The sequence below is a fragment of the Protopterus annectens genome, chromosome 7.part0, assembly GCF_019279795.1.
Source record: "Protopterus annectens isolate FY-2018-M chromosome 7.part0, PAN1.0, whole genome shotgun sequence".
Classification (NCBI taxonomy): Eukaryota; Metazoa; Chordata; order Ceratodontiformes; family Protopteridae; genus Protopterus; species Protopterus annectens.
Window position 1 is genome coordinate 677,189,997 of NC_056739.1, and position 144,179 is coordinate 677,334,175.

Genomic DNA, 144,179 nt, shown 5'->3' on the forward strand with positions numbered 1-144,179 from the left:
ATATATATATATATATATATATAGAGAGAGAGAGAGAGATATTCATATACATACATACATATCTCTAGACATTCATATCTGTCTTTATATGTGTATGTATCTATATATATCTAGATATGTATGTGTCTATTACATATATATGTATATACATATTCTATCTATCTATCTATCTATCTATCTATCTATCTATCTATCTATCTATCTATATATCTATCTATTTATACATCCCTCTCTATCTATGTACACATATATGCATATTATATATATATATATATATATATATATATATATATATATATATATACAAATATATATATATATATATATATATATATATATATATATATATATATATATATATATATATATAAATATATATATATATATATATATATATTTTTTATTTACACATACAAATACACACACTAACATACAGCTAAACATCCATTACTCTACAACCTACATTGTACGTTGCACTACAACCTACATTGATATGTGCACATAGCAACCTTCAAATACATATGTATGTCCAGCCTTCACTAACAGTTGCAGTATGTCCCCTGCCCTATGCACATCTTCATATATATATATATATATATATATATATATATATATATATATATAGATACCGATTGCTAACACATATGGAGGGTTCACAGTATGTAGATTATTAGATTATGTAGTTTACATTACCTTTGTTTCTCACTGCTGTTTGTGATGGCTTGCTGCTTGGTGGCCTGCTGATGGTTAGCTTGATTTTTTTTTTGTTTTGTTTTTTTGGTGTCTCTCTCTGTGTCTCTGTGTCTCTGTGTCTGTGTCTGTCCCTCTCTCTCTCTCTGTCTTTCCCTCCAGTTGTTGCAATGAAAGTATTGCATGTGTGGACTGGGAGTACAGGCTGCGTTTGTAGGTATCTGCACATGTGCATGTGATGGCCTCTGCACCAATTGTTAGCCAGCATTTACTAATTGCATGCAGCCAGCTGTGTGGTAATTGCAGTTATCACTGTGATTTCAGAACAGTGCTATAAAATGTTAGGTTAGGTAGGCATAGCCCTTTCAGATTTTCAAGGTGGGGACCATGTTGATATGCTGTGGACACTGTTCTGTGAGTGTAAAGGTTGGTATGTCTCTCATATTTAAGGCTGTGTTGTAGGCACTGAAATGCATGTTGTACTGAAACCTGACTATTGCTTCCTCCAGTTCATTCTTCTCAGTGTGTTTGTTAACTGACACCTAACAATACTAATACTGTTTAAATGGGAGTATGTGCTTTCCTGTGGGACTTGTGGATTAACTGGTATACAGCAGTGGCTCTTGCAATTTGTTGCTATGGCTTCACTATTTAACCATTACATTCACTCCTTGAAGGACTGCTAGGTGTCTTTACTGGAATGTGTTGCTATGGCTTTCCTATTTTCCATTTACATTCACTCCTTGTAATGCTTGCTATATTTCTTTCAGCAGCAATTCCTTATATGTTTGGTGTGGTTTGGTGGTACTGCATGCAGTCTGGTCTGGCCAAGGTGTGGGGCTTGACACCTACAAGGGTATTTTATTTTGCTGCTGAGCAGTAGTAGGGCCTTGTTCTTTGTACTAACAGTTATGGATAGCAGCGCTTGTAAACTGCTATACTGTCCTTATTTTATTAGTTGGCTACATCCTTTGATATTTCTGGGTTGTACTCCTACATGATGGTGTGCTTGTGGAAGCTATTCTACAGCTATTCACAGAGTGTGTGACAGCAGACAGAATGATATGCCTGTGAGTTTGTGACACTTGAAGGCCTCAAATACTCTCAGGTGTATCTTTTATAAGCCTCAGGGAATGGTATATATCAGTAGGATACACCCGTGATATATTTCAAATATTCTGCAGTTGTGACTGTGGGGTATTTTGAGCATATGTATTACTACACTTTTTCTGACATGCAAGTAGTGCATACTTTAAGTAATTGACAGTTACCATTATGTGGGATTCCACATCTTTCTGCCTACTGTTAGTACATTTCACAGGGTGTCAGTGGGGCACAGTTAACATTTGTTTTCAAATCAGGGACATCCCTGTAAATCAGTCACAGTTGCGAGGTCTGACCTCTTACCTATTCAAATATGGCAGTATTTATCCTGCTCTGATAGTGTGTGTGGTTTGCAAGGTGCTACTGTCACATTATTACCTACTAGCTACCTACTAGCATGTCTGTTTCTCTTCTCACACTAATGTTATGCAAATCCACAAGAATTTCCAGTAAAGATACAAGAAAAGCTTTGTGTAATAGCCTTCCTATATTCCCTTTACATTCAGTCCTACTATTTCATGATATATTGCTTTCAGCACAACATTCTTGTATATCAGTCATGGCTTAGTGGTAAGTCATGCAGACTAGTGTTTCCAAGGTCTTGGGTTCAAGACTGATAGAGGAATTTTATTTTGCTGCTGAGCAGACTACAGGCCTTGTCATTCAGAGTGACTAAGGCACTTTTAAGCAGCTGTAAGTGGGTTAGCGCTCGTTTGCTCGGAGCTCACGCATGCACACTGTCGCTTAGCTTCGTGCACATTACGCTTAGCTAAGTACACACAAGCGCACACCCGCTGACTACGGCTTAAAAGTGCTTACTCTCACGCACACCCGCGCTAATTTCTTTGAAAGAAAAGAAAATGGGGAGATAGGACAGTAGTGAAAAAGGGGGCACAAAGAGGGTAGGACAGTAAGAAAACAAGCTTGGGATTTGCAGGAAGGATGTAGGAAAGGCCCATAGCTGCCCATTTCTTTATCAGCAACAGCTGTGCATATGTGTGTAATTTGGTGTGAAATTTGAAACCTTCCACCCCTGAGAGAGGGGTGAGGACAACAAAATATATTGTACAGCCAATTGTAATTACCAGTTCACATGTCCAGCAGACATGTCTGCAAAATGGGCAGCTATGTATGGGGCATAATTTTTTTGCGGGAACAGAGTGCCCTTTTTTATATTTTTTTCAGGTGAGAGTGGAATGTGAGGTACAGGAAGTAGGTATATTTGGGGAGGTAGGTAGGGGAGGTTAACAGACAAGACAAACAAGATGCATACAGGGGTGGAGTATGACACATGTGGGGGGGGAACAATTGACGCGGATGGATGTTTGGATATCATGAGCCCATGAGCCCACAGATGGCAACAGTAGAACTGAGTTCCCCACCCATGGACAGTTGCCACTGTGCCTTCACTGCCCAGGACGGGGCTGTGCTGGGGGCTGTGTAGGACAGGCAGCAGGCACACCTGTGAGTTGCGCCACCAGTGCCTCAAGCTGGCGTAGGGGTTCAAGCACAGAATGCCTGATCTCACTGCGCACCACAGACTGGACACTTTGGAGGGTGAGTGGACGGTCTCCTCTGGCCACGCTTGCAGTTTGGGGATGAGATACAGCTTGCTCAACGTTGCCAGCCGGTAAGCCGGTTGGCACGCTGCGCAGCTCCGCACAAACGGGTTATGCTGGTTAATGCGTTATTTGGCTATGAGCACGCATATTACGCTATGAGAAATGTTGCTCAACTACGGGTACACAGTTTCAGCATGTTAAAGTGCTGCTCAACTCCAGGCACTCATATTACACCTGTTAAACCACTGCTCACCTGCGGGCAGTCATACTCAGCTTGTTAGAGCACTGCTCAGCTATGGGCACTTCTAAAATTTTTTTTTTTTGTGTCAGATTTCTTCAAAAATACATGGCCCATTTCATTAGATTTTACTTAAATTTTATATATATATATATATATATATATATATATATATATATATATATATATATATATATATATATATATATATATATTTACATATATGTCAGGGGATAGTTTCGTGCCTATTTCACTAAAAATAGAAAATTATGTTGTTGGGGCTCGAACCATGAGTACCTCCTCTTTGGCCGATGTCTCTACCGCTACGCTATTGCTACTTGGTTTAATTTACATATTTAGATCTTATATGCTTTTCCAATGACTGCTAATTGTGGCTGAGCGAAGGGCACACCCACGCAAACGAGCACAATTACGGGCAAACATTTTTGAAATTATAAAAAAAAAAATTAAACTGTTGATTTTTACGTTTTACATTACAGTTGGGTTTATAGTCTGTGGGGGCATGTGTGCTGTTGTGCTTCTTGACATTTCCGCGGACTCGCTTGTGGGTGTTTCCTTTTGGGACTGTGATTCCTCTGGGGGCGTGTCCCTTTGCAGGACTTGCCATGCAGACATGCCCCCTATTTTCCTACACGGACCGTGTTAGCCTAGGGTGTGATTCAGCATGTCCTCATGAATATGCTTGGCATGCTGACATCACACCGTTTAACTGCAGCCTCCGTGTAAGACTTGCTAACTCTTACATGGAGGTTTCGTGAATCCTGCCCAATATGTTTCTCTAGGTTATGGTGACTTCTAATAGTATATGTTGATACGTGATCACTTATGCTATCTGAGAGGCAGCCTACTTTTGTCAGTTTGTCTGGTTTGTTTGTAAGAATCCAGTCTAATGTTGAGTGTCTCCCTGAAGTTTTATTGATTCTAGTACATATGGTTGTTTATTGTCTGAAGTTGATCAGGTTTATGGATTCAGTCAGGGTAGTGGAATGTATGAGCTGTCAGTCTATATTTATGTCTCCAAGTATTATAGTTTCATGGTTAATTTGTTGGGATATCCAGTACAGGATGCTTTCAGCAGTATCAGTGTTATTCCTTGTTGCTATATAAATTGCTGTTAAACATATACTCCTGGATTCATAAAGCTCGACGCAAGGCCAGCGTTAGGCTTGCACCGACCGTGCAGTGTACAGATGGTGCAGTAGCTCCATATGCATATTAATGAAAGCGCACTGCCGCCACAGCCATGTGCATAGGAAATGAGCGCGAGTGCATGGGGTGTGTCGAAGTGCCGCATGGAGGCGTGTAAATGTCAGCTGTTGACGTGCAACCTAAAATGCTGAATATTACAGTCAGCCTGCAATAGTAATCACACCTGTCAGTGTATGTGGATGCTGAAACATATGCAAAGCATGCAAGACAGTTCTTGCAAACACAAAATTAATAAGCAAACACAAATGCACGTTAGTGAATACTGAATCTCCATCCCTCGAACAAATGACATTTAAAACTGTGTGCCCGTATTCTAATGCAGTGTTGATAGTTATACCAAGTGGAAGTGAAACGCATCATGTTAGCACGCCACCAATAGCTAAGTCTATGCCAATGGTCAGGGTTACCACCTGTCTCACATTGTGAGGGATAGTACACAGCTGGGCAGTTGTGTCCATACCAAAACCATTATAAACGTAAAATATCCTGCGACCATATGACATAATTATGTCCCACATCGCATGTAATAGTCACATACAATAGTTATTTCTGTATGTAACATAACACATGTTACAAGAAATAGAATAAGCAAGTAAATTAAACAGAAGGAGCATATAAACTGCTACAACAATAAGCTAACATGTAGGCATAAAACAAAAGTATTATCCATTGCACTGACCATGGGTATGTGTTGTCCTGTAGAATCTGATCTGTGTCCGGAATATATCCCATTCTGGACATATGAAAAGGTGGCAACCCTACCAATGGTCAGAGCATTTGCTCAAAATCCGCCCATATGTGGTGCAAGCTCTTCTTGTCAGGATGGGGCAAAGTTGAACGGATATTACCCGGGTGTACCTACCATGTCATGAAAGATAAGTATTTGCGTGTACCTATGTGTGTGATGTACAGCATGTGGAAGGTGAAAATGCCAGGGTAGTCCTCACAACCATACAGGTACCTGACATATGCAGTGTATGCAATGTGTACCCTTGACCGTGCCATGGGCCATCAACCAAAGAAGGGATGGATGGAGTGTTTGGAATATGTGTGGGTGGGGTGGGTGGGTAATGTTATAATCCACAAAGGCGAGACTGTGTTGGATGCACAATAGGTGAACTGGAGGTGTATGAGGGAGCAGCGGGTGAATCAGAAAGAAACACAAAGAACAAACATACATATCCGCAATACAACCTGACAGGCCATACTGTAGAACACAATCACACAAACATATGAATATTAAAATGTGCGATACACATGTACAAAAATGTCACCGGCACATACCCACAGAATGGTCTGGACAGAAATGAGCCATCCAACTGCAACACATCTAGATGGATAATTGAATACCCATCATCCCCTCTACAGCACACAACCTGCCCCCATTCCTGAACGTCCACCAAATCCAGCCATACTCGGGCTACTAGCTTGGCGCAGCCATATCTACACATACTGACCAGTACTCATATGTAGCAGGCAGTGTCACCCTAGGCAGTGTCAGGATTGCAGACTATGCATCCCTTGCATGTAAAACCCCATCACATTTTCGTATGTCCAAAAAATCGAAAGTTGTTTTCTTGTTACATTTTTGGATATCCCTCATGGGATAAGTATCCTGAGTAAACATCAGACTTGGTATCACGACACAATGTCCAGTCCTGTAGACATCTGGACACAAGTTGTATGTGCAGTAGTGGTATAAAGCCATGTCCATCCCGGAATTAATGGACATGCTGCACCTCAGAAAATCCAAATCCCATCGAGCTACGCACTCGAGAGACTTGAACCTCAGCACTGAAATAAATAGGACATGCTGGAGGGACAGATTCATAACCCAGAGGCTCCCTTCACTCTGGAATAAAATCCCAGTCCAGGTTAGGCAGAGTCCCACATTGACTCTCTTCAAGAGGAATCTTGATGAGTGGATGGGAGATCGTAGGTTTACCCCGGCTATCACTTCTGTGTCACTGTCAGACAAAGGCACAGTATACTAACCTCAAAAAAAGGCATAGCAAAATTAATTTAAAATGGGTGTCGAAAGCCAAACACACTCTGGCTAGGCTTATAAATGCCCTAGGGCAGATAGCCTAGTATGAACCTGTGAACCTATGAACATATACAAATATATGTATATATATATATATATATATATATATATATATATATATATATATATATATATATATATATACAACATTTATTGATATATACACATATACACACAATATATATATATATATATATATATATATATATATATATATATATATATATATATATATATATATATATATATATATATATATATATATATATATATATATATATATATATATATATATATATATATATATATATATATATATATATATATATACACATGTACATAACTAGGTTACATTACAGCAATTACGGGTAACATATGTTCAGACCGGCCATATGTTACTTGTTACTGTGAGGTCCAATAAACAAACGTTTACCTCCCACACCACCCAGCTAGGCCAGTCAGACATACAGACAGGCAATAAAGGTGAATACACTGCTTCTTTCCAAACCACCGGCAGGAAAGTACCAGTGGGAGAGATCTGCAAGGTCTACACTTTAACATGGATAACGGGGTCCCTTGCGGGACACCAAAAATTCTCTCTACAGGCAATTCTATAGTGACTGACATGAGCAGGATGTAGCTGTACATGGAACAGTAGGTTGTGCAAGTGTAATAACACATGGGTTGACAAAACGTATGACGTGTCCCGAGACGGGGAGAGTGGGCAGTGTGTAGGGGTGTGTTCATATCCCAGCTGCACTCACAGTAAGTATGAGTCATGAGTGCTGTAGAGGGGTGTCAGGTAGGGGAATCATGGGTATGCAATAATGGGCCTAAGTGTGCAGATGTTGGTTGGCAGAGATGTATTAGGGCCGCCCCTTGGAAGTAATTAATATTCCTATGTGGGCATAGCAGATGCCTATATCTCCTAAACGTGAAGAGCACATCTACTGGATAGTCCGTAAACCATTGGGGGAACACATAGGGACTATATCAGTGCCTTGTACCCAATTATCATGGATGTCCATGATTACGAATCAGAATTTAGCACAGTCCTACCTAAACACTTCCAGAACTAGTAATATTAGGTGGACAGGTGGCGGAATACATGTAATGACTAATGACAACATGTATGAGTCATAAACAGCATGTACCTTGACAAATGTGAATGAATACATATGCCCTGTGACTGTCAATGTGTCAGGTTAATAGAACCACTCATCTAAATGTGTCCCTCAGGGTGTTATGCAGTGTCCCTGATACAGTGTTAGTTCTCCCCCATTCGTATGTGAGGTCTGCTAGTGACGGAAAGAGCATATTCCGCCGACCACCTTAGGTAGATGATAGCATAATAGTTTGGGGTTACCACCTATTCACCTTTGTGAGGGACACTCCACTCTGGGCAGTTGTGTCCTGCAAAATGAATGCTATGGCACATGGCCTGTGATTTCGTGAAAAGAGTTCATATATTGTTTGTAGTGGTTGCATAAAATGATTTAGTTGTATCTGAAACACCTAAATGTTATAGGAAACAGTATTAGCAACTATAATGCTACAAGAATAACCTTAACTTATGCAAACCGGTGAAGTAGTGAATTTTCTAATGGCTGTGGGTATGTGTTTCCTTACCAAATCTGACATCTCTACATATAGGTCCTATAGGGCTGCCACCTTTCCAAATGGCCAAAACGGGACCTGGTCTGTAGAAATGTCAGACGTACCAGGTCAGAACATACCTACAGCCATGCATAGTACAGAAATATACATATTAACACAAATCAAAGCTTAGTCTAACAGCAGTCAAGTTGCTTATGCTACTTCACATAACATATCGAAGTGTCATTTATACAATAACCATTACATGCAGTTATTAGAGAAACGTAGAATATAATATTGTCCTCTAATCAGGGCATTTGCTATGGCTAGATTATTCTCGCATGACGCATATGCCTAATGAAGGACTGTCCCATGCAAAGTGGGAAAGGTGTTACTCCTAAAGTCTCACTTCGGCCAATTTAAAAGGTGGAAAACCTACAATAGGTATGCGGTAGCATGAACCGGCAGAAAGATGCGTTTCCCAAAACACATTTACATGTCTGCATTGCAGAGTATCAGTTCCCATGTATCAGCCAGATGGGAACAGATTGTATGAGGAACACGCATATAATATGATTATGTCACTGGACAGGCCGCCAATTCCGCACAGTCGAACGCCTGCCATCGCATAATAGTCAGCCATACCCGATACTGTAATCTTGTAGTCCGATGTAATAGGCATCACAAGGGTCGCGCCCACCCAGCGTGAGTGACAAATGCAAGCACCAATGTCGGTGCACGTGCAAGTGAGGGAGCGAGTGGGTGTAAGCGTGTTTGTCTACCAGTATGAGAGTATTGCACTGTTAAAGTAATGTGGAGTCTAAACAAGTATAAGGAGCTGTAACCAGAGGTCATCAGTGCTTAACACTGCGCAAAGCCACGCACAACCACTCACACCTGCTGGAATGTGCCTTACCCACTCCGTATCCAAAGGCCTTGTTCTGTCCGCAAACAAAGAACCGTCCTTTGCAAGTGTTGGTAGCAACACCCTGCGCACACAGCTGATTTGAATTACCAATACACCATGGCATATATACAGACAATAGACACTACCACACACATACCATACAGCACAGTCATCCAACAGTATAGCAATGTACTGGCAAATATGTCCAGACCAATGATGCTTGCAGACCTGGCCATCTTGTGTTTAGGTGTGTGAGCATGCCCAGTATGACCGTTACGCATGTTGTCGACTGACATTACCATCATACCTTCATGTGTTTGAGCATGATCAGTATGGTCAACTGGATCGCATGTGTCACATGTCCAGGTAGTCAGTACTGTGGTGCCGACCCCTGTGGTGTACACTGACAGGTGGCATGCTGTGTCTGCAGGGTAGCCAACGGTCATGTGGCATTGACTTTTGCTACATTTCTGCACAGAGTAGGGTGACATCCAACTGTATCCACATTCCTACACAGCACTGGGGGTGGTGCACATGACTTTCACATGTGTATGTTGGAAGGGGGACACAACTGACAGTAGTACACTTTTGCTACTACTGTACTGGTATGCCAGGTACTCCATTTAGTGTGTGGACCTACCTAATTTGCTGGCTAGAGTCATACCAGTGTACTTCAGATTCTAGCTTTAATTACCAGAATAGTGGTTTCAGATGTCCTAGCCTTCACAACCTACATCCAACTGCCTGGCCTGCTGTAGTCTGTGTGTGTGTCTGTGGGGGTTGGGGTCAGCCATTGGGCATATCCAGAGGCCATTGTATAGCATTTGTCTGTATTGGTCTACACCTGTCCAGCTGTATGAGACTTGTGTGGGCTGTATGGACACACATGATGTTCAGCCCATAACCTGCAGTGGGTTAGGACACCCTGTGCACTACTGGCTACTATTGTGACCCCGGTATGTGCTACAGATGTCATGGTGCCACTATGGACGTGTACTGTCTGCTGCCCTAACAGTCGGCCACCAAATTCCCTTGTATGCTCACATCCATACCATAGCTACAGGTAAAAACACATTCTAATACAACTGCCAATTGGTAGGTTGATTGACTTACCTTGGGGGTGTACCATACCTGAGGATGGTGCTGGAGGGCTGCCTATGTTGGATGCACAAAGTGCACTTCCTATACATGGCTGAGCACAGGTAGTGTCATGTTTGGCATCCCTTTTACTGTCTGTGTGAGTCAGAGAGGGTGAAATTCCCTGGGTACCTACTGAGTCGGTGCATATGCCATGCGTTGCCTCTTTGCCAATGGCAGGTCATACTGTGCATGCCTCCTTTCGCCTTCTGGGCCCAGCTCAGGTAGTTCCTTTTCCGAGTCACAGTGTGCCTGTACAGGCCTTGGCATTGGTGGGGGCTGTGTGGTTCTGCCCCATGCTGTTCCTGCTGCAACTGTTTCTGCAGGATCATATTGTGTAGTATAACACATACCATAACAATTTGGGTGCATGTAGCTGGTGAATACTGCAAGGCTCCACCGGATGTGTCCAGACACCAGAACCGTGACCTGAGCATCCCAAACACATGCTCAATTATATGTCTTGCCTGTGCATGTGCCTCAATATGGTTTAGTTGCTCAGGTGTGTGTGCATTGCTGATGGGTGTCATCAGCCACGACTACAGTGGTTACCCAGCATCCCGCACTAGGTGACTGTAGGGGTTGTCCATATTGGTAAAGGTGTGGTACAGCTGCGTCAGATGCCATATATCAGAATCGTCAGAGCTTCCAGGGCAGCCAGCACACACATTCAGTATAATGCCCTGGCCATTTGATACGACCTAGCTGTTGGAGGGTATGCCCCTGCGGTTAATGTAGGCCCTACCCCACTCACCAGGTGGTGATTTGATGCATACATGCTTGCAGGCTATAGCACTCAGTACCCCAGGATAGTCTGCCATTCGGTGGAGGAGACGCATATTGCTGGTCAACACCTCAAATGTGATGAGGACATGTACGTGCTCACTGGCATGTGGTGACATGGCATCTAGGAACTGGTGCAATACTCTAGATTCAGATGCCTGTGGGATCCCCATGATATTCCCAGTTGTGCTTTGGGAGGACCTGTGGCTAGTATACCTAAGCCTACACATACCTTGGTATCCATTGGGATGGGTTTCCCTCGGCCTGTTCGATACATCAGGTGTGACCGGCACAGCTCAACAAGCTGCTGTAGGAGGTCTCTGTCTACCCCATAGTACTCCACTATCTCCAGCTCATGTAGCCCCTGGTAGGATACCCTGGGTCTGTAAAGTCTTCTGTCTCCTCACTAAGGGTTGTTCGGCAGCATTCACATCCTCACCACCCTCGGCCTCCTGCACATGTTGGTCTATGTTGCCTGCTGCAGCCCTTCTCATTTGGTTGGATTGTGTCGAGAAATGTCCTCGCATATATACACCGGTGGTGTAGAGTGTGGAAAAAAACTGTGTGTATGGTGCGTTCTGGTCCGTGCTGGGCATGTAATCTGCTGATTGTGCTAATTATCACCTGTTTGCGCAGCTTGTTCACCTTGACTAACCCACTACTGCTGTTGTCCCTCCCAATTTCACTAGGCAGGTATAGACACACCCCTAACTTAGGTGTGCTAAGTTAGGAGCAATCCTGAGGCACAGGGCTCCAATGTACGTACAGTATGCCTGACACCCCCCCCTATGCTTTCACCTATATTCGAGTCCTGCACCCGGCTATCTATACACATACACTCTTGGGATCTGCATCACACCCTGGGGATAAACGGGATTCACTATTTTCAACCTCATTTGCATAGTATTGTCTTCTAATGCATAGTTATATGACCCATACTGATCCTCCAAAATAATAACCACTGCTTACTGTCGCTCAGATCCACACTCAACTGGTTAAAGGTGCTTTACTATCATCGTATTCGATGTCCCTTTTTCTTCCCAGCAACAAAATAACTGGTCTCTACATGACTAGAACCAGGGACCCTACACACCACAGACAATGTGCTTTACCACTAAGCCATGGCAGATATGCATACATCTGAGATGATCATGTACAGATCATCCAGCACAGACATTCAATAGTATAGGACATGTATTCTATCATGTAGATTTATGTGTGCTAATGTCCACATATATCTATATATATATATATCTATATATATATATATATATGTGTATATATATATATATATGTATACACATACATACACATACATACACACACATGCACATATACATATACACACATATACGTAGATATAGAATTTATATCACAACAGCAGACCGCATGACACCAAAGCATTAGACAAGAATGAAAAGAAAACCACATGTGCCACCTGCATTATCTAGTTGTGTTACTATCAAGGCAAGTGTGTTTTGTTGTGTCACATGGGTCAGACTGTATTAAGGGTAAGAGTAGAGCTGCTGACATTTACTCACCAGACCTATTGGCAGATGTATGTGTATGTCTTGCCAACCCAGTTTCTTGGGCGATCATGACATTTGTGGACACTATATAGGAAAGCAACAAAACACACTCAATACATCCTGGAGCTAGCCACTCACAGATACCAACACATAGGATATGACTGCCAGCCACACACACCTGTCATGCCTTAGAATAGGCCACCTACTTGTCTATTCTATCGCACTACAGCATTACATAGTTATACAATGCGCTGCAAAGATTACTGGATCACAGTACTCCCAGAGGCATACTACTAGGTGGGTGACATCATCAGCAAAGGCATAGATGCCGATAGGGATTGTATGGAAAGTGAGCAGTCTAAAAGCATTATTCAATCTGCAGGAAGCTGGAAACACACACATTTGGCAGGGCTGGGATTAGAACATAGACTTACATACTTTATCACACTACAACATTACGCAGTTACAGAATGCACAACTGAGATTACTGGATCACAGTACTCCCAGATGCATACTTCTAGGTGGGTGGCATCATTAGCAATGGAAAAGACACCGATAGGGATTGTATGTAGAGTGAGCAGTCTAAAAGCAGTACTCTGTCCACAGGCAGCTGGAAATACACACACACTTGGCAGGGCTGGGATTAGAACATAGACCTAACTACCTTATCACACTACAGCATTACACAGTTACAGAACACACTACCTAGATTAGTTGATCGCAGTACTCCCAGAGGCATACTTCTAGGTGGGTGACATCATTAGCAATGGAAAAAAAAGCCCATAGGGATTGTATGGAGAGTGAGCAGTCTAAAAGCATGACTTTGTCCACAGGCAGCTGGAAACATACACACTTGGCAGGGTTAGGATTAGACCATAGACCTAACTACCTTATCACACTACAGCATTACGCAGTTATAGAATGCGCTACCAAGATTACTGGAGCACAGCACTCCCAGAGGCATACTTCAAGGTGGGTGACATCATTAGCAATGGAAAAGACACCAATATGGATTGTATGGAGAGTGAGCAGTCTAAAAGCAGTATTCTGTCCAGAGGCAGCTGGAAACACACACTTGGCAGGGATGGGAGTAGAACATAAAACAAACTACTTTCTCACACTGCAGCATTACACAGTTACTGAATGCGCTACTGAGATTACTGAATCACAGCATTCCCAGAGGCATACTTCTAGGTGGGTGACATCATTAGCAATGGAAAAGAATCTGATAGGGATTGTATGGAGAGTGAGCAGTCTAAAAGCATTACTCTGTGAGCAGGCTAAAAGCATTATTCTGTCCACAGGCAGCTGGAAACACACACTTGGTAGGGCTGGGATTAGAACATAGAACTACCTACTTTATCACTTTACAACATTACGCAGTTACAGAACACGCTACCAAGATTACTGGAGCACAGCACTCCCAGAGGCATACATCTAGGTGGGTGACATCATTAGCAATGGAAAAGAAGCCTATAGGGATTGAATGGAGATTGAGCAGTCTAAAAGAATTACTTTGTCCACAGGCAGCTGGAAACACACACTTGGCAGAGATGGGATTAGAACATAGACTTAACTACCTTATCACCTTACAGCATTATGCAGTTACAGAACATGCTACCACGGTTACTTGGAGCACTGGGCTCCCAGACGCATACTTCTAGGTGTGTGACATCATCAGCAATGGAAAAGACACCGATAGGGATTATATGGAGTGTGAGCAGTCTAAAAGCATAATACTGTCCCAAGGCAGATGGAGACAAACACACGCCAGTGGTGTGAGCAGGACAACTGTCTATCTACAGACCACTATTACAACATTACATAGATACGAGATGCGCCACAGACACTACACCTTTCAAGACAGTCAATATGACCTTCTAGGAATGCGGACATCAACATGGATGCTGGCAGTTATGGTGTACATACCTGTGAACCAGTGTGTTCAATGTAGGAATCCATCCTGAAGTGGGGTATGGCCATCTGTTGCCTGGATGACCACTATCGCTATTCAGGATTACAATGGTCATACCCATACACATAGAGGCACATAACCGACACAAGGTGTCACTGGGCATGCTCACACAGTAGCACATGTCCGTTTGGAATGCACTATGTGTCCATCTACACAATGGCGTACTGGGCATGCTCACACACTTAGTAGCGATGGGCTGTCTTGTATGCATTCTGATTCTAAACACGGAAGGGCACAGTGTGTTGATAGTCATCATTGTTAGCATGAACGCTGCACTACATATATCTGACACCGGTCTTCTACACAACGTCTGCTGCTGTCCATCACCTTAGCTGTACCATTCTAAACCCTGCACACTAATACCACCCGTGGTGATGTCCTGCCAGGAGTGGCTACTTTGCACATATAGTACCATTCATAGACGAATATCCTGAGACCAGGTAAACACCCTGACACCTAGAGGACAACTGCATTGTATGTGTATGCTAAACAGTGCTAGATGTGTAGCGTTCGTAATCACAGCTGCCAATCTAGATCCAACAATGGGGAATACTTGCATCTGTGCAGTGAGGAACCCCTGGCATAAGGCTCAGTTGTGCACAATAGCACTGCCACCGTATACCTCATATACAGACATGTGGGCCATAACACTATTACGGACCGCTCCAGGTGGCAGTGTCCCCATGTACATGAAGGCCACTCACATGTACTGACCAGTGCACTCTCAAAAGCCATTACAGATGTGTCAGGTGCAGATCACAGTGTCAAATGCTGCATTCTAGGATGTAGCCCTCAGACATCACCATGTCCTTGGAACAGCAACACACATCCATACATTAGTATACCACCATGTTACTCATGATCAGTGGACTGTACCTAGCTCTACAGCAACTGTGCAGACTACCCATGTACTGACAGGGTTCCATCATGTGTTATGCAATGCAATGATACCACTGTTCATAACCAGGTTGGCTGTACACATAACAGGGGCCCTGGGTCATATACAGCTGTAACAGATAACTGTTGCTGTACACCAGTAAACACACTCATGTTCGGATATGACATACATGTACCTGCCATGGATATGCACATGCCCCCCATACACACAACACATATATACATAGCATGCGCATGGAAGGTAGGTCCATGGCTGTTGAATGCTTACAGTACATAAGGTGTGATAGCAATGTTGGCTGAGTTAACATTCCCTCTGTACTGGTTACCCATGACAACTATCATATCATACAACAGTCCATGTGTCATGTATGTCATCACACATGTCTACCAATTGCAATGCATAAAAACATGGCTACATGCAGGAATGTAGGACCTACACACATGTACATGTATTGGTGTGCATTCAGCTACCATGCATGTGCAGTAGCTGATGTTTGCAGTTCATCTGTGTCTTACTACAACATGTAGTTGCAATTTAGCCCCATCATTGACACCTGTATATGGTGAAATACTGACAGTACGATAAGCTGTACATCAGGTATGGATGGATGTGTGTACATAAAGTGGTGGGCCAACTTTGCAGATGGATGTTTGCTGAAGACAGTTCCCAGGTGTGTCACAAGCTGTCCTACCATAACATGTGCAAACACTAAGCTATGTTTCTGTTAATTGAAGGTGAAGACATACAACCTACACAGCGGTCAGGGTGTCACTGACTGTAAATCACTTGACACCTGTAACACTTAAGTCCTCCCGTGTGCATGTAGCAGCACAATTGCCGAAGGTAGTGTCGGTACACATTGTAATGTGGCAATACTGCTGCATGTCTGTCAGACATATCATAAGATAGCTGGTATTTGATTCACAGTACTGCCATGTGTGTTTGCTTGTGTGTCCATATATGCCACGTATGGTGGGGAATACATCCCAATTGTTACACACCCCTATACGCTGTTGTAGAGATCTGTACATACTGCAGTGTAGAAAGCAAGACATAGGCAGGGGTGGTGTGTGTATCACACACATGTTAGCTATCTGTATGTGCATGACATAGGTGAATTCAATTGTGGACTCCACAGTGTGTGTGTGTATGTATGTATGGCTGTCTGGTGCATGGAGTGAGGATACATGCTACCATAGTGAACAGATAGGACCCCTAACCCCTCCAGGTGATGCAATCTACTACCATGTTGATGCCGTCCGTCTTAGGCATTACTGACTACCTGTACATGTTCATTATATGTGTCACGTCATTTGGGTGCACAGTACTGTCATGGTGATTACAACATAGGCAGGGGTCCTCAACTCAACACTATCAAGTGTGTGTGTTATAGTGTCATTGACCCCATGAGTGTGGGCATGTTACTGCATCTGAATAACTGTGTGTGTGTCTGTATGTAGTTGTGTGTAGTTGTGTGTTCTCATCCTGCAATGTGAATGTGTATTACTACTACACAGTGAGGCCTCATGCTATCAACTGGCCTCTACCATTGACATAAGCTAGACTGCTGTGTAAACCCCCCGCACCATGTAACTGTACCTGTGATGTCACCCGGTATGGATGTCACGTCTCTAGCCACTGTAGCTTAGTACACAGCTCACATGCTCCTGGATCAGTAGATGTGTAGACATCTTTGGAATGTCAGCCTTTCTAACAGTGAGGTTGAGGCTACATATAGCATGCTGGTATTGCCATACATGCCTGTGAGTACTCCACATTTATGCATGGGAAACTACAAACACTGGTACTTAATGGCACATGCAATTAGACCTTAAGGATGGAAGCAGGGCATCATTACCAACATGCTGTTGCTGTTGTTACTAAGACATATACTGTGAACATAAAACAATGCATTCTAAACCTGTACTACATGGTATGTCTGCTGTGTGTCAACAGTACACAACAATTGTAATATACATTTATCTCCCTATTCTGTTCACCCTGTGCATCAGACCATATGAGCATGTCCCTGCACCGATGGTGTGGATGACAGGAATGCAGCACAGGCATCATCAAATGCACAGGGTGATAATGTTTGCCAGGGGCCTAGGCTGCACCAGTGGATGACATCATGTGTGTGGGTTAGGGCCTGTGATCTAATTGGCCATGTGTGGTTGTTATGCATGTGAGTGCTGCGGTGCCCTACAGATGTTTCTGGTGTGTGCGTGTACGTATGCACACAGTTCTGCCATGTGTCTGGCCTACACAGGGGTATTATTGACAGCTCCAGATTGATTGTACAGACCAGGATTTACAGCTCACTGTGTCCGGCCACAGCCACATGACCTGTGCCTGGCAGGGGTTGCACGGGCACTACTAGACAGAGGTACAGATTGGGTACTGTCCGATGACACGTCCCTGGATCCATTCCCCACTGGGACCATCCAGGGCCACATCCATGTGGCCTGCTGTGTCCTGGTGTGGACAGCACAGCACCAGCTGTACTGCTGCTGCTACCGGCACTATGGGAGCAGGCATGTGAGGTAGCTCGTTCACGTAGACCTGCACCAGGTGGTGTAGCTGGCCTATGTCCACATGGCCTATGCCTCACTCCTACCAGATGTTCCAGCACAGACAGCTCACGCTCACGGATTGTCATGCCACGGTCAAGGATTCCAACCATGTCACCCAATCGTCTGTCCAAAACATCAGCTATATGCTGTTGAGCATTTGCAAATGCCTGGATGTTGTCTTTTAAAGAATGGATAGCAGCCCTCTGATGCCACTGCCCTTCTCTGTTCTGCCGTTCAGCACGTGCCTGTGTCGCTATTACAGTCTGAAACATGCATCTGGTGACACCAGCTGCTGCGCTCTGTCCTGAAGGTGCATGTCAGCCAGAGGTCCTCCTACAAGCAGCACTGGCCACATACCTGTGTGGCACATCTGCAGTCATTTGACTGACACCATGTTGTGAAGACACACCTTCTGTAGCCACCACATGTTCCTGTTCCAAGCTAACACACGCTAACTGTCCTTCCTCTATGGCCACTGGTGTTGGGGTATGTGTTGGCATGAGAACTGCATGCGGAGAAGAGGGGGATATAGGTGGAATGGCAACCAATGGCACAGATTCAGCCCCTGACAACCCTGCCTGTACCTCAAGCATATGTTCATCAACACTGCTAGAGTCTGTGGGGACACTAACATTAGATGGACCGCAGGAGGGTAACGCACCAATATCACCTGTGAAGGCAAACAAAGACTCTACATTACAATAGAGACACAGACGCACACACAGACGCACACACAGACACACACACAGACACACACACACACACACACACACACACACACACACACACACACACACACACACACCATGCATGTGATTTGACAGAAGGCATGCAACATGCATGTGATACAGCAGACAGCATGCAGCTCAGACATTAATAGTGGTAGTTATCATACATCCCTGGGTTGCACACAACAGAAATAATGTGTCATAGCAGAAGCCATGCATTTCACACAATCATGGTAGTAAGCATGCATCCCTGTGATACACCATGTGGACCAGCACAGGTTTACAGTACACATGGCTGATGTGAGGCATATGTCCTTGACATTAACATGTAGTATGACATGTAATCTGCTGACGTGTGCATTGACATGCATACATGTTTGACAGAATGGTGTCCTGACACATGTACAGCAGTGTAATGGTGTCACATTGCAGTGTTGTCTGTATGCCCTACAGATAGAATGCACTTTTAGCAGATGTGCATGACCATTGAAGGGTATTATGAGGTGTCTATATTGCTATACAGTGTGAAGCACAGACACAGTATCATTGCATGGAATCATGAGGCGTCTCTATTGCTATACAGTGTGGAATACACACACAGTGCATAACCATGACTGTGTGCATACACAATACATAAATACTGTGGATTGTGACCCACGTCGCTGAGGTGTATACACACTAAACCATGATGTGTCATGTGTGACAGGACACCAAAAGACATACGGATGACACTCCTGTACAACTGCTAACATTTCCTAGCTGCCTGGCAACCATGTCCACACATTGCAGACTTGTCAATACACCATGTCCCACATGACATTTATGTACCACACACATGAGGTGTACAGCTGACAGTGATGTCCAACAGCAGCAAGGGGAATGTACGGCATCTGTAGCCTGATGTGGTGTCTGTGTATGTATGTGTATGCTGTACAGGTGACTACTGTCATGCTGTGACACAGTCATGATGTTCAACACATCTTATGTGGTCGAATTAAGTGACACCTCCACAAGCTGTGCACAGGCTTTTAGGATGTCCAGTGTTCCACATCTACTGTATAACCATTCAACAAAGGCTATAGTTGGACCATGTGTAGACAATGTACAACAGGGTGTACACACATACACAACACATCTACTGTGTGTTGCTACATGTCTCTGGCCATCCTCCATGGCCATGTGTGAACATGTGTTGGCCAAATGTTTGTGATGGCCATCTATCTCACATGTCTGTGTTGTCCCATATGACATACACTCATAGATGTCAGATACTCCACTGTCCACAGGGTTATGCAGACAAAGGGTTGTATGTTTGGTATGTGGGGTATGTTTTATGGGATAGTGAGACACTGTTGCAGCTGGACCACTACATGTCATGGACACGTCAGATGGCACATCACAATGAATGCACTCATTGCAGGGGCATATTACAAAATGGTGAATCCTATGGGCTGCCCATACTCCAGCTCACTGTGTAGTACTGTTTGCGTACCCCACATGTGTTGTTCTGATGTATAGTGCATATTCCTACATTGAACAACACCTCCACCATTGTATGCACAGCTGTCCACACACCTAGCAATGACAGTTTCTGTGGTTTCATGTCGGTGTTTCATTTAGTTTGTATGTATTGCACATGGGTAGCCAGTGTGATTGATTAAAGATGCGACCTGTATATGGTGACTGGACCATACATTATGTGTACATGTGTTAACTGGCCACATGATGAATAGATCTGTGCATTAACATGCCTGATACTGATAACTGTCTCACCTGCAACGGCCTGCTGTCTCTGCAGCACACCAGAGGTACCTATATAGGGGTGACACAACAGTATGATCATTATCCATGACTGTATGACAGCTACAGGGTGCAATGTGCATGTTAACACATTTGCCAGTACAACAGGATATACTATGGAGTATGCACATGTGTGCATACACAGGGTAGCATACTATAGTATGTGGCATGTGTGTAAACATACCATGCATATGATGTTACATTACATATTCTACAGTGAGACATGCAACTAAATGGGATACAATAGTTATATGTGCTGAAGTAACTTACCAGGCAAATCCAGGCTCGGTGGTTGGGAGACACCCACCTCCAAGATGGCAGATAGAGTTTGTGGATTCTGTTCTGATGGCGTTCCCCAGGCTGGCCAGTAGCTCTTTTGTACATGTGAGTGGGGGCTGAGTTGGTGGCCCACCACCTGTACCACCTTGTTCTCTGGCAATTGCATTTGCATGCTGTTTTGCATGTCTGATCAGGTCCGTGCAGTGTCTGCGCACCTGCTGACAGGTGCAGTTGTGGCCACCCACATCATTAACCCTCCTGCGAAGTTCCTGCCACAGGTCATCACGCTGCTGGCATGCTGTGGCACATGGCTAAACAATTCCTCATAGTTATCCTGGAGGTAAAGTATGAGGCCCTCATCCTCCAAGCAGCTATATGCTGGCAGTCTTGATTGAGGCATATCTGGAAGACATAATGATGGAGACAGGTCACATATCTCAGAGATGCACAGAGATACAGCTGCACATACATGTGTATTACATTTAGTACATGTGAACAGTTGTCTTTGCAAATCTTCATGACACTGACACCACTGACATGTTTGTGTCACACACATGTAACACCCGATGGGGACTGGATATTATCACCATATATGTGTGTCACCTCATTACATTGCTCATACTCCATGTGAATGCTGTGTTGATGTGGGCATGTCTGTTTACCTGTACTGGTGTTCTTACCTATCAGCACATGCCTGGATGTGTCCACATTTATGCTGTTGACCTTGATGCTGTGCTTATGTCACATAGCAACACATACACTGCCTGAATGGACATGACCTGTGACAATGCAGACATGCACACGGAAACCTTTACATGTCTGTGTTTTCCCATATACATCTACACGGCACTGTACAGCAGTTCAACATCCTGCCACATATCGCCTGTATTGCACATGTGATACACATGGAACAATGGCTAGCCGGATGGTATTTGCAGGGATGGTTATCAACTATAGCATGTACGGACAAGGTCATGAAGTAGTGTGTATGCCCTGGGCCATGTAGGGGCATAGGATGTAAGGTTTTCTAGCTGTATCTGACAGCCATGTTCCCACCGCCAGGTGAATCAGTGCCACATAACTGATCCAGACAGTTAATGATACATCTACCATGCGGTCATCACACCATGTCGGACAGAGATGACATGTGCAGCTTTGCTGGATAGGGTTGCATAGTATGGCAGGAGTATGTAACATGTTTGGCACAGGGATCTGTCCAGCATGTGGCGATCCTTGTACTAGGAAGGTGGCTGTCCATGACATATGTTTTTCAGATCAGGATATGTACTTGTAGCATGTCCAACATCACAGTGTTGGACATGTCTTTATGCAGGGTAGGCAGCATGCTGCATAGTGGAGATGAGGATTGTGAAGGCTGGTGTCACCCATCCAAGCATGGCCAATACCCCTTAAAGGTGATATGTGATCTGATATTGGTCACTTGAGTGATGAGTATGGCTGTACAATGATCTCCATGCTCATGGATGGCACCCTGTCATGACTAGTGTTGCCTCTTATGACTACCTAATAGGCCTGGTGGCATCATTAGCTCAGGGAGGTAAACTGCACAGCACCATCCCTTACACACAGTGTCCATTATGTTGACCGCTGCCTAGGTGGTGGTTCATGGGTACAGGGTTCTTAACATAGCGGTGACAATGCAATATGCAGCTGTCAGATTGTGCACATATGTCACGCACCTCACCCACAAAGCCCATTCTCTATGTTGTCCACAACACTGAGTCTGCTATTGCTCCTAGGTCATGGCCATTGACATACTTACATGCACAGATGCCTCCCATTTGTCTGTGTGGTATGGGCTACAATGAGGGGGAGTACAAAACATTAACCCTGTTTTACTGTAGCTGCCACTGGTGCGATATGCACATGTCACTCAGACACCTTTTGTAGTGTTGTTCTGTCAACAGGCCACTGGCAGAACAGTCCTGTGACATACAAAGGTACATCTAGTATACTGAGTGTAGGTGGAACACAGTATGGGTGATGATGCCCTATGACCTGCCACAGGTATGATATGCAGTGTAAAATCATCCGTACGGTCATCTACATCTGTATTGCTAACAACACATACATTGATTAAGGTTCATGGACTTTCAGACCATATTCAGCAGGGTAATAGTGCAGTGCCTCCCATTATGAGTGGTGTCTCCACTTTTTGGGTTGTGATAACTGTTGGTGTGCACCATTCAGTGTTTTCACAGACTGACATGAACCTATGTTTTACATGATGTATATGTATAGAGCAAACTGTTTTGCCATATGTGTATGATACAACCAGGGATGTGGACAGGTCACATGCAGCCTGAGTGCACCTTGTACCATCATAGTTATGGTTACAGTGGCTCTGTAGTGTTCATGGATATGTGATTGTGTACCTGTTGGAGGGGCAGTGAGTTTATGTTATCCAACACCCTATCTGTATTGCTTATTCATGCTCAACACTTGTTCAGAGCATGTAAGCACTTCATGAGCTACTAATTACTATAGCACTCAATCCTACTCATTTCTTACAGGTAAACACTGTTTGTACTTACATTTCCAGATTGCTTAGAGTAAAACAGCTGTTGTACACACTTACCTCACATATCTAGTGAGAAATGGTTAAATATTCAGGCATGTCCAAGTGTCATTTCCCAGTGTTATCGCCTGTCTATATGATGAATATGGGCATCATGAGGCAATATAGCAATTGTCTCATGTACACAGTCAATGCTCACCTCCTAACATACGACACTCCAACCTGTGGGAGATGCACATATGTAGCCATGCTGGAGGTAATGCTCTCTCCAACTCAGACTGAACCTGACAATCATGTGAGGATGTTAAATGTTTGCACCACACCACACTCATCACATAGTCTCACTAGATCTCTACCACCACAGGCCACACATAGTAAGACTACAACATTTGTGGAGCCTCTCAATACTACTCTGTGTAGGCAACAGAAGACTCTGAAGCAGAAATGCAGGCAGCCCCCATCACCAAACATAACACCAATTACTTATAGCCCACAGACTCATGTGTGCCCATCAACTACAGCCAATAGGGTGATATAACATACCCAACTCACTAGTCATAGGTGACTCTGTAGGCGGTCACACTGATATCCCACACAGCAGGCTACACAAGGTGATAGTCACTTTCATATGGCTGTCAGGTAGCAGGAGTCGCAACATAACCTATGCACTCAGGTCACTCCTCAACAGGTACAATATGACTGTCATTCTCCATGTTAGTGTGAATGCCCTGAGATGTAACTTCCTGGACTACATGCACAGAGACATGCAATAGCTCTCCGATCTTGTAGCCCAGGCAGGTATCGCTATAGCCCTAAGAAGCATTCTGCATTCGTCCAGACTGATAACGCAATACAATGACTGAATTATTCACTTCAACAGTTGGCTATGCTTCTGGTGTCATGCCAAGGGTATCCAATATCTGTCTGCTTTGAATGACATGGTCGACAGAACATGATGCTTTGGCACAGATGACCTGCACCTGTCGGCCCTGGGATTACGGATAACGTCTAAGGCTCTTGCTGCTCCTATAGTGCCTGTTTTAGACTCGGTTCAAATAACATTCACCACCACAACAGGAACAGGCAAGCAAAACCTGAGGGTAATATTACTCAATGCTTGACATCTTCATCTCAAACGCACTCACCTGAGGCACTCCTTATAATGGACCACTTCGATATCTCTGAAGTGACTGGGACCTGCTTCTAGGCTCCTGAGAGCACCCCTGCACTAACAGGCTATTACGCAGACCACACCTTTCAGTCATGTAACCAGGACCGGAACACCCACGGTGGAGGTGTGTCCATATTTCACATGGATGTACACACCTCCAGGCTGGTTGCTTAGCACAATGCATCAGAGGTAATCCATGTGCAACTAACTGTGGCCATAACTGCTATACAAATTGTAGCTTGCTACGGATTACACACCATACCCCACGGTTAACAGCCCTCACTTCTTGGTGTACTGGAAAGTAGGGTTCTAACAGGAACTACTGATGTGAGACTGACACTACCCCACACTTAACTGGGATACCTACTCATGTACCAACACATTAGGCCAACACTTTCTGGGATTCATAACCTCCAATCAGATGGATCAACCTATCCACACCACCACCAGGGCCAACAATATCCTAGACCTGGACATTACCAACATGTGTGACTGGTGTTAAACACCTGGGGTAACCCTCGTTGGTCAGATCTGAACGTATGCTAATCACCCTTGTTATCCACATCCCGGCACCACACCCTTCATGGAAAACACAGTATAATATTTCCACAAAGCCAACTTCAGGCTTCTTATGACAGCAATAGTAAACATCATGACACCCGTGCAGATGGACAATATAGTTACAAATGCTGAATCATACACAACTGCACTTCATTAGCACTTACACAACTGCATAGATCATGCTATCCCAAACAGAGCCATGACGGTACCCACCAGATAACGGCCGCCACTCTGGGGGTCCACTGCCATGGACATAATGTACAACAGAAGGAGGAAACTGTTGCAAAGTAGAGTACAATCCCATGGGTGGGGTAGCTCCCTGGTCAGCTTCAGTAGAAATCTGAGATCCCTTATCACATCCTCCAAAGCTAGCTACGTAAACATTACTGAGACTCATACCAAGGACTACCACAAATCGTTATGGAGGTATGTCACTACTCTCTATGGCGATACCCACATCTGCTCTGACATACAGCAGTTAGGCACGTACATTACAGAACTGACTGATATTGCCAACATCCTGGCAGATCGGTTCAGTGCTAACTTTACACCCCTCTCACACCCTAAAGGGCCCACATCTATACAGGAACAATGCAGAGTCCCTGTGGTCACAACTATGCAGTTCAAAGCTGCACTCTCTAAAGCCTGGAACACAGACTCCATGTGACCATTCAACATCCCAGGCTGCGATTTACACAAACCTCAGAACAACATGGCTCCCCACTTGGGCACCAAATTCACTAATAGCCTTGTATCAGGCATTGTGGCCCCTGAATGGCACACAGCAACAGTTATCACACTCCACAAAGGTGGCACCACAATGGACCAGAGGAACTATTGCCCTGAACGCCTGACTAGACTGTTCTGCAAGGCTATGGAGCACATCATCATGGAAGTCATTCACAGAGGCATTGGTGGCCTCCAAACCTTTGATACCACCCAGTTTGGATTTGTAAGGGCCAGACCATGACTCCTAAACCTGGTGGAGTCCTTTGAAACAGTTACCAAGGCAGTAGATGAGGGTAAGGAGGTCCATGTAGCCTACCTTGTCCTCTCATTGGCTTTCAACACTGTTCCTCATTCTGGTATTGTCAACATACACATCCACCTGCACATCAACCCCTACGTCACAAGATGTTATGCAAAGTGGCTCATGGACAGGACTCACACAGTGAGGGTAGCATACCCTAGTTCCTACTGTAATTCAGTTACAATTGGCATACCCCAGTCCTCGGTCATAGGGCCCCCTCATGTTCGGTATATGCTTCTCTGAGGTACAGGCTAGCAAAGAAAGACTTTCCCTGAATAGGTTTGCAGACAACTGCAAACTAGGGTCCACGATTAATTCACCAGCTGATACAGACACCCTCCATAAGGGTATCACTGTGACGGATACCTGGTGTTGATAACATGGCCTCAAGCTGCATGTCACAAGGTGCATAGACATCCCCTTTGGATTACACCAATCACCCACTGACTATCACATAGGTGGTAGTCCCCTACATACATAAGACATTATAAGGGATCTTAGAACACAAGTATATAGCACCCACTCCTTTGATAACCATATTGCCAAGGTGGCATGGATATCCTTCTACGTGGCCACCCTAATCTGTAATGGGTTTGTAGCCAGAACAAAGGCAGCCACTGTACCTCTCTACTCCTGACTTATGAAACACGTTCAAGGGTACAACACACCATTTGGGGTGTACCTTATGAAACAACAGCAACGGCTTTGAATACCACAACATTAACACACCAAGAGGATTACTGACCTCAGAAGGATGACGTATGCAACACAACTACAGAAACCCCAATTGAACTCATTTGCATACTGCATACTCAGAGGTGATCTCTGCTGAACACACAAGGTCCATGTCCACAACAATATTGATGGATATGCTCCACATAAGCAACATAAGTAAAAGCCACTGAGAGCAACATGCTCTAGGATATGTACCCAAATGCAACAATGGCTAGGACATGCTGGAGGGATACATTCCTGAACCGGACACTCATCATGCTTTGGAACATGATTCCTATGTACATCAGGCAGGACCCTCACTAGCACTCTTCAAGAGATACCTTGATGGGTGGATGGGAGACAGACATGTATGCCAGGGATCACTGCAGTGGGTCTACTGTACACAGGTGCAGGAAACAAATGCCTCTGCTGTTTACAGGCACAGGACACTAACCTAGGGAGGTGCCACAAGTGAAAACACTGTAGTTGGGCTTACAAATGGACTTGGCCAGACAGCATAGTACCTAACTATGAACCTATGAAGCTATTACATGTCCTTTGTGCATGGATAATTGAGTAGCTCTTCCATTTCAATTAGCTATCATGCTGTTACACTGTCTGTTGACTATAAGCCATATGTCTCCTGTTATTGTATATTGTACATGCCAATATACATACCTGATGTTTGCATAATATAACAGTAATGCTATGTAAAATATTTGACATATCTACCTACAATACTGTACATTTCACATTTTTTGCAACAATATCCCATAATGCAAAGCATAATTGCACAGCAGGACCAACTTAGACATGTTATTCTCAGTTATACGCCCATACATATGCCTACTGTTACAGTATATCGACATATACTATCCCCTGTTATGGCACGTACTTGTTGGACAAACCCTGCCACTGACAGTGGCTGGAGTGGAATTGTTGTGTTTAAAGCCCTTATGCAGCATCCCTTGTGGTGTATGAGGTTTTTACCTTGTGGCCACAGCAGTACACACAATTTCTACAAGCATTACTATGCTCAACAAGACATCACTACATAATACCTTTTCCCACTGTATGCATTGCGTACACTTTCATTAATACAGGACAGGCACTACATACACTAACATACTGAGTGTTCTACATACCTTCTTAGTGGTCCGAGTGTAAGAAAATATCTGTTTTACTCCTTTCCTATTTCAACAGTTTTATGGTATGTGCATATGGTTTGAATGTATGGCAAGCCATCCTTTTATACGTAGATACCAGTAACATGTGTATCCTGCCACCAATTGGTGTTCCAGAGTAGATGATTACATGCACATCAGCTGTGCAGCTACTCTATTAGCCAATTACACGGCAACAGTGGGGTATAACTGAATACTCCACTTGGGTGTTGTCCTTTTGCCCTACCTTCAAGGAAGACGGCCTGGATGTGTTTTTTTGTGGGATGAATTGCAACTGCTATATGGAGAGACACAGGTATTTTGACTGCATGTCCCCCGTGTATTGTGTGTTGGCTAGAGGATGTAGTTTTACATGTGAGTGCAGCTGTTATCACAACCATCTGATACAAGACTATTGCAAACAAAACCTGTAACATCTGCATCTGTTCCATTGTACAACAGCAACAATTTCACATAGCGCCATTACAGTGTGTCTCTCACAAGGTATGTTAAGGCTTCTGCAGATATCATTGAGTGAGTGGATGTTTGTGATGTTATTACAGTCTGTATTGCAATTGTTTTGGGTGTGGGTGTACATAGCAGATAAAGGTTTGTGGGGACTGCATTTATACATATTCCATATGTGTGTGAGGGCTCCTTCCTTAATTGAAGACCTATCATTTAGTAGACTAATACTATGGTTATTGCAGGCTTATTCACTAAGCCATTGTTAATTGGTTCCTATGTAGAATGCAGGTGATGTTGATCCTTCAATTCCTCCAGTAATACATTGATATGTACTGAAATGTTGCTACATGAAAGCTGTCTCATGTATTTCTGTCACAGATATTTGCACTCATTGCAGTTGTGTTGTTGACTGAACCTCTTTGGCTTGGGTTGCCACCTTTTCAAATGGCCATAGTGGGACATTTGCAGGAAACACATCAGATTTTGGAGGCCGACACACACCTACCAGTGTAAAGGATAGAACTTAACTTTTTTTTTAAATAAAACCGTGTTATATTGTAGTAGTTTTTTATTATTATATTATGTTTCTTTTTGCATTTAGGTTTTAGATAATAGAAGAAATAATTTTATTAAATGCAACTATAAAATATGGGATATAATTATACAATCTCAGGACATTCTCATTTTTTTTTATTTTTTTTTTTATTTCAACTCACAACACAACTGCCCCAAGAGGTCAAAGTGGGACAGCCTATGGCCGGCTATGACCACACCTACTGTAATAATCTTCCTCCGAGTTAGCACATACAGACACATGAAGCATACACACACACACACACACACACACACACACACACACACATTACAGTCCCACGGAAACACACACCATACTCAGAACACACACTTACACACACTACAGCAATCAGAAACACACTTAAACACAGTACCTGGACCGCAGCACCAGCAGCAATAACTAAATGTCCCTTAACATCGTGATAATAGTGCTCACAGTTCTAGTGTTCCAGGACTGTGGTCTTTTGGTCTTTAAGCCTCGTGATTACGTGTGTCGGTATGTAAAGCATTCGGTAGTTGGCAGTATCCTATTTATTTGTACCTCCATGGTTGTGTACATGTTGTTAACCTATCTATATATTTGCTGATATATGTATATCCGTATATATCAACATATATCTCTCTATCACCCTTTCAATCTCTATATTATATATATATATCTATATATATATATATATATATATATATATATATATATATATATATATAGAGAGAGAGAGAGAGTGAAAACACCTTTCGTTGGGTACATGGTGGTGTATACTATTTCTAAAACTCCGCCCTTTTGTGTTTTAATCTGTCACAATACATACCTGCCATTGGTACATCTCAGGTAGCTTAGTGGTAGGTGATTGTGTACATGGTTGTGTGTTCTACTCCTGGCAGTGGTCGTTTTACCTCTCAGAGCAGGCACTATTAGTACAAGGGTGAATAATGCAGATTTCACCTGTTCTGGCCATCTTTGACCGTGATCTGTGCGATATTCAGCAAAGCTTAGACCTATTTTGCGCATATCCATGTAGTCATGTTTAAACGATGCTTACCATCACTTGCCGGCGCATAAACCCATGTGCTTAAATGTGCTCTAATGACCTGCATCCAACATCCATTATTTGTGCTATCAGAATTACGTAACGTCCCTTACAGGTTGTGGAACTGGGAGAATGCACGACACAGTAAGTGGCTTTACCACTTGGGCATCTGGGATATGTACATGTGTTATGGTGTTTTGTATGTGGACTGTACTACAGCTGTTCCTCCATACTGCAAACAAATGTGTAACTCAGTTAGTTTACATATGGATGATACCTATTAATGGTATGTCCAAGTAATGTTTAATGGATGTGCTCCAGCTATGTGAATCCACGTCACAGTGAGCCACACACTGTAATGTGCTACACCTTGCCACAACCATAACTAGAGAATGCTGGGGTGACGAATACCTGTCATGGGTACTCCCCATGCTTTGGAACTACATCCCTGATTACATTATATGGAGCCCCTCATTAACACACCAGGGAATCCTTGCAGAGTGGGTGGGGAACAGTGGTTACACACATGGATCCCGCAATTGCCTCTGCTCCACAGAGGGACAGTTAGTTAATCGATGGGGTGGCGACAGCAGACACATTTTGCCGAGGCTGATGAATGGCCCCTGACAATCAGTCATGTGCCTACGAGCCTATACATACAGTATCAACACATGCTGTTAGCTTCATTTACTGTTCAGGTGTTGACTTACCTTGTTCCAATAGCTGTTGTGTGTGCAATAGTTGAGAGCTGCCTATGTAGGATTCACACAGTAGATCACCTATACATAACAATTTACAGGTGGTCATGTGTGTGTGCTATCCATTTTACTGTGTGTGCAGGTGGAGAAGTGTGTCAGTCTGAAGGGGCCTACACTGTCAGTGTATGTACTATATGTTCCCTCTTTGCCAAGGCATGGGCTTATTGGGCACGCCTCCATCTGCTTACTGGGGCTGGCACAGGGTGTTCGTGGTCTGAATCCCTCTGTGCCTGTGATGCCCTTGGCAATTGCGGTGGGCTGTGAGGGCCTTCACCATTATGTCCCTGCTGCAGCTGTTTCCACAGGATCATATTATGTAGCATGGCACATACTATCATGATGTGGGCACACGTGCCTGGAGAGTACTGCAAGGCTCCACCAGATATGTCCAAGCAACAAAATCATGATTTCAGCATCCCAAACACACACTCTATGATGATTCTGGGTTTGTGCATGTGCCATTATGGCATTCTTGCATGGGTGTGTGTGCATTTCTGATGGTAGTCATCATCCACGGCTCCAGTGCATAGCCAGCATCCCCCACAAGGTGGCCATATGGGATGTCCCCCCTGACAAATATCTGATACAGCTGTGAGGCATGCCAGATGTGGGAGTCATGGTAGCTTCCAGGGCTGCCAGCACACACATCCGTGATAATGCCCTGGGCATTGCACATGACCTGGCAGTTGATGGAGTGGTATCCCTTGCGGTTTATGTAGCACCTACCATGTTCAACGGGTGGTCACTTGATATGTATGTGCATGCAGTCTATTGCACCCAGTACCTCTGGGTAGTCTGCCACATGGTGGAAGAGACGCATATTGCTGGCCAACACCTCCTGAGTTTGGGGGAAGTATATATGCTCATTTGCATGTGGTAACTGGCATCCAGGAACTGGTGGAGTACCCTTGATGCTGATGCCTGTGAGATTCCCATGATATCTCCAGTTGGCCTTTGAAAGGTACCTGTGGCTAGTATTCTCAAGCTTACACATACCTTCATGTCCACTGGGATGGGTTCCCCTCTGTTGTTCCTGGATCTGAGGCGTGGCCGGCACAGCTCAACAATTTGCTGTATGATGTCCCTGTCCACCCTGTAATGCTCTACAATCTTCAGATCATGTAGACCCTGGTAGGTTACCCTTGGTCTGAACACTCTTCTCCTTCTCCGGGACCTGAAGTGGTTGTCAGCATCAACCTCCACACCACCTTCAGTCTCCAACACATGGTGATGAATCACAGCTATGGCAGCTCCCAACAAGTACATTGTAAAAGTTCCCCGTCTGTTTACATCGATGGTGTAGTGTTTGGGAATACACAAGTGTATGTGAGGTGCCTTCACACTTTATACTATTGTGCTTTGAACACTGATGATGTCATAGGGTGTGTATGTACAATCAGAGCTGCAGGGTATCTTATGTGTTTTACCACTGGTACTGCTATTGTGGTGCCTTTGGTGTTGAATTACATTTAGCTGTCGTGGATCAGCTCTTGCCCTTGCCTTCACTTTTCTTAATGATTCCCCTCCCATTGTCGGGCATGCATCCAGCAGCCTGCTTTCTTGTTTTGTACTTTCCCAAACCAGGATTGTGTTGCAAAATTTGTTCTATAGCCGATCTACTACAGGTTTGCTTTGCTCTGTGGTGACAGTTCTCTTTTCTTTGCATTCTGACACCTCCCCTATCCTGTTCTGTAGGTTGCTACTAGCAGCTTTGTTAGCTGCTGTCAATGGCCCACTGTGAGTTAATAGGTGTTAATTACTCAGTTGTACTCCAATTACCCTACTGCGGCATTTCCTTATTGTCTTCCTGTAAACTTCCTGTTTGAGCTGTGGTGCGTGGCGCGTGCATCCGCTTACCGGGTTTCAGGCATGTTGTCATCCACGTACACATGCATTTTCAGGCACCATGTGTTCTCTCAGCTAAGCAAAGCGATACCTACATCCACACCCCTAACCTGCAGCTTTGCTTAGCAATGGGCAACCCGGATTTGCATTGCTCCAATGTGCTTACAGCTATGGTGGCACACCCCACTGCTGATGTCATGTATACCTCCAGACCACTCCTCAGTGTTGTAGCACTGTGCCGTATGCTAATCCTTAGGCCGGTGGGATGTTTGCGATTCAGTATTACTTGCCTCATTTGCATGGCATTGACTACTAATTCATAGTTACCACACCAAACACTGTCACAGACCCTTAACAACCCTTGCAGCTTGGTTGTGGTGTAGCATGCATACCATTGACTATTATGGTGAAATCATGATTTGTGTTACATTGCAATTTTAGGACATCTGTATATGTTTTCCTTGTGTTCCCATTTGCACACACATGCCCTGCGGTTGTACTTTGCATTACTGTGGCCATGACATTAAATGTTATTTTTTATGTGTTGTGCATGTTTTGTTATGCCATTGGCTGTATATTTAGCCATTGGCATATGTTAACTTTGTAATACGTAAGTTTGGTCCGCTTTCTTGGCTCCGATGTTCTGTTTGGAAAAATGTAAACCGTTTTTTTTGCTTTACATTTCTGTATGCTTACGCTACGCCTGCACCACTTCATGAATCGCTATGTACCTTTCATTTGCATGCTGCAGTACTGCGCATGGGGTGATTAGCATACAAGAGCCAAGAGCTGCGCAGATCTGGCATACGCTGTAGTGCACGTAGAATTGGATCACACCTAAATCGCTCGGCGGCCATATTTGGCATTATACCGCCTACGCTACGCCTGCGCCTGGCGAAAGCTTCATGAATCCCGGGGATAGTTTTTCTATTGTTTATTTTTAGGAGTGTTATTGGAAGTTCATCATTGCTAAATGTGAGTATTTCTTGTGAAAGTAAGGTGGTGATTAGGGAATTTTTATAGATGGTTACTACACCACCTGCATGCTTGTTTTGTCTGCATTACTGAATATATTGTATGGGCAGGTGATTTCATTATCCTTTATTTCTTTTTTTAAATAGGTTTCTGAAGCTACGAATACATCAGGAGTATGTGTGGCAAGGTAGGCATGCATGTCATGGATTTTATTGCACATACTTGGGTTCATATTTAGTAAGGTGAATTTTTGTTTATGTGATGTATTAGCTGACTGGTTTATTTTGGGGTTGGAAGTGATGTTTTTATGACAGTGGGACCTGGGTTGGAGTGAATATCTCTGTTATTTTGGTCTTGGTATGGCATTTGATTGCAAATTTAGATACTTTGTTTTGAGATATTTATAGATAAATAAATTAGACATGGTTTGTTTGTAGAGAGAAGGTGTTATAGAGAAAGGCAGGTTGGGTAGATGTTGATATTCTTTATGAGGATAGGTTGAAGACCTAAGTATTTGAAGGAGGTGGATTTGAGAAATGTCGATGAAGGCTAGTACACACAGGAAGAATACTAAAATAATATGAGTTAGGGACATCCTATTTAACTTGGGTTTTATCTTTATTTTAGATAAGGATTAGAATTCATTAGGAGAATACTGGGTTGGTTTTAGAGATATAATTTGAAAGTTATAGGGGCAAGGATTAATTCATTTTAAGAGAGAGTCTTGGGTGGTAAACAAGAATGGGTTTTACTATTAGGAGCAGTTTTACTAATTATTTCCTTCTGGAGGGAGCTCATAGTATTGGTTAGAGGACTATGCTGGTGGTGCAGAAGTATAAAGGTAGAGATTGAGGGGATGGGTGAGAATTGGGGGTGGGGTAGGTGAGCAAGGTGGGGCTGGTAGGTGGCAAGAGCGGATGAAGTGGTTTGAAAATTTGGCAAAGAGATGGAGAAAAACAACAATGACAATGTAAAAATCCACAAATCTGCTGAGACAGATAAGTAAAAGGAACAATGCAGTTTAGAAGGCCTCTGAGGTAGTAGATGAAAGTCTTGATTTTGTTGCTCTAGGACACAGTTTTAGTAGGATAGTTACGCCATTATCACCTTGACCTGACTGTCACTTGTCCAGTCAGGATAAAACAGACAAATAGTTGTGGGTTCAGTTTAAGCAGCTTTATTATATACAAACACATCAGGATTAAGGCTTAGTAACTTAAACTTTTAAACAGAATGATTACTGCACTCATACATGTTAATACTCTGGTTGTTCTCTCAAAATGGCACTGCTGCTCACTATTTATATGCATGTGCCTACACTTCAAAATGCTTCTTAAAGTTACAACATACATTCTGTTCTCAATACATCCAACACTGATGAAGTGGTTGAGCTTCTGCGAAACTGGATCAGTCAGTGTATGAACTCTCAACTCAAGTCTCATGGTAGAAAAATTATGCACCTCCATGACATCAAAGTCAAAATTCTCTGCATTAAGCTTTTTATTTGGTATTTCTGGGAGATCTGGCTAAGGTATCAGCCTGATAAAGAAGTTTGCCTTTTGCATAGACCATTTTGAAGTTGTGTTTTTGTAATTTGAGCATCGTGCTTTGTAGTCTTGCTGGAGCTGTATGCATAGGCTTCTTTAAAATAATGACTAGAGGTTGATGATCAGTCTCGATCCAGATAGCTTGGCCATAAATATAATCATGGAACTTCGAACACACAAACACAATTGCCAAAAGTTCCTTCTCAATTTGGGCATACTGCATTTCAGTTTGGGTAATAGTTCTAGATGCATAGGCAACTGGGCTGCCCTCTTGAAGAATAACTGCACCAAAACTGAACTTTGAAGCATCACAGGAAAGAATTACTAGTTTGTGGACATCATAGTATCTCAATGTAGGTGAATTGGCAATTTGCTCTTTGAGGTTATCAAATGCTCTCTGTTGCTGTTCCAACCATGATCAGGCAACATTCTTGCAAGTCAGCTCTCTTAAAGGCAGTGATAACTCAACTGAAGTCAGGTTTAAATTTCCACAAATAGTTAACCATACCAAGGAAATGCTGTAGGGCTTGGACATTGTCTGGAGCTGGCATTGCAAGAATGGCTGCTTGCTTGGAAGGGTCTGGTTCCAAGCCTGTACTGGTAAATAAATAACCTATATAAGTAACTTATGGTAGCCTGAATTTACATTTCAGAGGGCTGAGCTTCAAGTTCACTTCATGCACTCTTTCCAGAACTTTCCTGAAGTTTCTGTCATGCTCTGCTTCTCCACTACCTCCAACCAGTAAATCATCCACTATTATAGCACACAGATAACCCAAAAAAAAATTGCTCCATTGCATGATGAAAGACATCACTGGCAGAATTTATTCCAAAAGGCATTCTGAGAAATCTGTATCTACCAAATGGAGTACTGAATGTAGTCAGTAGTGAAGATCTGTGATCAAGCATTAGCTGCCAAAATGAACTCTTTGCATCCAAGACAGAAAACAACAGTGACACTTGGAATGAAGGCAGCAACCTCCTTGACTGTATGCATAGGATGATGAGGTCTCTTTAATGCTTTGTTCAAGTCTCTTGGATCAGTGCATATTCTGATTTCATCTGAGCTTTTCTTATGAGTACCTACCATGGAAGACACCCACTCAGTTGGTTCTGTGACTGCACAAATCACATCTTGCTGCACCATCTTATCTAACTGGACCTTGACTATGTCCTGCATAGGTATTGGAACTCTTCTTGCTGGTCTGGCCACTGGGCTGACCTCTTGGTCTACTTTCATGGAGTACACAACTGGAAGTTTACCTAGCCTGTTGTCAAAAACATCAGCATACTCTGAGAAAATAGTGTCAGTGAAACTGGAACGAAGATATGTGCTTACATGAAGGACCTCTTTGGCAAAATAAAGTAGTTTCATTCTTAAACTGTCTCTGAGACTGAATAATGACTGCACAGGTCTTCTGACTACATAGAATTACAAGCTGTAACTGTTACCAGCCAAATAGCATGAAAGCACTACTGAGCCTTCAGTTTGAATCTCTTCACCTCTATAAGCAACAAGCTTTGCACAATTAGCCAAACTAAGTTGTTCACCAGCTCCTACTCTAGCAAATGTTTCTACTGACATAACATTAAACTTTGAACCAGTGTCTACTTTAAGCTCTGTGGGTTGACCATTAAACAGGACAGTACAGAACACTTTGTTCTTTGCTATCAAATCCACTGCACTAACCTTTTCACTGACCACTGATACAACATCTACATAGAAAGTAGGGTTGCAGCTTTCTACATGATCAACTTGCCTTTTTGAGTGACCTTACTTAATAACTGAATGAGACTTGCTTGATTTACAAAACTTTTGAAAGTGGTTCCGTGGTTCCAGTTTTTACACTTGTGGCATTGCTGACTGAATACTAAGCATGTCCCTCTTTTAGACTCATGACAGGCACCACAATTATGACAGTTAACAATAAGAATTGACTTGGATTTTGATGACTCACCCTTATACTGCACTGAGCATGTCCATTTTGCTGAGCTAGTCTTGGAATTTGCTAGAAACTTATGGGCCCTCCCTGGAAAACCTGCAGGGGCTGCAGCTTCCATGTGCTTAAGCCTATTTCTGCTAGCCACATGCTGCATGCTGTCTACCCTTTCTCTAGAGGCTGTTAAAACCATGCTGTTATCACTTGCAAGCATACTTGTGTGCCTTTCTGTGAGCTCATGGATTTGACAAATCTGTATAGCTTTGCTCAACGTTAAATCATTGTCACGAAGCAAAATCTTTCTCACTGCAGCATTATTAACACCACACACAAGCCTGTCCTTTATCAACTCAGCTTTCAAATCACCAAATCTGCATGTCTTAGCTTTATTTCTCAAGCCAGTGATATAAGCTGCAAAAGTTTCTTCCGAGTTTTGGTCTCTTGTATAAAAAATGTACCTCTCTAATGTAACATTGTCTGGAGGCTACACATTTCTCTAAATTTATGTTTCAAGCACTCAGTTTCTTCTCTTGATTCAGCTAGTACAACAATATGACATTTTCATCCTCTCCTGCATATACTGCTGGTACATACACAAATGAACACTCTCTTTCAATGGCTTCTGACCCCACTAAGTTAAGCAAAATAAATCCCCTTGTACATGCATCTTTGTCAGAAAAAGCTACTTGCATGAAAATATCGTATTCCTGTTCAAATACTCTCCATTTCTCTGCAATATTATGATCAAACACAAGCAGACAGGGTCTGCAAAATGCCTCTGCCATAGCAACACACAGTAGTGAATGTGCTTGAAATTATTATGTACGAACACACACACACACACAAATATGTATGTATATATATATATATATATATATATATATATATATATATATATATATATATATATATATTTATATACATGCCAGAAATTTATGCCAGAACATGACATGTAACTATGCTCAATAGCACAACAGACTCTTTGAAACAACTGCACTTTGCTAAATAAGTCTCCATAGCACAAGAACACTTTAAAATCACTGTACTTTGTGAAACCACCCTTTATCAGTGTAAGAAATACTTCAAAATGAATACACTTTGAAAATAAACTGTATACAGCACAAGAAACTTTTCAAAATGGCTATAATTTTCGAAATAACTCTGTACAGTGTAAGAAACACTTTGAAAAGGCAGCCCTCTTTGAATAAATGTGGCCCTCTGTGAATAAATGTATACAACACAAGAAACGTTTCAAAATGGCTATACTTTGACTGCACTTTGCAAAATAAATGTACTTTGCACAAAGTAAACTCTTTGAAACAATTGCACTGTAATAAAGCACACACTGCAAACACTTTGCACATTCTGAGATACTTAGAACAACTTTAGTTATGCTTTGAATGGCTTCAGTCAAAGCCAAATAGTAGCTCATGCCAAAGCACAGTCGTTTACTAAAAACATGCAGTCGCCTTGCTTTTCTAAGCTTATTTTGCCCTTTTATTGTACTTGTTATGCCCATTTGATAGGCAAATCGGAGGTAACTCTGAACCCCATATAAGTATTTCTGATAATTTTATCAAACATCGTGGTTTCAAACACTTCTTTTAATTAACAATGTATTTTGTGCCTTTCATTTGATTAATAATACGTTTTATGCTACCCGTTTGATTAATTATGCGTTTTGTTCTTTATGAATGCTCCGTATCATTTTCTTTGCAAAATAAATAATTTGTGCAAGTTTTGGTTACCTTAAGTTCATTTCTGGCCCTTTTTAATCTTTTGAGCACTGTATAATCCAACCTGCTCAATATACCTTCGCTGTCAACTCTGCACCTTATGGCTTGAAGAAGTTGCACTCTCAATCCCAGTTCTGACACCATGTCACTCAATGGTCAGGATAAAGCGGACAAACAGTTGTGAGTTCGGTTCAAGCAGCTTTATTATATACAAACACATCACGACTAAGGCTTAGTAACTTAAACTTATAAACAGACTGATTACTGCACTCATACATGTTTAAACTCTGGCTGTTCACTCAAAATGGCACTGCTGCCTGCACATGCTCTGTATTTATATGCACATGCCCTCACTTTGAAATGCTTCTTAAAGTTACAACACATGCTATGTTCTACACTGACTAATGATGATGTAAGGAGGTTTCTGTGGACTTTTGAAATGCAAAGTGCAAAGGCCACCCCAACCCCCACAGATGAGCAAAACAATGAGCAAAAGTAAGCCAGAATGCAATAGTGCAGCTGTGGAAAATTGCTGGCTCAGAACACAGTGCTTATACAAGAAGCAAAATAAACTTAAGGAGTGGAGACAGTGGACTGCTTAAACAATGAATTGAGCACATTTAAAGGAGAAAGTACCAATGGGACTGCTGTGTTCTAAGAAAATGGATCTATTACAGTGAACAAAGTTCCTTCTTTTAGGCTGTCATAGTATTTATAATTTACATAAGAATATAGCTGACAGACTGGTGATGAAACTGCAGACTTCACTGTTACATAATAATCTATTTGCTTGCAGGGATACCGTTATAGCAAAATAAAACATACTAAAGAGACAGTTTAGTGAACTGAGTCAATGTTGACTGTGCACAAATACTGGCTCAGAGTTGAAAGTGTTTTTAATAACTGTCTCAGGCAAACAGAAATAAGAAAGGAAGGGGAGAAACCAAGGAGGACTTCCTTGAAGGCATGCAGTTCCATTAAAGAAAGACATTGGAAAAAGAAAGTTACTTTATGCAGTCTACAGTTTCCTTGTTCTTCCTGCTGCTAGCGTGCACTGTGGATGTTCAGTGCAATATATAAGTACATTGCAGGTGTCTCATTTATTACTTTCTTATGGCAATAATCCCATATACAATTTTCTATAATAATCACCATTTTACCATGTTGCTTACAATCACATTTGTTTCTTGACTACTATGTAAAACAAAAAAAAAAATGTAAATTTTACTGTAGTTTTCCTCTATGTAAAGTATAAATGCAACTTTACTAGAGCTTTCCTCCCCAGTTCTCAGCTAAAAATAGACTGTTGCCCGAAAGGACTTTCCCGGTAAACAAAGACAAATAAAAAAATAAACAAGATACAGGATTTCTTGCTAAAACACAACAGGTAAGCAATTGGGTTTATATCACGTTATCAAAAGATGAAAATAGCAAACACTATTTAATTGGCCCCAAAACATCTAAACATGAAAATATCGAACATTCAGAACAGCAAATTTTTTCCCATGGAAAAAATTTGCTGCTCTGAAACACATACACACAACACAAGCACATCAAACAAACAGCAACCACACACATACACTTAAAATTCTACATCTAACGCTACACTGAACTAAACATACACTACTATCTACCCACTTACCTTAACCCAAACCCTAACCCTAAGGTCCATCACTATCACACACTCACCTAACCCGCACCGTAACCCTAACTCACTTAAACCACCCCTAACCCTAAAGTCTGTCACTATCGCACACACACCTAACCCGCGCCCTAACCCTAACTCACTTAACCCGTCCCTAACCCTAACATACAAACAATCGCACACTTACCTGAAACCAACTCGTAACTTTCCACCAAAGCGCTAAGAATAGTGAAGCCACAGAAACGGCCAACCAAATTCTTTCCCGAGGAAAGAATTTGCTGTTCTGCAGCTTCTCTATTCTTATCATTCGCTGAATAGTGTTTGATAGCAGAACATTCAAATTTTAATACTTCGGTGTTCTGATATAGACCCAAGCAATCAGTAGGATGTTCATTTCCTTAAAAAACAAAGGTGATGCAATTCCTTAATAAAACAAAGATGATATACATAATTCTTTAATAAAACAAAAATGATTAACATTTGACTTGACAGAGCTGATCAGCATGCAGTCAAACCATTTTGGTGGTCTTGATGTCAGGCAAACATATTCCATAGCAAGCAAATGCAGCACAAACAACTAAAATGGCAAATGAGAAAGTAATTATGTATGCTAAGAAAGTGTCTATTGCTCTTTGAAACTGTAATTTTGGCATGCAGAATAGTGAGTTGCAATAACTTTGAAGTTGGATAGTGTATACAGGAGGATGGTTACAACTGAAATTTTGCATTAGCCTGGTAAGTCTTAAGAAAAAGGCTCTAAAGTTTGCTCTGACATGCTTAGTGTATGAGATTTCTCGTATTTCATGTGGAAGTTCAATCCAGATATGTTTGTAGAATATCCCACCCTACTTGTTATATGATATTTCCATTTGAGCTAGGTGTTTATACTTCGGCTGGAGTGCTCTAGTTGCTGGATGGGTACCATATCATAAATGCTTTTAAAACTGGACATTTGTATGGATAATGCATGATGCACTGAAATATTTAAGGTGATTGTATTTTAGGTAGCTGGGAGATTCTATTTAGTTAAACTGGCGTATAGCTGAGGAATAGTGGATTTTCTTGGGTTGATGTGTTGTAAATTCTGATTTTGTTATAGCATTAGCTTTTGAAGAAGGAAGGCATTGAGATTTGCGAGTACTCAAGAGGCATAGAAGAAGGTAAGTAGAAGGCATGCAAGTGCAGTGGTCTTTCCAGAGTATAATGATAAGTAGGCTGATACTTTATAAAGTAGGCCTAGTTTTACATGGGTCTTTTTGATGATATTTTTTGTATGTGAAAATCATACTTTAAGTTATTATCCATGGTTAATTTTCAGCGGGAGACTACTTGGAGATTTATACTGATGACATAACAACTGTTTTTTTTTTTTGTTTTAACTGTGCAGAGAAGTGCTTTGGTACAAAAGCAAACATTTTGTTTAGTCTGGATTCTGAAGAAGATGTCATTGATGAAGGATATTTTAATGTAAGAGCTGCTTGTTGCATTATAGCTTGTAGATGAGAGGCTTGAGATGCTGGGACAGTGTATATTATTGTGGAGCCATCTGCATATTGGATAAGGGAGCCCTGCTTAACAGTTTTATGAGAATCATTGATGAAAACATTAAAAAGAAACAGGTCTAAGACTGAGCTTTGAGGAACAAATATGGGTGTAATAGCCATTACATACATAATTATATATGTTATGTATGTAACAGCTAGTATTTTTAATCATGAATTTTCATTGGTTGGTCATGGCCATGTAAAGTTTTTAGGCAGGGTATACCAATCAGCTAATTAGCCTTGTTTTTTGTGATTCTGATGAAGTTTGATATGAAAGCACTCAATCAATAAAGTATTTAAAGTGTGTTGCAGCATCCTTGGACTGGTTTTATTTTATTTGGAGCTACATTAGTTTTTGTTGGTTCCTATTATACAATGACCTTATTTAAGAAAAAATGTACCTACTTTTCTTTAATAATGTCTTTGTACAATGCCTCCATGGTTTGCTTCTGTTTTCATAGGTATCCTGATGCTTTTTTGATGTACTGTGCATGTGTATGGGACTTTCTTTCCTATGCTTACACAGTATATCAGTGTTTTGGAAAGGCAGCAATGAAGAAAGGAACATCTCCATTGCTTTTTCATTTATTTATTTATTTGAAAAAAAAAGAAAGCTTGAAATTATGACAGTTTAGAGGTATGAGAGCTAGAGGGCAGAAATACAAGAAAAATGAGGTATGTTTCTTTAGTTTTGCATCATGTACTTGATTTTTCTTGTATTTCTGCCCTTCAAATGCCATACTTCTCAACCTCTTAACTCAAGAAAACTGGAAAGCCATAATATTAATTAATAGAAGAAAGTCCAGATGACCAGACTTTTAGCTATTGGTATATGTTGGATTTTACAACGGGCATGTTGGATGGGCTGACCAATCAGTGTCCACATTTTTGAATGTTAATTGCCAGTCATTGTATAATTAAAAAATATTCTCTGTTTTTTTGATCTCTGCCCCTGATTATTTTCTCATTACATTTGAGTTTGTCCCTGTTTCTTGAGCTGTAACTATGCACCTCAATCCTTGGCTTTCTCATATCAAGCTGGGTGGCATCCTCCCACTTAAGCAAACAGCTGCTTAGGAAGTACTTGTTTTGAACAAATGACTCTCATTTCTTGTAAGCAACTTTTATTTGCTATATGATAGCAAAAGATTTTGTTTGCTCAAATCTTTTATATATAGTCATCTTATCTACTTTATTGTGAACTTCACTCTAGTGTGTTTATTTTTCTTCTTTTTATGACAAAGAGAATGTTATTCTTTGTTTATAGTATCACTATGTCTAGACTTGTTTAATTCTTTCTTTACGTAAAATCACTCTTTGGATTTATACCAAGGAAATAGAGGTATGTATTTTACTTTTCAGTTTAACACCCATTGATAACTGAGCTTGCAATGGTGAAACATCTTTTGAGGCAATCATTTTATATTTCAGCAAACCTAGGTGTATATCTGTGCAGCAGACTATGTAAAAACTCTTTGAGTTCTGCCTGTTTGCTTTTTTATAGCACTTTACATCACATCTTCCCAACTAACCTCAGCTAATCACTGGACTGTGTCACAGTAGATCATGTGAAATAAAGACCTGCCCTAGGATTCAGTAACATCTACACTAAGTGTGCACCATTCTGAGTGAACAGACAACACAAGCACTTTTACTCCTATTTTTAGCTTTCTTACTGATTTTCTTGCAGCTTTAAAAATATAAGGGATTCATAAAGGTTACCACACAGGGTAGACTACATATACACAGTGTATTTTTCTGAGTGACAAAAAGCACAAAAAAATATGGTAGGGCTGTTTTTGAATACAGATTGTGTACACTTACTTTACACTTAGTGTAGACATTAATGAATCTTGTCCCTGATCTCTAACAGTAATGCACCTCATCAAGATGGCCTCTTGGAATATGCCATGCCTGCCAGTGCATACAGTTTTTAAAGTTCACGTATATATTTATGCAATGACATGGACTAGAATTCAAACCTTAACATGTTTAATAGTTTAATTTAAGTTAGATATTTTTGTTAATGAACTTTTTTTTTTACTACTATAAAGATATTCTGTCCAGAATCATGTATTGTCCATTTGGGAGGAATCTACATCTGGGGAAGTATTACATGTGTCAAAAAAATCACTCTGTTTTCTAAAACACCAATATTAAAACAAAGCGTGAGAAGGTCACACACAGAAAAACAAATCAGTAAAAATGAAATGAAAATTCAAGCCAAGCTAGAACTTCCACTGAGTGACCTCTCAAATCTCTTGTATCAGAGAAACAGTGGAAAAATGCAAATAACCCTTATGAACACCAGGTGATTCACCTACATGGCAACTCTAAACAACCATAACTTTTGTCTTTTCAAGTCCTTTTAATTGACAACTTAAGGACAATAAAACAAAACCCCACTAACTACAGCTATACATATTTTGAGCTTATTATAACATCATCAAAACAAACAAAGTGTTTTGACTAAGCATAAGAATCACAAGGCTGTTATACCCAGTGGATGTCCATTACCATTAGAGTGACTGCAAAATATCCCAACTAACAAACTAAAACAAAGAGTGAGAAGGCCACACAGAAAAAAACAATCAGTAAAATGTAAATGAAAACTCCAGCCAAGCTAGAACTTCCACTTAGTGACCTCTCAAACCTCTTTTATCAGAGGCACATGGGATATATGCAAATGACCTTTATAAAAGTCAAGTATTTCAGCTATATGGTGATTCTGAATGCCCATGACTTTTTTTTTAAGTAATTTTAATGGACAATTTCAGGATAATAAAGCCAGACCCCACTAACTGTAGATATGGGTATTTTGGCATTGTTATGACCTCATCAGCACAGCACAAGCAGGGTGTTTGACTAAGCATAAGAAACACAAAGCTGTTAAACCCAGATGATGTCCATTACCATTAGGGTGACTACAATATATCCTAGCTAACAAACTAAAACAAATAATGAGAAAGAAGGTCATACAGAAAAACCAATCAGTAAAAACTAAACTAAAACTCCAGCCAAGCTAAAACTTCTAATGAGCAACCACTCAAACCTCTTGTATTAGAAGCACATGGAATATATGTAATTAACCCTCATGAACATCAGGTGTGCCAGCTATATGGTAATTCTGAATGCCTATACTAAATCACTTTAACAGACAATTTCAACCCAATAAAATCAAACCCCACTTACTTTGTCTATACATATTTCATCCTTATTTTGACCGAATCAGTACAGCACAAACAGATAAATTGTTGAAATTTAAGACACACAGGGCTGTTATACCCAGCTGATGTCCATTACCATTAGGGTGACTGCAAAATAGCCCAACTAACAATCTAAAACAGAGTGAGAAGGTCACACAAAAAAACAGTAAAAACTAAATGAAAACTCCAAGCAAGCTAGAACTTCCACTGAGTGACCTCTCAAACCTCTTGTATCAGAGGCACATGAGATATATGCAAATGACCATTATAAACATTAGGTGTTTCAGCTATATGGTGAATCTGAATGGGTCATCTGCATATATCTCATGTGCCTCTGATTCAAGAGGTTTGAGAAAACACCAATGCTGAAATTGTTTTTAAATTAGCTTTTCCCATTAAGTCTCATAAAATGAAAATGCATGTTTTATCGCTAAGATCTTAAAATTTTCCCAAGACTTTTGAGTTGGATTTAGCCAATTTGTAGGTATATAGAGCTTCATTAATAGGAAAATATTCATAAGTACAATCACATGGGATCTAGGTGTATTATTTGGAGGAATGTGTAACATCATAAATGCCCAAGATTAGCCCACAAATATGTTATCAATAGCCAAAGTAAACATCCAAATAATCTAAAGATTTGGGAACAAATTTTCAACATTATATTAGCTTAATCCATCGACATCAGGAAATCCCATTATTATGTTATTTTAGACTATAAAGTATAACCTTTGGAAGAACCTTACTATTTCAAGAGATTATATTTGTACGGAAAAACGTTATAGATATGTTATTCAAATGGTGAAAGCATTCATGTAAATATTGTATATATTTTGTGTTAATGTTGATAGAAATTGTGTAGAATTATTTCTGTATTTTCTCTGTTAAAAGCATGTATGAAGAAGTAAAAAATAATAAAGATTTATTATTGAAAAAAAAAAAGAAAATGCATATCATTGAAGTGATGGATTAAATCTGAAAGAACTTCAGTACTGATGTAAAGTCAGATGTATTAATGATAATTAAAATGTCAGTTTTTTGAAACTATTCCTGAAACAACATTGATGAAGGGCAGGCCTAATCATTATCACTAAATGCAGATATTAGTGAACAACAGTAACTCGGGCTAATTTAAACTGTTAGATAATAAAGTAAAAAAGATGAAGTGATCTTTACTTACCGGGTTAACAGACCAAAAATCAGTGAACTTTGAAACTGTAAATCTCCCCATCTGATTAGAGAGTGAAAATGGAGAGAGATGTTTAGATTAATTGTGTGTCTTTGTAATGGTTCTCAACAAATTGCTTGTAATGCCACTGATCATTGCCTTAAAACTGTGCAACCACAAGAAAGTTGCCAATTATAAGCAAGGAGAATGCTGTCTTGGGGCACAGACAACAAATGCACCCTCAAGGCATGACATTAGTTCTGAAAATAAGAGTAACTTAAGTATATACCAACAAAGCACTTCCAGGGAAAACCAACTCAAGAAATATGCACGAACCAAAAAGTATTCCCCAGAATGAAAAGCCACGATCCACGATGTAAAAACACTGATTTATTATAGTAAGATACAAATACTGTTGAGCGCTTTCATCTAACAATCGTAGATTTCATCAGAACAAATAACAGCTCAGTGACAAAACTTTAAATAGTTAAAAAAATGCCCAAAAGATACCACCTGATCTATTAGTGTTCAATTAAAATTTAAAAATATATGTACTCATACAATATCATATTCCTAAATGAAAACAAAAATGATAAAACTCATTTGTAATAGTATTTATGATATAAAAATGCACCTTATAACTTATTTGACTAATGAATGTATACATTTACATACCTAAATTTATAATTAATGTAATGACCTGTTGTCCTTTTGACATAATTATTACACATAAAAGTTAAATTAATGTACCTGCTAATGCATATTGTAATACCTAGTGTCCTAATAAATGTGTGTTTAAAATATACAATAAATACAACAAATACATACATAAATTACATTGATGTTCGAAAGAACTTTCCCAGACAACAATGTTATACCATTAAAAGAGGTTTAGTGGGGATGTGTTCATTAATACCTGGGTGGCTGGCAGCATTAAGCCTAATCTGCCACTTAATCTCTCTTTCCCCCAGTATCGCTTTTATGTTGCCTCCCCTAGGATTACTTTTGTCCACTTCCAATATTGCAAATTTGAATGTTTCACAGCCTAGGCTGTCTTCTATATGCCTTGACAATGCATTATTTTTATCTTTTTTCTTGATACAATATAAGTGGTCATAAATCCTATTTCGGAGCCTTCTGTCCGTTTTTCCAACATAAAAACTGGGACAGGAGGTGCACTTCCCCAGGTATACCACATGCTGCGATTGACAATTTCCTCTTCTCAAGATGATGGTACTTTTTAGGCTATTCTCCAGAATAATCTTGTCTTCTAACAAAATATTCAAACATTGGTTACAATGTCCACATTGTCTGGTCCCTATTAGCCTCTTCTTCCCATAATTATTACAATTGTTAGTTCTTATTTCTATCATTCTTTTAAGGTTCTTCCCTGTTTTGTAAACAAAAGTTGGTCTATCCCCTATCTTTTCACATATCCCCTCATCACTTGTGAGAATATTCCAGTTAGAATCCATAATATTTCTAACCTCCCCAACATGTTGTCCATACTCAAGTATGTATGCTTTTTGATACATCTTGTTGGCAGATATTAGTTGTCTATCACAACGTAAATTATATTCTTTCCCCAGTAATGGTGGGTACTTATTCCCCCATTCCTTTATTACATATTCAGTGACATCTCTGACTAAGGATTCCGGGTATCCACTCTGACTAAATAAATTCCCTATAAATTTGATTTCCTCCACCATGTCGTCCCTTCTAGATGTTATCCTAGCTGCCCTTATACACTGACCTTTTAAAATACTTTTTTTCTGTGCATAGGGATGGTTACTAGAAAATTTCAAATAAGCGTTGCAAAAAGTTTCTTTCCTGTATATTTTTGATTGAAAAGTTTTTCCATCATTAAAAATGAAGGTGTCTAGATAATTAATTCCCATCCTACTACTATTATACGTGAACTCCAAATATGGTGTACTTCCATTGATATATTGTATAAATCTATCCAGGGCTGCTTCATCTCCCTTCCATAACACAAACAGATCGTCCAAAAATCTCACATAGCAACCTATATACTCCATCCAAGATGAGTGTAGTATATATTGTTCCTCCCAATCCAACAAAACCAAATTTGCATATATGGGGGCACATGCCGCCCCCATAGCCATGCCAGAAATCTGTTTGTAATACTCTCCTTTGAAGAAGATGTAGTTGTTGTCTAAAACAATATTCATAAATTCAGATAGAAGTTCCACCTGTTCTTTGTCCAATTGACTGTATTTGTTCAAACTATTTATAAATCTAGTCACCCCATCAATACGAGGTATACATGTAAATAACTCTTTAACATCTATAGTGACAAATGTCAAATTCTCCTCCCATAATTCTTTCTTGAACATGCTGAGAAATTCCCAGGAATCTTTAACTAAATGTGGTACCCTAGAATATATGTTTTGACCAATGGTCTATTACTTTACCAAAGGGAAATGTTTTACTTCGACTTCCTGAAATAATAGGTCTGAAGGGGGGATTGTTAACATTCTTGTGTACTTTGGGTATCCCAACAATGGTGGTCAAGGTGGGATGTTCAACTTTCAAAAATCCATATAAGTTACTATCGAGTCGCTCATCCAATAAAAACTCCTCTAAATATAATTCAATCCTTCTGTGTGCTATATTAATTTGATTGATGGAGGATACCTCATATTGTTCAGACATGTGTAGTATATCAAACATTTTCTGTATGTATTCATCCGTGTCATACAACACCACCCCACCCCCTTTATTGGGTGTCATAATTCTGATGTTATATGTTTCACAAATGGTCCTAAGGACCCTGTCATCTGCAGAGCTCCAATTACTATAACATCCATTTTTCTGTACCTTACCATGTAGTTCATATATTTTCTTACTAACTACTTTTTCAAACGTATTTAAAGTACTATGCATTAGGTATCCTGATGCTTTTTTGATGTACTGTGCATGTGTATGGGACTTTCTTTCCTATGCTTACACAGTATATCAGTGTTTTGGAAAGGCAGCAATGAAGAAAGGAACATCTCCATTGCTTTTTCATTTATTTATTTATTTGAAAAAAAAAAAGAAAGTTTGAAATTATGACAGTTTAGAGGTATGAGAACTAGAGGGCAGAAATACAAGAAAAATGAGGTACGTTTCTTTAGTTTTGCATCACATACTTGATTTTTCTTGTATTTCTGCCCTTCAAATGCCATACTTCTCAACCTCTTAACTCAAGAAAACTGGAAAGCCATAATATTAATTAATAGAAGAAAGTCCAGATGACCAGACTTTTAGCTATTGGTATATGTTGGATTTTACAATGGGCATGTTGGATGGGCTGACCAATCAGTGTCCACATTTTTGAATGTTAATTGCCAGTCATTGTATAATTAAAAAATATTCTCTGTTTTTTTTATCTCTGCCCCTGATTATTTTCTCATTACATTTGAGTTTGTCCCTGTTTCTTGAGCTGTAACTATGCACCTCAATCCTTGGCTTTCTCATATCAAGCTGGGTGGCATCCTCCCACTTCAGCAAACAGCTGCTTAGGAAGTACTTGTTTTGAACAAATGACTCTCATTTCTTGTAAGCAACTTTTATTTGCTATATGATAGCAAAAGATTTTGTTTGCTCAAATCTTTTATATATAGTCATCTTATCTACTTTATTGTGAACTTCACTCTAGTGTGTTTATTTTTCTTCTTTTTATGACGAACAGAATGTTATTCTTTGTTTATAGTATCACTATGTCTAGACTTGTTTAATTCTTTCTTTACGTAAAATCACTCTTTGGATTTATACCAAGGAAATAGAGGTATGTATTTTACTTTTCAGTTTAACACCCATTGATAACTGAGCTTGCAATGGTGAAACATCTTTTGAGGAAATCATTTTATATTTCAGCAAACCTAGGTGTATATCTGTGCAGCAGACTATGTAAAAACTCTTTGAGTTCTGCCTGTTTGCTTTTTTATAGCACTTTACATCACATCTTCCCAACTAACCTCAACTAATCACTGGACTGTGTCACAGTAGATCATGTGAAATAAAGACCTGCCCTAGGATTCAGTAACATCTACACTAGGTGTGCACCATTCTGAGTGAACAGACAACACAAGCACTTTTACTCCTATTTTTAGCTTTCTTACTGATTTTCTTGCAGCTTTAAAAATATAAGGGATTCATAAAGGTTACCACACAGGGTAGACTACATATACACGGTGCATCTTTCTGAATGACAAAAAGCACAAAAAAATATGGTAGGGCTGTTTTTGAATACAGATTGTGTACACTTACTTTACACTTAGTGTAGACATTAATGAATCTTGTCCCTGATCTCTAACAGTAATGCACCTCATCAAGATGGCCTCTTGGAATATGCCATGCCTGCCAGTGCATACAGTTTTTAAAGTTCACGTATATATTTATGCAATGACATGGACTAGAATTCAAACCTTAACATGTTTAATAGTTTAATTTAAGTTAGATATTTTTGTTAATGAACTTTTTTTTACTACTATAAAGATATTCTGTCCAGAATCATGTATTGTCCATTTGGGAGGAATCTACTTCTGGGGAAGTATTACATGTGTCAAAAAATTCACTCTGTTTTCTAAAACACCAATATTAAAACAAAGCGTGAGAAGGTCACACATAGAAAAACAAATCAGTAAAACTGAAATGAAAACTCAAGCCAAGCTAGAACTTCCACTGAGTGACCTCTCAAATCTCTTGTATCAGAGAAACAGTGGAAAAATGCAAATAACCCTTATGAACACCAGGTGGTTCAGCTACATGACAACTCTAAACAACCATAACTTTTGGCTTTTCAAGTCCTTTTAATTGACAACATTAGGACAATAAAACAAAACCCGACTAACTACAGCTATGCATATTTTGAACTTATTATAACCTCATCAAAACAAACAAAGTGTTGTGACTAAGCATAAGAATCACAAGGCTGTTATACCCAGTGGATGTCCATTACCATTAGAGTGACTGCAAAATATCCCAACTAACAAACTAAAACAAAGAATGAGAAGGCCACACAGAAAAAAAAACAAGCAATAAAATATAAATGAAAACTCCAGCCAAGCTAGAACTTCCACTTAGTGATCTCTCAAACCTCTTTTATCAGAGGCACATGGGATATATGCAAATGACCTTTATGAAAGTCAGGTATTTCAGCTATATGGTGATTCTGAATGCCCATGACTTTTTTTAAAGTAATTTTAATGGACAATTTCAGGATAATAAAGCCAGACCCCACTAGCAGTGGATATGGGTATTTTAGCATTGTTATGACCTCATCAGCACAGCACAAGCAGGGTGTTTGACTAAGTATAAGAAACACAAAGCTGTTAAACCCAGATGATGTCCATTACCATTAGGGTGACTACAATATATCCTAGCTAACAAACTAAAACAAATAATGAGAAAGAAGGTCATACAGAAAAACCAATCAGTAAAAACTAAACTAAAACTCCAGCCAAGCTAAAACTTCTAATGAGCAACCACTCAAACCTCTTGCATTAGAAGCACATGGAATATATGTAATTAACCCTCATGAACATCAGGTGTGTCAGCTATATGGTAATTCTGAATGCCTGTACTAAATCACTTTAACAGACAATTTCAGCCCAATAAAACCAAACCCCACTTACTTTGGCTATCCTTATTATGACCTAAGCAGTACAGCACAAACAGATAATTGGTGAAATTTAAGACACACAGGGCTGTTATACCCAGCTGATGTCCATTACCATTAGGATGACTGCAAAATAGCCCAACTAACAATCTAAAACAGAGTGAGAAGGTCACACAAAAAAAACAGTTAAAACTAAATGAAAACTCCAAGCAAGCTAGAACTTCCACTGAGTGACCTCTCAAACCTCTTGTATCAGAGGCACATGAGATATATGCAAATGACCATTATAAACATTAGGTGTTTCGGCTATATGGTGAATCTGAATGGGTCATCTGCATATATCCCATGTGCCTCTGATTCAAGAGGTTTGAGAAAACACCAATGCTGAAATTGTTTTTAAATTAGCTTTTCCCATTAAGTCTCATAAAATGAAAATGCATGTTTTATCGCTAAGATCTTAAAATTTTCCCAAGATGTTTGAGTTGGATTTAGCCAATTTGTAGCTATATAGAGCTTCATTAATAGGAAAATATTCATAAGTACAATCACATGGGATCTAGGTGTATTATTTGGAGGAATGTGTAATATCATAAATTCCCAAGATTAGCCCACAAATATGTTATCAATAGCCAAAGTAAACATCCAGATAATCTAAAGATTTGGGAACAAATTTTCAACATTATATTAGCTTAATCCATCAACATCAGGAAATCCCATTATTATGTTATTTTAGACTATAAAGTATAACCTTTGGAAGAACCTTACTATTTCAAGAGATTATATTTGTACAGAAAAACGTTATAGATATGTTATTCAAATGGTGAAAGCATTCATGTAAATATTGTATATATTTTGTGTTAATGTTGATAGAAATTGTGTAGAATTATTTCTGTATTTTCTCTGTTAAAAGCATGTATGAAGAAGTAAAAATAATAAAGATTTATTATTGAAAAAAAAAAAAGAAAATGCATATCATTGAAGTGATGGACTAAATCTGAGAGAACTTCAGTACTGATGTAAAGTCAGATGTATTAATGATAATTAAAATGTCAGTTTTTTGAAACTATTCCTGAAACAACATTGATGAAGGGCAGGCCTAATCATTATCACTAAATGCAGATATTAGTGAACAACAGTAACTCGGGCTAATTTAAACTGTTAGATAATAAAGTAAAAAAGATGAAGTGATCTTTACTTACCGGGTTAACAGACCAAAAATCAGTGAACTTTGAAACTGTAAATCTCCCCATCTGATTAGAGAGTGAAAATGGATGAGAGATGTTTAGATTAATTGTGTGTCTTTGTAATGGTTCTCAACAAATTGCTTGTAATGCCACTGATCATTGCCTTAAAACTGTGCAACCACAAGAAAGTTGCCAATTATAAGCAAGGAGAATGCTGTCTTGGGGCACAGACAACAAATGCACCCTCAAGGCATGACATTAGTTCTGAAAATAAGAGTGACTTAAGTATATGTAGCAGTATGTAGAACACTCTCACAAACAGATAGCTGCACAACACTTTGCATTATAGAGGCAGCATTTAGGTGGTACTTGCTCATTACTGTTATATACAAGGAAGTAGTTTGAAAGGGGTAGAGTCAAGAAGTTGTTTCTCACATGAAAATGACCTGATGGATCCTCCAGGAATTGTGGATTGTAAAAGCACAGTCACTGGTAATCCATAAAGTCTATCTTGTAGACATGCTTCTTTCTAGAGATGGAAGCTGGGCCTATGCAAGGCCTGGGCCTTGGACTTTTTGGACTTTCTTTTCATCAAACAGCCTGTATCCTGAAGTAGATATGTGGACTGGGCAGTGCTCAAGAGAATTGATGAAAATGCTGTGTTTTTCTGCTTTAAAACTAGAACCGAGAGGACATTTTTTCTATTTTTTTTTTTTTTTGGTTTATTAGCCTATGTCTGTTACTGGAAAAAAAATAGTACTTCAGATGTTTAGTCTCAATTGTCTGAATGAATTAAAAAAAAAGCATTAAGTTAATTTTATCCCTAAGCAGTTTATGTCTTTCGGCTTTTCCCGGTTAGGGGTCGCCACAGCAGAACTCCGGTCTGCTAATGATTGGCAGTAGATTTTTACATGCTGGCTTGCCAGGCCTAACGCACAACCTTCAACGAAGGAATGACCATCACGCATGTCAACACACAGAAGACGCTCTAACTGAGAATCGAACGGGCAATGTCTAACTGTGAGGCGACATGCTACCGCAGCACCACCACCGCAGCAGTTATGGTTTTCTATTTTTTTTTAAAGGAAACCAAAATTGCATGGAATTAATGTAATCTTTGAAAAGAGCTCATGCTTGAATATGACCACTATCAACTTTTTATCTATTGTTAGTTAAATATTTTAACAGACAGAATTATAAGAAGGAAGGAAATTTCTTTTTTTGGCTGGGAAATGACTACACACACACACACACACACACACACACACACACACACACACATGATAATGAGTTTACAGAAACTGGCATAAAAAATAAACATTTGGTGGATTCAGTAAAGCCTGCATGGTGATTTTCTACCATGTGCATGTAGCGGCATGATGGATACATGAGCACAGAAACTTTTAAATTCGGTAAGTGCTGTGTAGTGACATACACCAGGTCCAAATAATGTAAACACAGTGGCATGCTAATTACTGCATAAGCAACTGAACTGCATTCTAATCAACCTTTGGAGCTATTAAGTAAGCTATAAAGCAACCGTCTCAACTCTGTGATGGTGTTCCATTGAATTCCAAAACTTTTGGAATACAGCCATGGAAAGGAATCTACATGGACAGAATAAAAAGTAAAATGTGTGAGATTTGTACAGAACTGACCTTAACACATGACTGTAAGCTGGGTGCCACAAAGAGAGAGTAACAGTAGCAGCATAAATCCTTTGTTGTGCAATAACATAAATGGAACTTTGCTCTCCCACTCCCAAATGAACAGCAGACTTCTAAATGATGCAGACAGATAAAAGTATAAAAGTATGTGCTAAGCAAAATAATTATAAAACCATTAAACAGACTATTTATAGTTACATGTCTGCATATGTAATATGAAGCTGATGAAATGCAGGCATATAATCTAAAAATCAGTACTTATCTGAGTTCAACAGAAACAATTCGACTGCCCTTCAGTTTCCCTAGTTGCACGGTTGCCTTCTGGTGTAGATTCAGGGCTGTCAGCATGGTGAAGATGCAAACGAGGTCTGAACTCTTTAGAATTGCTGAATCCCAAATCCTTGGCTCAATGTAGCTGCTGTAAACATCATGCAGGCACTCCCTCACTGTATAGATGGTAACTGTGAATGCTTATATCAGGTGGGTGTGTCAGGTTACACTTACAAAATGTTACAAGTATGTCTGTCAAGGTTGGAAATGCAAGCAGTGCACAATTCATAGGCTCTGTTTCATTAACATCCAACTTCATCTTTATTTATGTGCAAACTGTGTTTTCTCTGTCAGTTTTTTATTATTATTTTATTGCTTTTTGGCCATTGTTTGTATGATGTGGAGCTTAGTGCAATCATGGGCAACAGAAGAATGAACGGCAGGTTTGGTTATACTTATATTGTTTGTGCGGCATTGAGCTGCAGGAAAAAGGGAGACCTTTAGAGTGACTAGTACATAAGGGAATGTCCTGTAACTCTTCCAGTGGCAGCATTGCTAAAGTATGACATTTAGTGCTGAGTCTCCAGAATAAACCTGCTACTTAACTGACTCTGTGACAGCAGGTGTTAATGCATGGAACATTCTTTTTTGGAGCCATATGGTACTGGGTTTGAATACAGCTGTATCTGATACTTTAACTACTTTTGCTTTACTGTTGGTGAACGTTGGTGCATGATGCACACTGTCACACAATAATAAATCAAAGAAAAGAAATGGGGAAGATAGGACAGTGGTGATATGGGGATGTTAAAGTCTGACAGTTAGTACTAAGTCTCTGGAATACACCTGCTACTTAAATGACTCTGTGGCAGCAGGTGTTAATGCAGTTAATGCAGCAATACATTCCTTTTTGGGGCCACATGGTACTGAGTTTGAATACAACTGAATCTAACACTTAAGTACTTTCATATCACTGTTGCTGCATGTTGGTGTATAATGCGCACCATTGCACAATAATGCATTAATGAAAGGAAAGGGGGAAGACAGAAGACAGTGGTGAAATGGGGAGCAAGCAGGGGGAAGAACAAATGGAAAGCAATACAGGAAAGTCCAGGAGGGTGGTAGGAAAGAACCATAGCTATCCATTTATTCAACAGTAAAAACTAATAATATATGCAGAATATTAGGTGAATTTGGACTGTGACCTCCAGAGAGAGGGGTGACCACAACACAGTCATGTTGTATAGCTAATTAGACCAAATCAAGTGTATTAGGAAGACATGTATGCAAAATGGAGAGCTATTTATGTTATGATTTTTTTTTGTCAGATAGGTGCCTATTTTTTTTGGAGAGGCAGGAATGTTGGGGAAGAGATGCAGGTATGTCTGGGTCTGATAAGTAGGGTAGGTGAATAAGCAATTTCAGACAGACAAGACAAACAAGACAAGACACTGGGATGGTGATGGACACAAGAGGTCAGTGCACACCATAGTTGGGGTAAGGATGGGGATATCCAGGACCCATGGACGTCAATGTGGTTGACAGTAAGAATCAAGTCCTCACCCAAGGGACTGTCATTATTGCAATCTGACTCCACCACTGGCTGGAGCACTTGATATCTCCTTCTCCTCCGACTGTTCCTATGTAAAATGAGGGAGAGCAACCCCTCCATCCAGCGTAGGCATGCAGCAACAGTGTGGTGCACAACCCTATGCACTACTTATGGCAGTTCAGTGGTGGTGATAAACTCACCACCCCTGCCACTGCTATCAGAGGGAACCACTGGCCTTTCTTGTAAGGCAGAACTACCTGAGGGGACAGATAGTGCAGGGGAAGCAGAGGTGGTGCTGCCAGATCAGCTTTCAGACATGCTGGGCAATGGTATTGGGGCTGGTGGAGTTGGGGCAGATGGATCCTATGAGGCAGGCCTACCCTGCTGTGCTGTGGAACATTTTTTGATATGGTACACATGGATAACATGGACACATGTTGATGACACGTAATAAAAAAAATGGACATAAGGGTTGGGGTGAGAGAAAAAAAGGAGATAAGATTAGTACCTTCATATGTAACATACAATGCATTAATACCATCCCCTAACAGACAACATATTACTTTTAAGACTAGCTGCTCCTAGCAGATGCACACTATGCTACACATTGCAGCAAGTACTCCTTTACATGAGCATATACTGCACATATGGGTGTTCCAATTATCCAGATTACAGTTTACAGCAGGGCATGTGTGTCACTGGTATAGAGCTTTTACTCTAAACCTTTATGTTACACATAATTTAAGAATTAACAGTTATTGTATAGTTGGGAAGTGTGGTATTTGAACCCATCACCTCTGACTAAAGTCTAATATTGTACTCTTGGTTTATGCTGCAGACTAATGCATGCATACTTGGTTTTACAGTGGAAATATGCATGCTCAATTTGATACAACTGTATAAAATACCAAAAAACTATGTTTAACTTTTAATGCTACAATAACGCTACTCTTCTTCTCCATACATGTCGCATACCTCCCTCATCCATGTCAATCTAGTGGCATGGGTCCTAACATTGAACTCCATCTCCATTGCTGTGGAAAAACCAGAACAGAGCAGAATACTATTATGAGTACCAATCTTGCGTATATTCAGCTTTTAAGCCTTGCAAGCACTCTCTGTAGTTGATACTTACACATCTGTGGGATTTCCTAAATTCCTTGATCCAAGCATCATGGATACCCATCTTCCTCTGATGTAGGTCACTAAGCTGGTGTCTACATTGGTCACCAGTTCGGGGAATACCAGTGGCACTTCTCACAACCCAAGCCAAACTATCCCAAGCCTCTGACTTATACTGGGACCCAGAATAATCCCCCTGCAGCAACCTGGCACTGCGGTGTTTCACTAGGAGTCCAACAAAAATCTTGGGCTCCTGGACACCCGTCTCTTCCATGCTTCAAGAGCAATAGAAATTGATGCTTTTCTGCCAATTGCAGTTAACCTGTTCACTGAGAATGTGCACAATGTTTGAAATTGTTGCGCACTGTGCACCATCAAGCAAACTCAATGTGTGATAGTAAGCAGTGCACAACAGTGGCAAGCAATGCAATTTCAAGGTTATTTGATGTACAGGCACTTGTGTAAGGGTATTAGTCAAATGTGAAGGCCATGCCAGTCCAGAGAGCAGAAATATACTTACAGGAACATAGTACATAGTATACCCACAGTCATACATTTGACAATAAATGTGATAATACATCGATAAATAAATAAATAACTGACACAATATTAGTGTCTCAGCCCTCATACATATAATTAATATCAGCTACATTATTATTGCTAACATACCTAATCCTTTTTTGAGTACCTGCTGTATATCGTCATTTAAATCTGACAATTGTAATGCCAATGTCTTACAAGCAGCTACTAGTTCCTGTATGAATGATATTTCCAATTTAGAAAAAAATGGTATTTAAAACTGAAGTCCTTACAATATGAATCTTCTACAGCTTATATTGTTAAAAAAAGCTAATTGCTTAACATAATGTACATCATTCACAAGGTCATACCAGTGGTAAACCAAATGGTTTCAGTTCAAATGGCAATAGGCAAGATAACAGTACAAATCAAAACATTGCTGCAACTGCCTCTTTCCATTTACCTAATAATTCAAAAAAAATTACTACCCAATCTTATTCCAGCTCCATTTGTTTTGAATCCCCTTCATCCCAAGAGGACATTAGCGTGGAACAACAAAGGGAGAAGTCAAGCAAGGGGAAAGGGAAGAGGGAGAAACAGATGACAAATGATACCAGCAATATTGTAAATCTCAGTCATCTTGCTTTAAATGAATACCAATATTCTGTTTTATCAAATAGGTTTTTATTTATACCTACATAAACAGCTAACTTGACAAAAGTGCTCATTGATTTGAAGCTGCAGATTAAAAAACTTAATTTGACAAAACTGTTAAATGACATTTCTCTCCCTAGCAAATTCTATTAATCCCCAGAAGAGTACTTATGATCCCACTTTACACAGTACTCTACAAGCCTCCCACAATGTGTGCATCAAAGATCTTTGAGAGATCTTAAATAAAAAAACTAAGTTTTATAATTTGTCAATTCAAGAAAGAAAAGCTGTATGTGAATTGTCATCTGCTAAATCGATTCATGTAATGAAGGCAGATAAAACTGGGATTGCTGTTATTATGGATACTAACTCATACAATCAAGCAATAAATGAAGTTCTAGCTGACAGATTTTGCTACGAAGAAATTATTAAGCTTGAGAGCAACAGATATTTCTCTGAAGTGGATGTCAGCCTTTTGACCTTTTATGTCAAAATGAAACAGACAAGGAAATCAATTATGTTTTAAAAGTACAACAGCCTAAAATGGCTTGTGTTTTTGGCATCCCTAAATTACATAAAAATCAAATTAATCCACCACTTGCCAATTGTGGCAGCAGATTTTTCTAAAACTGAGCATATAGCCATATATTTGGATTTAGTTTTTAACCCCTGGGTACAAACATGCGAGTATTACCTTAAGGATTGATAGCCCCTTTTAGAGTTTTTAAAAATATATAGATATTGATAATGCAAACTTTTTTTTTTTTTTAGCTCATTGGACATTATTTCCCTGTATACTTGTATTGACCAAAAATGGGTATTGAGTTTGTCAGGGAATATTTGACTAGACATGCAAATATAAATTCTACAACCATTAATACAATATTTTTTATCTGATATAGTACTGAAAAACAACATTTTTTGATTTAATGATAAATTTTATAATCAAAAAACAGGTATGCCAATGGGAGCCAGGATGGTCCCCGTATTTGCAAACCTGGTAATGGTTTCATGGGAACAGAGTGTCATTAAAATTCATTGTCTTTTCAACAGAATAGCATTTTGCAGACATTTTATAGATAACCTTATTTTCACCGGGAAAGGTACTAATCAACATTTTCTGTGTTTTACAGAAGACTTAAATAGTAGTACTGATTTTCTGTGGTTCACTATAAATGGCTTTGGTAAACAAATTAATTACTTGGATCTTACATTGAGTATTGACATCACAAGTCAAATCTAAAGTAAAGTTTATAGGAAAGAGACTTTTATAAATAATTATTTACACTACTGAAATTTACATCCTTGTCATATGAAAAGAAACATTGTGAAAGGGCAGTTAAATAGGCTTAGTAGGTTAACTAGTATGGATACTGTTTTTGGTACAGACTTGGATTACTTAAAACAATTATTTCTGGAAAGAGGTTGTCCATTAAAGCTATTAGTTACCGCCATTGAAGAAGTTTGGAAGCTCAGACGAAATAAAGCTAAATCCATTATAAGAAGTATTATAGATGTCACTGATAAGGCAAAAAGCACTTCTGATAAAATTATTTCTAACAAAACTATATCTATTATATCTTCTTTAGACTTCAGAGGAAAATTTTCATTACCTATTACAACTGATATGGGAATTGTTAAATACACCATAGCTAATGACTGGAAAATAATTATGGGTAATAAAGATATGGTGAAAGTTTTAGGAAACAGTCCACCTTTCACTTTTAAAAAGTCATTTAATGTAAAACATATTGTTGAAAGACCAAAAATTATAAGAGATGTTACAGAGGGTGTTAACGGAACACTTAAATGCAGCAGATGCAAATACTACCATTTTATTGCAAACTGTTCCAGTATTTACATAGAAGCCACTGATAAGATGATAATAGCCAAAGAAAAGTTTAATTATGAATCTGGTGGGGTGGTATATATAGCACTATGTGAGGCATGGCCCTGTTATTATATCGGTAAGGCTATGCAAGTTAAATAAGAGAATATATCCACGGTGGTGGTGCTGTGGTAGCATTGTTGCCTCACAGTAAGACGCTGTCCGGTTTGACTCTCAGCTAGAGTGTCTTCTGCGTAGAGACATGTGAATGGGCGTACCTTCGTTGAAGGTTGTGTGTCAGGGCTGGCAACTCGGCATGTAAAAATCAACTGCCAATCATTAGTGGACCGGAGTTCTACTGTGGTGACCCCTAACCGGGAAAAGCCAAAAGACACAACAACAACAACATGAACATACTTTGGCCATTCGTAAGAAAGATTCCAACAGTACTTTAGCCAAACACTCATTAGATTGTAAAGATTTCAGGAAATTTAGTTTTTTAGTGATAGATACAATTGACCTGAACAGTTTAGTTGGTAATCACAATGTCCTTTTAGAGTGTAGAGAAACAGAATGGGAATTGCGGCTTAAAGCCGATGTAAAACCAGGACTGAATGAACACATAAATCTAAAGTGTTTACTGCTGGCACAAAGATATTAAAAACTTCTATATTTATTTGAAAGTATAAGTTTAATTGTAAATAATTTATTTTCAGTAGTGAAAATTACAAAATTTGTTTTAGAAAGAATGACATTTTGAGATGTGTTTGGATCTTATGAAATTGGGTCTGTCACTTTAAATAACTAAACCTTAGAAGTAGATTCATTCTTAAAAAAATGGATTTTATTTTCATTGGTAGATAAGATCATGTGATAATTGGGTATGAGTTTTTAAATAGTTGTATTATTATCAAATAATATTTTCTAAAGAAGTTCTTAAGAACAAATTATTACAGAGAACTAAATTTTCACTTCAAGTGTACTGCCTTTCTATTTGGTTTTAAGTTTAAATTAGTTGGGATTCTTTTTGTAAGTAATATCACCTACATTATGTCGTGTTATGAGTGAAAGTGACTATAATGCGAAGTGGAACAACAGTAAAAGTATACAGAATATGCTGTATTTGAATGCAGGACCATGTGTATGGCAGTCCTACACATATACCTGCTGCCACAACAAGGTTAAGAAAACACTTGTCTATGTTGCAGTTCATTGCTATAAACTGCAATGTCACAACAGTAAAACAAAGGCAGTACACCCTGTAATGGAAACCAGGACCATCTGTTCTCCAGGCCTACACTTACAGCTACTGCCACAGAATTAGTTGCATGATATTGCCTATTTTACTATTCATTCTTATGATCTCGCTGTTAACCGTCACTCACCATCTCTTAGTGGGTTTGCGTGATACCCAGTATTATTAATTGAATGTGTCCAGTTTCTGTTTTTGGCTGTCTGGGTCCTGTCTACTCCTGGGCACCAGTTTGCACACTGCTGCACTTCACACACACACCAGATAAACATAGCCAAACCTGACACCAGTGCAAACATGGGAAAAGAAAAGAAAAGACAGAGAGAAAAGGATTTTGGCCCCAAAAAGGAAAGTAGCAATTGCTTTAACACATGCTGCCACAGAGTCAGCTAAGCAACAGTTGTGTTTCATAGACTCAGTAGTAACTGTCAGACTTTAGCAATGCGTTTCGTGTTTGCACACTGCTAAGCAGTGCACAAACAGGTGTATCTTGCATGCTTATACACTTTGATAATTGTTGAGCAATGGAAAACTACATATTATTAAATATTATTGCTGTTTAGTGTCCATTTCTTGTGTATGACATGATATTACATGCAGAAAAATTAAAAAATTAAGGCCCTATCTTACAGTATGCCACATATTTAGAATAGAGCTATGTGTCCCCCCCCCCAAGCACTGCAACCCTGGTGTTTTAGTACTTTACACACACACACATATATCACCTACAGTACAGAAAGTAATATCAAATGTTGTGTCATATGCAATGAATATCAATCTGGTAACATGCAGTACTACAATTATTGACCTATAAGCCTAACAAGCCTTATCTGCAAGGCTAGGGAAGGGATCAGCATGGACCTTATCCACAGGGACATAGTTGACCTTCAACACACTTGAGTCAACCATGTTGTGTTTGTCAAGGATAGAGTTTGCCTATTGAACCCTGTGGACTTCTTTGATACTGACACCAAAAACCTGGATGACAGATAACAGGACATACAACCTATATTCAGTTATCCAAGGCCTTTGACAATATTCCCCATTCATGTCTCAAAGTGAAAATGTTCCAACTGGGAATTAAGCCTTACAGTTCTAGCTGGATAGGCAACTGGCTCACTAACAGAACACACACTCTCACCTCCACCACTAGTCCACTCACCAGTGGATTACCACCAGGATCTGTGCTGGACCATCAACTGTGTGGAAACTACTTCCTTGAAGTGCAGCCAGCGGTAGGTGGCCTGTGGTATACCACGTTTGCAGATGACTGTTAATTGTACACACTCATATAGATTCCCCCAGTGATGTCAACATATTACAAAAAGAGCTGACAGAGACAAATGATTAGTGCCAAATTCACAGATTGAACATTACAGCAAACAATGTCTCATTGTCTCCTTTGGCATACCCTTGCTAATTATGATATACATAACACTCCTCTCAGCTAAAATGCAGTGTTGTTAGACATGTGAACACGCGTTCACAGGAATCTACACTTTCATCATTATGTGTCCATACTGGTGAGACACACATTCTGCATTGCACACATCATACATATGGACATCACATACAAGACCAGGAAGGTCATAGCTCTGTTGTACTCCACCCTTATCAGATCACTAATTGAGTACAAGACTCCCTTATGACTGTACCTCACCAGAAAACTGCAGCAATAGGAGAAACAAATAGAGGTTTGTGACTGGGAGAATGCAAGTCCTACAAATGTCACATACATGGAAAAACTACAAGACCTATCACTGTCCTCAGTTACTTGCAAGCTGCTGAGAGGTAACCTATGCCTGACCTACAGAGAAGTCTCAGACCCTGTCCTACTGGAAATGCTGGACATCTGCAAATCAAATGGGATAGGAATAACTTGGGCCAGAGTTCTCAACCTAGCCTATGAGATAAACAAAGCATGCAGAGGAGACAGCTATATCCCCCAGTGACTCACACTCTATTATAGGCTCCCACTGCATGTGAAGCAGTGCTCCTCAATGACACTGTTCAAGTGCAACCTTCACTATCGATTTGGTGATTGCAAAGTCACCTCTGGGTTGGCACCTATGTCCCTCTAAGACAGGCCCAGTTGTTGCTGCTCACAAATTCACTCTGCTAGCAATGGCCATCTAATAGATTAGGGAGCCCGACATGACTGTTTTACAATACCACAAAATACATGCTTGAAAGAGCCAGTAAGATTGGATGCGACAAATGACTGATTTTAAGATTTATCAGATTTAGTTGCCCCATTCTTGGATGCAGCAAAATAAAGTTACTTTCAATAACCAGAATAAGTACAAAGGGAGATATATTTATCAGCAGGTGATAATAATGGCTATGAACTCATCTGGGAGTGGGTAGGAGCTGTTATTATATCAACAATCTGAGTAATTTTACTGTGGATAGCAAAATAAAGAAGTTACAGCAAACAGAATCAGTATGCAAGACAGCAGAGCTGGAAGTAACAAGCAATTCCTACAAACAAACACCAACAGTGTCTCACAACTCACCAAGCTAAGAGCTAAGTTGAACTACAAGTAATAAACATTAACAACCCAGGATTTTGAAACCCTGCTAATTAGATGGGGGACCAAGGTGAGTATAAGGAATGTTTGATAACAGTTATAGTCTTCTAAAAACATAAAATAAAGCTGTTTATACTGGGCAATTTGTTCCTCTGCAGCATAAAGTCCATTAAGGTCCAACCTGGTTAGAAACATAAACAGAATCAAATCTATTTAGAACTGAGCAGTTGAATTGCAGTATATAACATGAAAATGCAACACAAAGCAGGCTGCCAAAGAGATAACCACTATTTAAAAGCTACACTTAAAAGACAGAGATAGTCAGAAAATCCTCAGTAAATTAAATATAAAAGCCAAATGGATTAGCTTGACAGTGGCGTTTTGTCTCTGTTGAAATGAACTCAGGCTTCTTGTTAGAGGGTCTAAATGAAACGATTTTGACCCCCTTTCAAAAGTTCATAAACCATTAGAAGCTTTAACAAATTTCAGGAAAAATGTATATTTAGTCAGTTTTCTTCAAAAAAGTATTCGGATTAATGCTTTCATCTTATAGATTTCATCAGATTCAAAAAGTTTATACAAATGTGCTTGCTTAAGGCTTGCACTTATATACAGGTTTTCACAAAGGGAGATAGAGGAAGAGTTGGTATGATTGGTGAGTGCTAAACTTATTTCTAATTGGTTATGTTTGGTGTTTTCCAAATGGAAGGGAAATTTACACCTTAACTTGCTTAAGTTATTTTTGTAGGTGAGGTCTTTTAGCTAGTTTTTTTATCTGCAGCAGGATGTAAGTCCTCTCATTGCCTAAAGAAACTCCCACCTCTTTTGTTAAAAACTTACATTGCCAAAACTTCACAGTATATGGCTTTTACAGATTCAGACAGGCATAGTATAAAGTTTACAAATTCGAAGAGGAAGAAATCCAAAACAAAATCTTATCAACACACTGGCCTGGATATTGCAGTTCTTGTAAAAATGTTAAGCTGAAATCTTTCTCAGTAATGAGCCCTTGACCCCCCCAGGGAGGAGGGAGAGCATCCCCCTGACCTTGTCTGAAACTATACCACAGTATGATAAAACTGATTCTGGAAACTGTGTTTCATTGCATTACCCATTGACTGAGCTCTACTGCAGATATAAGAGAATAATAATATGGTGGCAAAAGCAGTACAAAATATTGGAACCACATCAAAGTTTAATTACTTTTTCTGTCTATGAAATAAGAGCTCTAAAGCTATACAAAATAGTGGGAAGTCAGAATACTACCACAAGTACAAGAACCAAGAACATGCCCCTCAGACACTGTGAAGAGGAATAAAGAGAACCTAAAAACCTTCAGAAAGTTCAGCATTTAGTGACTCTTCTGTTTTTATTGTTTTCTTTAGTAACTACTTTGACAGTATTGTAGAAACCTATCACTCCCAAACAAATGTCTGGAACTGTGATACTTAAACTTAATTCCTATACTCTGTCATTTTTACATCCAGAAAGTTGATATGATGCATATTATAAATTAAGTAAAAAAAAATATAACATAACCTCAAGTCGATCTGCCAGCAAAGTACATATCCAAACCTTTAAAAACCTTTTTAAAGAATAAATGCATAGTCATTTTCCTTCCATGTGAAAGTCAGTCAAAATGGTCTCACTGAAAAGGCAACAGAGACATCTATAGTTGAGAAGTCGACAATTTAGTAATCCATCCACCGAATGAAAGTTCCAAAGAAAAGTAATAAACAACTAAATTATTTCTTGCACCAGGATCTTATCAGCATGCATTTACTCAGTTTAATTTCTCCAAGTCTTTTGGGTTTCTAGTACCATTATGAGAATTGACTCCATTCTTCAGTCAAAGTATGATTAAAGTTCATGAAATTATCAGTTTTTTATGTCAGACAAATGTGATCTTTGCAGCACCTGCAATGTGCCCAGAACTGACTCCTTCTGTAATTCTTATAGTTACATGTATTTGTGGCATATCTAAATATGACTGTAAATTATTTTTTTTTTATCAGACCAATTGCTCCTACTACTATTGGAACTGTCTGGGTATCCTTCTTCCACATTACTCTCATTTTTCCTGCAAATCCTGGTATATTAGGACTTTGTATCTCTCTGCATGTAAGATACTTTAGTCACTGGATGTAGCAATTTCAATGATCAGTGGTGCTTTTGTCTTCTTTTCTTAGTCTTCTATATCTGGTTTTCTCGTATCTGTATTTGAACTGTTAGGAATGGGTAATCCCATGTGATATTAACTTCATTACTCTCTATAATGCTTTGTGTCTCATGTTTCCAATGCTTTTCAGCTACTTCAAAATTGTAATATTTGCACAATCCCCAATGCAGCAGTCTTTCCACATGACTATGCTTTTCATTATACAGACCTTTTGCCATTAGTGCATCACAACCAGCAACAAGATCTGCAACTGTTTCCAGTTCTGTTCTACAGAACCTGCATGTGTCTGTTTCTCCCACATTTTCAATGGACTTTGTAAATCAATGTGTATGTAGTATACTATCCTAGGCCACCAATATTAACCTTTTATCTTTTGGTTTAAAATCACCTCCCCTTATCTATCCGTGTGTCAGATCCTGATTGAAATAAGATTGTTCCAGGAGTTTTCTGTATCTGCAACTATATATATGCCTTTTACAGATTTCCTGCTTTCTCATCTGATCCTTCTCCTTATATTCTTTCTTTTGTTTTTGACACATTCAGTTGCTGCCTGATTTTTGTCTACTTCTGGTCTGATATCCCTTCCCGCTAAGCACCTATATGCTCCTTTTAAACTAAGCAGGATAGTCGTCTTAGTGTCTATAGCATATGTTCGAAGTTTTATAACTTTGAACATTAAAATATCGAATTTAAATGTTTGAAGTTATAAAACTTCAAACATATATATATAAAAAAAAACCCAAACCCAAAACTAACGGCTGTAGGCAAGAGGCTGCACCCCCCAACACCATCCGCTCTTTAAATATACCAACTCCGAGACTGCATTACAGTGCAGTAAGTGAAATCTAGTCAGGTAAGACACTAGTCAGGTAAGTTACATTTTTTTTTTTTAATTATATGTTCGATGTTTGAAACTTTGAACATTTAAATTCGATTATTTAACGTTCAAAGTTTTCAAACTTTGAACATATAATATAGACCTGTCATCTTAGACTTCTTCTCCTAACATTTTAAAATATTTACTATGTTTGGATGTGTTGAAGTCACCAGATGAATATGCAGTCCTATGACTGCAGATTTATAGATGTAAGCAAATTCTAGGAGACCCATACCTCTTTCAGAACGAGGAATACGTAATTTTTGTATGCATTGATTTGTTTATGTCATTTGATAAGCATGAAGCATTATTTTCCTGTCGAACTGATTGAATACATTTTGTGGCTAATCAATTATCCCAACACTGACTTAGAACAGGAAGAGCAAATTGCATTATGGTTTGGACTTTGTTCCTAGAAGTCAGGACTGTGGACTGTTTTCAGTATTAATTATAATCTTCTGAAATATTCCTTACTGAGTTTTGTTCACATTTGTTCATGTTTTACTGTTAATCTTTTATCATTTCCCAAATGTTTATGCACTCCTTCTTGCTCACATTCCTTTATATCACAATCCTGTCCCAGTCTGATATTTTCTTGGTGCTGCAGCTTTCTTGCTTTAAATATTGTTTTTGAATATTTATCAAGATGAAATGCATTCTTATAATAGCTGACAGAGATTTAAATATTTGTGGTTATGCTTTCAGCTCCTCAGCTGATCAACTTTATAGTTTTAAGTCCACAAGAAGCATATGAGAAGTCTTTGTACTTGGCTGTTTTCTGGGAATCAAACTGTAACAATGACCTAATCTGTGAACAGCTTAATGTGTTAAGGGCAAGACAAAGCAGCAGCAGTGACAAAGAGTCGCTCAGTATGGTTCTGGGTATAGACATAGAGGTTATGGTGTTTATGGTCTGGTACTCGCAGAAAAAAGTTCTGCTAAACATATCGAGTGAATTGTGTTTTTAATGGAATGTGTTTCAACCATCTATATGGAACTCAGCACTAATTTATATCAAGACACACTTTCCCTATAGACAGTATAGATTTGGCTGCTTCCTCTGAAAGTGGTCGTTGCTAGGACCTCCACATAACTCAAAAACATGCTATATATCACCAGATGTTTTGAGATCATGATCATCACTCCCTTGGATGACATTAAAATTGAGGGCTTGTCATTAGACTGCAAACAGACTACAGAAAAAACTTGGGTAGCTAACAGAGTGGCCTGAGATGTAGCAGAAAGATCCTTTACGTAGGTACCTGTGTACCAAAAATCTCAAAGGTAAGTATAAGCTGGGGATATCAAAAGCCAGACAAAATACTGGAGACCTGTTCACTGCATAAATGAAGGAGTCCCAGTCTGAGTAGACTGTGTTGGAAACAGGCAAGATGTTGGGATGCACCAAAAGTGAATTAACTTTAAAATCAGAGAGGTATTTTTACCTCCAAAGCATGTCACTAGTAAAGGACAGCTCAAATATTATGCCTAGTTCTGCTGTCCTTTTAGGGAATGTGAATTAAAACTACCTGAGGAAGTGCAAAGAAAAGTCACAGGAATTGTAATAAACTTGAATGGGAAAAACTGCAGAGAGACAGTTGGGAGGAGTATGATACAGGCACATCGGATAGTAAAGTAGAACTCTAAAGGAGGCAGCATGAAGGGGCAGGACAAAGAGAGGCAAGAAAATAGTACCAAAGTAAGAGCATTAGTTTCAGCTGCATCACAAGGAAAAAATGTTTTAACAGAAATGGTGATCAACAAAAGGAGAATGCTGCCAGCATAGTTGGTAGAAAGTAATTCCAGTTTTCAATAAGGCATGTAACAAACAACTGATAAAAAATGGAGTTTATGAGCAAAAATATGGTGCTAGCTGTATCAAAAGATCAAGCTAGAGAAGTAAATTTGTCTCTCTCTATCACAGCACGTATAAGTAAACAAATGTAATATAATAACATTGGCAATAGATTATTTTTCAGGCTTAATCATGGGACTAGACTACTTTACTGCTAAGTTCATCAGTCAATAGAAAATTTCCTTCAGCTTCTCAAGCACAAGGCAGAGATTTTAGTGGATGAAGGATATATCCCATCCAAAGCCACTGTGTATACTATTCTCCTTCTATCCCCAGGATTCATGAAGCTTGCGCCAGGTGCAGACGTAGCATAGGTGGTATAATGCCAAATATGGCTGCTGAGCGATTCAGGTACGATCCAATTCCACGTGCACTACCGGCATATGCCAGATCTGCGCAGCCCTCGGCTTAGGTATGGTAATCACCCCATGCGCAGTGCCACAACATGCAAATGAAGGTACATAGTGATACATGAAGTGGTGCAGGTGTAGCGTAAGCCCACAGAAATGTAAACCAAAAAACACGGTTTACATTTTTCCAAACAGAACATCGGAGCTATGAAAGTGGACCAGACTCATGTATTATAAAGTTAACATATGCTAATGGCTAAATATACAACCAATGGCATAAGAAAAGATGCAGAACACCTAAAAAACAACATTTAATGTCATGTCCACAGTAACGCAAAGTACAACCGCAGGGCATGTGTGCGCAAACGGGAACACAAAGAAAATATATACAAATGTCATAAAATTGCAATGTAATACAAATCAGGATTTTACCACAATACTCAATGGTATGCATGGTACACCACAACCAAGCTGCAAGGGTTGCTAAGGGTCTGTGACAGTGTTTGGCACGGTAACTATGAATTAGTAGTCAATGCCATGCAAATGAGGCAGGTAATACTGAATCACAAATATCCCGCCAGATTAAGGATGTACCATATGGTGCAGCGCTACAACACAGAGGAGTGGCTCAGAGGTATACATGACATCAACAGTGGGGTGTGCCGCCGTAGCTGTAAGCACATTGGAGCAATGCAAATCTGGCCTGGCCATTGCTAAGTAAAGCTGCAGGACAGGGGCAGGGAGGTAGGAATAGCATCGTTTAGCTGAGAGCATATATGGTGCCTGAAAGTGCATGTGTACAGAGATGAAAATGTGCCCGAAACCCAGTAAGAGGATGCACGCGCCGCACACCATAGCCAAACAGGAAGGTTAGGGGAAGAAAATAAGGAAATGCAGCAGTAGGGTAATTGGAGTACAACTGAGCAATTAACAACTATTAACTCACAGCGGACAATCGACGGCAGCTGACAAGTCTGCTGGCAGAAACCTGCAAAACAGGATAGGGGAGGTGTCGGATTGCAAAGAAAGAAGAACTGTCATAGCAGAGCAAAGCAAACCTGCAGTAGACCAGCAATAGAACACATTACACAAGATAATCCAGGTCTAGGAAAGTGCAAATGAAAGCAGGCTGCTGGATGCATGCCAGAAAATGGTAGGTGAAACATGAAGAAATGTAAAGGGAAGGGCAAGAGGTAATCCACGGCAGCCAAATGTAATTCAACACCAAAGGCACCACAATAGTAGTTCCTGTCGTAAAACACATAAGATACCCTGTAGCTATGATTGTACATACACACCCTATGACATCATCGGTGTTTACAGCACAATAGTATAAAGTGTGAAAGCACTCCACACACACCTGTGTATTCCCAAACACTGCACCATAGGTGTAAACATAAGGAGAAATGTTAAAATGTACATGTTGGGAGCTGCCATAGCTGTGATTCATCGCCATGTGTTAAAGACTGACGGTGTTGTGGAGGATGATGCTGACAACCACCGCAGGCCCTGGAGGAGGAGAAGAGTGTTCAGACCAAGGGTAACCCACCAGGGACTACATGATCTGGAGATAGTAGAGCAGTACAGGGTGGACAGGGACATCTTACAGCAAATAGTTGAGCTGTGCCGGCCATGCCTGAGATCCAGAAACAACAGAGGGGAACCCATCCCAGTGGACACGAAGGTATGTGTAAGCTTGTGAATACTAGCCACAGGTGCCTTTCAAAGGCCAACTGGAGATATAATGGGGATCTCACAGGCATCAGCATCCAGGGTACTACACCAGTTCGTGGATGCCATGTTACCACATGCCAATGAGCATATATACTTCCCCTGAACGCAGGAGGAGTTGGCCAGCAATATGCATCACTTCCACCATGTGGCACACTACCCGGAGGTACTGGGTGAGATAGACTGCACGCACATACATATCAAGTCACCACCCAGTGAGCATGGTAGGTGCTACATAAACAACAAGGGATTCCACTCCGTCAACTGCCAGGTCATGTGCAATGCCCAGGGCATTATCATGGATGTGTGTGCTGGCAGCCCTTGAAGCTATCATGACTCCCATATCTGGCATGCCTCACAGCTGTATCAGGTATTTGTTATGGGGACATCCCACATGGCCACCTTGTGGGGGATGCTGGCTATGCACTGGAGCCGTGGATGATGACTCCCATCAGAAATGCACACACACCCATGTAAGAACGCCATAATGAGGCACACGCACAAACCAGAATCATCATAAAGCGTGTGTTCGGGATGCTGAAATCACGGTTCCGTTGCTTGGACATATCTGGTGGAGCCTTGCAGTACCCTCCAGGCACGTGTGCCCACATCTTCATAGTATGTGCCATGCTACATAATATGATCCAGCAGAAACAGGGACAAACTGGTGAAGGCCCTCATAGCCCACTGCAATTGCCAAGGCCATCACAGGCACAGAGGGATTCAGACCATGAACACCCTGTGCCAGCCCCAGTAGGCAGACAGAGGTGTACCCAATATGCCTATGCCTTGGCAAAGAGGGAACGTATAGCACATACTCTGACAGTGTAGGCCTCTACAGACTGACACACCTCTCCACCTGCACACACAGTAAAATGGATGGCACACACACACATGACCACCTGTAAATTGTAATGCATAGGTGGGCTACTGTGTGAATCCTACATAGGCAGCCCTCAACCATTGTACACACAACAGTTATTGGAACAAGGAATGTCAACACCTGAACAGTACACGCACCTATCAGCATATGTTGGTACTGTGTGTATAGGTTCCCAGGTACATCGGTAGGTACACGCCCAATTGTCAGAGGCCATACATCAATCAAGGCACACAGTGTCTGCTGTCACCACAACATTGAGTAACTAACAGTCGCTCAGTGGAGCAGAGGCAATTGCGGGATCCCATGTGTGTAATCACTGTCCCCCACACACTCTGCATGGATTCCCTGGTGTGTTAATGAGGGGCTCAACATAATGTAATCATGGATATTGTGTCAAGGCATGGGGTGTACCCATGACAGGTATCTGTCAACCCAGCATGCTTCACCTATGGTCGTTTGAAGGTGTAGCACATTATAGTGTGTGGCTCACTGTGATATACATACCCAGTGCCGGAGCACTTCCATTACACATCATATGGACATACCATTAATAGGACTCATCCATATGTAAACTAACTGAGTTACCCATGTGATTGCAGTATGGAGTAACAGTCATAGTATAGTCCACATACAAAACGCCATAACATGTGTACAAGTCCTGGATGTCCAAGTGGTAAATGCAGTGACCGTCGTGCATGTTCCCGGTCCCACGTCCTGCAAGGGATGTAACGTAATCCCGAAGGCACGAATAATCCATGTTGGATGCAGGTCAGCAGATCATGTTTAGCACACATTAGAAGGAATATGTGTTGCTCAGTGCTGGTAAGCATCGTTTAAATATGACTATACGGATATGCGCGAAACAGGGCTAAGCTTCTCTGAATATTGCGCAGATCACGGTCAATGATGTCCAGAACAGGGGAAACCAGCATTATTCACCCCTGTACTAATAGTGCCTGCTCTGAAGGGTAAAACAACCACTGCCAGGAGTAGAACACGCAATCATGTACACAATCACATTACACTATGGTAGCCAAATGTACCTACGGCAGGTGTGTAATGTGACAGGTTGAAACACAAATGTGCAGAGTCCAGAAAACAGTATACACTGACAAGTACACAATGAAAGGTGTATTCTGTCTGTCACGCTCTCTGTCAGATATATATATATATATATATATATATATATATATATATATATATATACACACATATATATGCATATATATAATACAGATAGAAAGGGTGATAGAGAGATATATGTTGATATATACGGATTCACCGATATCTGCAAATGTATAGATAGGTCAATGACATGTACACAACCATGGAGGTACAAATAAATAGGATACTGCCAACTATGGAATGTGTCACATACCGACACGCATAACCACGAAGCTGAAAGACCAAAAGAACACAGTACCGGAACACTAGAACCGCGAGTAATATTATCAAAATATGAAGAGACATTTAGTTACCGCTGCCAGTGTTGCGGTCCACGTAGGTACTGTGTTCAACTGTGTTTGTGATTGCTGTAGTCTGCATCCTGTGTCTGTTAGTGCTAACTCGGAGATAGATCATTAGGGTAGGTGTGGTTATAGCTAGCCGTAGGCTTACGGTTACCACCTGTCCCACAGTAGGAGGGACAGCCCCTCCCTGGGCAGTTGTGTTCTGACATAAAACATTAAAAAGGGCAAATGTCCGAGATTGTAGGACATAATTATGTCCCATATATTATGTAATAGTTGCATTAAATAGTTATGCCTGTATGTAAGAAACGTAAATGATACATGAAATATGATAAGTAGCCAAAGTCCTACAAGAATAAGTATGTATTCAGGATAAAAGTATGTGCTATCCTGTGTACTGACCGTGGGTATATGTCAGCCTGTAAACACCAATGTGTGTCCCGCAAATGTCCCAATATGGCCATTTGAAAAGGTGGCAACCCATGCCAGAGAGGTTCAGTTACCAACACACCTGCAATGAGTGCAAATATCTGGGACAGAAATACATGGGACAGCTGTCATTTAGTAACATTCCTTTACATATCACTGTATTTCTGGAGGTATGGAAGTATCAACCTCACCTGCATACTATATAAAAACCAATTAACAATGGCCCAATGTATATGTCCGTAACAAAAGTCTACTAACTGATACGTCTTTAATTAGGGAAGGAGCCCACACACATATATGGAATATGTATAAACGCAAGCCCCACAAACCTGTATATGCTACGTACACCCACCTACATCTCCCACACATGAAAGTATAGCAATACAGACTGTAATAACAGCACAAACATCCACTCACTCAATTACATCTGTAGAAGTGTTAACATACCTTGTGAGAGACACATTTTTAAAGGCGCCATGTGAAATCATAGCCGTTGTATAATGGAACAGATGGCGATGTTACAGGTTTTGTTTGCAATAGTCCCTTATTGGACGGTTGAGATGACAGGTACAGTCACATGTAGAACTACATACTCGAGCCGTCACACACAATCCAAGGGGGACATGAATCCAAAATATCCGTGTCTATACACATAGCAGTTGCAATTACACACAACAAAACACGTACAGGCCATCTCCCTGAAGGTCGGGCAAATGGGCAATGCCCAAGTGGAAAATTCAATTATACCCCACTGTTGCCGCATAATTGGCAAATGGAGTAGCTGCACAGCTGATGTGCATGTAATAATTTACTCAGGAACACCAATTGGCAGCAGGAAACCACATGTTACAGGTATCTACATATATAAGGATGACTTGCCAGACAGGTATCGTCTATTGGCATGTACAATATACAATAACAGGATACATATGGCTTGTAGTCATGGGACACTGTAACAGCATGATAGCTAATCGAAATGGAAGAGCTACTCAATTAACATGCACAAAGGACATGTAATAGCTTCACAGGTTCATAGTGGGGTACTATGCTGTCTGGCAAGTCTATGTGTAAGCCCAACTATGGTGTTTCCACCAGCGACACCTCTCTAGGGTAGTGTCCTGTCTGTGAACAGCAGAGCCATGTGTTACCTGCACCTCTGCACAGTACAGCCAATGCAGTGATCCCTGGCATACATGTGTGTCTCCCATCCACCAAGTGAGGTATCACATGAACAGTGCTACTGAGTGTCCCTGCGTGATGTACATAGGATTCATGTTCCAAAGCATGGTGAGTGTCAGGTTTGGGAATGTAACCCTCAAGCACATCCCACTCATTGTTGCATGTGTGCACATATCCATGAGCATGTTGATCTCAGTGGCTTTTGCTTATGTCGCTTATGTGGAGTATATCCATGAATATTGTTGTGGACATGGGCCCTGTATGTTCAGCAGAGGTCACCCCTGAGTATGTAGTATGCAAATGTGTACAGTCGTGGTGTCCGTAGTTCTGCCGCATACGTCAACCTTCGGAGCTCAATAATCCTCATGGCGTGTTAATGTTGTGGTATGTAAAGCCTTAGCTGTTCTGTAAGGTAAACCCTAAATGGGGTGTTGTACCCTTGAATGTGTGTATACGTCAGGAGTTCAGAGGTACAATGGGTGCCTATGTTCCAGCTACAAAACCAGTACAGATAAGGGTGGCCACGTAAAAGGATATCCACGCCACATTGGCAATATGGTTATCAAAGGAGTGGGTGCTACATACGTGTGTACTACGATCACGTACAATGTGAGATGTATGTAGGGGACTACCACGTATGTGATAGTCAGTGGGTGATTGGTGTAATGCAAAGGGGATGTTCATGCACCTTGTGTCATGCAGCTCGAGGCCATGATATTGATATCAGGTATCCGTCACAGTGACACCCTTATGGAAGGAGTCAGTATCAGCTGGTGGATCAATCATGGCACTTTGTATGCAGTAGTCTGGAAGGCTAGTCAGGGAAAGTCTCTCTGTGCTAGCCTGTACCTCAGGGAAGCATATACTGAACATGAGGGGCCCTATGACTGAGGACTGTGGTACATCAAGTGTAACTGAAATACAGTAGGTACTATGGTATACTACCCTCATTGTGTGGGTCCTGTCCGTGAGCCACTTTGCATAACATCCTGAGACATAGGGGTCGATGTGCAGGTGTATGTGTATGTTGTCAATACCAGAATGGAGAATGGTGCTGAAAGCCAATGAGAGGACAATGTAGGCTGTGTGGGCCCCCTTACTGTCATCAACTACCCTGGTAACTGTATCAAAGGAGTCCACCAGGTGTAGGAGCCATGCTCTGGCCCTAACAAGTCCAACCTGGGTGGCATCAAAGGACTGGAGCCCACCAATGTCTCTGTGAATGACTTCCATGATGATGTGCCCCATATCCTTGCAGAACAGTCCAGTCAGGCGTATAGGGCAATAGTCTCTCCGGTTCATTGTGGCGCCACCTGTGTGGAGTGTGATAACTGTTGCTGTGTGCCATTCAGGGGCCACAATGTCTGATACAAGGCTATTACTGAATCTGGTGGCCAAGTGGGGAGACATGCTGTTCAGAGGTTTGTGTAAATCACAGCCTGGGATGTTGGACGGTCACATGAAGTCAGTGTTCCAGGCCTTAGAGAGTGCAGGTTAGTACTGTGAAGTTGTGACCGCAGGGACACCACAATGTTCCTGCATGGATTGTGGCCCTGTAGGGAGTGAGAGGGTGTAATGTTAGCATTGAACCCATCTGCCAGGATGTTGACAACATCACTCGGTTCTGTAATGTTCCTGAGTAACTGTCGTATGTTAGAGCAGATGTGGGTATTGCCATTGACTACTGACATACCTCCATAATGCCTTGTGGTACATCCTGGAATGTGTCGCATTAATGTTTACGTAGCTTGGTTCGGAGTATGTAATTAGGGATCTCGTAGCCCTTCTTCGGCTGATCAGTGAGCTACCCCACCCATGGGATTGTACTCCACTTTGTAACAGCCTCCACCTTTTGTTGTACATTATGTCCATGGAGCTGGTCCCCCAGACTGGCGTCCGTTATCTGGTGGGTACCATCATGGCTCTGTTTGGAATAGCATGTTCTATGCAGTCGTGTAAGTGCTAATGAAGTGCACTGGGGTATGTTTCAGTGTTTGTATGTCCATTGTCCATCTGCACGGGTGTCACGACGTTTACTACTGCTGTCATAAGACGTCTGTAGTAGGCGTTGTAGTAATCTTGTACTGTGTATGCCGTGAAGGGTGTGGTGCCAGGATGTGGATAACAAGGGTGATTGGCATATGTTCGGAAACCACCAACGAGGGGATAACCCTAGGTGTGGACCACCAGTCACATGTTGGTAGTGTCCATGTCTAGGATATTGTTGGTCTTGGAGGTGGTGTGTATGGGTTGATCCAGCCAAGTGGAGGTTATGAATCCCGGACAGCATTGGCCTAATGTGTCGGTACATGAGTGGCTATCCCAGTAAAGTGTGGGGTAGTGTCAGTCTCACATCATTAGTACCTGTCTGAACCCTACTGTCCAGTACACCAAGAAATGAGGGCTGGTAATCGTGGGGTATGTTGTTGAATCCGTAGCATGTTACAATGTGTATAGCAGTTCTGGCCACAGTTAGTTGCACGTGGATCACCTCTGATGCATTGTGCTAAGTAACTAGCCAGGAGGTATGTACAACATAGTGGAATATGGGAACACCTCAGCCATGGGTGTTCCGGTCCAGGTTACACGACTTAAAGGTGTGGTCTATGTATACATGACTGAAAGGTGTGGTCTGCGTATAACCTGTCAGTGCAGGTGTGCTCTGCGGAGCCTATAGGCAGGTCCCAGTCACTGCAGAGATATTGAAGTGGTCCATTATAAGGTGTGCCTTGCCTGCGTGCGTCAGAGATGATGTCAAGGATTGAGTCACATGATCCCATGTTTTGCTTGCCTGTTCCCGTTCTCATGGTGAATGTTATTGGAAACTGTGCAAGACAGGCAGCATAGGAGCAGCAAGAGCCTTACATGTTATCTGTACTCCCAGGGCTGACAGGTGCAGGTCATCTGTGCCAAAGCATCGTGTTTTGTTGACCATGTCAGTCAAAGCAGACAGATACTGGATACCTGTGGAATGACAGCAGAAGCATAGGCAACTGTTGAAGTGAAACAGTCAGTCATTGTGCAGTGGTATCAAGTCCGGATGAATGCATAATGCTCCCCAGGGCTTGGCCGATACCTTCAGGGCTATAAGACTGGTGAGCTATTGCATGTCCCTGCACATGTAGTCTGTGAAGTTGCATCTCAGGGCAGTCACACTAACATGGAGAATGACAGTCAAATTGTACCTGGTGAGGTGTGGTATGGGTGCATAGATTATGTTGCAGAGCCAGTTACCCGACAGCTAGATGTAAGCGACTATCGCCTTGTGTAGCCTGCTGAGAGGGACATCAGTGTGACCGCCTACAGAGTCACCTATGACTGGTGTGTTGTGTATGTTATAACACCCTATAGGTTGTATGTGATGGGCACACATGAGTCTGTGGGCTATAAGTTATTGTTGTTGTGTTTGGTGATGGGGGCTGCCTTTGGTGCCTACACAGAGCATGGAGAGGTTCTGCAAAAGTTGTACTCATACTATATGTGGCCTGTGGTGGTGGAGATCTTGTGAGACTATGTGATGATTGGGGTGTGTTGCAAATGTTACATGTCCCCACATGACTGTCAGGTTCAGTCTGGGTTGGTGAGAGCATTACCCCCAGCATGGCTACATAAGTGCATCTCCCACAGGCTATAGTGTCGTATGTTGGGAGGTGAGCATTGACTGTGTACATGAGACAATTGCTCTATTGCCACATGTACGCCATATTCATCATATAGACAGGCAATAGCACTGGTACGTGACAGTTGGACATGCCTGTATATTCAACCATGCCTCACAAGATATGTGAGTTATGTGTGTACAACAGCTGTTGTACTGTAAGCAAGCTGGAAATGTAAGGGCAGACAGTGTACTTGTGAGAAATGGTTTGGAATGGGTGCTATATTAATTAGTAGCTCATGAAGTGCTCACAAGTTTTGAACAAGTGCTGAGCATGAAAATGCAACACAGATAGGGTGTTGGATAATATCAACCCAAAAGTGGTGACGACAGTCATAATTGCAGGCACTGCACTATTACCTTGCTGAGTATGGTCTACAAGTCCATGAACCTTTATCAACGTAGATGTTAGCAGTACAGATGTACATGACAGTACGGATGTTTGACTACATGTACCTTCGTATGTCACAGGAGTGTTCTACCAGTGGCCTGTTGACAGAATCAACACTGCCAAAGGTGTCAGAGTGATGTGCATATCACACCAGTGGCAGCTACAGTAAAACAGGGTTAATGTGTTGTACTCCCCCCTCATTGTAGCCCATACCACACAGACAGATGTGAGGCATCTGTGTATGTAAGGATGTGAATGGCCATGACATATGAGCAATAGATGTCTCAGTGTTGTGGACAACATACAGAATGGGCTTTGTGGGTGAGGTGTGTGACATATGTGCACAATCTGACAGATGATATTAGCATTCTCACCGCTAGGTGAATAGCCCTGTACCCATTAACTACCACCTAGGCTGCGGTCAACATTATGGACACTGTGTAAGGGATGGTGCTGTGCAGTTTACCTCCCTGAGTTGATGACATCTCCAGGCCTATTAGGTAGTCATACGAGGCACCCATGTCATGACAGGGTAACATCCATGAGCATGGAGATCATTGGACAGGCATACTCAGCACTCAGGTGACTAATATTGGATCACATATCACCTTTAAGGGGTATTGGCCATGCGTGGATGGGCGATACCAGCCTTCACAATCCTCACCTCCACTATGCAGCATGCTGGCTACCTTGCATAAAGACATGTGCTACACAACAATGTTGGACATGCTGCACATACATATCCTGATCTGAAAGACATACGTCATGGGCAGCCACCATCCTACTACTAGGATCGCCACATGCTGGACAGATCCCTGTGCCATACATGTGACATACTCCTGCCATACCATGCAACCCTGTTCATCAAAGCTGCACATGTCATCTTTCTCATACATGGTGTGATGACCGCATGGTAGATGTATTATCAACTGTCTGGATCAGTAATGTGGCACTGATGCACCTCACGGTGGCAAAATGGCTGTCAGATACAGCTAGGAAACCTTGCCTGTACATGCTATAGTTGATAACCATCCCTGCGAATGACGTTCGGGTAGCCATTGTCCTATGTCTATCACATGTGCAACACAGGTGATCCGTGGCAGGATGTTGAACTGCTGTACAATGCCGTGTAGATGTATATGGCAAAACACATGCATGTAAAGGTTTCCATGTGTATGTGTGCATTGTCACTGCTCAAGTCCATTAAGGCAGTGTATGTGTTGATATGTGACATATACACAACACAAGGTCAACAGCATTACTGTGGACACATCCAGGCATGTGCTGATAGGTAAGAACACCAGTGCAGGCAAACAAACATGCCCACATCAAGACAGCATTCACATGGAGTATGAACAATGTAATGAGGTGACACACATATATGGTGATGATATCCAATGCATAATGGGTGTTACACAAACATGTCAGTCATGTCAGTGTCATGATGATTTGCAAAGATAACTGTGCAGATGTACTAGATTTAATACAAATGTATGTGCAGCAGTATCTCTGTACATCTCTGTGATACTGTGACCTGTCACCATCATTATGTCTGACAGATAATGCCTCGTTCATGCCTGCCAGCGTACAGCCACGAGGAGGATGATGTCCTCATCCCGTACTTCCATGAGAACTATGAGGTGTTGTTCAGCCATGTGCCACAGCATGCCCAGCAGCGTGACGACCTGTGGCAGGACCTTCACAGGAGGGTTAATGATGTGGGTGGCCATAACCACACCTACCAGCAGGTGCACAGACACTGCACGGACTTGATACGACATGCAAAAGAGCGTGCCACTGCAATCACCAGGGAACAAGGTGGAACAGGTGGTGGGCCACCAAAGCAGCCCCCACTTACTCCCACCGAGGAGCTACTGGCCAGTCTGGGGACACCCTCAGTACAGCATCCACAAACACTAGCTGCCATCGTGGAGGTGGGTGTCTCCCAACCAATGAGCCTGGAGTTGCCTGGTAAGTCAGTACTGCACATATGACTATTATATCCCATTTAGTTGCATGTGTCACTGTACATTATGTAATGTAACATCATATGCAAGGTATGTTTACACACATGCTGCATACTACAGTATGCTACCCTGTGTATGCACACATGTGCATACTATATGCTATTGTACAGGCAAATGTGTTAACATGCACAGTGGACCCTGTGGCTGTCATACAGTCATGGATAATGTTCAAACTGCTGTGTCACCCCTATACAGGTACCTCTGGCATGCCACGCAGACATCAGTCCATTGCAGGTGAGACTGTCATCAGTATCAGGCATGTTAAAGCATAGATCTACTCGCCATGTGGCCAGTTAACACTTGTACACTTGATGTTTGGTCCAATCACGATATACAGGTCGCATCTCCCATCATTCACACTGGCTACCCATGTGCAATATATACAAATGAAATGATACACCAACATGAAACCACAGTATCTGTCATTGCTACATGTGTGGACAGCTGTGCATACAACGGTGGACATGTTGTACAATGTAGGCATATGTAATATACATTGGAACAACACGTGTGGTACGCAAACAGTACCACACAGTGAGCTGGGATATGGGCAGCCCACAGGAGTCACCATTGTGTTATATGCCCCTGCAATGGGTGCACACATTGTGATGTGCCATCTGACATGTCCTAGACATGTAGTGTTCCGGCTGCAATATTGTCACACTATCCCATAACACATACCAAACATACAGCCCATTGTCTGCATAGCCCTGTGGATGGTGGCATATCTAACATCTATGGGTGTATGTCATATGGGACAACACAGACATGTGAGATAGATGGCCATCACAAACATTTGGCCAACACATGTTCACACATGGCCATGGGGGATGGCCAGAGACATGTTGCCACACAGTAGATGTGATGTGTATACACCCTGTTGCACATTGTCCACACATGGTCCAATTTTAGCCTTAGTTGACTGATTATACAGTTGATGTGGTGTACTGGACATCCTAAAAGCCTGTGCACAGCTAGTGGATGTGTCACTTAAGTCTACCATATAAGATGTGTTGAACATCACGGCTGTGTCATAGCATGACAGTAGTCACCTGTACAGCTTCCACAGACATTGACACCACATCAGGCCACAGATACTGTACATTTCCCTTGCTGCTGTAGGACATCACAGTTAGCTGTGCACCTCATGTGTGTGGTACATCAATGTCATGTGGGACATGGTGAATTGACAAGTCTGTCATGTGTGGACATGGTTGCCAGGCAGCTAAGACTCTGTAGTAGTTGTGCAGGGGTGTCATCTGTAGGTCTTCCAGTGACCTGTCACATGACACAGCATGGTTTGGTGTGTATACACCTCAGCATTGTGGGTCACAATCTACAGTTATGTCATGGGTATGCATGCAATTATGGCTATGCAATGTGTGCATATTATGCACTGCATAGCAATATAGATGCCTCATGATGCCATGCAATGGCACAGTGTCTGTACTTCACACTGTATAGCAATGTAGACGGCTCACACTACCCTTTCATGCTCATGCACATTTGCTAAACATGCATTCTATCTGTAGGGCATACAGACAACACTGCAATGTGATGCCCATTACAATGCTATACATGTGTCAGGACACCATTGTGTCAGACATGTATGCATGTTAATGCACACGTCAGCAGATTACATGTCAAGGTCACTTCAGCCATGTGTACTGTTAACCTGTTCTGGTCCACATGGTGTATCATGGGGATGCATGCTTACTATCATGATTGTGTGAACTGCATGGCTACTGATATGACACCTGCTTGCTGTTGTGTGCAACCCAGGGAGGTATGCTAACTAACACTATTAATGTCTGAGCTGCATGCCATCTGCTGTATCACATGCATGCTGCATGCCGTCTGTCAAATCACATGCATGGTGTGTCTGTGTGTCTGTATGTGTCTGTGTGTGTGTGTGTGTGTGTTTGTGTGTGTGTGTGTGTGTGTGTGTGTGTGTGTGTGTGTGTGTGTGTGTGTGTGTGTGTGTGTGTGTGTGTGTGTGTGTGTGTGTGTGTGTGTGTGTGTGTGTGTGTGTGTGTGTGTGTGTGTGTGTGTGTGTGTGTGTGTGTGTGTGTGTGTGTCTATTGTAATTTAGAGTCTTTCTTTGCATTCACAAGTGATGTTGGTGCGTTACCCTCCTGCAGTCCATCTGATGTTAGTGTCCCCACAGATACTAGCAGTGATGAACTTATGCATGAGGTACAGGCAGGGTTATCAGGCCAATGGTTGCCATCCCAGCTATGTCCCCCTCTTCCCTGCACACAGTTCTGCTGCCAACACATACCGCATCACCAGTGGCCATAGAGGAAGGACAGTCAGCATCTGTTAGCATGGAACAGGAATGTGTGGTGGCTACAGAAGGTGTGTCTCCACACCATGGTGTCAGTGTAATGACTGCAGATGTGCCACACAGGCATGTGGCCAGCGCTGCTCATAGGAGGACCTCTGGCAACATGCACCTGCAGGACAGAGCACAGCAGCTGGTGTCACCAGAGGCATGTTCCAGACTGTAATGGCGGCACAGACACGTGCTGAATGGCAGAACAGAGAAGGGCAGAGGCTGCAGAGGGCTACTATCCGTACTCTAAATGACAACATACAGGCATTGGCAAATGCTCAACAGCAGATTGCTGATGTTCTGGACATGCGATTGGGTGACATGGTTGGAATCCTTGACAGTGGCATGGCAATCCGCGAGCGTGAGCTGTCTGTGCTGGAACATCTGGTAGGAGTGAGGCGTAGGCCACGTGGATGTAGGCCAGCTACACCACCTAGTGCAGGTCAACGTGAGCATGCCACCTCACATGCCCGCTCCCATAGTGCCGGTAGCAGTAGCAGTGCAGCTGGTGCTGCGCTGTCCACACCAGGACACAGCAGGCCACGTGGACATGGCCCTGGATGTTCCCAGTGGGGACACGGTTCCAGTGGACATGTGTCATTGGACAGTAGCCAATCTGTACCTTCGCCTGGTAGTGCCCGTGCAACCCCTGGCAGGCACAGGTCACATGGCTGTGGCCAGACACAGTGAGCTGTACATCCTGGTCTGTACAATCTGGAGCTGTCAATAATACCCCTGTGTAGGCCTCACAAAAGGCAGAACTGTGTGCACACATACACGCACACGGCAAAAACATCTGTAGGACACCACAACACCCACATGTATAACGATCACACATGTCCAATCAGATCACCGGCCCTTACCCACACACATGATGTCATCCATTGGTGCAGCTTATGCCCCTGGCAAACATTATCACCCTGTGTATATGATGAAGTCTGTGCCGCATCCCTGTCATCCACACTATCGGTGCAGGGACATGCTCAAATGGTCTGATGCACAGGGTGAACAGAATAGTGAGAGAAGTGTATATTACATTAGTTGTGTACTGTTGACACACACCAGACATACCATGTAGTACAGGTTTATCATGCATTGTTATATGTTCACAGTATGTGTCTTGGTAACAACAGTAACAGCATGTTGGTAATGATGCCCTGGTTCCCTCCTTATGGTCTACTTGCATGTGCCAACAAGTAACAGTGTTTGCATTTTCCCATGTGTAAATTTGGATTACTCACAGGCACGTATGGCAATATCAGCATGCTATACGTAGCCTCAACCTGACTGTTGGAAAGGCTAACATACCACAGATGTCCACACATCTACTGATCACGAAGCATATGGGCTGTTTAATAGGCTACAGTGGCTAGAGATGTGACATCCATACCAGGTCACATCACAGGTATGTTGACATGGTGCGGGGGGTGTACACAGCGGTCCAGCTGATGATAACGTTAGAGACCACTTGATAGCATGAGGCCTCACTGTGTAGCAGTAATACCCTGTCACATTACAGGAACATGCCCACACTCACGTGGTCAACAACACTATAATGCACACTCCATAGTGTTGAGGTGAGGACCCCTGCCTATGTGGTAATCACCCTCACAGTACTGTGCACCCACAAGACGCGACACAGAGAATGAACACGTACAAGTAGCCAGTAAGGCTGAGATCGATGGCATCAACAGGGTAGTCGACTGCATCACCATGAGGGGTTTGGGATCCTGTCTGTTCTGTATGGTAGCATACACCCTCACTCCATGCACCAGACAGCCATACATACATACATACATACACACACACACACACACACACACACACACACACACACACACACACACACACACACACACACTGTGGAGTCCACAAATGTCATTCACATACGGATAGCTGACATGTGTGATACTCACACCACCCCTGCCTACGTCATGCAGTATGTACAGATCTCTACAACAGTGTACAGGGGTGTGTAACAATTGGGATGTATTCCCCACCATATGTGGCATATATGGTCACACAAGTAAACACACATGGCAGTACTGTGAATGATACACCTGCTATATGGTGATACGTCTGACAGACATGCAGCAGTATTGGCCGCATTATGTGTACCAACACTACCTCCAGCAATTGTGCTGCTATATGCACACGGGAGGATGCAAGTGTTACAGGTGTCAAGTGACTTACGGTCAGTAACACCCGACCACTGTGTAGGTTTTATGTCTTCACCGTCAAGTAACAGTAACATAGCGTACTGTATGCACATGTAATGGTAGGATGGCGTGTGACACACCTGTGAGCTGTCCCCGGCAAACATCCATCTGCAGAGGTGGATCACCACTTTATGTACACACATCCATCCATACCTGATGTACATCCTACTGTACTTTCAGTATTTCACCATATACAGGTGTCAGTGATGGGGCTGCATTGCAACTGCATGTTGTAGTCAGGCACAGATGAATTACATACATCAGCTACTGCACATGCATGGTAGCTGCATGCACACCACTACATGTACATGTGTGTTGGTCTTACACGCCTGTCATGTAGCCATGTTTGTATGCATTGCAATTGATGGACATGTGTGATGACATACATAACACATGGACTGTTGTATGATATGATGGGTGTCATGGGTAACTAGTACAGAGGGAATGTGTCCCTGGTCAACATTGCTACCTCATGTACTGTTAGCATTCAACAGCCATGGACCTACCTTCCATTTGCATATGTGTGATTACTGCAGCCACTTGTCTGCACGGAGGACAGCAAAAGCTATGCTATGTACATATGTGTTGTGTGTGTGTGTGTTTGTGTGTGTGTGTGTGTGTGTGTGTGTGTGTGTGTGTGTGGTCTATGCACATATCCACTGCGATTACATGTATGTCATATCCAAACATGTGTGTTCTTTGGTGTACAGCGATAGTCATCTGTCACAGCTGTGTAAGACACAGGGCCCCTGTTATGTGTAGAGCCGACCTGGTTATGTACAGTGGTATCATTGCATTGCATAACACATGATGGAACCCTGTCAGTACATGAGCAGTCTGCACAGTTGCTGTTGACCTATGCGCAGTCCACTGGTCATGAGTCACACGGTGTTGTGGTAATGTATGGCTGTGTGTTGCTGGTCCAATGACATGGTGATGTCTTAGGGCTACATAGTAGACTGCGGCGTTTACCTCTGTGATCTGCACATGAGACATCTGTGATGGTTCTTGAGTGTGTACTGGTCAGTACATGTGAGTGGCCTTCATGTACGTGGGGACAGTAACACCATACTGTGCCCTCCCGTGTTTAGAATCCATGTGCATGCAAGACAGCCCTTTGCTACTGCTAAGTGTGTGAGCATGCCCAGTATGCCGTTGTGTAGATGGACACACAGTACATTCTAAACTGTGCCCTTCCGTGTTTAGAATCCATGTGCATGCAAGACGGCCCTTTGCAACTGCTAAGTGTGTGAGCATGCCCAGTACGCCATTGTGTAGATGGACACACAGTACATTCCAAACTGTGCCCTTCCATGTTTAGAATCCGTGTGCATGCAAGATGGCCCTTTGCAACTGCTAAGTGTGCAAGCATGCCCAGTATGCCATTGTGTAGATGGACACACAGTACATTCCAAACTGTGCCCTTCCGTGTTTAGAATCTGTGTGCATGCAAGACGGCCCTTTGCAACTGCTAAGTGTGTGAGCATGCCCAGTACGCCATTGTGTAGATGGACACACAATACATTCCAAACAGATGTGTGATACTAAGTGTGTGAGCATGCCCAGTGACACCTTGTGTCGGTGATGTGCCTCTGTGTATGGGCATGGCCATTGACATCCTGTATAGCGATGGTGGTCATCCAGGTAACAGATGTCCATTTTCCACATCAGGATGGATGCCTGCATTGAACACACTGGTTGACTGTCTTGAAGGGTGTACTGTCTGTGGCGCATCTCGTATCTATGTAGTGTTGTAATAGTGCTCCGTAGATGAGCAGTTGTCCCACTCACACCACTGCCGTGTGTTTGTCTACGTCTACCTTGGGACAGTAATATGCTTTTAGACTGCTTACTCTCTATACATTCCCTATCGGCATCTTTGCCTTTGCGGATGATGTCATCCACCTAGAAGTATGCCTCTGGGAGTGCTGTGTGCCAGTAATCTTGGTAGCGCATTATGTAACTGCGAAATGCTGTAGTGTGATAAGGTAGTTCAATGTATGTTCGACTCCCAGCCCTGCCAATTGTGTGTGTGCGTGTGGACAGAGTAATGCTTTTAGATGGCTCACTCCACATACATTCCCTATCAGCATCTTTGCCTTTGCAGATGATGTCATCCACCTAGAGGTATGCCTCTGGGAATGTTGTATTCCAGTAATCTCAGTAGCACATTCTGTAACTGCGTAATGCTGTAGTGTGATAAGGTAGTTAGGTGTATGTTTGATTCCCAGCCCTGCCAAGTGTGTGCTTCCAGCTGCCTGGGGACAGAGTAATGCTTTTAGATGGCTCACTCCACATACATTCCCTCTCAGCATCTTTGCCTTAGTGGATGATGTCATCCACCTAGAAGTATGCCTCTGGGAGTGCTGGGTTTCAGTAATCTCGGTAGCGCATTCTATAACTGCGTAATGCTGTAGTGTGATAAGGTAGCTAGGTGTATGTTTGACTCCCAACCCTGCCAAGTGTGTGCCTGTGTGTGTGTTTGCAACTGCCTGGGGACAGAGTAATGCTTTTAGATGGCTCACTCCACATACATTCCCTATCAGCGTCTTTGCCTTAGCGGATGATGTCATCCACCTAGAAGTATGCCTCTGGGAGTGCTGTGTTCCAGTAATCTAGGTAGCGCATTCTATAACTGTGTAATGCTGTAGTGTGATAAGGTAGCTAGGTGTATGTTCGACTCCCAACTCTGCTAAGTGTGTGCCTGTGTGTGTGTTTCCAACTGCCTGGGGACAGAGTAATGCTTTTAGATGGCTCACTCCACATACATTCCCTATCGGCATCTTTGCCTTAGCGGATGAAGTCATCCACCTAGAAGTATGCCTCTGGGAGTGCTGTGTTCCAGTAATCTCGGTAGTGTGTTCTGTAACTGTGTAAAGGTAGTTAGGTATATGTTCAACTCCCAGCCCTGCCAAGTGCATGTGGGTTTCCAGCTACCTGGGGACAGAGTAATGCTTTTAGACAGCTCACTCCACATACATTCCCTATCGGTGTCTTTGCCTTTGTGGATGATGTCATCCACCTAGAAGTATGCCTCTGGGAGTGCTATGTACCAGTAATCTCGATACCACATTCTGTTACTGCATAATGGTGTAGTGTGGTAGACTAGACAGGTAAATGCTCGATTCCAAGGCATGGCAGGTGTGTGTGTTTGGCAGTTATACCGTATGTGTTGGTATCTGTGGGTGGCTAGCTGCGGGATATGTTCAGTTTGTTTTGTTGCTGACCTATATAGTGTCCACAGCCCACCTATTCTGCCAAGACACTGGGTTGTCAATACATACATTCGCCAATAGGTCTGGTGAGTAACTGTCAGCAGCCCTACTCTTACCCTTGATACAGTCTGACCCATGTGACGCAACATAACACACGTGCCTTGATAGTAACAACACTGCACGATGCAGGTGGCACATGTAGTTTCCTTTTCATTCCTGTCTAATGCATTGCTGTCATGTGGTCCGCTGTTATGATATAAATGCCATATCTACATATGTGTGTACATGTATATCTGTGTATGCATATGTGTATATATATATATATATATATATATATATATATATATATATATATATATATATATATATATATATATATATATATATATGTATATATATATATATATATATATATATATATATATATATGTGTGTTTCCATGTATATATGTATACAAATAATATATATGATATATGTAGGTGTAGAGGTGGACATAGATGTGAACATATGTCTGGGGACATCAGCACTATTGAATGTTTGTGCCGGATGATCTGTACGTGATAACCTGGGATCTATGTATATCTGCCATGGTGTGGTGGTAATGCACATCGTCTGTAGTGTGCAGGGCCATGGGTTGTAGTCATGTAGACACCGGTTATTTTGTTGCTTGGAAGACCATGGGACATTGAATATGGTGATGGTAAGGCACCTGTTGCCAGTGTGTATGGATCTGAGTGACACTGAGCAGTGGTTAATAATTTGGAGGTTCGGTATGGGTCATATAACTATTCATTAGAAGACTATACTATGCAGATGAGGTTGACTATGGTGTATCACGTTTATCACCAGGGTGTGCTGCTGGCCCCTGGAGTGTATGTGTGTAGTCAGCCGGGTGCAGGTCTCGAATATAGTTGACAGCTTGGGAGGGGGGGGGCAGGCATACTGTACATACATTGCAGAACTGTGCCTCGGGAGTGCTCCTGCCTTAGCACACCTAAGCTAGGGGTGTGTCTATACCTGCCTGGTAACATTGGGAGGGATGACAGCAGTGGTGGGGTAATCAGGGTGTACAGGCTGCACAAACAGGTGTTAATTAGCACAATCAGCAGATGACATGGCCAGCCCACACATGAACAGTACATTAATGCGAGCAAGCAGCATACACACAGGTTTAGTCCCCAGTCTACACCACCGGTGTATACCTGCAGGGACATTTCACGACACAGTCCAATCAAATGACATGGGCTTCAGCAGGCAACATATACCAACATGTGCAGGAGGCTAGGGCAGTGAGGATGTGTATGCTGCCGAACAACCCTTACTGGGTTGACATAAGACTTTATAGACTGAGGGTGACTTACCAGGGGCTACATGGGCTGGGGATGTTGGAGCACTATGGGGTTGACAGAGACCTCCTACAGTAGCTTGTTGACCTGTGCCTGCCACTCCTGACACATCAAACAGGCCGAGGGAAATGCATCACAGTGGATACCATGGGATGTGTTGGCCTAGGTGTACTAGCCACAAGTACCTCACACAGCACAACTTGGGATATCATGGGTATCTCACAGGCATCTGCATCCTGAGTATTGCACCAGTTCACAGATGCCGTGTCAACACATGCTAGTGAGCACGTACATGTCCTCAACACATGTGATTAGTGGACCAGCAATATGCATATGTTCAACCACATGGATGACTACCCTGGGGTACTGGGTGCTATAGCTTACACACGTAGCACCACCTGGGGAGTGGGGTAGGGCCTACAGTCACTGCAGGGGCATACACTCCAACAGCTAGGCCATATGTGATGGCCAGGGCATGAGATTGAATGTGTATGCTGTCTGCCCTGGAAGCTATGATGTGTCCGATATATGGCTTCTGACACAGCTGTAGCACACCAGTGCCTATATGGACATCCCCTACAGTCTTCTAGTGGGGGATGCTCGGTAAACACTGGTGTAGTGGCTGATGATACCCATCAGCAATGCACACACACCTGAACACTCACACCATACTGAGGTGGATGCACAGACAAGACATATACTTGTGCATGTGTTTGGGATGCTCGGTTCACAGTTCTGGCATCTGGACACATCCGTTGGAGCTCTGCAGTATTCACAAGCTACATGCATACAAGTTGTTATGGTATTTGCTATGCTACACAATGTTATCCTGCAGTAACAGTTGCAGCAGGAACAGCATGGGGCAGGGCCACACAGCCCAACACCACTGCCAAGGCCTGTATAGGCACAGTGTGACTTGGTGAAGGAACTACCTGAGTAGGGCACAGTCGGCAAAAGCCAGTGCACAGTATGACCTGCCCTTGGCAAAGAGGCAACACAAGGCATATGCACTGACACAGTAGGTACCCATGGATTTTCCCTCTCTGACCCGCACACAGTACAATGGATGCCAAACATGACAGTACCTGTGCTCGGCCATGTATACGAGGTGCACTGTGTGCATCCGACATAGGCAGCACTCCAGCACCGTCCTCATGTCCGGAAGACACCCAAGGTATGTCTATTGACCTAACAAGTGGCAGTTGTATTAGAATGTGTAGTTACCCATTGCTATGGTATGTATGTGAGCATACAAGTGACTGTGGTGACCAAATGTTAGGACAGCAGACAGCACACATCCATAGTGGCACCATGACCTCTGTAGCACATACGGGGGTCACAATGGTAGCCTGTAGTACACAGGGTGTCCTAACCCACTGCAGATTATGGGCTGACCATCATGTGTGTCCCTACAGCGCACACACGTTCCATGTAGCTGGACAGATGTGGACCAATACAGACTAATGATATACAATGGCCTATGGATATGCCCAATGAATGACCCCAACCCCCTAAGACACACACAGACAACAGCAGACCAGGCAGTTTGATGTAGGTTGTGTAAGCTAGGATGTCCAACACCACTGTGCTGGTAATTAAAGCTGGGAACTGACGTACCCTGGTATCCCTCCAACCAGCAATTTAGGTAGGTCCACACACTGACATGGATACCCGGCATACCAGTACAGTAGTGGCAGATGTGTACAACTGTTGGCTGTGCCCCCATCACACCTACACATGTGAGAGTCATGTGCACCACCCACAGTGCTGTGTAGGACTGTGGCTGTGGTTGCATGTCCCCCCACACTATGCAGACATGTAGCAACTGTCAATGCCACATGACCATTAGCTACCCTGCCGACACAGCATGACACCTGTCTGTGTAGAACGGAGGGGTCAGCAACACAGTACTAACTATCTGAACATGTGACACATGCAATACAGTTGACCATACTTTGCATGCTCACACACATGACGGTATGACGGTATTGTCAGTCAACAACATGCGTAACAGTCACACTGGGCATGCTCACACACTGAAACACAGGATGGCCAGGCATGCATACACCAGTGGTCCGGACATATCTGCCAGTACATTGCTATACTGTTGGATGTCTGCGCTGTATGGTGTGTGTGTGGTCTATTGTCTGCACATATGTCATGGTCTATTGTTAATTCACATGACCTATGTGAGCAGGGTACTTCTACCATCACGTGTATAGGGCGGTTCTTTGTTTGCGGACAGGCCTAGGCCTTTGGATACAGACTGGGTAAGGCACAGTCCAGCAGGTGGGAGTTGTGCGTGGGTTTGCACAGTGTTAAGCACTGCTGACCTCTGGTCACAGCACCTTATACACGTTTAGACTCCACATTTCTTTGACAGTGCACTACTGGCATACTGGTAGACAAACACGCTTACAGCTGCTTGCTCTCCGATATTTCTGCTTACATTTGTCACTCACATTGGGTGTGTGCGATCCCTTGTGATGCATATTACATTGGACTACATGACTACAGTATCAGGTATGTGTAACCATTTTGCGATGGCAGGCATTCGACTGTATGGACTCGGCGGCCTGTCCAGTGATGTAATCATATTATCTGCATGTTCCTCATATGATCTGCTGCCATCTGCCTGATACATGGGAACCGATACTTTGCATTGCTGACATGTGACTTGAGATTGTTAATGCAGCTGTCTGCCGAGTCATGCTACCGCATACCTACTGCACATTGACCACCTTTCAGATTGCACAACGGGAGACTGTAGGAGTGACACCTTTCCCACTTTGCATGGGACAGTCCCTCATCACACATCTCATGTGACAATACCAGAACTCTCCCACCAATCGGGGACACATTTCTGCAGAATCAGGGACAGGTCAAGAAAAATCAGGGACACTTTTACAAAAGTAGTGATATTAACTTGACACATTGACAGAATCAGAGGATATGACTTAATACACATATTCTGAAGTAACAATTGTTTATAACTCTTACTTATTGTCATTAGTCAGTAAGTGTTATTCACGACCTTTCCTTCAACAGCCACTAATTTTAGGAGGGATTAAGAAGGACAGAGTTAGATTTTCAGTCAAACTCAGGGACGTACCTGACATTCAGGGACAGTTGAGTGGTATGTACAATACTCTATCCATTGCACCTGTCCTGATTAGGGGACCTTCTCATGTTGTACGTGTCTGTACTGGTTGCTTGTTACAGGTCTTGTATACCTGACACGTCGATATGTCATATGTAGTAGCACAAGCAACTATACTGCTGCTAGACTATGCTTTGATTTGTTCCGATATGTATATTTCTGTACTATGCATGGCTGTAGGTATGTTCAGCCCTGGTACATCTGACAGTTCTACAGAGCAGGTTCCACTTTGGCCATTCAGACTGGTGGCGGCCCTATAGACCCTATATGTACAGCTATCACGTGTCAAGGCAACACATACCCACAGCCAGTAGTAAACGGACGACTTCCACAGTTTGCATATGTTAAGGTTATTCATGTAGCATTATAATTGATAATACTGTTTCCTATTACATGTAGCTGTTACTGATACAACATATTGATGTATGTCACCACTACACTTACTATATAGCCTCCATTCCCGAACTCACAGGCCATGTGCCATAACTGTCATTTTGCAGGACACAACTGCCCGGATGGGTGTGTCCCATGCAGGGGTACGGGTGTTGAACCTTGTCTATTATGCTATCATCTACCTGAGGTGGTCAGCAAATTATGTTCTTTCCATCAGTAGCAGAACTCACATGTCAATGGGTGTGAATGAACACTGTATCAGTAACAATGCATAACACCCTGTGGGACACATTTAGATGATTGGTTCTATTAACCAGACACATTCACAGTCAAAGAGCATATGTATTCATTCACGTTTGTCGAGGTACGTGCTGCTTATGACTCATACATGTTATCATCTGTCATTGCCTGTATTCCGCCACCTGTTCACCTAATATCACTAGTTCTGGCAGTGTTTAGTTGGACTTTGTTACATTCTGATACATAAGTATGGACGTCCATGCTAATCGGGTACATGGCACTGTTTAGGTCTCTATGTATTCCCGCGATGGTTTACAGACTATCCAGTCAATGTGCTCTTCAGGTTTGGGAGGTGTAGGCGTATGCTATGCCCACATAGGAATATTAATGACTTCCACTGGGCGGGCCTACTACATCTCTGCCAACCAGCACCTGCATACTTAAGCCCATTAATGCATACCCATGGTCCACCTACCTGGCACCCCTCTACAGCAGTCATTACAAATACTTACTGCGAGCACAGCTGGGGTATGAGCATACCCCTACACGTTGCCCACTCTCTCCGTCTCGGGATACATGTCATACGTTTTGTCAACTCATGTATTATCACACTTGCACAACCTACTGTTTCATGTACACCTACATCATGCTCATAATAATGTCAGCAGATTCACACGTACCCTGAATTTTTGGGGTCCCGCAAGGGACACCATTATCCATGTTTAAAGTGTAGACCTTGCAGAACTCTCCCACTGGTCCTTTCCGACCGGTGTTTTGGACAGCGGCAGTGTATTGATCTGTATTGCCTTTCTGTATGTCTGTACGGCCTAGCTGGGCAATGTGGGGGGTACAACATTTATTTACTGGACCTCCCAGTCACATATGCCCGGGCTGTAAATATGTTACCCCTAATTGCTGTGAAGTAATCTATTTATGTACATGTGTATATCTGCACTGACATATATATTTTGTATATATATCCATATGAATATATATGTGTATGTAAATTAATATAGATATATGTATATATACGTTTTTATCTATATATACATCTGTGTGTCCGTTAACCTATACATTTCCCAGACATGATCACTTACACATGCGTATTGGTCTCTGCTTCAACTGCATACTATTGCCTTAGTCATTCTGACACCGACACTTCACTCCGGTGAACTTGTGCTCAGTATATTGCACGTTATGCAGTGGCTCGTTTTTCATGTCTGGGGTGCTGCTGCTAACTGGGGTGTGATACAGTGTCATTCGACCTATTACTCATATGTGCAGCCTATTATTCCTGCTACTGTGTTTGTTTCTGTGCACATTCATATTATTACTGTTGATAGGATGTGTGTTTGTGTTACTGTGACTGTACGTCAACATATTGTTGTCTTCATGTAGTTGTGTCTTTCTGATTTTCCTGGTTTGGGGTTGTCACAGCAGAACTCTGTTCCGCTCATGGGTGGCGTATAGGTTTTACGTGCCAGGCTGCCAGACCTGATGCACAACGTCCGACAATGATACCCCCATTCACGCATGTCTCCACGCAAATGACGCTCTATCTGGGAATCGCACCTACGTACTAGCTGACCTCCATGGGCCACTCCATTGCACCTGGCACAACATACTCTAGCACTCCTGTGTCCATAATCGCATATCCATAGTTTCTCCTGCACACCCGTGTTGAGTTTCCACGCATAACAGCCATTATACACCTGATATCGCAGCCATGACACACCTTTACACATTGCCCTCTCATGAGCGTTGGGGCCCTACACACATTTTGTACCTCCTCGTGTATTCTCAGGCTCACCATCCATTCATATTTGCACATACGTGCCTTTCCTGGTGTTATGGATTACGAACGATTTGCGGGTTACAAGTGTAGGTGGTTGCAACATGTACTACATTCCGTCTGTTTACAATGTTGACGTAGCACTTCAATGATGTTATGGCCACTGGTATAGCCCTGCCTCTGGTGTGAAGAGCGGTGCTCTACTCACACTTGTGCAGTTTTATGTGACATACACTGTGAGCACTTCATAATTCCTTACTTGCTCTGGATTCCCTTCAAAACCCTTATGTTTGCTTTCATCTTTCGGCATTCCTTACATATCTATCTATATCTATATCTATATCTATATCTATATATAGATATATAATTGCATATTTCTGTTATGTCTGTGGATATTTATCTATACACACATCTATCTATCTATATATATAAAAGTTACAGCTGTACAAGACAACATACATTAGCAATGCTAATAGCTGTGTACACCCACTTGCAACTACTTATTCTGAGTTACATATGTTTACAGGCACTTCTTTGGAATTACATGTGCCTTATTCCTTATGACAGTACCACTTTGATGGAATCCGGTTAACGGACCCATGCGAACGCGGTCACCTTTACATGTATAAATGTTGGCTTTACAGCACAGAGGCATTCATTACACAATTAATATGTGCTATAGTCGTACTTGAACCGGGAATGCCTTTATGTTGGGCGGATGCTGTAACCACTACACTATTGGTGTTCTGGCTCATTTATATGTATACCCATGGTTCATAGCTACTCTGACATATGCTTCACCACTTCCCTTACACAGCAGGCATCCATTCTCTTGCTGGGAAAACTGCAGTACTACAATTAGGGCATTCCCTGTTTCCTACTGCTCTGGACCCGTGCTGCAAGTCTACTCACTCCAAGGATATTCATAACTCCTACGCTTATAGTCCTCGCACATAGACGTGTTTGATTGTCAGGGTGTTCATGTGCTGGTTCGGGTTTAGTCTCGGCTGACTAGTGACTAGAACTGCCCTGGCACTGTTCAAAGATCAGACGTAGCACATGGACAGAGTTAGCCCAGAGTTTAACATTCTATCTGTGTTTACAGATGCAGGTGTTTGGGCACCTCTGACCACATTATTGGTTGGCGCTACATAATTTAGGGCGGGGAGTGGTTCCACTCCATAATGCAGGTTGGGGGGTGGTTTCCACATGTTTCCCTTTCCATTTGACTATTTCATTCATCAATCACGGACACTTCTACCATATTAGTACTAATAACTTGGAACGTGTTGACAGATTCGTAATACTGCTAATTTTCTGCAGTTAAATGCGTCTATTACTCTTCATTGTTGTAAGTAGTCATTCTCATTCAACACCTTTCCCCCAAAGGTCACTGGCTTTGTGAGTGGTTAAGGGGCTGGCCAGTTATTGTGTGAATGCTCTGACCATTGGTATCGTTGACATTGTCATATGTACAGGTTGGGATGTATTCTGGGGACTAGGGTTGCCACCTTTTCAAATGGCCAAGATGGACATTTTCGGAACACACATCAGATTTTACAAGCCGACACAACCCACGGTCAGTACAATGGATAGAACTTTACTTATTTGCCTACATAAAAGCCTATTGTTGTAGCGGTTTAGTTGCTTATTCTGTTTCTTGTAACATTTAGGTATTGTAGATACTGCAATAATTATTTTCTGCAACTATTACATAACATATGGGACATAATTATGTCTTACAATCCCAGGACATTTGCCATTTGTAATGTATTTTGTCCGGACACAACTGTCCAAAGAGGGACTGTCCCTCGCAAAGCGGGACAGTTGGTAACCGTACTGCAGACACCAGATTGTCTGGGCCAACATATAGCCATGGTCAGTGCGGGTTTAGAACATTCATTTGTTTCCAACCTGTGAGCCTTATACCTTTGGCACTTTTGTTGTTTGCCTGTTTCTTGTATGAATTACGTTTATTCTATCCTGACAGGAACGCTTTAGGCAACTGTTACATGCAGTATGGTACATAGTTATTTCCTACGATCATAGGACATTTGGCATTGTATCATTGTTGGTCAGGTCACACCTACACACACATTAATTGTCCCTCACACAGTGGATCAGGGGGTATCCTGTTCATGTCAGTGCCTTCGTCACCCTTATACCATGTGCCACTATGCAAATGTGTGCAGTATATTCTCTCGCATATTCGTGTCGGGACACGTGCGTCACGGGCAGGTGTTTGATCCTGGGTAGTAGGTTATGCATGACCATCTGGGGCTGGACAGTCTCGTGCACCACTACTGCACATTCAAACTTGTGTCAGGATATCTACAGGACTGGACTTTGTGTCTTCCATTCTAATGTTTACACAGGTTACTTATCCCATGAGGGATATCCCAAAAATTGAACAAGACCAAAACAAGACAAATACTGAACATTCTTCTGGCGTTATGGAAATGTGCTGGGGGGTTTACATGCAAGGGATACATAGTTTGCAATCCTGAAACCTAGGGTGACACTACCTACTACATATGCGTAGTGGTCACTATGTGGAGATGTGACTGCACCAAACCAGTAGGCCAAGTATGGCTGGATTTGGTGGATGTTCAGGTATGGGAGCGGGTTGTGTGCTGTGCAGGGGATGCTGGGTAGTCCATTATGCATCCAGATATGTTGCATTTGATATGGCCAGTTCCATCAGGACCAATCTGTGGGTATGTGCCGGTGACATGTCTATACATTTGTATCACACATTTTGATATTCATATGTTTATGGGATTGTGTTCTACAGTATGGCCTGCCTGGTTGTATTGCAGATATTTATACATGTTTTTGTGTTTCTTTCTGCTTCACCCGCTGCTCCCTCATACACCTCTGGTTCACCTATTCTGCATACGACACAGTATTGCCTTGGAGGATTGTACCATTACCCATCCCTCCCCACACACACATATTCCTGACACACCATACAACACTGGTTTGGTTGTTGGCCCATGACATGGCCAGAGTAACACATTGCATACCCTACATATGTCAGATACCTGTATGGTTGTGTGGACTACCCTGCCATATTTGCTTTCCACATGCTATACCTCACGTACATAGGTACGTGCCCATACTTAACTTTCATTACATGGTTGGTATACCCGGGTAATACCCGTTCAACTGTGACACATCCTGACAAGTTTGGCATGTACCACTTATGTGCGGATTTTGGCAGACTGTTCTAATCATTGGTAGGATGCCACCTTTTCCTATGTCCAGGATGGGATATATTCCGGACACATATCCGAATGTACTGGACAACATGTACCCACAGTCAACGGTACGGATAATACTGTCCTTTCTGCCTACATGTTGCCTTATTGTTGTAGCAGTTTATATGCTCCTTCTGTTTCGTTTACATGCTTATTCTATTTCCTGTCATATTTGGTATGTGAAATACGGACATACCTTTTGTATGTGACTATTACATGCCTTGTGGGATATGATTCGGTCATACGGTCGCTAGATATGTACATTTATTGTCTATTTTGTTATGGACACATCTGCCCAGCTGTGTACCCTTCCTCACACTATGGGTCAGCTGGTGACCCTAACCATTGGGCTGGACGTACCTATTGGCGGCGCGCTAACATATGATGCATTTCATTTCCACTTGGTATAGTTATCTACACTGCGTTGGACTACAGGCACACGGTTTTCCATGTCATTTGTTCGCGGATAGGGACCCGTTATTCCTTACCGTGCATTTGTGTTTGCTTCTTCATTTTGAGTTTGCAGGAACTATCGTGCATGCTTTGCATACGTTTCAGTATCCATGGACACTGACAGATGTGATTACTATCTTGCAAGTTGTTATATGCAAACATTTTAGGTTGCACGTCGACAGCTGGCATTTCCATGCCTCCATGCAGCACTTTGACATGCCCTATGCACTCGCGCTCCTTTCCTATGCAGGTGGCTGTGGCAGCGGCACACCTTCATTAATATGCATTTGGCGCTACTGCGCCATCTTCATGCTGCACTGTCAGCGCAAGTCTACCGCCGGCCTTGCGCCGAGCTTCATAAATCCCGGGGTATATTTATTTCAGGTTCTTTATCTCATTACATCCAAATGACACCTCGAGGTGCATCTGCAGTTAACACCAGCTGACGCCTCTAGGTGTCAAATACTGCTTGTTCATATTTGCATCAATAATTCCAAAACCATGCTATGTACAAGATTTTAAAAGATTTCATCTTAAAAGTTACACAATGGCAAACTCAACTGCATTAATATTTGGACAGTGTCTAGTGCAGGTAAAGAGATATTAACTGTTGTTTTATGATATTAATTTATATAGATATAATTTTTATATTTTTCTGAATATCTCAACAACCAAGTAACACATACAGAACCCCTTAGCCTCATATGAAAGCCCTCAGCTAGATGAATAAAATGCTGCTAACAGTATGGGCCGGATTCACGAAGGCTTGCATGGAGTCTTAGAGTAGAGTAAGACTCCATGCAGCCAACATATCCACCGAGCGATCCAGGAACAGCCAGTAGGGGCGTGCAACTGAGATCTCTAAACTAGTCCTACATGGACAGGGTTGGGATATGCAAATTACCTCAATTGCAGGTGAAAGCTATGCAAATGAGGTAAATTTGCGATCCAGGAAACCCGAACCTGTCAGAGTAGGAATAGTGTTACTTGCAGAAATGTACTCAGTTGATAACTGAGTATGGTTCTGCAAATAGCAAAACAGAGCCATGTCAGCTGGAAATAAAACATGAATGTACAGGGGGAAGCATGCCAATGGCCAAAAATATGGCAATTGGCAACGGGAAGGGATGCAAATTAAAAATAAAATAACTTTTTTTTTATCATGATCTCCAGGGTTTAACCGTAGCGCAGCACCATGCAAATGAGCTGCGCCCTAAAAAGCAGAAAATGAATAATTAAGATCCACAAATGTGGATTTTATAGCTAAAAAGAATTTACAATGCAAGGGAATAGCAGGCTGAAGACAACATGGCCACCGAGTAGAGGTTGCTAAGGGGGGAAGCTCAGTCTATGAGATGTAACTAAGCATTAGTAGGCAATTCTATGCAAATGAGAGTTAGGATAGTGAATCGCAAGTTTACATAGCAAATGAGCACAGTCAGTGGAGTGTAGGAGTAGGATAAGGGGAGTAACAGAGTAGAAGATAGGTGAGATCACGAGGGGGTATGTATGAAAGGAGTGAAGCTCATTGGAGCAGAGTGTCATGTGTCAGCTTACATTCACATAATAGTGAAAGAGGGGTGTCAACAGGTAGGCCAGGTAAAGTCAAGAAATCAAAGGTGTATGCCGTGGATAACACCAAAGTTTCTTGCTGAGCGTGCATGCATGCGTGTACATGTCAGTAAACCCGAGTAAGACAGTGTGCACGCGTGTAACCGTGTGTGCGTGTGTGTAGGCTTGAGTAAGCATATGTAAGGCTATGTAAACAGTTGTAAGTGTGTTTGCACCGGTGTGTGCACGTTTTAACAAGAATAAGCAAGTTTTAGTCCATGTAAGCATGTGTGCGTGCGTGTTAGCTGCTGTGCACGTGTTTGCGTTTGTGTGCACAGTGCTCCTCCCCCGATAAAACAGAAAGGAAAAAGGAAGCACACCAAATAGTGGAAGTTACCAAGGAGTACTAGCAGAGCTAGCAGGTGAAAACAATCAGAACAGGCAATTACCCGGGCAGAACACTAGCCCAGCCCAACACTTAAAACTCTGCAAACAACGGTCCATTATGTTTCTCTTAAGAGACACTGCAGCACTGCAGTAAGCTAATAGAAGTGAAAACTGAAAAAGCTTCACTGAGACAAAAAATGTTAGGGGCTGCCATTGCTGTTATAAGGCGACATATGCAACATGCTGAGGGTGGTGATAATGCAAATGCTGCTGGACAACCCACAGTGAGGAGACGGAGAAGAGTGTACAGGCCCAGGGTTGCCTACCAGGGGCTACATGAGCTGGAGATGGAGGAGCACTATAGAGTGGACAGAGACCTCTTGCAGCAAATTGTTGAGCTGTGCAGGCCACGCCTCACACACAGAACCAATAGAGGGGAGCCCATCCCAGCGGAAACTAAGGTATGTGTTGGCCTAAGAATATTAGCAACAGGTACCTTCCAGACACCAACTGGTGATATGATGGGGATATCACAGGCATCAGCATCCAGGATACTGCACCAGTTCCTGCATGCCATGTCAGCACATGTCGGTGATCATGTATATTTCCCCAATTCCCGTGAGGTATTGGCTAGCAATATGCGCCTCTTCCAGCAAATAGCGGAATACCCTGAGGTAGTGGGTGCAATAGACTGCACGCACATATGCATCAAAGCACCAGCCGATGAGCGGGGTAGGGTCTACTTCAACCGCAAGGACTTCCCCTCCATCAACTGCCAGGTCGTGTGTGATGCCCAGAGCATAATACTGAATGTGTGTGCTGGCTGCCCTGTAAGCCACCATGATTCCCATATCTGGCATCTGATGCAGCTGTACCTGACATTTGCCAATGGGGACATCCCACATGGTAACCTAGTGGGGGATGCTGGCTATGCACTGGAGCCGTGGCTGATGACACCCATCAGGAACGCACACACACCTGAACAGGAATGCCATAATGAGGCACACGCACAAACACAAAATGTAATCGAGCGTGTGTTTGGGCTGCTCAAGTCACAGTTCCGGTGCCTGGACACATCTGGTGAAGCCTTGCAGTACTCACCAACTACATGTACCCAAATTGTCATGGTATGTGCTATGCTACATAATATGATCCTGTGAAAACAGCTGCAGCAGGAGCAGCATAGGCCTGGGCCAAGCAGCCCCCTCACCATTGCCAAGGCCATCACAGGCAGAGCGTGGCTCGGAGGAGGAACAACCTGAGCCTGCCCCAGTAGGCAGAAGGAGGCGTGCCCAGTATGCTTTGGCCTTGGCAAAGAGGCAACGCATAGCACATACACTGGCTCAGTAGGAACTCTGGAAATTATACCTCTCTCTGACCAGCACATATAGTAAAAGAGATGCCTACGTTGACACTACCTGCTTTCAAACAGGTATAGGGAGTGTAGTATGTGCATCCGACATAGGCAGCCCTGCATCAACACCTGAGACATGATTGCCATGTGTTAAGCAATATAAAGCAGTGCTAAACAGCATTTACCATCATGAAGTATATGTAAACAAAATCGCACACACCAACTACTACAAATGTGGTCAATGTAGAGTAATATTGGCCAATGTCCAGCAATGATGGTTAATATTGAGCAATGTTGGACAAGTTGGGTCTAGGAAGGGCATAGCTGAACAAAAGCCAACATGCTCATATTTGCTCCACTGGCCCCTAACAGTCTGGTCTGCCCAGTATGAAAATATAAGCGGCAATGGGCCTCGAATGCAGGATACTGTGCACTATAGTCATAGCACTGAACCACTAAACCATGACAGTATTGCAGTGGTTAACCTGCATGAAGAAATGTCAATAAGTCTGTGCAAAGAATTTCATGGAAACCCTGCAGGCACAGCATAATCCCTGTTGAGTTATGACACAAAGGTGAGTCCTGCAGTAAGAATAGAACCTGACTTTCAACACACACAGTACAAATGTTAATATTGGACATGTAGACATACATCAACAAATGTAGTGGACCTCAGACAGCAACATACTGAAAGGTCACACTGGGCATGCTCACACACTTGAATACATGAGACAAATGTCAGGCAACAGGACACTGACAGTCTGAACTGGGCATGCTCACACACTTAGGCCATGTTGGAGTACAGCATTGGGCCACACATAGCAGGCAGTTGCATGTGTTAACCCAAGAACCTCTCACTACCCAGCAATCTGCCCTGTGCACACACTGATATGACAACAGACACGTAAATAATATAGTGGAACCCTGCCATAAGCAAATATGTTCTGCAGATACCTAAGCAGTTCATAGAAAGTATGAAAGCAAATATGATAAAAACCTGCAAACAGTATCAGCATTAAACATTGTGCATCATGAAAATTATCATAGGTTCAGAGGTTGATACTAGGCTATCTGCCCTAGGGCATGTACAAGCATAGCCAGAGTGTGTTTGGCTTCTGCAACCCAGTCTAATCAGAATACTGTGCCTCTGAATAGTAGGTCACACAAGATAGCCCATTCATGTTGAGTGTATTGTGCCTCTGTCTAGCAAGGACCCAGAAGATATCCCATGTGTAAACATGTGATCACCCATCCACATGTCAAGATGTCACCTGTAGGTGGTCAGTGGGTGGCTCTGCCTATGCAAAACCGGGACTACACTCCGGAGTGAGTGGAGGCTTTCTGATAATAATCTGTCTCCCCAGCATGTCCTTTTAACATCAGTGCTGAGGTATATGTCCCTGGAGTGTGTAGCTCCAAGGGAGTCAGATATCTTGAGGTGGAGCATGTCCAGTAAGTCTGGGTCAGATATTGCCTGCAACTACAGGCACACAACACATCCGTGTAGGTGGTAAGTGACTGAGTATAGCTGGAGTTACTGTATTAGAACTGTGCAGGGCATCTGTGTGAGTCCCTACATCTGCTCGATGAGTAAGATTTGTGGCCATTACAGTTGCTGCAGGTGTCAGGTAAGGTACATCCCAAATGTGGCGTAGTAACCAAGCATGGTCGTGAAGAGTATAGGGGCACAATGACCACACGTGATCAACATGTGAAACCATGTGGGATATGGTGGGCTATGTAGACATACTGTCTAACCACTATGGCAATAGGATTGTCAAAGGCAAGAGTATGAACAGGTTGTGTCCCCAAAACCATAACAACCACTACTGTATGTAATGGATTACAGCTTATGTGGTAATGTGTGGGCATTTTGTCATCCTCAAAGGGGATGACTATGCAACTAATGGCATGTAGCCATGGGTCATGGCTCAGGCACCATTCAACCTATCTCTGTGAGACCCTGTATGAGTATGCATGTGCCAGCAGGAGAGATGATTATGGCATCCAATTTGCAGTCATCTGCGAACATGGGCAGCCATAACCCTCCTGTGATAGCCTGTACATCACACAAATATATACTGAACAAGAGAGGTCCCAGGACTGAGCCTTGTGGGATGCCATGTGTAATTGGTGTATAGTCAGACATGGCACCTGCAACACTGAGGATGTGGGTGTTATCCCTGATCCAGGTAGCAATCCATCGTATCAGATATGTGTCAATATTGATGCTGGGGAGCCTATGCATAATGGCCGAGTGGGGTATTGTGTTGAAGGGTTGTGCAAGGTCCAGGCAGGCTGTGTGAACAACTGTCCCAACACTGATGGACCTGGTAACTGTTGAAAGAATATGAACAGATCCAACAGGCAAGATTTGCCCACAACAATGCTTTAATGTGTTGGACCCAGTGTCTGTAGGTTTCCCATGTCTATGTGCATGAGTCCCATTACAATACACCCCATAGCTTTGCAGAATAGGCTAATTAGCCTTTTAGGCCGATATTGCCTGTGGTCTGTTATGGCAGTATTCAGTGGAGCGGGACCACTATCGCTGTACTCCATTCCATGGGTACATATGCTGTAGTAACTCTTATGTCGAACAGTGATGTAATGTGAGTGTTATGTCTGCCATGAAGGCTGTGTACGACACAGGCTGGGACACCGTCTGGTCCCATTGATGCTGTGTTGTCTGCTGTGGGGAGGGCAGCACTCACCTGCTTACTCGTAATGTCGGGGAGGTTACACTCTGTTGGTATGGACAGTACCACCTTAGGGAGGATGTGGGGGACACATCTGCACTGAACCTGTTTGCCAGGATGATGGCAATGTCAGTGGGTTCAGGGTATGTTTAGTCAGTATGCAGTAACACACAGCATATCAGTGAGTGTCCAGCCAGGTATCTGAATTGACTGAAGAAGGCCTTGTGAGTGTCCAATGTGTCTGGTGCAATTGTCCATTAGAAGCGTGCCTGACTTAATTACCCAAGTGATTGTAGCTGTCTGCTAGTACAGATCATAGATGCCTTCCCTGTCTGGGATTGTGCTCTATCATGTAGTAGCTTCCTCCATTTGTTGTAAAGTGTATGAATGGCTGGGATCTACCACACAGGTCCACTGCCATTGCAGGAATGAGTCCAGTTGTTATTTTGGATGTAACGATCCATGCAGTCCACTAGGTGTCCATAGAATGTGTATGTAAAGGATACAGCAGTCTGAGCCATACTTACCACTGACCCAGGGTCTCTGAAGGATACTACCGTGGTTTGGAGGAGTGTGACTTTTCCTCTGGGAAGTTCACCAACATTATCCAGGAAGGGTGTGGGGACGGGATATGGATGTCCAGTGAGATAAAGTATGCTCTGCCCTTAGCAATGAGGGGTATATCGCAGGTGTGGAACATAGACTCCCCATGTCAGTGATGATAATTTCCAATATGTTGTCTCCTCGTGTGGGTGTGGTGACCGGTTGTGCCATAGCATATGAGTGCAGAAATAGTAGCAACTGTTGGTCGAGGGTGTTGTGGCCTGAGTACTATCCACAGTCAATGTGTGGGTATTTGACGTCACCCAATATAATGGTGTTTGGGTAGACCTTCATATTGTCCATTGTTCACAGGAAAGCTGAGTGGGGTTGCTGAGTTGGGGAGTGTGGTCTGTAGCAGGCAACAAACCAAAAGGCCGATTTGCACAATGTTAGGTGCATATTGTATGGTGTGTGATGTTTTGTGAAGTGCTACCAACCGGGAGGTATGTGTATCTGTGATGTATATGGATACACCTCCTATTTGTGTTAGCCATTCCGAGTTATGTGGTCAGAAAGCATGGTACAAAATACAACCTGGTAGTGCTGGTGTGCATGTGGGAGCCTGAACCATGTGTCTGTTAGTGCACAGATATTGCTATCCTCCATACTGAGGAGATTCCTGAGTGGGCGCAATTTGAGGGTAATACATCTGGTGTTGAGCAGCATTACCCTCAGTGTCATGTACTCTGTAATGTCTATGGAGGTGGTTCTGTCCTTTGAGCCCCGCTTAAATAAGGCACTATGGTGGCAGCAAGTGCCCTAGCCAGTATTCAAAGGTCCAAGGGTGACAGGTGCAAGCTGTCCATAAAGAAGCTACATGGCATGTCGAGCATGTCACCCCAGGGTGACAGACACTGCATCCCCTTTGAATAACACCAATATGTTAGCCAACTGTTAAATGTGATCAGTGTGTTGGTATACTGTGACATCATACTTGGTGAGTGTAAGATGCTAGACAAGGTCAGGGTAATGCTGGGCTGGACTACATGATCACAGAGTTCCTCTATGTTTCATGTCATGTGGTCCAGGGAGGAACATCTGAGGTTGTATGCACCAGCTTGGACAATGATGGAGCTAGTCCTGGACTTGCTTTCGAGTGACCTGAGTGCATGTGTTACGTGGCGGATCCTGGCACCTGAGAGACAGCTCAAAGTGACTATTCCCTTGTTTGGCCTGGTGAGTGGGACGGCAGTGTGTTTGACATTGTCACTTATAACAAGTGTATCAAGTGTGTTGTTTAGCCCAAAGGGCAGTGACTGTGTGGCACACTGACATTGTGAACTGTGTGACATGTGGGCATTGTAGTGGGGTAGCAGTTGTATGTGTGTCTGCTGTGGAGGTCTCTGCTGTTTAGGCAGAGTATATGTAGAGGCTCCGAATATGTGTATGTGTGATAATGTGGTTTGTGTGCTGTCACTATCGGTGTATGTGAGACTGATATGTGGTGTGTGTGGTCACCCTCACCACCTGATAGACTATGCCAGTCATGGCTCGAGAGAGCACAGCGTCCTATATGTCAATATTGTTATATCTCCCACGTATATGTGAGTGTGATGTGAGGAGGAGAGGGTTGTCTGTGTACATGAGGCAGATGTGACATTGCGTCATAATCACAATATTCACTAGCTGGACTGGAGAGTACACATTAAACCAACCCCTGGACATGCCAGTGTATTATGATGACATACTCTGTAGCCTGAGCACAAAGGATCAGTAGGGTTTTAAGTGTGTAAAAGAGTATAACCAGGATTAGTGCTGAGGTTTGTCAGTGTTTTGTAAAGAGTGGCTGAGAAGGAGTCCAGACTGAGAATCATGACATGTCCTTCAGCTATGTAATAAATAGTAATGTACACACATATATGTGCTGAATCAGGGACAACTGTACCTTACTGACATTGCCAACATCCTATCAGACAGGCCCATGTATACATACCCACCTCCCACAGACGATAGTCCCTGACCTCATACCAGGAGATATCACATGTAAAATGGCTGAACAGCTCCCCCAAAGCCAAAAGCATGGCAGCGATTGGATTACATTGTTTCCCAATATGTGTCATGCATGCACTACAGAACAAACAGACCCTGCACCTGAACAGTCTGTTGAGCCTCACCCACTCCACAGGACCTGGAACTGTCGAATGTGTTACTGCAACATAAGGCACTCCCCACATGTCTGATCTGCAAAGCCATGGAGTGCATCATGGCAGACGTGATAAACAGAGCTATTGGAAACCGACAAACACACAACCCTACCAACTGTGGTATGTTCATGTGCAGATCATGGATCCCAAGCATGCTACACCATCTGCAAGGCAGCCACCCAGGACATACATCATGGAACAGAGCTACACATGTCCCACATAGACTTTGAACAGCTCTTCATCAACATCACAGACACATGTCGTATCCACAAAATCAACAATCCGTGCATAGATATGTGTTGACATATGAAGGGATGTCAATGTGTCCAGAGATAGATCACACAAGGTGAGACTCACGGGGTCCTGTACAAGTTGTTGATACCTGCCAACCTACATGGATCATTCCTGGGATTGCAAAATAATGTGTACACACATTACCATGTCCAGTCTGATGATGTCATCATCCTACAAATATACCAGGAGAACAGACATCATCCAGTAAAGCATATAGCATGCTGTAGTAAGGCATATCTGTCTAGTGTCATAACATCGTTAAGTAGGGATTTGAGTCCGCCAAGTGTGAGGTTTCCTTTGAGAGAAATAGCCTTTTTGGAGACTGGGAAAACACATTAAAAGAGGTACATCCCTCTTTGGAAAGTCTGATGATGTCAGCATCCTACAAATATTCAAGGAGAACATAAACCATCCAGTAATGCATATAGCATGTCGTGTTAATGCATATTTTTCTAGTATCATAACATAGTTAAGTAGGAATTTGAGTCCTGCAAACACTAAATGGGTGTGTGTGGTTTCCTTTCAGAGAAGTAGCCATTTTGGAGAATGGGAAAACACATTAAAACAGGTACATCACTCTTTGGAAAGTCTGATGATGTCAGCATCCTACAAATATTCAAGGAGAACATAAATCACTTAATGATGCATCTAGCGTGCTATATTAATGAATATCTTTCTAGTATCATAAGATAATTAAGCAGGGGTTTGAGTCTTGCAAACACCAACTGGGGGGTATGTGTGTGGTTCTCTTTGATAGAAGTAGCCTTTTTAGAGACTGGGAAAACACATTTAAAGAGGTACATCCCTCTTTGGAAAGTCTGATGATGTCAGCATCATACAAATATTGAAGGAGAACATACACCACCCAGTAATGCATATAGCATGCTGTGTTAATGCGTATCTCTTTAGTATCATAACATAGTTAAGTAGGGCTTTGAGTCCTGCAAATACCAAGTGTATGTGTGTGATTTTCTTTGAGAGAAGTAGCCTTTTTGGAGACTGGGAAAACACATTAAAAGAGGTACATCCCTCTTTGGAAAGTCTGATGATGTCAGCATCCTACAAATATTCAAGGATAACATAAACCATTCAGTTATGCATATAATGCGCTTTGTTGATGCATATTTTTCTGGTATCATAGCATAGTTAGTTAGGGGTTTGAGTACTGCAAACACCAAGTGTGTGTGTGTGGGGGGGGGGGTATGTGTGTGGTTTCCTTTGAGAGAAGTAGCCTTTTTGGAGACTGGGAAAACACATTGAAAGAGGTACATCCCTCTTTGGAAAGTCTGTTGATGTCAGCATCCTACAAATATTCAAGGAGAACATAAACCACTTAGTGATGCATATAGCGCACTGTGTTAATGTATATTTCTGTAATATCATGACATAGTTAGGTATGTGTTTGAGTCTTGCAAACACCATTTGGGGGATGTGTATTTCCTTTGAAAGAAATATCCTTTTTTGGAGACTGGGTAAACACATTAAAAGAGGTACATCCGTCTTTGGAAAGTCTGATGATGTCAGCATCATACAAATATTGAAGGATAACATACACCACTCAGTAATGTATGTAGCATGATGTGTTAATGCGTATTTCTCTAGTATCATAACATCATTAAATAGGAGTTTTAGTTCTGCAAATGCCAACTGTGTGTGTGTGTGTGGGGGGGGTGTATGTGTGTGGTTTCATTTGAGAGGAGTAGCCTTTTTGGAGACTGGGAAAATACATGAAAAGAGGTGCATCCCTCTTTGGAAAGTCTGATGATGTCAGCATCCTACAAATATTCAAGGAGAACATCAACCACTTAATAATGCATATAGCACACCATGTTAATGAAATTTTTTCTAGTATCATAACATAGTTAGAAAGGGGTTTGAGTCCTGTAAATGCCAACTGTGTGTGTGTGTGTGTGTGGGGGGGGGGGGCAGTGTATGTGTGTGGTTTCATTTGAGAGGAGTAGCCTTTTTGGAGACTGGGAAAATACATTAAAATAGGTACATCTCTCTTTGGAAAGTCTCATGATGTCAGCATCCTACAAATATTCAAGTAGAACATAAAGCACCCAGTGATGCATGTAGTGTGCCGTGTTAATGCATATTTCTTTAGTATCGTACCATAGTTAGGTAGGGGTTTGAGTCTTGCAAACACTGACTGTGTGGGGGTGTGTGGTTTTCTTTGAGAGAAGTATCCTTTTTGGAGACTGGGAAAACACATTAAAAGAGGTACATCCCTCTTTGGAAAGTCTGATGATGTCAGCATCCTACAAATATTCAAGGAGAACATAAACTACCCAGTAATGCATATAACGCGCTGTGTTAATGCATATTTTTCTAGTATCATAACATAGATAGGTAGGGTTTGAGTCCTGCAAACGCCAAGTGTGTGTGTGTGGGGGGGGTATGTGTGTGGTTTCTTTTGAGAGAAGCAGCCTTTTTGGAGACTGGGAAAACAAATTAAAAGAGGTACATCCCTCTTTGGAAAGTCTGATGATGTCAGCATCCTACAAATATTCAAGGAGAACGTAAACCACCCACTAATGCATGTAGCGTGCCATGCTAATGCATTTCTTTCTAATATCATAACATAGGTAGGGGTTTGAGTCCTGCCAACTGTGTCTGTGGGGGTTTATGTGTGTGTTTTCCTTTGAGAGGAGTAGCCTTTTTGGAGACTGGGAAAACACATTAAAAGAGGTACAGCCCCCTTTGGAAAGTCTGATGATGTCAGCATCCTACAAATATTCAAGGAGAACATAAACCACCCAATAATGCATGTTGCACGCCATGTTAATGCATTTAATTTTAGAATCATAACATAGTCAAGGTAGGGGTTTGAGTCCTGCAAATGCCAACTGTGTGTGGGAGGGTGTATGTGTGTGGTTTCCTTTGAGAGGAGTAGCCTTTTTAGAGACTGGAAAAACACATTAAAAGAGGTACATCCCTCTTTGGGAAGTCTGATGATGTCAGCATCCTACAAATATTCAAGGAGAACATAAAGCACCCAGTAATGCAAATTGAGTACCATGTTAATACATATCTCTTTAGTATCATAACTTAGTAAGGTAGGGGTTTGAGTTCTACAATCCCCGACTGTGTGGGGGGTGTGTATGTATGTGTGTGGTTTTCTTTGAGGGAAGTAGCCTTTTTGGAGAATGGGAAAACACATTCAAAGAGGTACATCCCTCTTTGGAAAGTCTGATGATGTCAGCATCCTACAAATATTCAAGAAGAACATAAACTGCCCAGTAATGCATATAACGCCCCATGTTAATGCATATCTCTCTAATAACATAGTTAGGGAGGGACTTGAGTTTTACAAGCACCAACTGTGTGCATGTGGTTTCCTTTGAGAGAAATAGCCTTTTTGGAGACTGGGAAAACACATTAAAAGAGGTATATCCCTCTTTGGAAAGTCTGATGATGTCAGCATCCTACAATATTCAAGGAGAACACAAACAGCCCAGTAATGCATATAGCGTGCCACGTTAATGTGTATTTCTCTAATATCATAACATAACTGAGTAGGGGTTTAAATCCTGCTAGCACCATGTGTGTGGTTTCTTTTGAGAAAAGTAGCCTTTTTGGAGACTGGGAAAACACATTAAAAGAGGTACATCCCTCTTTGGAAAGTCGGATGATGTCAGAATCCTACAAATATTCAAGGAGAACATAAACCACCCAATAATGCATGTAACGCACCGTGTTAAGGTGTATCTCTGTAATATCATAGTTATATAGGGTTTGAGTCTTGCCAACACCATCTAGTGGGGTATGTATGTGTGTGGTTTTCTTTGAGAGAAGTAGCCTTTTTGGAGACTGGGAAAACACATTAAAAGAGGTACATCCCTCTTTGGAAAGTCTGATGATGTCAGCATCCTACAAATATTCAAGGAGAACATAAACCATCCACTATTGCATATAGCGTGTTGTGTTAATGCGTATTTCTCTAGTATAATGACATAGTTAGGTAGGGGTTTGAGTTCTGCAAGCACTAACTGTGTCGGGGTATGTGTGTGTGTGTGGTTTTCTTTAAGAGAAGTAGCCTTTTTGGAGACAGGGAAAACACATTAAAAAAGGTACATCCCTCTTTGGAAAGTCTGATGATGTCAGCATCCTACAAATATTCAAGGAGAATATAAACCACCCACTAATGCGTATAGTGCGCTGTGTTGATATTTATCTCTCTAATGTCATAACACAATTAGGTAGGGGTTTGAGTCTTGCAAACACCAACTGTGTGCATATGGTTTCGTTTGAGAAAAATAACCTTTTTTCAATACTGGGAAAACACATTAAAAGAGGTACATCTCTCTTTGGAAAGTCTGCTGATGTCAGCATCCTACAAATATTCAAGGAGAACATAAACCATCCAGTAATGCATATAGCGTGCCGTGTTAATATAAATCTTTCTAGTATCATTACATAGTTAGGGAGGGGTTTGAGTCTTGCAACCATCAACTGTGTGGGGGTATGTAGGTGTGTGGTTTTCTTTGAGAGAAGTAGCCTTTTTGGAGACTGGGAAAACACATTAAAAGAGGTACATCCCTCTTTGGAAAGTCTGATGATGTCAGCATCCTACAAATATTCAAGGAGAACATAAACCACCCCTAATGCATATAGCGTGCCATGTTAACTTATTTTTTTTCTAGTATCATAACATAGTTAGCTAAGGGTTTTAGTCCTGCAAATGCCAACTGTGTATGAGTGGGGGGGGGGTGTATGTGTGTAGTTTCCTTTGAGAGGATTAGCCTTTTTGTAGACTGGGAAAACACATTAAAAGAGGTACTTCCCGCTTTGGAAAGTCTGATGATGTCAGCATCCTACAAATATTTAAGAGAATACAATATAGTGCGGCGTGTTAATATGTATCTTTCTAGTATCATAACTTACTTAGGGGTTTGAATCCTGCAAACGCCAAGTTTGTGTTTGTGTTGTGGGGGGGTAATGTGTGTGGTTTCCTTTGAGAGAAGTAACCTTTTTCGAGACTGGGAATACACATTAAAAGAGGTGCATCCCTCTTTGGAAAGTCTGATGATGTCAGCATGCTACAAATATTCAAGGAGCACATAAACCACCAAGTAATGCATATAGTGTGCCATGTTAATGCGTACCTCTTTAATAGCATAACATAGTTAAGTAGGGGTTTGAGTCCTGCAAACGCCAAGTGTGTGCCACAGGTGGTCAATGCAGTGTGGGTTTTGCTTTTACTATGGTATGACATATGTTTCAAACAGGTATATGCATTGCACACATTAGGTATCTGCGTGTCAAATAAATATGTGTACATGTGACCTCAATCAGTACATAGGTGTGAAGCCTGCATACGACATGAATATATTTGTAACCTTCGACAGATTGTGCCACTGCTTCACAAATCATAGGTCACATATGTATGTCTGTGTCAAGCCTGGCCAATGTAGTGATCCGTGGCCAAGGACATCTCTGCCACACACACCCATGACACGTACTATAGAGTACTGTGAGTTAGGGTAATTGCCGGGGTATATGTCAGACATGTTCATGCACAACAACGACTGGCAATAATGGACAGTCATTATAGGTGTACACCAACCCTGTGGATATGCATGCAGACCCCTAATGTGTTATGTGAAACACCGAGGGATCCCACAATACCTATGGATATGTGGATACCAAGGGACAGATGACATAACACGTGTCTGTCTGTACACATTGGTACCCAACATACATGTTGAGGGCTACCACCTATGTGGTACTGTTGGGATAGTATGTATAGTAAATCTGGATGAATATGCCATAGACAGCTTACTGCTGTACAGCATGTATTGGACAACAGGTATCTGTCTGTATGATACCCTTGTGTAGGATATGCGTCCCATCCAGGGAATGCAGTGTAGGCCAATGCATGCATTTCCAGATGTTGATGGACATATCCCTAGTGTATTTGCATGTACCTAAGAGGGCTATATGCTACACAGGTGTGGTCCCAGGAACATGTGGTGGTCAATACCACTGGTTACTGTTATTGTATTGTACTGGAAGGATCCAACTGTTACTGAGTTCCCTACAACTGTGAGTCATTTGTCAGGACATCATCTAATGATTGCTTATAGTCATGCTGTTGAGATGGTGTATACTACCAGACTGCAGATCATTGACAGATATCAACAGCATCACCCACAGCATAGTGCCAACCAATGTCATACACACATGTGTACCCATGTTAGTACATATCTGTAGTAGAATGCATACTGGCCATCGAAAGATACCATGAGATGTTAACAATGTGTAGAACAGGGTATGTCGCACATCCCACGTGTCCACTATGCACGTACATGCAGACAGTGTGCACACACCATATTCACAGATGTACACCGGCTAATTTGTAATGCACACATCACACATGTACTGTCCACTCACTAACACATGCTGGCAACACTGTACACTTCAGCTAAGTGGCATATGGGTGGACATTACATACTCAGGAATAACACTGGTGTAAACAATGCTTCAATGACTATCACAGCTGTGATGCATAATGCCTGCTCAGGTATACCTACAAGGATATCATTACACTTTCCTGTTGTCAACTTGCTACTATTGCTACACTGCTATAATGTCACCCTGTGCATCAGAACCATGTTAGCCTGTTCTTGCATCAATGTTACAGATGATAGGAGGTGGCACAGGTGTCATCATATGCACAGGATGTGTTGTAGGTTTGCCAGAGCCAGACATTGACCCATCCAATCGGCATGTCTGTGTGCGTGCGTGTGTGTGTGTGTGAGGGACAAAAGTACTGCATGGGCCAATGTTGATGTAATGTGTGTGTGTATGTGTGAGCCCTAGTTGTATGGTAAATGTGTGTGTGTGTCTGCACGCACACAACTCCACCATATGGCTGCCATATACAGGTGGTTGTGGGACAGCCACAGACTGTACCTGCTAGGCTGTACAGATCACTATCTCTGGCCACAGAGATGGTACCTCTGCCTAGCAGGGGTGCTACAGGCAGTATCGGGTACCAACCCTGACTGGGTGCTGTCATCAGAGGCAGAGGTATGATGACTTGACTCATGTCCCTGCTGGGACTGGCCAGTGCCATCTGTACGTGGTCTAGTAAGACGGTCAATAGACAGGCCAGCTCCAGCATTGCTAGGGCTGGTACTGCCACTACGGGAGGGAGCGGCTGTGATCTGTGGTCCATCCGCGACGACTGCCAGCTGATGCTGTTGCTTGCATGCATCCACGTCGGCTTCTCATCCATCCTGCACGATCCTGGCTCATGGCTAACACATCGTGGAGGACATCTAATGTCTCCATCCAACAGCTGTCAATGACCTCGGTGTAATTCCGGATGGCACCGGCAAGGTCACGGATGCTGTCATTGATAGCAGCGTAATGGGCCCTCTGCACCCTTAGTCCTTGTTGGGTGTACCGTTCCATACATGCCTGTGCCTGTATTACAGCCTTGAACATACTGGAGGTTGTAATACCTCTTGGGGGCACATCTGCCAGGGGCAATACTGCCAGTGGTGCTCCCCTGAGAACCCCTGGACATCCGCCTATGTGGTACCAGTCCAGTAATCTGGCTATGGCTGCTGTGAGGGGATGCATGTGCCATAGGTACCACACTCTCCTGGTCAATGCCAAATGTATGCTGTCCCTCAGTGATGGCCATTGGTGACGATGGATGTATTGGCAGTATGAATGTGTGCATAGATGGGGTTGACCGCTGTGTAGTGTCGATTGGTGGACCAACGATAGACCCTGTCAGACCTTCCTGTGCCACAATGCATGTCTCATCATCTCCACTATCAGTGGCAGTGACATCAGGTTCCCTGCTGCATTCAGCCACCCCTAACTCAGCACCTGTGGAAGGAAGACAGGAAACACACTTTACAATCTGTATGTGATGTTAGCACATATGCACACATGCACACATGAACACATGCACACATGAACACATGAACACATGCACACATGAACACATGCACTCATGCAGACATGCACACATGCACACATGAACACAGGAACACATGCACACATGTACACATGCACACATGAACACATGAACACATGCACACATGCACACATGAACACATGCACACATGAACACATGAACACATGCACACATGAACACATGCACACATGCATGCATGCACGCATGCACACATGAACACATGAACACATGCACACATGCACATAAATACACTGCTCACCACAGCACATACACACACACACCAGCAATCCAACACATACACAATAGTGGGTGATGGTGGGTGACAGTATCACAAGGCAAACAGTCACCACACATGTGTCAGCATGCAGAATAGGTGTTGCTCAAGACCATGCAGTGCAAGTGTAGACAACCCTATCTAATGACATCATACATGTCTTTGATGCATGTGTGTAGTTGTTCAGTGATTGGGTACACCCTGGAACAGAGTGTCTACATGGACACAACATTGCTGAGCAAGTATTATCTGCTCTGCAATGTCATGTGCACCATCACTCAATGGTATACATACCATGGCTGCATGTTTTATCTGTGTGACACATAGATTGCCATGTCTGATGACAGTGTCTGTGTCCATAGCACATAATAGTGGGCACAGGTGTAGCAAATGCATGCAATGTACAGACATGGGATGAGTGGTGCATGTAGATGTGAAGGAATCCCAATGCTCAACATGGACATTGTACAGTAGTTATGGTGAGTGTGGGACATATTGCAGATATGTCAGTGCCAGCCATGACATGGCATGCTACACGAATGCAACATTAAACATCACACATATCCAATGTGTGTCATGTGACCTATACACCCAATAGCATTCCAGGACATATATGTGACTCTTTGTACAGATGGTGACTGATGTGCAGAATGTGTATACTAGCATATGTAAGCACACACACAACATGCTATGCATGGTGTGTATAGGTGCATATGTTTGCACACACAGAACAATGAGGTGCACAGCAAAGACTGCTATGTGTAGTATTGTGGTCACTGTAACCAGATGGGGTGTAGTATCATGTGCCATCATCATCATCATGCATCTTGTGGTCGCTCACGGCTACTACTGTGTGACAGACCACTGCCTAGCATGCTGTACCTGAAATGCAGTGCTGTGGATACGTTCACTATTACACAGCCACTTTGTACATGGGTGTATGAGGTGCCCAGTAGGGAGCATTACCTCACATGACTGTGTTATGTGTTGAAGAGTGTTGCACAGCCCCATGATAGGCCTCTACCCCCGAGGTATGTCATGTGTGCATGGATGACATATGGGATACTGAAGTGTGACCTTACAGTGGGTGGGTGGTTATGCCATATGTAGCATGACTTTGTGTACTGCATGTGATAAATGTGTTATGTTGTGTACAGGTGCTGCAACTATGCCTATCCAATGTGCAGTACGGGGTTGCCACAACTGTGTGTCATGCTCTGTGTATTGCATGTCATTGAGGCAGCTACTGACATTACTGAGCTGTGCAACGTCTCACAGCAAACATGCACGGCATGCAGTATGCATAGGTGTGTTATGTGTACATGGCTTACACCTCACCTATGACATGCATATTTCATTACCAACATTGCAGGTATAACACACTAACCAGCATGGATTGGCTGCCCTGCCATCACACCAGAGGGACCTACGAGAATATGAGAGGGTTTGTCAGTGGCCACAACTGTGGCATTGCTACAGTGGGTATGCTAAACTGCAGTACAACAACAGTCAACAGTCACAGGTATAGGGATATTATTCAAACTATCCATATTGCACAACACTAGGCAGTTGAACTGATAAACACACAGTACACATCTCACGTACACATAATCTAACAATACAGTTAACTGTAGTCTAGATATTGGGCATGTTACCTGCTTTCTCCAGGTGGATGTGCTGGGTGGCTCCGGCCTCCATTACAACACATGTCAGTGGTTGATGTAGCTGTTGTCCAGGAGCCACTACGCTTAGTAGCAGCTCCTCCACTTTGGTGAGTGGGGGATGAATGGCCACCCCTCCACCTGTGGCAAGCTGCTGTCTTTGGATATCAGATGCATGCCACTGGACTTGTCTAATTAAATCACTGCAGTGATGGCGTACCTGCTCATATGTCCGGTTATGCATGCCTATGTCATTTACCCAACTAACAAGTTCCTGCCACAGTGCAGTCTGCTCCTGCTGGTGCTGGCCACTTCTGGAGAAGAGCATTGTGTACCGCTGCAATAGGCTGTCAAGTATCACATCTTCCTCATCTGCTGTATACACTGGGTTGTGGTGGTTGGCCATCTGGATGAAAAAGATATGAACAATATGTGTGAGAGTGTCCCGTGTCACACTTTACACCTTTACCCACAGATATCACTTTACTGCCATATATACCATCCTATTGTCTGTCAGAGGTTGCACATGTTCAATACCACTTATTGTCTCTCAGGCCGCAACTAACTAACACTGCCTGGCAGACTCTATATATCACACCACTATACAACAGTACCCGACACACTGTTTGCGACACATTGCACAACATCAAGACAGGGGTGTATATCACACCGATGCATGAACAGAGATGTCATCCATTGCAAAGGATGTATAGTACAGGTACAGTAGTACCAATCAACCACCCTAGTCATTGATGCCATAGCCCTGCCTAACAGATGTGTCCAGTTGTTACTATAGGTGGCATACTGCTGTAACAGACTATATATGTTGCTGGATACACATTTACCCTGTAACACACATATGGTTGCAGCCATTGTACAGGCATAATCACACACACATCAGGCAAACATACAATGCACCACTGTATGCCAACACAGATGAGCATTGCCTGTGTACCATACGGTACTGTGTGCTACTACTTACACACCCTTATTTCTGTATTCTGTCCTCTATGGAGACTACAGGAAGCACACATGACAGCGTTTCCAAGCAATGTGAACACACACCATACTGTGCTGTTTACAGCTTCAGGTAGTACTACAGTTCATATTGGTGATGGATTCACCAGCAGTACCACTCATTAAGCATACATGTATTGCTTTAGCCTACAATGAGACACCACATTCATCAACGGAGAACTACATCACATCATCTGCCATACTACTATGTCTGCCTAACAGTACATTACACATCAGTTGCTGTCCTCACAGCTAGGATAGGCACTACCATGTCAGATACAACATCACACTAAGCTATCACACCTTTACAGACCTTGCACACATTCAGCGTTACACGTATGCAACCTCACATAGCAGCTATTGCATTAAGTACATGTGTGAGTGCATGGTGTCATAGGTAGGTAATATGCTATTGGCCCTAGGGCCTACGGCAGCCTAGCCATATGCTACCCTGGCCTTTGACACACATGTACTTTGATTTCACTTGCCCCTGCCAACCTGAACCACAGAGGTGTTTCCTGGGGTGTATTACTAATCTCCCACACAATCATCAGGGGTATTTATGACAACTGCTAATGAGGAGCCTAGTTTGCTATTGCTAGGTGGTCTATTCCAGAGTATGGCATATCTCTGAGATGGGAACCTATCCCTCCAGCATGTGCTGTTTAGTGCGCTGACAAGGTTTAGGGCCCTAGAGTGTGTATCCCGGAGGGATTGTGATATGTTGCCATGATGGTTGTCACCCAGCTATGGGTGTGACATACCTCTGTATGTCTGGCAGACGTCACCTCTGTGTGGCCAGTATGCAATACGGTGTACTTGTGGTTTTGTGAGTCAGTCTGCATAGGGCATCTGTTTGCAGCCAGTATTACCCTCTGGGGGGGTCTATCTGTGGCCTGTTCACCTGGTGTAGTTGTCATGTGAAGTACATACCACACAGGGCATTGTGATGAGTAGAGGGGAACTCTACCCTATACTTTTATAGCTGACACACCTGTTGTCATGACACATACCACACAGACATATTACAGGTGTAGTGTGGCACTGTCTTCATCAAAGTGGAGGCTACTGTCCACCTGTGTCCCATGTTCCCTTATCACACCTTCATTGTTAGGTAGAAGTCTACCTATGTTGTAGTTAATGGGTACACTGTTTTGGGAAGGTTGAATGGCAGCACTGCAGTATCAACACTTGTCTACAGTCCATGCCTTGGTCACCACACACCTGTTGCGGTACATATGAACTTGTGTCTCTCTGTCTCTCTTTCTCACTCTACATGTATACATATATATATATATATATATATATATATATATATATATATATATATATATATATATATATATATATATATATATATATATATATATATATGTAGGTATATATATATATATATATATATATATATATATATTATATGCATGCATAACTTTACACATACATGTACACATCCTTTGCTGTACACATGGATGTACATATAGGCACATGTTCAGTCCACCTTTCATGGTGGAGATACCACTTATGCGACAGTTGTGGGATGTACAGGTATGTGATTAAATTGCACAGTGTTGTGCAGAATGCATGTGGGTGTCCTCAACCCTTGTAGCATTAGCAGGCCTCACTGGCTGTAACTGTCCCACAGCATTTAACCATCACATGACATATATCAGCACTACCATAGCTGGCCTTAGGCATAGGCCAACTGGGCAGCTGCCTAGGGCACCGCTCTAGCAGGGGTGCTTTTCCACTATTTATGTGGTGTAGTAAGACAAGAATGGGGGCACCAGGAAATGTGGTAGGGGGTGCCGTGGAGCCCTTTTGCCTGCCTAGGGCAGTTGACCTATGGGTGCTCCTGCACACTGCATGCTGTTTTCTAAGCCACACACTACGACCTACATGGATATATGCACATATCAACCTTCACTGACAGATATCTGTCCACCCTTCACTAACAGTTGCAGTATGTCCCTTGCCCTATGCACATGTGCAGATACTGATAGATACATACTGCTGCCACACATGGATGATTTGCAGTGTGTAGAGTACTCTTCAGGAACATCTATAACATGCCAACACATGCATGTGAGTTACATACCTTACCTTAGTATTTCCCTGCTCTGTGTGTGTTACGGTTTTGTAGTTTTTTTTTATTGGTGTTTTTTTTTTTTTTTTTGGTTTTCGCCCTCTATTCAACGTTCTGTCTCTGTTTCTCACTCTGTTCTGTTCTGTCTCTGTCTCAGTCTGTGTCTGTGTATGTGTCCGTCTCTCTCTCTCTCTCTCTCTCTCTCTGTTTCACTCTCTATCTCACAGCACCTGCAATGATATAATTGCATGTGTGGACTGCAGGTACAGCCTGCTTTTCTAGGCATCTGCACTTGTGCATGTGACAGCCTCTGCACCAATTGCTGCCCACCATTCAGTAATTGCATGCAGCCTGCTGTTTGGTGATTGCATTACTCACTTTGATTGCAGCCCACTGCTATAAAATGCTAGGTTAGGTAGGTGTAGCCCTTTCAGATTTCCAAGGTGGGGCCCATGCTTGTTTGCTCTAGACACCGTTGTGTCAGTCTGAAGGTTGGTATATGGTTCTTATCTGATGCTAGGGATGTAGCCAGTTATATGCATGTTGTACTCAAACCTGAATGTTGCTGCTTCCAGTACACACATGTCAGTGTAGACATGTACGCACCCCTCCAAATGCTAACACAGGATACATGGGAGTATGTACTTTTTTCTCACTTACACAATTAACTGCCATACAAATGTGGTTATTGCACTGTATTCCTGTGGCCAGTATTAATCCTGGTTTGATACTGTGTGGTGTTTGTAAGGTGCTACTCTAACATTATTCCCTGCTAGGATGGCTGGTTCTCCTTTCACAGTCATGTCATGCAATTCCACAACCACTGCTGGAAAGACGCACAGAAAAGGATTTGTTTTATACCATTCCTAATTTCCATTTACATTCCCTCATTTTAATGCATGATATATTTATTTCAGAACCAAGCTGTTTGTATATTTGCTGTGGCTTAGTGGTAATTCATACAGTCTATTGTGTCAATTGTCTGGGGTTCGAGAGTGGCAGAGGTTTTTTCTTTTGCTGCTCAGCAGAACAAGGGCCTTGTCATAGAGTGACTAAGGCACTTTTAAGCAGTTGTAAGCGGGTTTGCATGGGTTTGCACGATGCTTAGCTAAGCATACACTTGCACACACTCGCTTAATCCCGCATACTACTGCTTAAAAGTGCTTATCCTGCTAACCCCCGCGCTAATTTATTTTAAAGAAAAGAAAATGGGGAGATAGGAAAGTGGTGAAAAGGGGGCACAAAGAGGGACACACAGTAGATAAACAAGCTTGGGATGTGCAGGACAGGTGTAGGGAAGGTCCATAGCTGCCCATTTCTTTAACAGCAACAGCTGTGCATATGCAATGAATTTGGAGTGAAATTTGAAACCTTCCATCCCTGGGAGAAGGGTGAGGACAACAAAGTATGTTGTACTGCCAATTCTAATTATCAGCTTACATGTTTGTCCGATGGACATGTGTGCGAAATGGGCAGCTATGTATGGGGCGTAATTTTTTTGTGGGTACAGATTGCCTTTTTTTTTTTTTTTTCAGGTGAGAGTGGGAAGTGAGGTACAGGAAGTAGGTATGTCCGGGGAGGTAGGTTGGGAAGGTAAACAGACAAGACAGACAAGACGCATACAGGGGCAGTGTATGACACATGGGGTGGGTGAACACAATTGACGGGGTCGAATGTTTGGAAATCGCAAGCCCATGAGCCCACAGATGGTAACAGTGGAACTGAGATCCCCACCCATGTGCAGTCACCACTGAACCTTCACAGCCACGAGGGTGGCTGTGCTGGGGACTGCAAAGGATGGACAGGCTCACCTGTGACATGCACCACTCTCGCCTCAAGCTGGTGTAGGGGATCAGCGGCTGAATGCTGGATCTCCCTATGCACCACAGCCTGGACCCCTTGAAGGGTGACAGGTGGCCCTTCTCCACACATGCTTGCACGGGGGGGGGGGGTGAGCCCCATCCCCTGCAGTGCTTCCACCCAAAGGTGGCACAGGACCAATGGAGGAGGGAATCCCGGGCTGGGCACCGGACTTGCTGGTGCCAGGTGCACTCGCCGGCTGAGGAGGGACAGGTGGGTCCGTTGGGACCAGCCTTCCCATACATTCTGTGATTAGGTGTGTTTAATTACAACATAAGCAAAACAGCATTCCAGATTAGTTGCAACAGCATGCAATAATATTCCCATTAACCCAACACACCAAGGGTACAACAGTTGAACAGCAAGCATAAAACATGCATATATTGAACCACAGTGGTTATTCCAACAGCATGCAGGGATGTTTGGTAGCAACAGGCCACCATGATTGTGGTGTTTAAACAGGGCACATGCATCAACGTGAATGCAAATATTTATAGAACAATAGGACATATGTCCCAACAAATATTTAAGATTACACATACCCAATTAAGGTGTGGAATTGCATGGTTTATGCACATACAGTAGGGTGTAGAAAAAACCTCGGTTAACATCTTATAATGACCTTTTAGTCTACACTACATTCCTAGTGACTGCAAGTGTATATCCCCTACTTGTATTATTACACTTGCCACCATTCATTAGGTTGTGTAATGGGTTTGGCTAGTTCAATACATGCCTGACATATAAGTGACATACTAACTGTCCAGGATGCAGATGTTACTGCTACATATTTCTTGATTGCATTTATATTTCTTTATCTACATATCTGGGATGTTTTCACATGACATTTTCACTTCGATTTGTACAGAACCCTGCATTTCTTGACACACACTCACATTTCTGGGGAAAAAATAACATGCTACATGTGTGCCAAGTTTACTTATTCATGCCAGCCAGTAACTGACTGTTGTGGACTGTATATATGTTTTACAACTACTAGCACTTCTATCACCCACTTTATATGGGACTGCACAACTCTGGATTGCCAGCACCTTTTCAAACAGTACTGTTTGTATAATGCAACGGTACAACAACATTTCAGACTCTGTGACACAGACACACTCTGAGTTTTAGACCTTTATTAATGACATTACACACTTTTCCATAGGCTCACTCCTTTATTTGTTTTAACGGTGTATATTGCAGACATGTTCAAGACATATTATACCTTTATTAATAGGTTAGAACAATATTTTTTCAGGCTCACTCACTTATTTTATATGACAGTGCCTGCAGAGATATTATTCCAGACATATGTTACCTTTCTTAATGGGTTACTACACTCTTTTTCTGCCTCTCTGACATTTTTATCTGATAGTACATGCAGAGGACTTATTCAGGCAATTTTATGGCTGTATTATTGGACTACAACACTTTCTTTCATGCTCTCTCCCATATTTTATATAACAATACATGCAGAATAATCACTAACCTGCCAGGTGGCGCAGCCTTAGCAGCCTATCAGCATAGGCTTGCTGATTCGTAGCACGGTCACCTGCAGCTGTAAAGTAAGTGAAGGGATATTGAGACATATCTATCCGTTATATATACTCCATTATCAATTCTTACATATTGCATTCTATGGCTACATACTCAGTTGTGGGGCATCCTGCATCCCACGGGCCTCCTGTATCCATTGGTTCAGGTGGTCCTGCTTTCATCTCTTCAGGTCTGCATGGTGGTGATGGACCTGTTCACCAGTCCGAGGAATGCCTGTGGCACTGGTGAGGTCATGAGCTAACCGGTTCCAAGCCTCTGCCTTGTACTTCGTCCCTTGGAACTGGCCCTGCAGGAGTCTTGACTCGTGATGGTGGACAAGGAGCCAAACCATGTATTTGGACTCCTCGATGCCCCAACGTTGCACTCGGAAGTGTGTTTCCTCTCCAACACCAGACATTCTAACTGCAGATGTGAGCTACAATCAGTTATGGCGTGTATTCCCGCCTGTGGGGCTTAAAAATGCTGCATTTCCCCGCACTTTTTTGTGATTGGCCATTTTGTAAAATTCTCAGCTGACTGCAGACTTGCTCAGTAATGGTTAAACTACCATTCGTAAGTATATGAATGTTAATAGTGGCCTTTTTTTTCCCCCTTATGTTGTCATGGCTTAGTGGTTCTGTACTTTGTTTCTGATGCCCAGAGTCCTGGGTTCGAACCTTGTCATTCATTTTATTTTCATACTATCCAGACAGACTAGGGGGTGTGGCTGCATTTAAGCAACTTTGCTCTACATTGCTCCTCGGTGCCCTACGGTGCCCTGGTTGGCGCAGCGCACACGTCCGCGCATGTCCCCGCAAACACATTGTGCTAGGTAAAGCGCCATTGAACTATGGGCAACTCTATCATGCTAGGTAAAGCGCTATTAAACTACGGGCAACCCTATTGCACTGGGTGAAGCGCTATTAAAATATGGGCAACTCTATTGCGCTGGGTGAAGCGCTGCTTAACTGCAGGCAATTTTATATCAGGATCCTTTAAAATATTTATTTTGTTCACTGATACATTGGCCATTTCACTGCTTTTTAGTAATGTTTAAACATATTTGTCAGGTATTATTTCATATACTGATTTAAAAAATAAATACGAAGGGGAGTGGTGGGACTCGACTCGTGAATGCCTCTTCCTTGTGTGAACGCTCTACCATTACGCTATTGCTATTTGGTGTGATTGGCATAAACATTCTTTCTTATGCCCTTCCATGTCAGAATTGCTAACTCTAGCTAAGTAATGGGCACACCCACGCACACATGTGCAAATATGGGCAACTATTTTGGGAATTTAAAAAAATTAATTTAATGATGTTTATCGTGTTACCCTGCTGCATTCATCACACTTGGGTTATCCTGCCATCAGGCGGTCCCGCAGTCAGCCAGAGTTCCAAAGTCTTGGTCTGGCATCGGTTGCTGTCACTTCTTCCCTGTCGTCAGTGCGCCAAGGTATATAAGAGGCATCCGACGCCATTTTCTTCAGTCTTTCTTGCCGCGCGGTGCCCGAAGCAGAACCAGTTTGCAAGTGTCGATTGGCCAACACCTGAGATTTTCAAATCGAATTTCAGTCCGAAGTCTTTAATAAAGCTAAGTACCCCATTGGGGAACCTTTTCTTGCCTCAGTCCGATGTCATAAAAAGTTAACAATCGCATTTCTTGTGGGAAGCAAATACCTCATAAGGACTTCCATTCTTATTGTATTCCTTGCCTAGGCCCAGACCACGATGTCACAGGTTGTCGGTTTTGTGCTAGGTTTAATAAACAAACTATCAAATGCCGTTTTGACTTCATACAACATTACTTTGGTAGGAAATTTAATTATATCATGCTATCGGAGCAGCCGACGACTGGCATGCATAAAAAACCGCAAGGATAAGGACAGGCAGCCTAGGACCAAGCCAGACTCCGAGGCCTCTGCTGGGCCTGTTGCCGGTTCTCTGGTTTTCAGTGAGGCACCTACGCAGCCCCTGACGACCGCAGAATTGGAACCCCAGACAGCTGTGAATTCTCAAGCAGAGTGTACTAGGTCATTGCAGCCATCTTCATTATGCCCTTCCAACACTGGAGCAGAAGGAGATCCCAGTGCAGTAGAAACACCTTCGGTTGCAGAAGGTGTCTTCAGACCAACTACACTCACCATTAAATCTTATGCTAAGCTTAAAACTCCATTAAAACCAAAAAAGACTGTACATCAGTCTACAGTTCAAGGCCCCATGCCTAAGAAACAGATGCTTAAGATGGCTGAAGATTTGATTACCCTAATCAGGGGTTCCCATCCCCCTCCAGATAAAAGACCAAGACAAGAGGAGGATTATGCCTCCACTGACCAGGTTTCACTTTTCTCAGATTCTTCTGAGGAACAGGATTACACTTTCCCCCCTTATGAAGACCCTGATGCTGAAGACTCTATTCCCTCAGCGTCTCCCCCTGAAGACTACTCCTTTGGGGAAACTTTACACACCATGAGGGAACACTTCCACTGGGAAGGACAGGACTACTCTGATTCAAAGAAAAGGCTCCGAGAGTTCCTTTTACTACCCCAGCACAGACCACTTGCTATCCCTCCAGTTTTAGACATTGTGGATGATGTTTACTTAGAGTCTAGTCTAAATCCAGACTCTCTACCACCTGCTCCAGCCAAACCAGACAGATACTACAGTGTATCTGACTCACACAAATTCCTTTATAAAAGCCCTGTGGCTGATCCAGAAACAATTTCCCAGGGTCCCAAAGAGGCTAAGGCTTCTATGGCTAAAAATCCTGTACCCTCTGAAAGGGATTCCAGAGCCCTAGATAGATGGGGAAAGAAGATATACACCTCAGCTACTATGGCTATGACAGCATTAAATTGTCAGTTTCACATGCTGAAATATCAGCAATTCCTAATGTCTCAATTAAAACAAAAAATGAGCACACATTCTGAACAGTCTGAATTCAAGGAAATGCAGGATCTGTTGCATGTAGCTGAACAGGTGGGCAAACATACTTTACAATGTGGATTTGATTCATTGGAAGCTTCATGTAGAGCAGCTGTTACTGGGTCTGTCATACGTAGACATGCTTGGTTAAAAGAACAAACCCTACCTGATCATGTTAAAGCAAAACTATTGGATGCACCTTTACAGCAGGATGTCTTATTTGGTGTCAAAGCAGAAGAGGTTTTAAAGAAAATGGAGGATAAGGCAAAGTCTATGCAGACGGTCAAAGATTTTTTACAGGTACAACCCCCTCGTTTCAGCAGAAATTGGCCAATAAAAAAATGGTCCTTTCCAGCTTCTGACAGATCACAGAGGGGCAAATACAGATGCGCAAGGGGCAAAGGTCAGTCCCAAGGCCCTTACAAACATCACCAATGGGGTACTGCTACTCAGAAGTTAGGAGAAGACAGGCCCCAAGCTAGCAGAAGACAAATACAATGACTCAACCCTCAAATTACCAAGCAAATCTCTTGGCAGCTCCCTTGGGAGGAAAATTTAGCACTTTTTGCATACAACTGGCACATCATCGCAAAAGACAAATGGGTCCTAAACATTGTCTCACAAGGATACAGATTCCACTTTCATTCCTTGCCAAGGATAAAAGGAATGCCAAACCTGCCACCGAATCAATGGGCAGAAGCACAAACACAAATTACAGCTCTCATGGATATGAGAGCCATTCAACAGGTACCTACACAGGAGCAAGGACAAGGATTTTACTCAAGACTCTTTCTAGTCCCCAGAAAGGACAAAGCATGGAGACCCATTCTGTATCTTTCAATTCTGAACACCTGTCTGCAAGTACCAAAATTCAAGATGCTAACACTACAGCAGCTTCTTCCCATGCTGGACAAGAAGGCTTGGCTAGTAACATTGGATCTCAAGGAGGCATACCTGCATGTCCTTATCAGACAAAATTGCAGAAGATACCTCCGCTTCAATGCAGGTTCAACCCATTATCAATTCTCTACACTGCCCTTTGGCTTATCTACTGCGCCCAGGGTCTTCAGAAAATGCCTGGAACCAGTAATTGCATACTGCAGACAAAGAGGAATTCAAATATACCCATACCTGGACGACTGCCTTATTCAAGCAGAAAGCAAGGACATTCTTTTAAAGCATCTGGCATTTGTCAAACACCTTCTAAGTTGCCTAGGGTACATAGTAAATGAAAAGAAATCAAAACTAGTGCTCTCACAAAACATAATATTCCTGGGTGCCAGCTCTAATACAACGGCCCAGATGGCTTATCTCACACCAGACAAGCAACAACAGCTGACTCAATACTTCAAAATAATGGCAACAAAGACCCAACACCCTGCAAGAAAAATTCTGCAGGCCATGGGATTCATGGCATCTTGCATACTACTAATACCATTTGCAAAACTGCATATGAGGAAATTACAATGGTACGTGAAAAGCGTATGGACTCAGCACAGCCACAGCTTAGAAACAATGATGACACTCATTCCCTGCCTAAAACAGGAGTTTCTATGGTGGGCATAGGCATGTCACCTCAACAAGGGCCAGCCTTTCACCTTACCCACAGCCAGGCAAACTTTAACAACAGATGCATCGGACTATGCCTGGGGAGCACACATGACAGGACAGTGCATTCAGGGCAAATGGACTACAGATCAAAGGCATCTGCATATCAATCAAAAAGAAATGCTAGCAGTACAGAATGCCCTAACAGCCTTCAAGGACCTCTTACACCCAGGACAACTAATAATAAAGACGGACAATACCACAGTAATGTGGTACATAAACAAGCAAGGGGGCACACATTCCTACCCCTATGCAGGCAAGCAATGACTTGTGGAACACAGCACTGTCTCATCAACTTCAACTACAAGCACAATTCCTGCCAGGAAAGAAAAACACATTGGCAGACGACCTAAGCAGAAACATCATGGATCCCCACGAGGGGAAACTAGATCCACAAGTATTTGCAATGATAACTCAAAAATGGGGATGCCCAGACATAGATCTGTTTGCCAACCCCCAAAACTACCAACTTCAAAAATTTTGCACAAGGACATTCCACCCACAAGCTTGGAAAGTGGACGCCCTCTCATTCAGTTGGAAAACATTAACAGTGTATGCCTTTCCTCCGCTGCCTCTTCTCGCAAAGGTACTGCTGAAAGTCAGATTAGAGAGGCCACAAATGATACTCATTGCACCAGACTGGCCACACCAGCACTGGTATCCAATTCTAAGGAACATGGCCCATGGCCCACCATGAATTTTACCACAAATTCCTCACCTGCTCACCCAGTGAGACAATCAGATTCTACACAGCCAGCTCAAGACTTTAAACCTGGCTGCATGGCAAATTACCTAAACAACCAGCCAACACCTCTATCCAAAGCTGTTATGGATGTCATTCTGGAGGCCAGGAGGCCTAGCACCAGGAAAACCTATTCAGACAAATGGAAACGATTTTGCGCCTGGAACCATGCTAAAGGTCAAAATCCCCTTGATCCAAATGTTCCTCAGATTCTACAATATTTAACTGAGATGTTGCACAAAGGACTTTCCTTTTCATCTATTAAGATCCACCCCTCAGTAATTTCAGCCCATTACAACACGGATCCTCCTTTATTTTCACATCCACTCCTAAGACAGTACCTCAGAGGGGCTATGAACATAAGACTGCCCAGGAGAGCACCAACACCTACTTGGTATCTCAACTTTGTTCTGGAAAAGCTTACACTGCAACCCTTTGAACCAGCTTTTTCAGCTGATTTAAAATTTCTTTCATGGAAAACTGCCCTGCTGCTAGCAATAACTTCAGCTAGAAGAGTCTCAGAGCTACAGGCACTAACGGCAGTGGAGCCTTTCCTCATTTTTCATCAAGACAGAGTCTCTCTATGAACTAATCCTTCCTTTATGCCAAAGGTGGTATCCAGTGTGGCCCTTAACCAAACCATTCATTTGCCCACCTTTTTTCCAAATCCCCAGAACAAAGGAGAAAGACTCCTGCACTCTTTGGACATTCACAGGCAATTACGTTACTACTTGGATAAAACTAAGGTTTTCAGAAAATCTGACCAGCTCTTTGTAGCCTATGCTGCAGGATCACAAGGAAAAGCTATCTCAAAACAGACCATTTCAAAATGGATAGGACATTGCATACATTTCTGCTACACGCATCATGGGAAACCGGTACCTGCTAACATTAGGTCCCACTCCACCAGGGCTACAGCTACATCAGCAGCCTTTCTCGGGGGGGTGCCAACCAAGGATATTCTGGAAGCTGCAACTTGGAGTTCAGTGCACACCTTCACCAAACACTATCACTTGCCTCTATATTCTAAGACTAGAGCTGGTTTTGCCACTGCAGTTTTGCAGGGCCTACTAGCTTCTTCTAATCCTGTTTAACTGCACCACCCATCCTTGGCTTTGGGATTCAACCCAAGTGTGATGACTGCAGCAGGGTAACACAATGAACATAGTACAGTTTTGTACCTACCATAAATGTAGATGTTCGAGTGTTCACCCTGCTGCAGGTCCAGGTTACCCTCCCTCTATCCCCTCTGAACTAACTAGACTTATCTATACCTTTCTATCCTATACAAACTCTGTGGTATATTTGCTTGTGACTGAAGGTACTGTTTTATTTTTATATGTATATTTTTATATAGCAATATGTATTGCCTATCTACTGGGGGCACCTGACATCTGGGGCAAGAAAAACTGAAGAAAATGGCGTTGGATGCCTCTTATATACCCCTGGCGCACTGACATCAGGGAAGAAGTGACAGCAACCGACGCCAGACCAAGACTTTGGAACTCTGGCCAACTGCAGGACTGCCTGATGACAGGATAACCCAAGTGTGATGATTGCAGCAGGGTGAACACTCGAACATCTATATTTATGGCAGGTACAAAACTGTACTTTTTGCGTTTTAGAACTGTGATAGGGGTTTACAATATCAGGGAGCGTGGTGTTGGGTGCAGGGACATTTGAGCGGACTCGCTCTTGTGTATTTGCTTTTTTTACTTTTAAAACACTTGAAGGGATGTGGACATTTAGACTGCTTTGCAGTCGGACATGCCCCCTGCTTTCTTACATGGTCCGTGTAAGACTTACGGTTGAGTCAGCGTGCCCTCATGCATATTCATGGCACGCTGACGTCATACCATTCAACTGCAGCCTCCGAGTAAGACTTACTAAGTCTTTCACAGAGGATTCATGAATCCGGGGTATGTCTTTAACTTGAGTGGTTGCTGAGATATTGTAAGTTGTTTACAAAATATTACAAAAGCAACAGTTACTATGTTTACTGTGACTTGTAAAAGTCAGTTTAAGACCTAGAACCAAAAGAATATTACTACTATAAAAAATAGTTTGTGGTGAAGGGTTTGCCATTTATACTTCTTTCATAACCCCTATGGTTCAAGACATATGAACATTTGTTTGAAATGTGAGGACATGATTTGTTTATGTCAAAAGGCTTAGGCTCCACCCATTGGAAGTTAGAGTGCAAACCTTCCGAGCTCCATTGGAGTGAATGAGATACCTTTTGATTTAGTGTTGCACATTTGGTTCTAGATATAGTAGCTTAAAACTGAATTTACCAGTCTAACATTTCACAGTTAATACATCTGAGAGCTATGTTGCATCAGACAATGTGGAATAAATGATGCTGGTTTCTTGGTGTCCCTGTAATGAAACAACTAATTTTGTTATGGATCAACCCAGCTCCATGAACAAAGGCGCAAATCTCTGAGTTCTATTAACAACTTGGAAATTCATGAAGCTGAGGGTGGGCTTAAGAGAATTATATTAGCGCACTCATCCCAGAGGGAGGGCTAATAGGTGTGAACTTTGGCAAACCACAGGGGTTGGTCACTGATAGAGACTGTAAACATCCAGGGGGTGTTTTCTACAAGGGTTACAGGGTAGTGGCTGAGCTGCATGTAGAAGCATGGAAGTTCATGCTAAACTCAATGCAAATGTAAATGCAGAGTATAGTTTATGCTAAACTCTTGGACAACATGCTTGGGCATAGTATGATTATGCACCATCTTATCCAAATGTGATAAAATGTAATTTGGGGAGAACAAAAAGGACCATTACTTGTAGTGCATAAACTATATGCAGCTGATTATCAGCTGTATGGGAGCCAAACTTAGGCAAAAACATTAAGTTGTTTAGTGTTTCATTAGACTGCTTGGTGAAGACTCCACAACAAGTTGCAGGGCATGTTCCTTTGGAGTAACAAAGATACACTTTGTTAGTGACTCTTTCAATTCCTTCATTGAGTAGTTGGCCACCCTGTAAAACATGGATAAATGAGCAGGTATGAGTAGATAAGGTTGGTATGAGGCCAGCAAAATCCTTAGTTATTTTGAGGCTTGCACTGTGTCAAGTGGCATTTCTATCCAGTTCCTTTATGTACCAGCTCCCATAAACTGTATAGAGTATTTTGTGTGTGTGTGTGTGGGGGGTGGGGTGGGGGGGGTGGGTATCAATGACAGTTTTGTCATGCTTGTCTATATTCCCATTTTTTGTGATGTATGATGAAAATAAGTTAAGCCATTTGAAAGCTGTTGGGATTAGTGATACTGAATGATTAGACACTTGTGTCTGTGTCATTTGCATGGAATAAGTCTTTATATGGGTTATGTGGATAATGAGGGCATTTATAAATAGCAGAGGCCTATGACACTGAACTTGTTGTACTAGTATGCCTATTGGAACCAGTGTAAACACCGATTGTAGATGATTTAGCCACATTGACTAATGTTGATATGACACCCTCGTCACATGTTAGAATGGGTAAAAGGGACATGGACATTAATGCTTCTAATGATGGTAATGCATCTATAATACTGCTCAAAAGTTATCCAAAAGGCTCTTTGTCCTAGAAAGCTTGTGGACTACTGCAGGCCTGGCAGCATACAGTGTAAGCTTAAATATAACATGGCAGATATATATTAATTTGAAAGGTCAATGACTGTAACTGCAGTTAGTTCACCCTTGTCTACTGATTTTATTATATCACTACTACTGACGTGAATGACAGCCCTTATGTAAACTATGTTTATCATATTGTCATCGGTGATGAATTTTCAGAGCAAATGACAAGAGGATTGTATTTCAAAACTAAAGGCACATGGGATGAAACTGAGTGCATTGAATACAGTTGTGGTTGCAAATTGGGAAATTTAGAAGAAGATGAACATTCAGATAGAAGGGAAAATAGTCAAACAGGTAAACAGCATCAAGTATTTCAGAGTAGTGGTTAAGTAGAAAAGAAGTCTAACTGAGAAAGTGAAAGCTAAAATCATTGGAGATGCAGTCAGTCAATTGGTTCCAGGTGATGCAATTATCTTTGTTGGGGGTAGGCATAATGGTTACATTTTTCACCTCACAGATGCAAGGTACAGGGTTTGAGTCTAATATCAGGTAATTGATTAGGCTTAAAATGGCCTTTCAGGGTACTTAGACCTAATATTCACCTATGAAACTATAAGTGTTAACTATAACTATTATAAACTATAACTATACACCTATAAGTGTTGGAGGTAGTGTGCGACAAAGGAATGCAAAAGAAACTGAAAACTAAGGTGTACAAAACATTGGTAAAATCAGTATTACTGTATTGTACAGAAGCCTGAGCAGTGAAGGTAGAGCAATTGTGGAAGATAGAGAAGATGTAGACGAAGTGCTTGAGATGGGTGCTAGGATGCACACTGCCAGACTAATGAAGAAATAAGGACATCAGAGTAGAAGCACAAGAAGCTCCAAATGCATAGAAGGTCCAAGGGAGCAGATTATGGTGGTTTAGGCACATGTGCAAGAAAGCAAACACAATTTGGTGAAGAAGATTTGCAATAGACAGAAAGAAGACAAGAGGAACCAAGGACATCTAATAAAGAAGGATTTGGAATGGAAGGACTGCATGAGAGAAGACCTGCGACAATCAGGCATGACCATCAAATAAAGTAGGAGAGTGGTATTGAATTGCGAAAGAGTAACAGTTGACATGATTGGCCAGTTCATTGTAGAAAATGTGATAAATGAGAATTGGTGATAATGATGATGATTGCAGACTACTTTTAATGCAGCCAGAACCAGTACATACCAGAACAGGCAGATGCAACATGATGAGGATGCACGATCACATCAGGGAGATTATCCTGAAAAATAAATACATAGTGAGAAAAGGGCACATAAAGCAGATAGTAGGGACTAACTGCTCCATGGATCTTTGAAAGTATTTTTTCAGATGTGGGGTTTGTGGGCTCATATAATGGACTACTGGCACTGGGTTATGAAGAAAAACTTGAAAGAGGACACACAGGTAAAAAAATAATTGCGGTGGCAAGATGTTAAGGCACTTAAAAGGGCAGTCCACACAGGGTTATAATTTCCTTCTGCTATCAAACATATAAAAATACAAATCATATAATTATAAGACTCATTAATGAGTAGGGGCTTTATAGCAAGTGCTTCAAATCTCAACTTTATTGACATGCAAACAAAAAATATTCATTTTTCAAGACATTTAATGATTCCAGCACCAATGGGTATTACTTCTGTGGTTTTAAACATTTTGGAATGCATATTGGAATAAGGTCATTCAAGAAACCAATAAAGCGATACACAAATGAAACTGAAATGAATTATATAATGTGGTTATATAAATGCAGTAAAAAAAAGCAATACATGGCTGCACTGTGTCTCATGTCAAATGTTCTATATCAGAGTATATTGCCAGTCATTTCTATAACTTTTTTAATGTCTTTCCTGCTGTGTAGGCCCACTCTACAAGTAAACATCAACATGAAATGTTTCACACTCCCTCATACTTATGGTAATACACAAGACTGTATAAATTATGGGGCAACAACACTGAACTGGTTTTATTGACTGTATTTGGAGGTACAAAACCACTTCATTCAGCCTATAACTTGTTATTACTCTGCTTTTATGCCCAAACTCTGCCACCTGTTTAATGTAAATATGAGTGGCAATTAAATTAATTCAATATATGTGTCAATTTATATTTGTCTTTAGCAGCTAATTGCCTTTTATTTTTACAAGGACATCAGATACCTTTCTCAATACCTTTTTCCATGTTATGTTGTATGATGTTATAACTCTCACTTTAAATAAGTAACTGAGTTTATTGTACTAAAAACTCACATGTTTGTCATCTGTGAGGGAGCATTCAGAAATTGCCTGCTATTTTCTTTCATATGCAAAAAGTCATTCTGGCAACATTACAAATTTTTGGAAAAATCTGGATGCACTGTACTACCGTATGATAGGTTAATATCTTTTATATATCTTTTATTCTAAGGTTCTCAAAGACATGTCACATTTGTAGGTGTTATACAAAATATATGCACACACATTTATCTCTGTCTGTATACAAACACACACACACACACACACACACACACACACACACACACACACACTCACACACATATGTATATATATATATATATATATATATATATATATATATATATATATATATATATACATATACACATCAACTGAAGTAAATCGATATTTCAGTGGATTTACCATATAGACAAAAAAGGTAAAAAAGAAAAACATTAACAACACATCTGAGACATAATTTTGGAGCACACTATTCAAAAACACTGTTTTAAGAGGAGGGTAAGCTCCCTTGCACCCACATGTCAGGAGCTGCATCCCCTTAGCCCTTGCTGCAAAAACATACCAACTCAAAGATTGCACAATATCAGGGAAAGGACATATTCCACAGCCTAGCATTGTAAAGATCTTGCACCAAAGTCAAATGGCTTTCCTGTCAGTCAAATTAGGCAAGCAGCAAAGCTGTTAAATTTATCACCAGTTGACCTACTGAACTAGGCCCATATGCCTGTCTCTCTCTCTTTATATATATATATATATATATATGTGTGTGTGTGTGTGTGTGTGTGTGTGTGTGTGTGTGTGTGTGTGTATAGGTTGTATGTAACCTGTCTAAACTCATATTCCTTGAAATCCTTCTTTTAAAGTCAAATGTATTTATTTATTTATTTATTTATTTATTACATTTGTTAACTGGGAAAAAGTCTGACTGGGCCAGGAGCCCATTTTCAGTGGAGGCCGGGGAGAAAAGCTCCAGAAAAAACATTACAGTACAACACAATACCAAAAACAGCACACATTTACATATGACTATTTACATATGAATATTAAAACACACAAATTTGTACAGAGCATGAAAATGATGGTACAGTACAAATAACATATTACTCACATAGAATGTTACACAGGAAATAGTGGGGTGAAACAGTCGAATATTGCAGTCAAACAGAATACAACTTTTGATACAGTGTATTCTCATGGGTGCCAACACTGTTTTTAGAGGTGGATCAAGGCAGAGAAATTATAGTAAGAGGATGCAGACTACTGTAGTGTGGAAAAGGGGAGACATAGAATAAGAGTAGTTAGCCTGGAGTATGCTAGGATCAGAGACAATGAGTAGCTAGGTAGTTATGTAATAGTTGTTTGAACTCATGAGGGTGTGGGTTTTTAGTGACGGTTTGAGGGAGGGTATTCCAGAGTTTGGTAATTTTGTTAGAGTAGAGACAGTCACCATGATAGTTGCTGGAGTGGGTGACCTTCAGCATATGTTTATTGGAGGATCTGAGGAGCCTGGGATTGTGACTAAGCTGGACAAGATTGGAGAGAGCAAGACAGTTTGTAGGTTGGTGGATTAACTTGTGGGTCATACTAAGTTGGTTGAAAGCTAAAAGGTTTGGGAGTTCTGGCCAGTTTAGCTGAGAGAGCTCAGTAGAGTAGTGAGTCATGTATGGGGCATTTCTGGCAAACTTGGCAGTTTTGTTATAACATGATTCTAGATGATTTAGGTCAGTCTTGTGAAGGTTAGTGAGAATATGAGATCCATATAAGAGGGAAGAAAGCAGATGAGATCAGGCAGGGGCAAGCCGGGCATTGAGGGTAAGATATGGCCTGGCCCTGTATAAGGTGCCAAGCTTGATGTGCACTTTTTTGATTGTCAAAGAGACATGTTTTTCAAAAGTTAGATTCTCATCAATAGTGACACCTAGGAGTTTATTATGAGTTGTGGGTTCAATTTTGGTTCCGTTTGAAGAGAGGATTGACAGAGAGATTTGACATGGTTTGTTTGTTTTAAGTTTGAAGATTATTAATTTAGTTTTATTAGGGTTTAGGATAAGTTGATGTTTGAACAGGTATTTTTCTATATTTTTGAAAGATGATTGCATTTTTAATTGAAGTTGTAGGGGAGAGGGGGCGGTGCATATAAGGGTTGCATCATCAGTGTACTGGACAATGGTGACTAGATTGGTAACAGAGCTGAGGTCATTTGTGAATAAGATGAAGAGGAGAGGACCAAGAATAAAATCTTGGGGCACACCAGCAGAGATGAGGAATAGGGGGTAAGAGTGTTTTCTCATTTAGTGGCTTGCTGCCAATTGGTAAGATAGTTGAGGAACCAGGACAGAAAAGATGAGCATAGACCGAATGTTGGGAGTTTGTTGAGTAGAAGTTGGTAGGAAAGGGTGTCAAAGGCTTTTGACATGTCAAGAAATGTAGAGGAGACAGCTTGGCCTTCATTTAGGAGATGTTGAATGGTGTTGATAAAAGTGATTAGAGCAGTTGCAATAATATGTTTAGGTCTGAAGCCATGTTGTGAATTGGATAAAAGATTGTTACTAAGTAAGTGGTTAAGGAGTTGTTTGTAGATAATTTTTTCCAAGATTTTGACTAGTGGAGAAAGAATGGCTATAGGGCAGAAGTTAGTTAGGCCTTTAGAAGGGCCACCTTTGTGGAGAGGGATGATGTGGGATATTTTCCAGAGAAGTGGGACATCGTTTTCAGCAATTGAGTGATTAATCAAGATAGATATGGGGTAGGCAATAGATGGAGCTGCAATGTTTAGAAATTCATTGGGGCACTGATCTACTGCCAGACAGCAGGGTTTTAGTTTAGCAAGGAATGATTTTATGCAATTTGTTTGAATGGAAGTGAAGGAGAAATTGTTAGGATTATCAAGGGTAGGGGAGGGAAGAGTGAGGGGCATATTTGGTTTGTTGCCTAGTAAAGAGGTTATGGAGTTTATGAAGTGGGAGTTGATTTGAGTTGCGATGGGATCAGAGTTGTCATTTGTTACTTTGGTTGGGGTAGGGGTGCGACCAGGGCATAGGAGATGGTTGATGTTTTCCCAGAATTTTCAGGGGTTGTTAAAATAAATAATTAGAAAATTCATTAAAATCTATATACTTTTTTTTGCAGGGGGGCAAGCCCTCCTGCACTTGCCACACTCCCTGTTGATTAATATATGCTAATACTGACACTGCATGATACTGGGAAAAGAGAAAAAAAATACCTTACCCTGGTGTTGTGCAGTGCCATCAAAAACAATGAACTTCATGGACTCCCTTTTTAAAGGGGATGTCATTTGATCACTTTGATTCAAATAACATGCACCTGAACAAAGTACACTTCAACAATAATGCTACCAGCCATATCTATATATATTTATCTATATGTATGTATCTTTTTATATATATATATATATTTATATATATAAATAGATATATATATATATATTTATATATATAAATAGATATAGATATAGATTTTATATATATATATATATATATATATATATATATATATATATATATATATATATATATATATATATATATAAGATGTATATCTGTATAGGGGCCCCATTTGGAAGATTGACTTTACAGAAAATAAAACTTCATATGGTCAAGACCATAATGTCAACTTTCCAAACAGATGAAACAGTTGTATGGAGATTGTGGTACAGTGAGGATCAAGGAATTTCCCCTTTGCTCACTGTAGTGCAATCTCAGAGTTGGTATATATAATAAGCAGAGAGTGTGGGGAGTTGCAGGGTGCTTGTCCCCTCAACCATATGCAGTTTGCAATTTATAATTTTGATGTAATAACATACATCCATATGTAAACATCCATGTGCCAATAGATAACTATATATCTATACAAAAGTATATAAATAAATATTTATCTTAATGTCATACACTCATTACTTCGACTAACTTTCCATTGATGAAATTACATCAAGACAATGGTTATTCAAAAAAACAAGTGTTTGTGCAGGGCAAATAATTAATTTACATCCTAAAAATACAATTATATGGTCCCTATATATCTACCTATCTACTTATCCATATCTATATATCAATAGATAGTGCTGTCACTACAACAAAAAACATTAATTGACAGAACATGTTGCCCTTTCTATGTTTGGCAAAAGCTTCAGTTCAACAGAAGTATTTGGACCCATATCTATTTATTTATTGCATTTTTTTACTGGGATAGTCCAACTGGGCAGGAAGCTATCCCTTTTCAGGGAGTTCTGAGGAAAAAAGCTACAGAAAATTTCCAAAATTACATGCACAACACAGTGAACAGAAATATTTAAGTAATCAACAAATGTACAAAATTTAAATAGAGTATAATTAATGGTAGCATCATGTAATAAGCTATAAAACTTTTTTCTGGAGAGAAAAACACTGAAAAAAATGATTACATGAAGAACATAGTAAACAGGAGTACATAAGTAATCAGAAAATATACATTTAAACAGAACATCATTAATTAATAGCATCATCATGTAGAGAGCTATAAAGCATTTTCAGAAACTAACTTGGCAGAAGGAGAAACAAGTAGGGAATGGAAGATTATTACTAAGAGGTGAGAAAGAATGTGTTAGGATAGGTAGAAGGGAGAAGAGGGAGAGGTAAAGAACTGATTGTCTTATTGAGAGAAAGATTGCAAAACTGGTTGTATCTGGCCAAAGAATTCCTGCAGCTGTTATTGTTTGGATATTTGGTCTGGCTCCTGTCCTGTGTCTTAAATAGCTAGTGTTTTAAGTCAGATATACCTGTTGCTCAGCCTGATGCAAAGAAACTGACCTACTGCCAGCTGTGATATTGAGAAAAGATAAGAGTTTGTTCTCGTTTATTGTCTGCACTGTTTATTATCTCTGTAATCTGTTGTTTTTTCCTCACCAACCCTCCCAGTTCTTGTTGTGGTCTTTTTTTGGGTCGCTTTGAGTTGCCCGCCTCTGGTATAAAGTCAATACAGAACACCCCCCCCCCAGTCACATTACATCAGCTCATTCTACTGTTAATAGTGAGAACTTAGCAAAGCCCCACCCCTTTAGAGCTTCGGCATATTGAATTATCTTATTATCTTCTGCCTCTTCACTATCTACTAAAAAAAAAAAAAAAAAAAAAAAAACTGTTTCCTACCTTTCCTGAACTAGTGTAGCCCAGATACAGATTTGCTGTATCCAGGACTTTTTGTAAGCTTCTGAGCGGTGCTCTTCAAATTTTCCCTTAGATTTGCTGGTTCTCTGCTCTCCTGCACTTTTATTAGTTTAGTAGTCTACCACTTTAATCTATCCCTAGTGCCAGAAAGTCTGCTCTTCAAATTTTCCCTTAGAACTAGCTGGTTTCCCAGTACTGGCACTAAAAATCTGAATCCCTGTGACTAGCACGTGCTCTAAAACCTGCTTGAAAGCACTAGGAAGCCTTAAACTGATACAAGCACTCAACTCTCCTTGCTAATAAGGAGAAATTAATTGTAGGTACTAAACAGCCTATAATTGCAAAGTACCTTGCCAAGGTAAGGGAAAACAACTCTTGTACTTTACAAAAGAAACACCAAACCAAGGATGTCCAAGGGTCAGCTTCCGGTGATATCTCCTGTCCACCTGGTGGATCTGGGCATACTGGGGCAATGCAGAAATTGCCTCATGTACACAGAGAACCCTCTCCTCCTACCACCCAACACTACAACCTGCAAGAGATGCACTTACATAGCCAAACTAGAAGCAAAGCTCTCTCCAGCCAAGATTGTGCTAGACAGTCAAGAGGGGAAGGTTAACACCTTCACTACACCTCAAGCAACACATAGACATTCAAAACTCATGCCACCAACATTCACACATAGTAAAACTAAAACCACTTATGCAGAAGCCCTTAACATTAACCCGTCCAAGCAAAAAGGACCTCTGAAGCTGAAATGCAAACAAACACCAATCCCATCCAAAGTGGCCCATAGCTCAAAACACCAGTGTGCCACCAAACAGTGTGCCCCTAAGGCAAGACAACGTACCCAACACTTTAGTCATAGGTGACTCTATAGTCAGGCACACTGATGTCCCACTCACCAGGCTGAACAAGGAGAAAATTACTGTCAGCTGCCTGTCGGGTGCCAGGATCTGCCAGATAACGCATCCACTCAAGTCACTCCACAACAAGTACAAATACAACTCTATTGTTGTCCATGTTGGAGTGAATGACTTGAGACATACCTCCCTGGGCTACATGAAAAGAGACATGGAAGAGCTCTCCGATCATGTGGCCCAGGCAGGTATGACCCTAGCCCTGAGTAGCATCCTGCCTTCGCCCAGAATAATACTACAATATAAGGACAAAATGACTGACTTCAACAATTGGCTAAGTTTCTGGTGTCATTCAAAGGGGATCCAGTACCTGTCTGCCTAGGAACACATGATCAACAGACCATGATGCTTTCCCAGAGATGATCTGCACCTGTCACCCCTGGGATTCAGGTTACTGGCTAAGCCTCTTGCCACTCTTATAATGCCTTTTTTAGGCAAACCTCAAAGGACAAAACCACCACCGTAACAGATATAAGTATGCAAAACCTGAAGGTAATGCTACTCAATGCTCGAAGTCTAAACCTCAAAATGCACTCTCTCGAGGCACTCCTAAAAATGGAGAACATTTCAATCTGTGCAGTAACTGAGACCTGGTTTAAGACTCCAGAGAGCACCCTTGCAATACCAAGCTACAACTCTTACCAAACGTTAAAGCCACCAAACCAGGACTGAAGCACTAAAGGCGGAGGAGTGTCCAAATTCGCCAAGGATATTCACACCTTCAGGCTAGTTGCCCAACAGAATGTATCTGAAATTCTACAGGTGCAACTAACACTAGGTAAGACTGCAATCCAAACTGTCGTTGCTACAGATCCCCCACCATGCCCCAAGATTCTCACTACACCTTTCTAAACATACTGGAAAATATTAAGATACAACCAAACACCCTAATACTGTGTCATTTCAACTACCCTGCCATTAATTGGGAAAACTACTTGGGTACTAACACCTTTGCCCAATGATTCTTGGAATTCATAAATTCCAGCGCCCTGGATCAACTAATCCATAGTCCCACCAGGGGCTCAAATATCCTAGAACTGGTCATTACTAACATGGGAGATCGATGCTCCACACCAGTGGTCACCCCCTTGTTGGACAGGTCTGACCATAAGCTAATCACCCTTTATGTCCACATCCCACCCCGACCCCCCAATAGGGAAATCTCCATAAAAAACTTCTCCAAATCCAACTTCATGCTACTTAAGTCAGAAGTGACAAACTTCA